The 143,385-nt window shown below is 43.4% G+C and overlaps 4 protein-coding genes and 2 long non-coding RNA genes across 8 annotated transcripts; 4 read left to right on the forward strand and 2 right to left on the reverse strand.

The window, feature by feature from the left end:
* Positions 1 to 3,737: 3,737 nt before the first annotated feature.
* On the forward strand, positions 3,738 to 22,067 carry LOC121663214. Of its 3 annotated transcripts, none has more exons than XR_006015566.1 (3): positions 3,738 to 7,619; positions 7,849 to 7,928; positions 20,872 to 22,067. It is a non-coding gene; the product is annotated as an uncharacterized LOC121663214 (long non-coding RNA). The 3 variants fall into 3 exon arrangements; XR_006015564.1 differs by lacking the exon at positions 20,872 to 22,067 and adding an exon at positions 8,520 to 8,667; XR_006015565.1 differs by lacking the exon at positions 20,872 to 22,067 and adding an exon at positions 8,520 to 8,667 and having other exon boundaries at positions 3,738 to 7,394.
* EXOC8 (exocyst complex component 8) lies at positions 22,063 to 27,918 on the reverse strand. Its single transcript, XM_042025240.1, has 2 exons — positions 26,351 to 27,918; positions 22,063 to 25,699 (listed from the first exon to the last, which is right to left on the reverse strand). The coding sequence occupies exons 1-2, from the start codon at positions 27,872 to 27,874 to the stop codon at positions 25,091 to 25,093; spliced, it is 2,133 nt and encodes a 710-aa protein (XP_041881174.1). The 5' UTR covers positions 27,875 to 27,918; the 3' UTR covers positions 22,063 to 25,090.
* Positions 27,919 to 28,076: 158 nt separating this feature from the next.
* On the forward strand, positions 28,077 to 33,486 carry SPRTN (SprT-like N-terminal domain). Its single transcript, XM_042025241.1, has 5 exons — positions 28,077 to 28,433; positions 29,676 to 29,775; positions 30,550 to 30,678; positions 31,434 to 31,701; positions 32,004 to 33,486. Exons 1-5 carry the CDS (start codon positions 28,165 to 28,167, stop codon positions 32,723 to 32,725), a joined length of 1,488 nt encoding a protein of 495 aa, XP_041881175.1. The 5' UTR covers positions 28,077 to 28,164; the 3' UTR covers positions 32,726 to 33,486.
* A 10,610-nt stretch (positions 33,487 to 44,096) lies between these two features.
* Positions 44,097 to 78,650, reverse strand: EGLN1 (egl-9 family hypoxia inducible factor 1). The gene is made up of 5 exons (XM_042025242.1): positions 77,280 to 78,650; positions 52,272 to 52,391; positions 50,020 to 50,156; positions 48,626 to 48,693; positions 44,097 to 46,820 (listed from the first exon to the last, which is right to left on the reverse strand). The coding sequence occupies exons 1-5, from the start codon at positions 78,189 to 78,191 to the stop codon at positions 46,756 to 46,758; spliced, it is 1,302 nt and encodes a 433-aa protein (XP_041881176.1). The 5' UTR covers positions 78,192 to 78,650; the 3' UTR covers positions 44,097 to 46,755.
* An 11,755-nt stretch (positions 78,651 to 90,405) lies between these two features.
* On the forward strand, positions 90,406 to 103,785 carry LOC121663217. The gene is made up of 2 exons (XR_006015567.1): positions 90,406 to 100,742; positions 101,612 to 103,785. It is a non-coding gene; the product is annotated as an uncharacterized LOC121663217 (long non-coding RNA).
* Positions 103,786 to 109,889: 6,104 nt separating this feature from the next.
* Positions 109,890 to 134,134, forward strand: TSNAX (translin associated factor X). The gene is made up of 6 exons (XM_042025243.1): positions 109,890 to 109,961; positions 111,903 to 112,010; positions 116,151 to 116,265; positions 117,886 to 118,016; positions 130,176 to 130,303; positions 132,349 to 134,134. Exons 1-6 carry the CDS (start codon positions 109,946 to 109,948, stop codon positions 132,721 to 132,723), a joined length of 873 nt encoding a protein of 290 aa, XP_041881177.1. The 5' UTR covers positions 109,890 to 109,945; the 3' UTR covers positions 132,724 to 134,134.
* The last annotated feature ends 9,251 nt before the right edge of the window (positions 134,135 to 143,385 follow it).

A 143,385-nucleotide genomic window follows, 5' to 3' on the forward strand; every position in this document is an offset into this window, starting at 1 on the left:
AATAACAGAAATGGCTTAATTCATACTTTTGGTTATTTTGGTACAAGTCCTCATGAGGAAGCTGAAGTTAGAACAAAAGCATTCTATTTTAATTTAGTGTAATTATAGCCTGTCTACCTAGAAAAGCTGAATTGCTTTAACAATACTACTGCAGCTAATTCCCTAGAGTATGGATGCAGTTGTGCCAGGATAATGCTAATATGGCTAATTCTTGTCGGGAAAGGGAAAAACATTATGTGTGCATTGCAGGCTCGCTTTGCAAACAACTGCAGCTATTTGAAAGGTTACCTCCATGGCAGCTTGTTGCCACATTTGTTCTTGGGCCTGCTGCCTTCATAGCAGAGCCTTACAGCAAGCGTGCTCCACAGCCACCTGGCTGCAAAATCACAGTGTTTAATTCAGTATCAGGCACCTTCAGCTCAGCAGCTGTTCCACAGAAAGGCCTGAGATTATGGTGTGGCTGCTGTGCTGTGATGTGAGGGAGCTCAGAGCTATCTGTGGTGTGGTAACATCTTGAGTAGTGAGTAGTGATGCTGTTTCAGTTTAGTAGAGTGATACAGGTGACAAATCACATCCCTGATCAAAGTCAGGTACCAACCCCAGTACCAAAAATTGTTGTAGGTCCTCCTTTTCCTTAAAGTGAGGCAAAACAAAAATGGATTAATTGCATGGAGGCTTGTGTCCCTTCTTCTGAATTGAAAACAAGTCGCTTTTCAGTGAAACTCCGAAGGTAGGCAGGATCTGCATAAAACAAGGAATATCTCCAGTCATTTCTGATGAACTGCATGGCATATAGACCCTGGATACTGATACTTCTGGTGCATTTCCTCCCTACTGCTCTGTGCAGGGGGCAGAGCCGCATTTGCAGCCCAGTGTCTCATTTTTCTTCCGCGCAGTTCCAAGTGTATGCGTAGCTGCATCTCTGCACAAGACAAGGCATTGCTGGTGAGAGGCACGTACAATGGGAAGAAGTACAGCTTTTTGGGATCTAGTTCCTTCAGAGTTTATTCTTCAGGCTCTGAGCAGCACCCAAAAAGTTGTCTCCCACACACATGAGCTTTGATAGAAAGCCCTGTTGTGCCTGAGGTGCAGAGCTGTCAAGAGGAGTCTCCATCTCCATGCCAAGATTTGTGTTACCCTTCTGCCAGAGCCCAGCAGTTTTCCATCTCCTGAAATCCAGAGGAACTTTCCACCTCAGGGAACAAGAAATTGGAGAAAAGTCAATAGACTGGACTAGGTTCATGCCACATTTTTGCAAGGAAAGAAATAAAAGGAGCACTATAGTTATATTTTAACTACCTTTTACTCTAATCAGCATCCTATAAATCATGTACCTTGTTAGTACTGTGGAATGGCATATGATGCTGGAAGTCAGCATACAGTAAGTATCCTGACAGTAAATACAGTAAAGACTGTAAGCTGGTTGGCTTTGGCCATCTTGGGCAGTGTGTCCTGGCATGATGAAGTCATGACAGCAGACGAATTTCTGTCTGTTTTGTCTGGTTTTGGCAAAGAGAAGGTGAGCAGATGTACCGCAGTCTCTGATGCCAAGCCAGGATGTGGCCCAACTGAGGGCACAAGGATGTGCAAGCCATGTCACCCCTTACCTGCAGTGGCAAATGGCAAATTCATGTCCTGGATCAATGCCATGATGAGAACTCATTAGGAGAAAAGACGCACAACCACAAGGAAAACTCCTGTAGGTGGGAGATGAGAGGGCGGGCAATATGCACTGGCTGACAACTCATCTGAATGGCACTGAAAGATGATGTGAGAAATCTCCTCATGCAGCTGCAAGCAAAAAATGCCACGTGTACATTTTTAAACACCTTCAGCAGGCAAGTACAGCTGATGCATTGAGCTAAGTAGGCTGCAGTGGGATAGCCATAACAGTCTGCATTGTTTCTGTGCTCGGGGAGGGGGGCGTGAGTGGATTCAGAGCTGCATGGTTGCCCTATACTGTAATGTACCCTGCCCAGTACAGTAGCCTTTTGTGTAAGAGGATGAGCTAACCAGTTGTTTTGCAGAGGGGGGGCCTGTTTGCACCACAGCAGCAAGTCAGAGCAGCTCCCGGGCAGCCATAGTGGCTGTGGGCTGAGGGGGCATTGATGGAAGGCTGCTGTAACAGATAGCCCCCATTTCCGAGCTTTTGGCCTCAATCCTATCACATGCACACATCTTACAGGTTTGAACCCAATTGTTTTCAGAGCTCTAAGCTGGGGGATAAACAGGCTTAACTCCACACAGGTCAACAGGGTGGCAGTTGTCTGTCCAGGGCTGAATTTGACACATTATCAGCCAGTTCACAGAAAAGCTCTTGCTCTATCCTACATGCTCATGTTAGTCAAATATTATTCTTTGAGAAAAATGACAGAGAGAGGAAATTATTTTATCAAGACGTGAAGTAGGTCATTGTTATACCCTGGCTTATCATTTTGCCTACTATTCAAAAAATATGAACTGGATGCTGGCCTTGGAGAATGAAAGCTTTCTTTTTTTCTTTTTTTGCAGAAACTTGAAAAGCTTGACAGGGAAAGAGGTGAGGGAGTGAGGCAGCATGCTCTGAACATGATGTGATGGACTGCTGCTTGTTCAGGGGAAGGGTATGGCCTGCTCTGCAGGACTGTCACCAAGATACTGGTCTTTGTCAAGAATAGCAACTCCAAGATCTGGGAAAAAACCCATCTTTGATGCCTCCATCCATTTTTCAAAGAGTTGGATCCCAGTGACTCAACCGAGCTGGTCATTGGCAGGCGAATTGGTGAGAAAAGAGGGGAAGAAAAGGAAGGGAGGGAGAGAGCAAGGAGAGGACAGCAACTCGGGAAAGAAAAGGCAGCTTATATAAAGGACTGCTCTGACTCTAGAGGAGTGCCTTTGAGGCTGTTCTATGAGAACTGTGAGGGGAAAGAGCTAGAAAAGTACAAGATATTGCTACTTATATATTTGATTTGTAGTTTTAAAAAAATATATATTTGCCAGAGCTTTTTTTTTAGTAACATTTTCATGCCCTGTGTATGGATTTCAGGGAAGTTTTCACTACCTGGGGAACAATATCAGTAAGTAGCACATATTATTAACACAAAAAACTCTAATGACCCCTCCAGCTAAGTTCTCATTGAATTTAGGACAGAGTACCAAAAACTCACAGACAAAACCAGTTGTTGAGATAAACCTGGAAAAAAACCTCACAAAACCAAAACAAAGCACAATTGCTTCAAGGCTTCCAAATTCCTAGTTAATTCAGAAAACAAATTAACCCTAGCCTCCTATCTGCAGTCCCTCTGCAGGAGAACCACGGTGGGAGGTGAGCCCTTTATCGCACTTTCAAAATCCTTTTCAGCTGATCTGGGGTCACAGATGCTGAAAAGCACTGCATGTCCTGATTTTGTGTGACAGTCACCAATTTGCCAGCTTCTTGTGTAAGCCCCTCACTGCCTTAGGGCTGCCCCACACCCCTCTGGGTGCACCAGAGGTGGGAGCTCTTCACAGGGCTCTCTCTGCCAGCTCAGAGCAGGGATCAAGCAGTGGACCCAGCAGGTTACCTGGGCACTGCTGGGGACACACGGGATAAGACCTAGGTGGTGGCAGATAAATATCTTGGTAAGAGAAATAACAAAGATATCAGTTTTGCCAAACATCTGAATGAGGGAACCGCCCCTGCCCTGTAGTATATTGCATTTCACTGCCCTTCTGCTCACTGGGATTTATAACTATTCTTCTATTTCTGCCACAGGAGCCCCGTTTACAGAGACAACCTTGAGAGAGTCAGGAAATCCAAGGACTAAGCTGGAAGAGAAGAAAACATGTTTGGATAATGTGCTGCACACCAGTGGGACTGGTGAGAGTGACAGAGGAGAGAGCTCAGGAGAGAAACGACAGCTCAGTTTGGACACATCTCTGCGGAGCCAGAGCAGAGCTGCCTGCACTCGAAACAGGCATGGTATCTGCAGCACAGGTGCTCTTTGCCAGACTGCTTGTCAGCCCACGGGTGAATCCCCTTACTAGTTTTCCTTGTCTGGCACAACCCCACTAGTTCTCCAGGTGGACTCCCAAAACAGCTGTCAAAATCCTAGTCTGCCATGCTTCTGTTCTTTAGGGGTTCTTTCCAGCAGCTGAGAAAACTTTCCTTTTTCCTATGCATTCCCTTCCCTGTTAGAGCAGACCAGTGAGTAACTTTTCTGCTACAGCCTTCCTGACAGTTGCAGCACTCCTGGGAAGAAACCTCTGCTGGTTCCTGCTCCAGCCCTGCTCTCATACCTGATGTGACCACTCTCTTCAATCCATGCTGAAACTGAGGTGACCTGCATTTATGGGCATCTCCACAGGCAGACAGATCTCCATGGCCTTCATGCTCAAGTGGACTGCAGTCCAACATCTCCTATGTACACTCCTACCCCAATCTTCAGTGATGTAATCTGTGTTCCTGAAGCTGTCTATCTCAGAGGTATTTTCTGTACAGCAGACATTTTCTTTTTTAGACAGGCTAGAAAGCCTTTATCAGTTTTCTTCTCAGGGTTATGCGAGGCATCTGTTTTGTTTTCACACTAGTTGAATATCCAAGGTCCCCTTGAATGGGGATGAGCCCCAGCAGTCCGTGAGCACCAAAGTTCATCAGCCCACTCTGTGCAGCCCACCTCCACGCCATACCCAAACCCCTCATTTTGCCAGAGTTTCAGGCCTCAGGGCTGCTTCAAAGGGGAGTCAAGATCCAGAGCAGCCTGTCAGACCTGGGGTTTCTTTCCCGAAACATCCCCCCTTATGGCACAACAGATATAAGGGATGTGATCTCCCAGCCCTGCAGAGAAAGAGCTGGGAGGTGTCAGGGGGACTCCAGCTCCACAATAGGAGACGCAGAGCTTGTCTCTGGACCAGGGAGTCTTCAGTGGCCAGGCCTAGAAATGCTGACACTTTTGCATTGATAAAGTGAGTGCAGGGATATCTCTTTGCATTTCAGGTGCAGGGCTGTGTGTAAGAATAAGAACCCTGTGTGCAAATGAGTTGTGACAGAGGATGATGTGATCAGACCTGGCTGGAGAACTGGGAAGAGGCAGCTACAACCCAGGCTGATGATGTAGAGCAGTGAGTGCAGAGGGAGGGAGTCAGCAGTGAGGCAGGAGGGAGGTTTTTGACATCTTAAACCCAAATACAAACACTGTGAGAGGAAAGGGAATGTAAGAGAGTGATCAGTCCATGTGTCCCCTAGGCATAGAGAACCAGGACACTAAACAGTCTTATAATGCTGAGTGATATGGTACTTGTAAACTATGCTCAGATTGGGCTGAAATGGTCACCAGCCAGAGTGAACAGAGCTCAGTACATCAGTACTCCCAGAGGAGATCTACCACCTCCCCTCCACTGTGGGGTGTCCCCAGGGGCACCTCTCACTGGGCCATACACATCCTTGTATGAGGGGTCAAACCAGCTTCCTAATGGGACCCTTCACTTTTGTTGACAGTGCTGGGATATGAGGAGAGCAGAGAGATCTGTCTGCTCCTCAGGGATGCTCCCGTGCCTGCTTCTGCACCCTCCCACCCCTGGAAGCTTGGCCCAGCTGATACATCTGTGCTGATCTGCCTCTGCAGACAGTTTCTCCCATGCATTTTTAGTTGGTTACTCTGAAAGTCTGAAAAACAACAATGGGTCCTAGTGTTATCTCTTTTGGAGCCAGCTGCTTCCTCTTGGTATCAAACTTGGAAGAACCCCATAGCCACTGCTGAAAGGCCTTTTCCCTTTCCACATTTAAAGATCTTTTCCAAAAGTGGTTGCTAGAATCTCCTTGGTGGGGATTAAAAGGCTTGGAACAAGCCAATGCAACTGTTAGTTTTATTGAGAGTGAGCAGGCTGTTCTTTCCTGATAGCTGCCTGACTTTGAGGGCAGGGATTGCAGGAAAGCATCCACAGCTGACTCCAGGGCAGCTTAGCAGAGGAGGAAAGTCATGGCTTTTTCTGTGCTGCATGGTAACACAAAGGCAGGAAACCAAAGAACAGGATTCACTTGGTGCAGAGCAAACCCTGCCATCCAAGTCAGCACTGTCCTGGCTCGAGTGGTTGTACATGGAGACTCCCAGGTACCTCCCTGATCTCCATCTTAGCTGAGCCAGCTATATCCATCCCACATTCCTGGTGCTGGCAGCCACAGCTAGGGAGGAGCAGGCACTTGTCAGCACACCATGCTTCACCCCACCAGAAATCTGCTTTGGGACAGAACTGTGAGCAGGTTTGGGATACTGGAAAGCAGTTCTGCAGGCATTCTATTTCTCTTTTCAGGGACAGAATGAAAACCTTCGATTCCCAAGGTTTCGGGACAGCACTTTTCAACCATAATAGGTATACAAAATCAGACATAGAAGCCAGCCACAGTATAAGGTTTTCTTTCCCTTTCAAGCACCCCATCTCTTCCTGGGACTCCCTCACTAGCATGTAAAGCTGGGCCCAAGAAATTGCAATTCTAGTCCATTAGAGCTGGATTTTGAAACAAAGAGTTGCCAAAACAGTCCTACCAGCATGGCTCTACAAGGCAAACCCTTCCAGAATGGTTTACTTTAACACAATAGTGTTTTCACCAGTCTGGTTTGAAACAGTTTTCTGAACAGAATGAAATTTCAAGGGCTTCTTTGCTGAATAACCTTGACAGACTGGTGTCCTTTCTTAGCTAGGGCAGACAGAATTCATGTGCCAAAAATGAAAACTCTACAGGAAAACTTCTGTTGAGTGAAAACTGAGCCTCAGTTTGTCACTGTTTGAGAAGGTACTTTGTAGATATCTTGAAGTCCCCAAAAGACTTCAAGATGTAAATGAGGACAGAACATTACTGGTAGATAACGTGATCCTGTCTTCAAACCTGCTTCTCCTGCTGCTTTACAGATCTCCATGTCTTTGACAGAGAGCGTTAGAGCAAGAAGGATGAAAATGCTGAACCTCTCCCAGCTCTGGTAGTTGAGGAAGAGGGGGTTTTGTGGAGAAGTGATGTAGGTGCTTTGAGCACCAGCCTCTGTTAGCTGTAAGTACAAACCACTGAAAAGCACCAGAGCTTTCCCACTGAAGTAAAGGCATTGGGAACAGGAGATTAATGGGTTGCCGGCTGTGTCGGCATGATAAGCCAAGCAAGAACCCAGACGCTTTCAGTCAAAAATGGATTGAGACCTCAGCAGGGACACATGGCAAATCAGCCAGAAGCCACACATGGAAAACTGAGCAAGGCAGCACGGGCAAACATTCCTTATCTTTGCTTTACGTCAATAGAAATAGCATTGTAAAAGAGGCAGCAAAGTATTTGCTGGAGGGGAGGAGGGAAAAGTCCACACGCTTTCTTGGCTGTACATGTAGGTTTTAAAATGCTACTGTTTTCCTCAGAAACTTGTCATTGAAAACAAGCATCCAGCAAAAACCACCCAGTAAGTTCTTCCAGAAGGCTTATTTGCTTGTTTTGGTGGATTTAGCCCAGCTATGCTAGCAGGAATCTGCCTGCCACTGCTGTTGTGCTCCAAAGGTGGTTGGGAAAGCACAACCTCTTAAAACAGTCTAAAGCACAGCTGTGATAATTACGCCATCTACTATGATTTGCCACAAAATAGGACTCAGGGGAGAGGCAGACCTCAGAAATCTGGGCTTTCTACAAGGTAATGTTGTCTGCACCATGTCCCTGTTTCCCACAGCTCCTGCTTTTACAGCAGCCCAGCCCAATTACCTTCATCGGCTTTTTCTTTGCTTTCTGGTTTTATTGTTTTAAGGCTAATTAACAGAAGAGCGGATGAGTCCCCACATTTCTTGTGTGGGTTTTTTTTTTTCTTTTTTTTGGTGGTGGTGGTGGTACTTCTCATTTTTCTGAGTTTTCCTTTTGCTTTTAAGCAATTGTATGCAAGAAAATCATCTTTCCTACCAGAGGCAATACCGAGGAAGAAGACTCAGCAAGGAGAATAGCAATTAAGGTAAGGCCATGAGCAGGTTTTGCCTCCTCCTCCTCCCTCGGTTTTGCAGCCCCACCCTGAGTGGGTAATGGGCCCTGACTGCAAGTCTGCTGTCAGTGCCCTGGAGCAGGGAAAGGCACAAATATTCCCTCCATGCAGGTGTGCAGGTGTCAGTGGGAGGTGAGCTGGGAGAAAAAACCAGTCTGGGATAAAGACAGCTGAAGCCTCACAGCCTGGATCTGTATGGCTTCTGGATCGATCCCTGCCCTGTGGCGCCTCGGGCTGGCCGCTGGCCGGAGCAAAGCTCATCACCGGGTTATGTGCAGGGCTGGGCTCACTGCAGCTGGGTGTCTTAGGGCAGGGCCACCCACTGAACTCTGGTGGGAAGCTGCAAATCCCCACACCAGGTGAACAGGGCTCTGCAGGGACTTTAGCCATGTGCCTGGGAGCTGGCCCTGGAAACCTGAAGGCGCTCTGTCAAAATGTCCAGTTGTTCAGACATCAAAGTAATGACATCACTCATAAAAATAATCTCAAAATAGGATTGTTGATAAAATAGTGCATTTTCATATAATGCCATAATTAATGAACCCAGATTCTCTGTATTTTCAGCCCCTGAGACCATAGTGATGGACATGATTCAAGAACAGAGACAGATGACCCAGTAGCTGCGTGACTGATCATCTCCCTCTTAACACATGCATGGGGAAAATGAATGGAAAAATTGGAATGGGGAAAATGGAAAATCCATGGTGCTGAACTGCTTTCTGTTTTTCTCAGGAGAGGGACTTCAGGCAATGTGTCTGTAAAGCACTGAGCTGCTTCCACTCTTCCTGACCCCACCAATTTCCTCTGCACAAACTATCCATGTGGATTTGACGTGTGGCCTCTGAGAGGCCCTGAGGCCTCATATGTCTCAGTAAGTCAAAATGTATGGGGTAGAGAAGCCATGTCCCTGCCTAAGTTTCTGCAAGTCCCTCAGTGTCAAGTTAAGTGCAAGCCTGATCCTGTTCCCTGAACCAGGCTTGCCTGGTGCGTGCTTTAAGCTGCCCAACCTCACCAGGCTGGGTTTCATCTCAGCTGTAGGGCTCTAAGGAGGTGGCCCCTGTCTTGCCCCATGGTGGTCCTGGGCAGCTCAACGTCCCCACCAGACCAGGGGCACATCTCCATGGCTGGCTCATCCTCACCAGCCCAAGGGGCTTCAAGCCCTGGAGCTGGGGCAGGAGGTTAAGAAAAAAGAGGGCTGTGGGACTTGAAGGCTTCTTTGGAGCCATGTACCCCTGTTAGTGTTTCTGTGAGTCTGCTTCTCCCCTTGGACCCAGGGGCTTAACAGTACTTCCCTGCTCCACAGGGATGCTGCGGTGAGTCAATCCTTTAAGAGCTATGCACTGCTGAGACACCAAGTCTGCAGCCACATAAAATAATAAGACAGGCTAGGGAATGTTTTCCACCCCCAAGACCCATTGGCATGCCCAGCCATCCCCAGGGAGACAAGCTCCTGTCCCCCAGAGCGGGAGAGCTGTGCCCAAACCACCTGCTGAGAACCACCCTGGTTCCTGAAACATGCCTGGGCATTGGCTGCAGGAGTATTTGCTTGGTCTGGGACAAACTCATGCAAGGACAATGCCAACAATTTAACTGAATGGGCAACTGCCTGGGCCTGTGCCCTGCCTCCACTTTATTAATTTATTAGTACCTTGCTGCTAGCCTACACTTGTACAGACAGAGAGCTTGCCATGAGCAACGGCAATAAAGGGCCTGTGAGAGGAAAGTTCAAAGCATTTTATTTGTTTTATGAGAAAAAGATGCATTCTCCTCTGCAGTTCAGTCTCTCTGGTCACTGCAGAGCTGGGTTTGGTCGATGCAGGTAGTGTGATTTTTTGTGCAGTGCCTGGCAGAGGGAGCCTTGGTGGCCACGCATCATTGCCACCCCAGCAGATGCTGCTGCTGCTATTATGAACAGTACTGCATCCAGGTTTAAGACAGGGATATAATGCTCTGAGTGGCCAGCTTACCAAAGAGAACAAAGAAATTATTATAGGGAAAAATAAGGGGGAAAAAAAGCTAAAAGGAAACAAAGAGCCATTGACAAGAGAAACAAATTAGCTAGGTCTCAAGTGTCCTTCCCCATCTGATAAAACAAAAATGTCCAGAGCAACAATTAACAAAAAAAATATGAGGGGTAGAATATCTCTGTTTAGCTCCAGGTACTGACTACCACACAGGCTCTCTTTTTTTGTTGTTCCCATGCTTTGGGTTGTCTTGGGTCTTGGTTAATGTAGAGCTGGTTGCATGTGGGTATGTGTGTGTGTGGTGCAGTCCCCACGGGTTTGAAAGCTGCCTTTTCCAAAGGAAGGGAGGCCCTCCTGAAGGGCAGCGAAGGAGCAAAATGGGCTCAGAGGATACAGGAATGTGCTTTGGCTGCTCCTAAGGAAATACAGCTAGGGCTAGGAATTAGCACCGGAAAACCACTCAAAACTAGAGGCAAATCCAGCAGGTGTTTAGGGTTGGGAAGACAGCGCTGAATAGAATCAATACAACAGAAAAGGACAGCTGTGGAGAGTGCTGCTCCTGGGCTGCTCTGGGGTATGCTGGTTGTTGCTGGCTCGCTGGCCACCTTTGAGGTGAGGGAAGCATGGGCTGTCCCTGCAAAAGGGCCTCATGAGCAATGGGGAGCTGAACACTCTTCACTTTTGCTGCAATATTTTGCTGCAATGGAAATAATCCATTCTCCACAGCATGTGGATGTAAATAAGGAAGCAAGTAATGAGCTCAAACTGCAGCATGGAAAGCTCAATACAGATGGCAGAACACACTTTCCAGAGGTGTGGACAATTGCTAATTGCAGTTGCCTCCAGGGACTGAGGCATCTCCAGCAAGGTGAGACACCCAGGGCTGTCAGGAATGTTTAGGGACTGCTGATTTTGTTTCTAGGTAGCTGGGATGCAGTGGTGTTTCCTGACAATCACTCTTCCAACCATACTTTTGTAAAACAATCCAGAAACTATCAAGTGCTGTGGTTCCATGGTGGTTTTCACTGACAACAGAAAGGAAACCAGACAAAGCCTAGGGTACATTTCAGTGCTGCAGCTCCCTCACTGTAATAATTGTTTGTGTGTGTGGAAGTGGATGCACCTGTTCCATTCACTTTTTCTCCATTCACTTCACTGACCAGCTCCTCTTGTCCTGTGGATCACCAGTGTGTCCCTGAAGGGCAGCCTGAAAACCACAGGACCACATATCCTCATGGGAGCCCTTTTGGGTCCCTTCCTTGTGTGTGCCCAGCTGACCAGTGCCAGGCACTGCCCAGGGAACCACTTGTCTCTGTGGGTGAAGCACACATTGGGTGTTGAGCAAACACCCAACTGGGTGTTGGGTTCTGAGCAAAGCCCTGCCTGTCTCGTGCTGCTGCCACTGCCTGTGAGAAGACATAGTCAAGACCTGTCAGATGTACAGCTAGGTGCTGTTAAGTGCTGTCTGTCCTGGATTTTAGATTGCTCTCCATCAGAGAAAGATCGCAGAAACAAGAAATGACACTTGTTTCTTACAGTTTTTTGTTTGAAAGTAGAAGTTGTTCTTAGCTTTATTATATAATTTACCTATATCACACCATTTCTGTATGGTCTAACTGGAAAAATCTCCATTTGGTTTGCAGTGATTCCTCTTTCCTTCCTTTCTGGGTTGACAGGCTCAGCTGTTACCCTCGAAATTGTTGTAAATTCCTTCAGCTTTGCACAGCAGCTAGTGGCACCATGGGTTATTCAGTCAACACTTCCCCAACAATCTTATTGCTATAGCATGAAGCAGAAGGGGAAAGCCCTATCTTTGTTAGTAAATAATTAAATTTTCTTTGTCAGTAAACTGAGGAAGCATGAATTGAAGGTGAAGAAATAAAAAGGTTTTTTTTTCCCAATGCAGTGAGAACTGGGTTCTGCAAACCCCCATGCAGCTTGCCTCCCTGTTAACTGAAGCGTGAAAGTTCTCGCACTCAAGGCCTCTCTCCCCTGACTGGAGCTCTTCTGCATGGCTTGTCCTTCACAAGCTAAGTGACAATAATAAATTGTCCTACTTAAGCAAGGGACCTATTTCACCTCCTCACAGCACTCATTAAAAAATGGCAATGCTAAATACACTAAAAGATCAAAGGCCTGGTATGCAAAACAGTCCTGTGCAGCAAACTGGTGGGCTTCTTAGGGTTTTGTCGCTATGGTGTTATTGCCTTGACAAGTTAAAGTATCCCTTGTCAGCCTCTGTGGGAGCCTAGACAGAGAAGGAACCATCAAAAAATAACTGAATGCTGTCTTTGACTACAGTCACTGAGTGCTTAATTTTTTTTTAAGCTTTAATCATCCTTGACTTAAGGTTTGGCTATTAACCCACCAACTGATCATTAACTCTACTGACTGAATGACTAATTTCCAGAGGATCGGTCCAAAGCAGGATTGGTTTTTAGGTTTTTTCTTTCTGAAGGACTTTAATATCTCCTACCAGCAGACAGAAAACCTATTGAATCCCCTGTAAGACTCTGGGGCTGAGCAGGGAGGTACTTGCAGGTTATCTGCATAGAAACACACTGCTCAGAGCTGATAAACTCACTGACACTCTATCCTGCTTTCCAATTTAACTCAAGTCTTGCTAAGCAGCAGGAGTAACCTGACTGAATTGTTGAGGGTCACAGCTTGAGGTCCTTAATCAACATTCCCAGCTTAATCAACGGGAGTTTAGCAAGCCTAAAACGCAAATCAGGATATTTCTGGTATTTACCCTGGTGCTTGTCCTTTTCCTTCCAGGACAGCTAGTTAAGGATAAATGTAATGTTGATGCAGAAATGATCAAATGTCAATTGGACCTTTTTTTTTTTTTTTACCCCTTCTATCTTTAAAATGCCTACAGTTGAAATTTTCTAATGGCAATTTTGCTGGTTAGAGAATGACCTGCTAATAAATGAAAGGAACAATTTTTTTTTTCATTAATAAACTATTCTGACTCACAGTCCTTATCCTAAGCCACAAGACCATCCTGCCTTCCTGACTTGAGATCCATAAGACCTAGGAAGCTGACTCTGACTCAGCAGAGAAGGGCTGGGATTGGACTGTGTTTGCTATGTATATCTTTCTTCCAAACACAACAAAGACAGAAATAAATTAGGAAAAAGCCTCTTGTATACCGGCCCTGATTTCTCCCTGGGAATCACTGGGGTTTTGATTGCTCCCTTTGGTATGAGAATGAATTAAGCTCGGATTTATAAATAGCAGCCTAAGCACCCCTGTGCTGACAGGCACAAATGTCAGGAAATATGTAGTTAGTTCCACCGGCGCTGCATCTTTGAACTTTAATTTTAAGTACCTCTGTCATACCAGGGGAAGCAGAACAACACATCTGGAACTAAGAGGTTCCTGCTAGACTTTTCACACTAACTATTTCCAGCTTTCTTCCAGATAGGAGTTTTCAGCAAAATGTTTTCTAATTGAAAAATTCTGATTCCTTAAAACTGTTGTTTTTCTTATGACAGCTACAAAAGAAAACGTGACCAATACATCTCTCAAAAAAAAGTAATAAGGAAAAAATTATGAATATCAAAGCATTACTTTTTCCATTGTTGACATTTAGAATAATGTTTTCTTTATTCAAATGTCTTCTACAATTTAAATAATTTTACTTTTAAAAATAATAAAAAACCTTGAAAGCACTGAAATTTAACATTACCATTGACTCAAACTGCATTTTTATTGTTTGCCTGCAAATATTTTCCATGGCTTCATTTTCTATCCCATTTTGTGACTTGACTTTTTCCATTTCAAGCACCTTCTCTCAGCTGAAAATAGTAACCAGATATTTTGTGCCTCAATAAAAAATGGGATGAAATTCCAGCTAAGACAGCCCACATGTGACTTTGGAATATGTTCACAGAGGAGCAGCACACCTGTGCTATGGCTTCGGATATAATAGCAAGGCTTTGCTGTAAGTCAGCCAGGTGAGGAGTGCTCCACCAGACTGAACATGCTACCACCCTCCTCTAAGGAGCTGCTACCATGAGGTTCAGCAGGACAACAAAGTGGACAGGACTAGACAAAAACTGGGGGAGAATAATTTTTCTGTGTACATTTATTGAATTTTTCCATTGCAGAAGTACAGTCATGTTGATTCACAGTTGGCAGGACGAATGTCCCAGTGTAACAAAAGCACCAGGTTTTTGAGTATTCATTTCCAGGGCTAAAATCCCGCAGAAAAATCTGTTCCTGTGCATAGGGAGGGTTTATTGCTGATGTAGGCAAAGCTCACAGTGAAGTACCAGCTGTAATATTGGAGCCAAGAAGTTGCAGAGGCAGCTGCTGTCTGCCTTTCCCATGTTGCACTCCTGCCTCCAGCCCTGCGGAACGGTGGGACCGGGAGCGCATCAGTAGCGCTGGCTGTGCCCAGCACACATGTAAAGCTGCCTCCTCAGGCTCAGGCTGTGGCAAGATCACATTAGAAAGATTTTTCCAGCTCCCAGGAATGAAGTAGCACCTCTGTGAATACAGCTCATAGCAGGGCCTCAGGCAAAAAGCCCCAGTATAACCACAGCCTCAGTTGTCACTGCCCCTGAGGGCAGAAGCCGCAATAAAGCCTAGACCCAGGAGCAGCCGCTCTGTGCCAGCTGCGCTTGCTGTGTGCCCTGGGCTGGGAGCTGAGCTGATGGGGCCGAGCTGCCGGCTCTGGGGCTGCCGGCACATGGAGCTGCAGAGCTGTGCAGCTCTGGGGCTGCTGTACAGCTTGGGTGTTGTGCTGGATGATGGCTGTGGGCACGGGTGGTAGTGGTAGGCACTGCAGGACTCCTGGGCTGTAGGGCTGCAGGGCTGCTGGGATGTGGGGATGCTGAAATTCAGGCATTTGGGAATTTGGGGCTTGGTACTAAGGCTGCGGGTCTGCACGGCTGCAGAAATGGACACTGGGATGCAGGTCTGCCGGTGTGCTTGGTTGTGGGACTGCTGGGACACCGAGCTGGGGAGGTATGAGGTTTCTGGGTGCTGGGCGCAGGGAAATGTTGGGCTGGAGGTCTGTGGGACCCAAGGGCGCAGGGGTGCTGAGTGGAGGGGCTGCAGGACTGCGGAGCGGCGATTCTGGGCTGTGAAAGGCGCGGGGTGGGGGCGTTGAGGGGCTGCTGGGCTGGGCTGGGCGCGGGCGGCAGCGGCGATCCCGGGATGCGGCGGCGGCGGGCTCCCTCTGCTGGCCCTGGAGCGGCCACTTCCCTGCGCGCCTGAGCCCTACTTTAGCCGCAGCAGCAGCCTGAATTCACAGAGATATCCGCAGTATCTTGGTGGGTCTTTTTTCCCTTTGTGCCTAGAACTGGCAACAGGAACCTGCATGCCCCATGTGCGGTGTGCTGTGGAGCCATCAGGTTACTGATTTATTCCATTATCCACAGCTTAGATACCACAGCTTTGCACTCTGAGGCCAGTTTTCCACTGGTTGGCGTCACTCACAGGAACCAAACCTTGGCATTATCCTTGTTTTCAGCTTGCTGTGGCAGTGTGCGTCGCAGAGCTGTGAGCAGGAATGGCACCTGATGCCCTCAGCATCCCTCTTGTCCAAACTGCACAGCAACCTCACTAAGCACCACAACAAAATTCTGCTTATAGGCACTTAATGAATCTAACTCTCCTTCTCCCGGGGACAGCTGGGACACATACACAAGCACTGCATGGTGGGGGTATTTTTATTTCCCTATTGGATACTTTTGCTTCCTGCCCTAAAAAACCTCCACTATCAGGCATGTCCTGGTGTAAGTACAAATAGGCTGTGCTGCACTCGTTTCTTCATCTCCTCTTGGATGAACTAAATAATTGCTCACCTGGTTAACTACTCATCAAATATAGGCAGTGCCAGCCCCTCGGACACGGCACGCAGTACAGCGAGTTTCCCAGAGCTGTCCCACACCACTTGTGCAGTGCTAGCAGCACTCCTGCACCTCAGGGAGTGAGACCTGGCACAGTGATTCTCAGCACTCACATGCTCCATGGACCACTTCTGGAGCTTTGTTCGAGCACACAAAACCTGATGCTTGAACTGCTCATGAACAGCAGGAGGAAAACACACTGATGTTTACCCAATTTTTAATTTGCAGACCCCCATATTTTCCAACAGAGGTGCAGACCATCTGTCACAAATTTCAGGCAACTGGTAACAGGGTTGATTTTCTTAGCTCCCTTTCCCCTACAGATAACCCTCAGGGCCTGCAGACAACGGGCTGCAAACTGTTGGCATTGATAGATGAGCTTCCTCCCCTTCCATACAGCTTGGAAAATTGCTTGCCTGTCTCTTATTTAAACAAATGAAATGTTCCAACTCCAGACAATGCTAAAGCTAAAAATGGAAAGAGGGACAGTTTAGGACTTGAGTGTCCTGCCTCCTGATTCATTCTATCCCTACCCACTCTGTTCTAGCACCCCCTTCTTAGATTTTAATTTAGTAAGAAAGTGCACAAACACAGAATGTTAACCAGGATATATCTGGGCGAGGTGAGGGACAGAAAAATCATTTGAAAGATATTGGTGTTTCAAGCTGTAACCTCAATGTAGGGTTTGAGCTGGCAAGGTGGGGATTTACAATCTTTTCTACACCAGCAACACCAAAAAAATCATCTTCTGCCTTTCCTACTCCTGACAGCCAAGCCTCAGCCAACCGATATTCTCCGCATCAGCACCCAGGGGTGGGAGTCTGTCACAGAAAGAACCAAACATGTATAGCTGCAGCACCAGCATGAATAGAGATACACAGAGCAGGAACACATTTTGTGCTGCAGACCCCTGGAGGCAAGCTTGGCTTGCAGCTCACATACATGCGTGCCAAGTTACCTGTGTGTGCTGCACTACAGGCGTGTTCAAACCCTTGCACTGGAAAATACTGGAGCTATTTTAAGGATGGGGAAGCATCTGGCTAAAAAACAAGCCTTGTGTGTTTGGGCCTGGCTCATTTAAAAGCCTTGTTTCTTCTGGAATATTGGAAGTAATGGAAGTGCCTGCAGTAAAATACCTGATAAGCCTCTCCTCCTCCATAGAGAGGGTAAATGCATGTCATTTTCCAATTAGCTCTTGCTCTGAGCAATTACGTTGAACAAATAATTGAATAAGTGACAGGAATGTGAATTCTGGAGACAGTTAATTTCATTCATCTGCCAGTTTATAGCCTGACTTGCATGAACACATAAACCAGGCTAACGTGCTATTTATAACTTTGAAAATGCAATTATGATAGTCAAACATGAAGAGTTGTGTGTGCAGAGAGGAAGGCTTCTGCTAGTAAATTATAATAATAGCATAATGAGGGAATTTGTTCCTTATAGCTAGCATGTAGGACAGGAAGGATGTGAGGCTTGTGTTTGAGAGAGTGAACAAGGTTGGTGTCAGCATTAGCAGGTGGAGCAATGGCCCTGGCCTGAACATAGGGCAGAGGGGCAACTAAGCCTTACTGTCCTGTTTTGTGAGATATTGTGTGTGTCCTGCCCCAGGGACTGCCAGTGAGGGCTAAACATGTCCCCCAGCTCCCTACACACTTCTCTCCAAGTGAAGCTGAGCATCATTTTTGAGGGAGAACCAGGACTGTGATCCTTTGCATGAAGGTGAGTGCAAGAGAGACAAACTAGGTGTTTCCTACTTGGGGTTGGTCTTGGGTGAGCATCACGGTGCTCTGGAAAAAGCTCCAGTTGAGTGTGCTTGACTTCAAGTTGGTTGGAACAACTCTTGAAGTCAAAACCAGGTCCTTATTTCCAACAAAAGCATCAATCCTTCTTGCAAGTTTTCTTCTGGAAAAATAATAATAGTAGTAATAATAATTTTTTTTAAAGCTCCTCAGGAATGCAAAACATTTGATTTTCTTCTTAAAGCTATCTTTAGATTTTCTTAACTGATCATACCTTTTACCTGAGCCCCCTGTAGCAACCTGGCCTAACATCCAACAGGCACTAATTAGCAGAGATACACAGTAATAAAAGCAGTGTGCAGGCATGAGCCACTGCCTCACAGGGAGTATTACCTGGCTGAGTGCTACACTGGCTGCAAGGAGGAAATCTGTGCAATTAATTGCTTCCTGATTAAAGGCATTTTCAGTCTGGCCCTTAAATCTTCAAGGCCTAAAAACACATGCTGAGTTAAATATGGAATTTGCTCACAGTACTCAAAAACATTGCCCCAGACACCAGGATTCAGTGCAGTAATTTTGGTTGGAAATAAACACTTTCCTGTCTAAGCATATTTTACCCCAAGCCAAGCACTTAGAAAGTGCCCCAGTCCAAACGAAAGGGTCATAGAAAGATTCATGTGGTTTAAAACAGTTTCTAAACCAGCTCAGTTGAGTTCACCATTTTCCTGTGAGGACATGCTCTTACAAGAATTAATTTCACAGGGCATGAGGCAGCAGAGGCAGAAACCCCACAGGACGTCTGAAAGGCTATTTAAATGGTAATAAAGTTCAGTGGATGACAAAAAATAGTGGCTGATTAGAGGCACACCAGGAGAGAGGCTATCTGGTGTGAAGCTGCCGGGCAGCGGCGGCACTGGGGCCTTCTGCTCCCTGCACACAGCTCTTGTCACCAAGCAAACAAGACGGGGCTTAATCCCGCCGGGAGGGAGGAGGCCTATTTCAGGCCAGTGGACAGCAGGAGGAAAATGCTCACCACGGGAGGTTCTGGAGCTGGGTAACATGAGGGAGGATGGTGTGTGTCAGGAGGCTGGGACAATACCAGCCAACACTGGTGTCAGGCTCAGGTGGAGCCACATCTCAGAACAGCAGGTGATCCAGCCTCCATGTGCACCCTTCCTGAAGCGTCATAGTTTTCCCGAGGGCATTTCCTCCACCCTAACATGGTGTCACATATTACAGCCAGTCAGAGGAAGTGACTTTATTTTAGTGTGTCCAATGCTGTTATTGCTGCCTCCTGGAAAGTTGCAGCACTGATGATTTATGGAGCCCACTGCTCCCACCGAAGAAGGGGCAGGCTTTGTTTGGGATCACCATTTGTCACACTAGAGCTGAGGTGTCCCAGAAACACACATTTTGTTTGCCCATGTGCTGCTGTTGCTCTAGTGCTACCCTCCTATCCCTTCTTTGCCAGTTGTTTTTGCAAATTTCAAAAGAAATTTACTGATCCTCCACTCGTGAAAAGCACTTTAGGATCTAATTGCCTCTGACTGTAGGAGTGGGCTTCCCCGATTCAGGGGGGCATTTTCAGCGTGTGTTTAAGCACCTTGCTGGGTGGAAGTCAGAGGGACAAAGATTACAGGTCTTTCTTTGCAAGCCGCCCAGTCCCCCTCCTCCCCGCCAACTTTGTCAATGGCAAGCGCAGGCAGGGAGTTATATCACCTGAATTGTGCTAAGACAGATGTACAGACTGTAACTCAACATTCAGTTTGACATCCTTCCTCCACAAAGCCAGTCTGGCACCTCTGCTGGAGAAGTTATATTGTGGAGTGGGAAAACAATCCTGCCAATTGTTAGTGAAGGAGGGGGGAAAGCAGAGCAGAAGCTGCTTATCAGAGATCTGCATTTTGAGAGAAAATTCACTGAATCCTGAGGAAGGAAGGATTCTCTGCAGAGCTTCAAGTACTCTCCTGACAACCCCTTCCTGCAGGAGCTGGGCTGCTTCCTATTGTGAATACTGGGTTTGAAAAATTAACATAACAGGAATCCCCAGACTGCAGCAGTGCTGTAAAGCTATAATTAAAACAAAACAAAACAAAGCAAAACACATTAGTCTCACTGGCACAGACTGTCGTCTGTGAGTTGTGATTTTTAGCAACAGTAGGAACAACTCAAAGCCCAGAGAACTCAAAGTCCAGAAGTCTGGAAGAGTCTGAGGCAAAGTTTTCCCTCATCCCAGTCAGTCTGGGGAATGTCTGAAATGCAGATCTTAGTTTTGTGCAAGTTTGCAGGTGTTTAGATTCATATGCTTTGCACCATGATGGATTTGGCTAACTCTCACCTTCATGAGAATTTTGATTTTGTTTGGATCTGTTTCTGGGAGGACAGAGGAAGAACTCTGTGTTCTTGGTGCAATTAGATGAAGAGCTGTATGTTTGTAATTTATTTTTTTTTCATTAACTTGAAAACATCATCAATCCAAACATCTCCAAGGTGTTCCTAAGCGGCAGTGAAGTTAACACTACCTGCTCTTCTCCCTGGCCCACCTTCCTAGTGCACTGCATTCACTAATCACATGCCAAGATATTATTAGCACATCTGAGCAAGATTCCCAGCAGCTGGAGGTCCACATTACATTTTGGGCAATCTAAGACGGTGCCTCAGAGCCCAGCTCCTGCCTTGACACGAAGAGATCCATCTCTCAGCTTTCGTACCTGCTTTTAGCTCCTGCATGGTGAGAACAGATGGAGCGCAATCGTGTCTGCTCGCGGGTGGTGCCCGCGTTCCCTGCGCCGAGCGGATGCTCGCCAAGGCACAGTTCCCGTGGGACCCCCGCTGGTGGCCCTGCGCCATCGCAGCTCGCTTCAAGAAAGTTGGGGAGCAGCTTCTCTCCATCCTCCCAAAATACCCTCCGCTTGGGTGGAAAGTGGACGCTGTGCCCATCGAAAGGAATGTGGCTACTGCATGGGGAGGGAAAGAGAATAAATACCACAGGGCTACAAAAGGGTGATCTAAAATTGCCTTAAAACTGCCCTGATTAGCCACATAAACCCCTGGGAAGGGTACTACTGCTCAGTGGTCAGCACAGGCCAGGTCCCTTGCCAGTATTTTCTCTCTGTTGTGTCAAACTGAGCACATCTGTAGCAGAGAATCTAGTTCAGCTTGTAACCCTGAAATTGAGAACTGTATTACAGGGCATGTTGAGGCTGCTGGAGCTGTATAAGCAACATTTCCTAAATACATGAGAGGTAACAGCTCTGTGTCCAAGGTGGCTCAATCAAATTCTGATCTATTACTCCAGTCAACATCCCTTGAAATGATAAATGACATAAATCTATTTTCCACACAGGTTGCAGTGTTTCTCTCTCCACTATCCCTCAGACTTTGCAGGGATTGAAGGTGTATCACAGCTCCTGAACCTGTGAGAAAAAAGATGTCTATGGTCACAGAGCTGCTTGACAGATAAGCCCCATCCCAGATTTTATTTTCTTCAGAGAAAACACACTGAAGAGTTGACAAAACCACTAACATTTTTAAGTAAAAGGTAACCCAATTAAATGGTAACAGTTGTGCAGCAAAGGGAATATAAAGAGTGTGTAAGTTATAACGATAGGTGGTGGGGACCTTGTGTGTTACTGTGCTGGAGTGCAAAGCTGCACTGTAAGCACGAAGTTTCACAGGAATTTCAGTCCAATATGGAAGTGAAATGACCAGAGGTCCCACAGACTTGACTTTGAGAAGTCACTAATCTGAACATCCCACATGAGACAGACAACTGAGCTGGGACAAGCGACTTTTCACATCTCTGCAGGGGCTTGAAGTGTTGCAGTGTTTTTCAGGCAGAACAAAAGTCACATGCTTTCCACCTTAAGGAAAGGCAGAAAGGTGAGATACTCTGCAGGACACGTGCCAACGGGACAGAAACACCTCAGGAAAATGTGAAGAACTAAAAGCAAACAGTACAAGAATTAGAAAATGCAGAACACAAGCACTACCAAGCAATGAAAAAGAGTTGACCCTAACATCTGGATCATTCTCTGCAGCATCTCGGCCCCCCTCAGCATGCTACCCATAACCTGCCAAGCCCCGCTGCCGGGCAGCACAGCTCCCATGCCCGTGCCCGCGCCAGCCTACTGAGGTTTAAGTGCTCAAAGCTCCACCTAGTGAGGGGACAGGCTGTACTACACATTCAGCATCCAAGTTAAGCACGGATGGACTCCAGACACAAAAAAGTCTGGAAGCTAACAAACCCTTTAGCGTTACGCTGCCTGGGTGTTGATAATCCATCACACCCCCACCCAAGGTCCCAGAAGGCGAGAGTACAGCCTCTCCCCTGTGTCCAGAAACATTTTCTTCCAGCACGACCTCACTGAAATGACTTTGTAAGAATGTACCTGAAGTGACATCACTTGGCTTTCATCAGCTGGCTGCTGCTCACCTCTTTCACAAGGGACTGACTTGAAGCTCTCCAACTTCGCTGGAAGTCCAACTTCAAACCAACATCTCCTTTCTGACGATCAAAATAAATACACCACTAGTGTTGTATGTCCAAAAGTTTTAATACATGGTCTTCACTGTTCAGAAAAACTATTGCATTAAATTCTAATACATAAATTTATCTGAATTTTTAAAAAAAGTCATTTTGCACCATTTTGCCACAGCAGCTAAAGGAAACCATATTTTTTATATGCAGTTGTCTCAAAAAAAACAATATTAGTTCTTTCTCAAATCAGGAGAACTGTTATCATATTATTCAGTAGTTACTGCAAATCCCAGTGTGAACATCACTGTCCCCACAAGTGCACAGCTCAGGAAAAGGAAAGTGCCATTCCAAAACTGAAATTTATTAAACCATGACTCACCATACATTGATTTTTCTCTGTTAACTAAATTAACAAAAAAGGGTGTTTAGCTTAATTTAATTCCACACCATTTTCTTTAGGTTATTGTTTTTCTTTTATTATGACTTTAACAGATTCACAAGTTACAAAATATCAATGCCACTTACACCAGTTTATACAAATCCACACCTGTTTGAATTGTGACAGGCACATGAACATGATGTTTGATGACCCAAATGAAAAGCCAGATTCCCTCATTCATTAAAACCAACATCAACACAAGCCCACTGCTCCATGGATGCAGTAGAGACAAAATCAGTAGGCTCAGTGTGCCATAAATAGATTGATGAGGGCTCAGTGACAGAGGCATAACAGAGCATGTGGCAGAATTACATTCTACATTTCATCCTCTGATGCGGGTAAGCTGTGCTACACCAGCTCACAATAGAAGCATGAACAGGGCTCTCCTCCTTTTCAGCCTTATGTTAATGCTTGGGAATTTGGGAAACTACAATTCAGCTTCTTGCAAAAAATCCTCAAGCATCACAATAATCAGTCTAGAGTTCCAGATCTAACCCTCCTCTTGCAAAGACACACACACACAAAGATAAGGCTCATCTATATTTATTCTGCTTTCTTCTGCTGTTAAAAAAAAAAAAAGAAATATACCTGTGTTCACAGAAAAAAAAGCCATCTCTTCTCCCTCTCCTCCAAAATACCCATCACCACAGAGAGCTCTCATTTATAATACACTTGAAAGTATTTCTCAGATTAGGATGCTACCTTTGCCCAATTTAAACAGATGACAGAGATTATATTACTTTGCTATACTTCACTAGGTTCTGATATCAAAAACAGTTCAGTACCGAAATAACACCAACAGGCCTCTCTCTCTTGGACATAACATGTTACACAAGTTCTAACTCTCACTGTCCCTGTCCCTTAAAATAAAAAAAGGGCTACTTCACTGGTTTTCCATCAATTTAAGTTGGGAGCAACGAGCGAAGTTACCCTTTAAAAATATTTTGTATTACTTTTTTTTGTGAATTGCTAGCAAAAGGCCCAAACACCGAAAAGCAAGTGAGCAGAAACAATAGGATGCTTTGCAAAATCTGACAGTCTAAAAGGCATCCAAAGAGCAGGAGAACAAAACCCAGCCACTGAAGTGAAAACTGCATTGAACTAGCACTGTGAAAACAGGGAGAAATTAAGAAGTTTCAGTGTAACAGTTATGCAGAATGTTTCACTGGTGATACCTTTTGTTTGCTCAGGCAGTCACAAGGCATTCATTACCATGATACAAACTGCAAAAGCTTTATTTTGAAAGCGCCACAAGAATAGAATACCTAATTATTCCAGTTAAGGACACTTTTTGAGGGATTAATACAAGGCTCCTTAGCCGTAACATGATTTTCTCACAACTAAGAAAGTTTGCACCAAAGGGGAAGAAGTTTGCACAGCTTAGAAGTTGATGCTGACAGCTTTCCAAACCAGCCTTGACACAATACTTGGCTTATTTTATTTTCACAGACATATACTGCACAAGACAGCCAACACCGTTCAATCCAAACATAAGAGCATTTGTATAAACTTTCCCCATCAACATTAGAATTGCCAACCAAATCCTTGTGATTTCTGCAAAAAAGATAGTTCTTCTTGCTTATTGCTGTATTACAGGAAATTATGCTAGTTCTTGCGGGAGACAATGAATATTTCAAAGTTCACGTCTCTTACAAAAAGCCTCACAGTCTCTTCACCAGGTTCTGCTTCTGTACAGCAAAACTAGCATTCCATTTCTTCCAAATGAAACAGTCCCTTCCGACCCTCTCCCTGCCCTGCACGTCTCAAGAGCATTTATGCCTCTTCACCATGGTTCCTACCAGCAGACAACGGCCCATAACACATTTGTGACAGCACCTCAAGCAACAGCGCACACTTCGCACTGGACGTGACCCCAGTTAGATCCATAAGAAAACACGGAAGAGGAACAAAAAGAGAAAGGGAAGCAACTTGTTCTCACTTCTCTTGAAGGGAACAAATGGTTCAGACAGCTATAATTTAGGCTGACAGGCCAGCTTATTAAACAGAAGAAGTCCCTTCATGCAAACACAAGATCCTATACTAAAAAACCATTTTTTATTTCAATCTGCCTCTGAAACTAATGAAGATAATCTCAAGGTTAAAGAAAATGAAAAGTCTGCATTGCTAGCACACAAATCACATTGTGCAAATCCACATCATTTCTCTGCAGTGCTGAGTCACATCTGGATGGTGGATGTGCCTCACTGAATACCACACCCTGGGAATGCTTCAAGCACTTCCCCTCCTACCAGAACACTGCCTTAAAAAAGAATTGCTACAGTGACATGATGAGAATTGATCTTTTCCTGCCATATGCTGTATATATGTAAGACTTTCACAAACAATTGGCCAAAACTTGTATTACTGTTATTTCCCAAGTCACAAATACTATACAAGCCCTTTGTACAGGATATGCTGCCCAAGGACATGTGACCTCCACCTTCTCACTTCCCTACACCCCATCCACCAAGTAAAGCACTGCATGCTTGCAGGCATTGATTCAAAGTCTTCAGCTTCTGGAATGCAGCAGTTAAGAGTTCTGCATCTTTCAGGGACTCAAAAAAACCCCCGTTTAGTTCACCTATTCAGTGTACAACATTTTCAGTAAGCGCTGCCACCCTGCTCACAGGAACAGTTAGGTTCATTTCACACCACAGAGGTGGTACTTTCTGGATTCACACGCATCAATCTTGAGGCATTTCTCAGATCCTGTAGCTGCTTGGCTGGCTTTCCAACTCCTTCCTCAAATCTTTTTTCCACAACAGGAAGGACAGTTTCATACAGGAAAGAGGCGTTTTGCCTAATGAATGCCTTTTTCTCAGGGTCCTGTTCACACCGTAAACTGTAATCAACATGCTGGACAGCCACCAGGATGATTTCCACAAGACTCTCCAGAAGAACCATATGCAGCTCTGGAAAGTAAAGCTTTAACGCTTCCTCCAAGAAGGCCATCGTCTGCTTGGTGAAAGCTACTACAGTGTAACTGAGGTTGACCCAGCAGTCATCACCCGTGTATTGGTCAAAATTGCCCACCCCACAGCTCCTCATCTCCTCCCTGAGCTTCCCTAGCGCCTCTGGAGTCATCAGGTTCATCTTTCTCCACATCTCCTCAGAGTTGCGGTGCTTGGTGGCCTCGATGATGATATCCTTGTAGCTCTGTAAAGCACCTTTGATATCCTTCACCAGGAGGGCATGAATGATGAAGGTGAGATCCAGTCCAATCTCGCTCAGCTGCTTGCAGTGCTCTTTAGCTACCTGGGATAACAAAGAAAAGCAAAGGATGTTATTAGTGTGCAAGTACCCTTTACATCTTACATGTTTACCAAATTTATCACTGTCAGAAAACTGAGAAGTGTTACTCTTACTTCACTTACTTCTCATGATTTAAGAACTTCATTAATGAGAAATTAATAACTGAAAGATAAACCTTGGCTGTCAAAAATACCCTGGACAAATACAATATAACTCACACATAAGCTTTTTTTTCCCCCTCCCAATTAGCAGCTGAAAGAAAGCATAGCCTGAGGAAGTTAGTCTTGCAAAAAAATATGAAAATGTAGTTCAGGACAGCCTTGGAAAACAAAGAGAAAGTTTTGAAGTACTTATAATTCAGATGTAACTTATGTAAATTTTAGGATCTCCTACCAGTTAAAGGCAAATTAAGAATAAACCCATTTTGCTTTCTGACAAAGGCAGGGTTTTTCTTGACATGTATTATGATCTTTAGGCTTTCCTCTGTTAAATTGAATAAAACCAAACAAACCTCGAATGAATATTAACCTTCCAACGCAGGAAACCTCTCTGGAGACCCACACAAGAGTCAATAACTAAACTAGGATTAGAAAAGAGAATTTAAAGCTTTGAAGCCTTTGTTTCAGCTATTGTGTCCCACCAACCCCCTCTTACCTTGACACACTCTGCCGCAGTTGACAAACTCTCTTTGCTATCAAATACTTGCTTACTGAAGGCATCTACAAACATCCTCATGGACGAGCGGGCCCAGACAACAAAGGCCGAGTAGCACCCGTTGTTGCCGGCGAAGTCCGTCTCAAACTCCCTGGCCGTCTCCAGGAGGCTGGTGAAGAAGACATGGCAGAGCTTGTGGATGTAGAGCAGCGTGGCGCCCTCGATGCGCAGCTGCCGGATGGCCGTCTGCACCGCGGCTGCCCGGTTCTTCAGGAACAGCTCGCACGCCTTGGTGGACTGGCCCAGGCGAATGAGCTGAGACACGGCTCGGCGGGTGGCCCGCGGCCCTCCTCGCAGCGAGCGGTCCGGGGACAGCTCGAACACCAGAACATCTGTAAGCTGCCGGACCCGCTCGTCCACCTTGGCCCGCAGTTCCTTCACGGGCTGGCTCACAGGCTTGTCCGCCAGGTACTCGTTGAGTTTATCCAAGAGGTCCACCGCCCCCTCGAAGTCCCGCTGAGCAATGCAGACGTCCAGGTCCTCAGGCAGCTCCTGGATCCACTCAAGCGAGAGGTCAACAACCTCGTCCTCAGCGGAGGGCTCATCCTCCTCCTCCTCGTCCTCATCCTCGTCGAAGGGGTTGGTGGATTCGGGGGGCGTTGGGGCGGGCCGGGGCAGGGCCTCCTGCTCCAGGCGCCGCTTCTCGCTGAGGGCACGGTTGCGCTTGGTCTCCTCCAGCACCTCCAGCCACTCCTTCTTGATCTTGGCGTTCTCAGCCTGGAAGATGCGGCTCTCGGGGAACATGAGCAGCTTGAACATGTCCTTCATGGGCGGGTTGTCCTTGACGTTGACCACAGCCAGCCCGTCGAGGGGATACAGGGCATCGTAGCGGTAGGCCCCGCGGCGGTTGGGCAGGGCGGTGGCCACGAGCAGGCAGTCGTTCATGAGGAAGGCATGAACCCGCTGGATCTGCGCCATGTGGTCGGCATCGTACTCCACCAGGTCGCCGTTGTAGACCAGGTACTTGCCAGGGCTCTCGGGCAGGAGGTCGCGGCAGCCCTCCACCTTCTCCAGGAGGGTGGTGAGAGTACGCTGCCGCCCCTCCTCGTTGGCCGCCGCATCCTTGGCCGACAGAGGCAGGAAGGGGTCGGCGGCGGCGGCGCGGCGGGCGCCCAGCGCGGGGTCGTCGCGGTCGGCCTGGAGGAGCAGGGCCTGGGTGACGGCCTCCATGATGCCCTTCTGCTCGGTGAGGATGTGGCTGAGCTGGTACATCTCGCTCTCCAGGTAGCTGATCTCCCGCGCCGTCTCGATGAACTGCCGGTAGTTTTGGTAGACGTTGCGTTTCAGGCTCTGCGCGGTCTCCTCGCTTAGCGCCTGGATGCGCTGCCGGTGCTCCTGCAGGTCCCGGTCCCCGTCCGACTGCTGCGACAGCTGTTTCACGTACTCCCCCGCCGCGAAGCCGCCCGATTCCAGCTGCCGCCGCAGCCGGCTTCCGCCGCCGCCTTCGCCCAGCGACAGCGCCATGGCCGCGCCGCCGCCGCCCGGTATCCGCCCCGCCGCCGCCGAGAACGCCGCGCCTGCGCCCCGCGGCTCGGTCGGCGGGAGCGGCTGCCCGCAGTGACGCGCGGGACCCGGCGGGCGGGGCGGGAGCGGAGGGAAGGAAAGGGAAGGGAAGGGAAGGGGCGGAGGGGACTCTGCCGGCGCGCGCATTCCGGAAGGACGCGGCCGCAGCCCGGGCACTGCTGCTGCGCGTGCGCCGCGGCGCCAGCGGATGCTGGCTGCGGCACTGCCGCCCGACGGGAGCTGCGCTCGGGATGGAGGACGAGGATTTCTTGTTGGCGCTCAAGCTGCAGAAGGAGTGGGAAGAGCAGGACAAGGCAGCGGCGGCGGCAGTAGCAGCAGCAAAATGCCCTGATCTCTCGCCGCACCGCTCGTCCCTCCGCCCGCTGTCGGTTGTGGATGAGGCGTGGGAGCTGCTGGACCCCAGCCCCGACGTGCACGCCCTGTTCGTGCACTTCAACCAGACGCTCTTCTGGGGGAAGCTGGAGGCGGTCACTGTGTCCTGGAGCCCCCGCATGACCAGGTGCGGCACCGGCGGGGTACGGGGCGGAGCGCCGGCCCGGCTTCCGGGGTTGCCCTGTCCCGGGGGCCGGGGGGTGTGCGGGGGTGGTCGCCAGGGGCGGGGAGGCGGCGGGGAGGCTGGGCCCTGTGATTCGGGGCCCCGGCAGCGTGCGCGGTGTCGGGGCGGTGGGAAAGGGCTGGCACCCATGGAGCCGCAGCCCGCCTTGGCGTGTGGCTGCGAGTGTCGGGGAGGCGGGGAAGAGCTGCCGCACTTGTCACTCTGTGCTGCTCCTCGCTGTGCCCCGCTAGAACCTTGCTGGTGCCAAGGCTTCTCTTCCCGGCCGCTTGAATGTCCCGCATCTCTGGCATATCCCGCAGGGCGGCACATGAGGTGGTCGCTGTCCTTGTCTCCTTTGCTTTGCATCTGTCGTCCCTGGCAGCCACCTATGGCTTTCCCCGGTGTGCAGGCAAGCCGGAGGGATGTTAAGATGGAAGAAATTACTTGGTCTTAGACGGTGTGTGTGGAAACCTCACGTACTCGTGTTCATGATAGTTCTACACGTACTCAGTCTTCATGATAGTTCTACCGCACGGCCGAAAGGCAATTAAGAACCAATAATAGTATATTACAAAAACCTAGAACAGACTAGGAAGGGGAATATAGAAGAGATCTGAGGTTAAACAAAACCAGGAATCTTTGAAGTGCAGTCTGCAGTTCCGCAGCAGATGCAATTGCTGGCGGCTGGAGTCCTGCCCCCCCTTATCCTCTGCTGTTGCAGTATTCTTTAGACATTTGGAAATAGTTGAATATTGCACTGGTAGAGGACTAACTCAGTAACACACAAAAATAGTGGTGCTTGCTGGATTAGCACACAGAAGTGAAGGTATATGAAGGTTTGGTATGAGTCTAAAGTTGAGGGAGGGTGGGAAGTGAAATTGAAGCAATCAGCAATTAAGTCAGTGTTTGCTGCCGTGACTCGCCAGCATCCTTATAGTGTTATTTCACTCCATCACGAGTTCTAAAGGAAACATTCTTCTGCCTTCAAAACAGGCTTTTCTACTCTAAGGAACTTGTGGATTTTTTTCTTCTCAGCTTAATGGTGCTGAGCTTTTCAAGTAACTACTCAAAGTGATTTTTTTTTCCTTGTTCTGAGTGACCTAGCATGTGTTTACAGGGGGTGGTATTTTAGCCTAAATTCTCCATTTTCTTCATGTGCTACAGAAAGAACAGATTTTCACATTTTCTTTCTGCTTTTCCTTCCAGCTCTGCTGGTATCTGTTCATATCATGAAAGAAGTGGGTTGTGTTCCATTCGTCTCAGTGAGCCGCTTCTAAAGTTAAGGCCAAGGAAGGATCTTGTGGAGGTATTTGAACATGGCTTATGAATCTACACGTAAAGTGCATTGTGCCTGCCCCCTCCTCTGCTCCATACAAACATTCTGGATTTTGTAGTGGGATTCTTATGTGCAGTAACTTATGGATCATAAAATACTGTTATGCTAGTGTGGCTTGTGTTGCAGTATCATGGTAATCTTTAGTTTTATGTTTCTAAGTGGACAACTCAAAATAGGAGGCTAAAGTCACTTGTTTATTTTATTGACTTTATAAAGAGAAAAAAACAGCCCAAGTTTTTAACTCCTAAATTATCCTTTAATATTCGAATATGGACTGTAGTTTTGAAAGGGCCGACGGCAGAAAATAAGGATGTAGGATATAACTTAACATGACTTTGTGTTGCTTCCTGGGCCTCTGCCAGAGCTGCTGCTTTCAGCTGGCTGAACATTCAGGTTTGCCTAAGGACAGAAATGCTGTAGAGTTTCAACTTGTTCAAAAGTGGCTCTTTTTTTGAGTGTAGGGGATGAGCTCTTTAAAGATGTGACTTAAGTTTGAAGATTATTTCTCCTTTTTGGAATGCTGCTTATTGAAGTGATATTCTCCAGCATGTTTTGGTGGTGTGGGAATAGTGCTAATTTGGTTTGATAGATCTAAGCATTATGTTTTTATTCACTGAATATACGAATAATCAAAGATAAGATCAGTACCATAATCAATGTAGAGGACTAAAATAGCTGCAGCTTAATTTTGAAATTGAAAACGCAATGCTTTTCAGTAAATATCTAATGGTTGCATCATTTCAGACACTGTTGCACGAAATGATCCATGCCCTGCTCTTTGTTACTCATAACTACAAGGATCGTGAGTCTCATGGACCGGAGTTCTGCAAGCACATGCGTCGCATTAATCTCTTGACTGGAGCCAATGTCACAGTAAGAATAATCCTCTTCTCCTGATTTAACAGAGCTTTCTTCCTGATCTGGTGCTTTAGTTGCCCAGTGTGGTATGAGTGATCTTCTTGTTGGACACTCCACAGTTGGTACCAACACAAATTTGCATCCAAGTGTGTGCCAGTTCCATAGTTACTTTGTTGGGGACTGTGGTGGGAACAGGTTGAGGAAGATGTGGTGAGTTGTTAGTCATATAATTTTCAGCTATATTCTCTGTAAGAACTTTCCTTTAAGCTTTTGTGGTAAACTAGAAACAGCTTAATGGTAGCAGGGACAGAAGAGCTCCATGTGAAGAGCAGTCAAGATTTATGTCAATAGAGGGTAATGATACTTATGTCAATATTTAAAAATAATGTGTCTAATAAGATCAGTTAAGGTAACAGCTGAAAGGAGAATACAATACTGGTATTGTTTGCAATGCATTCTAAACAGTTCATCTTCTAGGTGAAATTGTAGATAGATTTCCAAAGTTATTTTATTGCAGTTTAAACAAAATAATGAGGACATAGTCCTATGTATCCTATCTTTTTAAAGCTTTGTTTTAATGGTAGCTAAATGTTGACCAAATTTTATTCAGGTCCAGCTCTTTTAACTGCTAATATAAAAATCACAGCAGTAGTGGAAAGAATTGAATGGAAATAGATTTTTTTTTAAAAAAATACTATAGAGCTAGTGATATCAAATTTGTAACTTCCTGAATGACTGTTTGTTTTTTGTGTTTTTTTTTTTTAACTTAGATCTATCACGATTTTTATGATGAGATTGATGTGTACCGCCAGCACTGGTGGCGATGCAATGGCCCCTGCCAGAACAGAGCACCTTACTTTGGGTATGTGAAGCGCTCAATGAACAGAGCACCCAATCCACATGACTTCTGGTGGGATGAACATCAAAGGACATGTGGGGGCACGTTCACCAAAGTGAAGGAGCCAGAGAAATTCGCAGAGAAGTCCAAGCAGAAAACTCAGACAGCAAAACTTCCACACTTCAAATCAACTAACAAAGGTATTTTATGGTTTTTTTTTTTTTCTTTGCCAGACTGATTTTTGTCCAAATGTTTTCTTGAACAAATATGGACGGAACACTACGTAAGCTTGGTTTACATGTTACTGTTACATAGCCAAAGAACAGGGCCTGTTTGTTTGTGCACTTCTAGGCACAAATCCCTCAACTGAATTGTCTACAAAAAGTTCTGTTTTATGCACTATTTTCAAACAGCAGATTTTTTTGTGTGAAGCACCTCAAATACTGAGCCATGGTTTTTTAATGAAAACGTCATTAACTTATTTTTTAATCTGATTTTGCAGGCAAGACACAAATGCATGGTATGCAAGACCTGATGCCTTTTAGTGGAACAGGATATCGGCTTGGAGGAGGAGACAGTGTCCTTTCAGAAAAAAACACAAATACCAGCAGCCCCATTGGAAACAGTGAAGCACACGGCTCACTGCATCATTCAGCAGTGAGGACAATACCAATCCCTAAAAATGAGATAAAATGGGAAAAATTACCCCGTAGTGGTATCTTTCCGCTTCGTACCAATGGTGCCAGTGAAAAGACCAACTTAGCTGTAAAGCGTGAATTTCCAAAACCCTCTGCTGCCTGTACAGAAGATGACGAGAACAACTGTGGATTGCCTGCTAGGATGGCTCGTGTTACTGAAGGAACATCAGGCCAAGGCTCACCAGTTGACAAGAGGGCTATGCCATCTTCTAACTGGTCACCAAAACAAATTTGTTTGGAGCAGACCCCAACAGTTCAGGGTGCATCTGAGAAAAAAAGCTTAGAATGTGTTAGTACCCTGCAGCGATGGCCAAAAAAGGAAGACAAAACTGCCTTTGAAAAGTATTTCATCAAAAAGGGGGGTACTGATGTCACTACAACTACAAAAAACAGAGCTGAATTTACACAGTCCTCTGCAAGTCCTAGCAATCCTGTGAGGCAGGATAGAAAAGTCAGTTGTCCTGTCTGCGAGACTGAAGTTTTGGAATCTAAAATAAATGAACATCTTGATTCTTGTCTTGCATAAAACAGCAGAAAGCTGTCTCAAAAAGATGAATCCGGGTTGGAAACGTTGCTTGAAAGGTAATTTTCTCAGGGTTTGCTTAGCTGTGGTTACACTCCTGTGTGCTTGTTCTGAAATGGAATTTAAAATGTAGCTGACCTCCGTATCCCCACACTAGTAAGTAAAAATTGTGTGGAATGCTGCTAGGAATACTGGTAAAGACTGTTCCTGGACATGTCATAAAAGCTTTCATGATTTCCCATTTAAACTTCCAGTGCTATACAGGACAAATTAGGATTAAAGTGACATTACCTGACAGTCTTCAATTTGCTTCTTCTGGAAGCCAGCCAGCTTGGTGGTTAGCAGGCCAGTCAGTTGAGTACTAAAGCCACTGTGCCATGAAAAGTTTTGAGTGCCAGGCACATGTGTTTTCTATATGAGCTTCCTGAAACGTTCTCCTGCTGCGCTAAGGTATTTAACGGGTTAAACATTAAACGGTTTGATTCCTTACAATCAGTAAAACTGATTGTAAATATGTTTGCTTAAATATAAAAATTGTTTTATATAAATAGTTTTTAAACAAAATCGTTTTATGTCTTGTTAGCGTAGTTTCAAATGGCTGTATCAGCCTGGTTCGTACATGTTTACTGTATTACTGCTGCTCTCTTAATTCCTTTTAAATGCTTCATATGTTTTAAAATATTGACACTACAGAAGATTAATGTAAATTACTTTGTTCTTGCATACTTTAAATAAATTATTACTGAAGTTTAAATTTCCACTAAGCCTGGCCATTCTGTGTTACTTACCAGTGGGTTTACCTGTATATTTAATAACAGTCTTGTTTATTAGAGCCTTTCTGTATTAACATTTTTCCTTCTTAAATTTCCCTGTAAAACAGGTGCTGGTGAATACAGATTGCATCAACTTCTGCTTTCACCATCCTGTTTTTAAAACAGTTTCATTATTGTTGCACTTCTGTGAAAAATTTTACAAATACTGATAGTAAAACTTGCTTTCCCATGTTAATTTTCCATACTTCCTTCTTAAAGCTGCAACATCTATCAGTGTTTCCAGTGATACTTGACATTTTCAAGGGCAGGACTACCAAGAAATATTTGTATTATCTTATGTTTTTAAGATGAGGATGAGAATTGCACCACAAAGGATCTCTCACATCATGAAGCACTTGTGAGAGGTATTTCCTTTACAATTGTTCTCTGCAGTTTCCTCATTTGTCTTTCCTACTGTGACAGATGGGAGTAAAGGAGAAGGACTGTGGGTATTGTTAAATGTGGGGATTTTTTTCCTAATGTCTTCTTTTACTTCTAAACTGTTCATCTGAAGGCCAAACAGAAAACAAATGAGGAATTTGGTGTAGCCTGTGGAGGGAGGGGGAACTTAAGCTGTAGGCAAGTCTGTCCCTCATATACACATGTCCTAAAATAGATCTTTGTCCAAACAATTGAGCAATTCTGGATTAGCTATGGAAAAAGAGCACCTCTGTCATATGTGTTTTTACAAGGAAGTATTCTAATACCAGGATCTCTTTTAACCAGAGAGGAAGGCTTTGCAGTTGCTACTTATTGCAGCCTGTTATTAATGGGTCACGGCCACCTTCATTCTGGGTATGTTACTGTGAATGCTGTTTCTGTAAAATGTTGTGCTTGAATACAGCGTCCTACCCACAAGGATAACAATGACTGCCAGTATAAAATACGCTGCTCAATTTGGGTCAAAGGTGAGAAATTTCATCTTCTCTATCAGTTGTCCATGTCCTTGAGTGAGTTTAAATACTGCCTGGAACAACACAAGCTGTCAGTGAGCCTTGAACAAACACGCTTCATTGAAGTGCAGCGTCAGTTGCCTGAATGGAAATCTGAGAAACAAGTTAATAGACTCGATTTCTGAGGCAAAGCAGCTATGAAAGAGGGTCGAGCGTGTGCGTGCATTTTGTCAACAGAAGGTTCTGCAAACTAAAGGAAAAAGCCATCTCATTTTGTGGTGACCTACTAGAATTGCTCTGAATGATTCAGACTCTGAATGATTAAAACTACGTAAGTGGGGTTACTTGGCTCCTTCATTATTATAATAGGAGACTGCTCTTCAGATGCCTTGAAACTGGTCATCAGGCTAGAAATCTTTAAGGTTGAATGTTAGCAAGTAGTTTTTATGTTATGGAAATGTTATCTAGGAAGTTTTCATAATACTTGAGTTCTGATGAAGCAGTGGGAAGAATTTTTCTCAGGACTACTAAAATACATTCATATATTGCAAGAAGAGATGCAATAGAAATAGTCTGCTTTATAAGGTATTTTAAAAGCAATAATGTGCATTCATCTCTCCTTCAGCATCTCCAGTAGTCCAACGACTCTTTGTTTTCACCTGGCATATCTGGGTCACATGGGAGAAGTGTATTCTCACAGCAAGTTCAACCCTGATGCCTGGGCATAAGCTGATGTGGAGGCTATTTATGTCTGGGTGGAAGCAGCCCCCTCAGGCAGGGCAGGCCCTGCTGCTCAGAGTGTGGCATCAGGAACCTGTTACCTGAGCCCCCTTTCTAGGAGCATTTTCCAAGAGAACCACTAGAGAAATATTGTTCATTTGGAACAGGCTGTGCTACCTGCCTCTGGACCAGTGCAATGAAGGGCACTGGGTAATAATCTAGTACCAAACCAAAGGCTAGAGAGGGCTTAGTCGTGACTGGACAAGGAGTGAATTCCGGAGGTGCAAAGTAGCTATTCAAACTTCCAACTTCCCTTGGTGCAGCAGGAGGATGTGCAGTAGACTAAATGGCTTGTGAGGGCTTTCTTCCTCATGTGTTCTTCTGGTGCCCCTCAATTCTCTTGCATTTTCCATGCACACAGCATCTCTTCAAGTAAAGCAAGATAACACTTTACTGAAGGGTAACAACCAGAAGGAATCAACAGGAAGTTTCTGAGGAAAAAGCCAGATGGACATCTCTTCTAAATGGTTGGAGCAATTCAAGGTGATGGTGGGATGATGCAGACTACTCTGGCTGGAGAATGTTAAGAAACTGCCACCACAGCAGTTTGCTCCACCACTGCTGGGTCTGGTCATCCTAGAGCACCATGTCTGTGCCTTTTGTCATCTTAAATTGAAAGGCCACTAAGAAGTTGGAGCAGGGGTCCTCATGAGGTTACACCTGACCTACATCCCCCTACGAGCATGATTGTTGCTGCCTGACATGGTGAAGGCAGCCCTGAAACCGCTGGTCTCCAGCAGCTGCTCCTTAACAGATAGCCAGCATTCAGCAATTCTACACTCCAAACTGAATACCCAAATTCTTACTTGCATCTGCATTACTACAGCTGTCTTGAGGTCTTGGGCTTAAAGAAACTATTTTTTAAAATAGGAATATAAAGACTCTGCATAAAATTATCCTTGAAGTGTCGTTTGTGGGCAGACAGGCCATGAAAGAGGCTTGCATTTCACTGTGTGTGAAAACACGCGTGTGTGATTTCATATACTCGTGTGTAGCGAAAAAAAGCCAAGACCGCAGGCTGTGTGGAGCTCTGGGACTCCTCACCATGCCGTTAGGTGGCACTCCTTGCACGTAAGGAGTTCTTACTTCTTCCTCTCTAACCTGTGCGGGGAGAGAACAAAGGGTGCAGCATTGGCAGGCTCGTATTTCACCTACACTGCACTCCAGGCTGAACGTGGACGAGCAGCAACCCTGGCTGGACCACAAACAAGTTAAAGGAGGAGGAGCAGTGGTGGTGGTGGGGGGGAAATCTGCAGCTAGCTGGGGATGAGAAGTAAATTTACAACTAACTAGATTCTGTGAGTGATTCTTTAACTTTGCTGTGAGAAACACTTGAAAGATGAGAGAGTAGCTCCTTCTTCTAGTTCAAGGCTCAGGAGTAACCCCAAAGCACCCTTTTGTGGGTTACAGATACTGCACTGCTTGCATCCATTGCAGTGACAAAGCTAATTTTCTGTCACCATTTGGCATCAACAGAGCTCTACAAGAGATGCAGGACAGAGTTTTAGGAAGTCAGAGGGGTTATAAAATACAAAACTCCTGTGCCTCAGCTAAGCCAGGGAGCCAGAGGGGTGTAACAGGCCCAGTGAAGGGTAGTGTACCACAGGTGTGAAAACTTAAAATGGGATGTGGCCGTGGCCTTAATTATTCTGTTTCCTTTTAGCTTCTGCCAGGCCAGGCTGCTTTAAGACTAGATTAAATTTCTAAGCAGGTGCAGCAGCTGGGCCTGAATAGCTCACCCTGTCTCTGTTCCATCCATCCCCCATCATTCACATAATTTCAACAGTTTTTTTGCCTTAGCATGTCTTAGACGTGACATTTCCTAAGGTGCATAACAAAGAATGTTTGCAGGGGCAAAACCCAACAAGTCAAGTATTTGGCTTCACCATTGCTTAATTTAAAAGCAGTGATTATTTTAACTGGTGTCAATCTCTGGATCATAGTTTTTGTGTTTACTGCAAGTACCTTCTCTTCAGAGATCTGTCACTAGTGGCATAAAAAGTCTGGGGCAAGATGTGGGCTTGAGCTCAGTGAAGGCCTGGTACAGGATATGAGCTATAGGAACATGGTTTAGTTGGGGGCTTTGATTCTTCTCGTGGCTTCGTCAAGCAATTTACAATGGCAGGAATGGCCATAGGGCCTCTCTGCTCTTACCCCACTTTCTCCCCACTGCTTTGCTCCCCTGCCTTTGTCTTCCCACTGACACTGGTCTCTTCCCTGGAGCATCCCAGTAATGATCTGCTTTCTTTCCCAAAGGCTCCACTCCGTGGGCGTGCTGCCACTGATCTGTAAGCAGTTTTTGATCCACTGGGAAGGTGTAGGTTGTGTTTGGAGGCAGGCACAAAGCTGAAGAGCCGTGCAAGCCACTCGCTTGGAGGGTGCCCTCCTGCAGATGCCTCTGCAGCACTTGCCTGCAGCCAGTGCAGGGCAGCAGCACAGGGCCTGCTGCAGCACCAACAGCAAGAAAAGCTCCCTGCTGCATCACAGGACCACACCACTGGGCACGGGCTGCTCTGGGTAACACAGCTCTGGAAGGACATGGCACAGATCTGGGCTGCTCTGGCAGATGGCAAACAGAAACACATCCAAAGGGAAGTCATCCTGAGGATAAGTCAACACCCCAGGGGCTTCAGAGAGGATGGCACCTGTACCAGCTGCAGTATGGATAGCCGCAAGGAAGGGATTTCAGTCTTACATCTGCCGTCTTCTCCAGGACATGCTGCTAAGAATCCTTTGGGCTGTTCCTTTGATTTACATTTAGCAGTACCTACATGGGAAATTTCATTTAAAGTAGAACTTTTACTTCAGCAAGGGTAGCTGAACATGGCAACAGGTTTCCTGCAGAGGTTGTGGAGTCCCCATCCTTGAAGATACTCAAATCCCAACTGGACATGGTCCTAGACAGCCAGATCTGGGTGACCTTGTTTAAGGGCAGGGGAGCCGGACCAGACCACTCCAGGAACCCCTTCCCATCTAAACAGCCCTGGGTTTCTGCCTAACAACCCCAGGAGCACTGCAGGTAAAACTGAAATTAGAGCTGAAGGCAATTAAGGTCCACCTGCTTGCCCTTGCCCTGGCACAGCCCAGAGTTGCTCACACCAACTCTAACAATCAGCTGATTTCCAGCTCTGCATTTCTTCCTCTCGCTGCAAGGTTTGGCATGGGCAGCTCTCATCACTGCCACCCAAACCATGGGGATGAGGGATAAGCCTCCTGTCACATGCATCAGAGACTGGGGGACTTCAGGCAGGAGCTGGGTATGTGCCATGACACAAGGACAGGTACAAGGAAGCTCTGCCCTCCCAAGCCTAATTGCTGAATCCTCGCCAAGTCACACTGGGAGAGAGGATTATCAGCCTTGCAGACAGCATGAATTAAAATTCAGACTTAATTAACTTTGAATGTACCTACAAGAGATTTAGAATGCCAGAAAAGCACCCCATGAGAGGAAACAGGAGGTGTTTCAGGCACTGCAAAACCCTTAGTCTATTCAAGCTATCAGGCAGCATTTCCCAGGCAATTTGGCAGAGTTAAGACAACTCTGCCAAGAGGTCTCACTGCTAATATTTGGGCTTATGGTTGGGCCATGAAATGCAATGTTGCCAAAGCAGACACACATCCCAAGTGGTAAGCAATGCCATGACATCGGAGCTGTTTGCAACGGGTTACGGACACAAGCATTAAACACAAGCATCCCCTGAAGGAATGAGGAGCCCTCTGTTTGGAGGAAAACACTGCAAAGTTGTTGCCTTAATGCCAGCTTCCTTTTAATCCCTGTAGAGGTCCCAGTCAGTCCATGCACACCCTGCAGTAGGTATGGAGGGAAACGCTGCCTTAACTTCTTCAGGAAGAGGAGAGGGATGGGAGGTTTCTGCTATTGGGCAAGCACCCTCACTCAGCCCTGAGATGTTACAGGATGGGTTGATCCCAGCCCCCAGTGTGTTTTCACCTGTGGCTGTGGATTTGTGTTGAAGTGACACCATTTTTAGGAGACCGACAAGTAGATGTCCTGTCCATGAAACCCGCAACAGTTTTCATTCTCCTTCTCTCTATGCCTCTTCAACAGAAAGACTCCCCAAGCCTGGTGTGAAGCTGCTGCTGGGGGTTGTTGCATGGTTAAGATACTCTGAATGCAGTGCCAAGTGGAGGGTATGTCCCACGCACTGCCACGGTTCAGCTGTGTTGTGTATGACCTCACCACCTCCGCAAAGGAGAGAGAGCACCCTCAGCGATCCAAGGTTAGTTGGCCTCCCAGAGGTGTCAGCAGCTTGGCACATGGAGCTTTTGTCAGGCAGCACCAACTCAGGGCAGGCAGCAGTACTAGCCAGAGGCTCTGCTGCCAGCCATGACTTGGTAGCCACGGTTCTCAGGCATTTCATACAGCCCTCAGCCAAGAGCTTGGCTAGCACCTGACCACCTGGAAAGGCAGCCACCAGGCCGTGACTGGCTGTCATCTCACAAAAAAAAACCCCAAATGTTTTCTTCAGCCAAGTATGTTACAATTTAATCCAACCCCCATTCAAGGGAAGCAGCAGAAGAGAAGGGCCTGCAGCTCAGTTGACAGCAGGTGGGACAGTGCTTGGGGAGCCGTGGAAGGATGCAAAAGCACGGGGGCAGCAGAGAGGCCCCCACCACGCACATGTGGGAGCAGAAAGAGCAAGGGCAGGTTGGAAACAGAGCGGTTGCTCTCCAGGCACTCTCACACGAAAAAACCTGAGCAAATTTTCAAACCTGCTGTAAGCACTGGAGGTGTGACCACTGTGCTCCTACTTCCCCTGCTCCTCCATCCCTGCCCCAGTGGGCTTTTGTGCCACACAGCATCCTCCCTCTGTAAGAGAGCGGTGTGTCTCTGTCACCTCTGGGACACAAAGACCATGTTTTTCTGCTTTGAGATGAAGCCTTGTCCTGGCTGTGACACAGTGGGACCCCCCTCACTCTCTCTTCCAGCCAGCTCCATGAGCAGGAGCCTGAACCATTTCTGAATCCTGCTCCTGGTGTCCCAGTCACAGCCTGGCCACAGGTGGACCCCGCTCCCTGCCTGCCCTCTTGGATTTGTATAAGCCTTGGGTTTATCGGAAAGTACGTGCCCTCCCTCCTCATCTCATTGCATAATGTTGCATGGTTGCGAAGCTGCAGAAAGTCTCAGCTAGACACAGTCATTCCCTAATGCCCTATTTTAAATAAAGGGTTTTTTAACAAAAACCAAACCCACAAACATCTAAAATATTCTTATAGTGCAGGTGGGAAAAAATAGAAGTCAAAGAAGTTTAGAAATTGCTACCTACACTCCTGCAGGAGTTCTTCTAGATACAAGAAATATTTAGGATTGAAGAGAGTTAACTTTCTACAATTTCTGCTTGTTCATTAAAACATGACTGTGTAGAACACGTGCCCAGCACCACATTACTCACTATTATGTCATGGCTGGGGAAGGGGAAGTGAAGGGAAAATAAATATGCCTAATGTGACAGCTCAAACTTTGCTCTTTGCTATCGGGAGCACCATCAACTGGACTCTAACCTCAGAAAACAGATTGTTATTACCCATGGGCCTTCGGCAAACATTAGTGGTGTCCACAATCACATTTTCCCTGAAGAAATATTCTTCTTGATGTCCACAGATCCTCCCAAGTGCTCCTATAAAAACAGTTCTGAAGTCTCTTTCGGCTCTGGTAACTCATGGTACAGCACTCACCAGGACTGTAGTTTTCACATCTAGGGGTGGTGGCATTTAGTTTGTTTCCATAGTGGTTGGTTGGGGCTTTTTTTGACACATTCACTCCTATCTTACTGCATGAAAAAACTCTCAGGATTCCAACAGCAATTAATCCAGCGCCAAAATTCCAGTTTCCTTCTGTTCCTCAGAGCTGCCACCATGTCTTCTGCTATACTGCAATCTTTTAAAATAGATTTATAAAGCTTGCTTACATGCAGTTACATAAGCAAGACACATTTACAACCAAAGTGACCTGCCTTCAGACACTTTTGATAGTTTTTTTTCTTGGCTTTTTGGTTGACCCTTGCTTTCTTTAGGTAGTAAAATACCAGCTCACAACCCAATATAATGTTCAGGCACTAGGCTTTTCATTTGTGAGTAGGAGTCAAATCTCTACATTTTAGTTATGCTGGCTTCATCTTTTATTTAAAAACAAAAATAAAATAGAACCACATCAGCCCTTGAAACAAACCCAGGAGAGGAACTGGTTCCACCCTGGCAAACCACACTGACACAGACAGACAGGCCCACAAGGAGCACTGGATATTCAGAATATTCAGAGATTAAATTTTACTTCCCCTCCAACAATATTTTAAAGAAATAATGGTTTTCAGTTCAGACACTGCCCTGAAGCAGTGTGCCTTGTATCACAGTTTGCCTGTGTGTGATCCTGGCAAGTTGTTAGCCCATCTCTGTGTTTTACATCCCTCCCACTCTGTTGTGAGGCATGCCCTGCAAACTTTCAGCCATGTGAGAAGGATGGTACTGGGCTTAGAGGCTAAATGAGCCAGTCACCTCTTCCAGCATGTATCACCACGTTATACACAAAGGTAGTTACAGGAAATTCTCCAGAAGACCCCATAAACTCTTCCCAATAGAAGTTTAATCCCAAGATGCATATTTAATAAGGGGAAAGTCCAACAACTTACTATTGGAATACAGACAAGGAAACCAACTCCTAGTTCAAGTAAAGTTATGAACATCTCATCTTCAGAGATAAAAATATATTTGTTTGCAACACACATCCATGAAGAAAAGGATGGACGGGATGCATAAACAACTGTTTTTTCTGAGACAAACACATTGTGCGCTTTCTCCCCACATTTCATGTTCCTCCCAAAGCACACACCTAGAGCGTATTTTTAATTGGCATGTCCCATATTCCTCATACCCACCCAACATGTTTTATCTTGGTCTCATGTGCCAGTCTCTTCCCATCCTACTTTACCATTTCTATGTAACTCATTACTTCCTCCCTGTCCTGCTAAGGACTTGAGTCTATCCCCAACAGGTTAGCAATTTACATCTCATCTGTCCCTTCCACTTTTAGAGCCAACTCATTTGGGAGCTATGAGTCTGGGGATTTTTTTTTTAGTATTTCAGGAAAGGGATAAATGTTCTGTATATTCACTCAACTTCAAAGCCATCAGGAAAAGCTTGATGAAACTCAGTAAGTGGTAGTAAAAGTCAACAGAGCAAATTCTCTGGAACTGGTTTTGACTGGTAGGAGGACCTTGAAACCTGCTTCTGTCGGCTGCTATCCACCCCTAACATACAGGATCAAGCAACCCTGATGCAGCAGATGTTCCAGAGTGAACACAGCTCCTGTACAGACTTCAGTACATGTGCTGCCATTACTTACATTCAAGCTTTCCATGTGAAAAAAGAAAAAAAGCTGACAATGGGAGACCCAGCGATGCATACTTCTACCCCCATTCCCTCCAAAAAGCAGGTGAGATCCAAGTCCAGCTGAGACCCACGAATTTCTTCAAGGTCTTTGCTGCTCAGTACTCATAAATTCCCACTAGGTATTTGCAAGAGCATACAGCTATCTGCATGCCTGCAGGCGAGGTGCAAATGCTAGACTCCTGGAGTTTTGAGACTTTGAGTTTGCTATTGTCACTTGATGTTCTCCCCTCTTCTTCAAAGCATTCAGCATGCACAGAAATGGTACTTTTCAGTCTGGCCATACTTACCAGTATGATGGAGATGTGATCTCTCCACACCTGACCTTGAAATGGTCAGCACAGCCAGATGTTTTCCATATGATACAGGCTGTCAGCTCTCAGATCTGTGTCTTTTCTGAGAAACACCCAAGAGAAACACTTCATTTTCCCTGGTACAGTGTTTGATTTTACTATGCAAAACAATCCCCCTGCATATTGTGCTCAACAGTGTGATAATTAAAAAAACCAAAATAAAACCCAAATCAGGTCTACACAGGATGGTTGCAAGAAAGGCTTCTTCCTTGTTCAATGTAAAACAAGGAAGAGGTACATTGAAGAGAACTTGCAGAGAAGTTACACAGCAATGAACACGGAAAAAGCTTTGAAGCACTTTGCCATCATCTCAGTGCTGCTACACTTGGGTTTCAACCTAAAAAAATCATTGAGAATGATTACCTTAGAGCAGAAATGTGCACAACTGGTACCCAAGTGCCAAGAAAGGTGCACTAATGCTGGAGACTCATCTGAGGATCCAGGTAACTCTTCCTGAACTAGCAGAAGACAGACAAGCACATACAGGGCGGGCTTCACAAAAGCTAGAGCAATGTCACAAGCACAGCCAGCCAGATGTTTCCTTGCTTTCCATACAGTCATTACAAAGCTCATCAGAAGTGGAGGAATATTGTGTGGTATCTCATACAGGTTTGCACCTGCAGACTCTACCATTCTTCTGTCATCCCTCAAGGGTACGTAATTCATTGGCAGCCACGTAAAACTGAGGAGATCCCATAAAACCTTACAAATCCTGTTTGAATGTGACTTTCATGTTGTACCCTACATACCTGTCAAAAGTGGTGAAAAAAACAGAGCTGACTCTACATCATTATCACTCTTCAGAAAGCCTAAGAATGGTCCTGTTTTTGAGTGAGGAAATCATCAGGAAAATGGTCATCACACTCAGGTAACTCTAAGAAGTTAACTCTTAAGTCTAAAGAAAAAAAGTCCCAGGTCCTTCTCCAGAGCAGAAACAGCTCTGACTAAAAAAAAAAAAAAAAAAAAAAAAAAAAAAAACCACCACAACAAAAAAATAACATATACAAACAAAAATCCCAACCAAGCACCCACAACAAAACAACCAAAATGCCACACACCCCCTTTATCAGGGAGCATTTATAAGTTAGTTGCTACAGAGTAGTTTTAAAAATTACAAAGATTACAAATAATCACATAGTTTTCAAGAACCTTTATACATCATTTTTTAATTAGATTAGCTTTACAAGCAACTTGAGAGTTCTTTCATAATGAACACTGCTTTTGAAATTACACAACTTTATAGGCAACCTGTAAACGAATCCTGAATTTCTTTGCCTGCTATAGATAAAGGTCTCATATTTCACAGCCAGCTAACATCATGAATAAAAATAGCATTATGAAGCTTTATTTTTAACCAGGACTAGACACATACAGATCATAAGACAGTTTAAAAAATAGTTTTAAAACAAGGACCTGCTTGGTGATGCTCAAGACTGAATATTCAACCGACACGAAATGAACAGTTTCTGAAGGACATGGAAGAAATGGCTGACCTGATTTGCTGACCCTGTTGTAATGACTTACATGGAGTGAAAAAATAAGCACTTTTTAAACCTGTCTGGCAAGCACGAACCTACAGTGTGATTAGAATTTGATACGCTGTTTAACTGCAGCAGTTTGAATTACAGAGGGACTGAAATGAGTTTAAAGGCTTATGCTTACATTTCTAAAACAAAACCAAACTTCTGTTAAAGTAGTACTAATGAAGATGAAGTAAAAGAGGTGACTTTTTTGCTTGTTTCATTGGTAGCCTAAATGCACTGCAGACCAGACAGTAATGAAGATTTGCACTCCTTGGCCAGGTTGGCAGAGGCACTTACAGTAAAGGTATCCTGTCTATTTTACTGGGAAGAAAAGAGGAAAGAGGAAGAGAACAGTACAGGGCAAGAACTTACTAAAAAAGTGAAATCAAAACAAAACTGAGATTTCTGTTGGTTCTCCTAAATGACATACCAATACTGAATTTTTCCACCTTCTGTCAGTTTGTTACTAAACAATTAGCTTTTTCATGTTTTACATGAACAATAGTAATGTTTTTAATAAAAAATTACTGAGCTTTCCATAGAAAAGGTCTCTAATTGAATACAAACTATACAGATGCTAAAATTGTCACACGTTGTAATATATACAGAAATATTTCTGTATACTCACATTGTTTTGGCTAAGTAAGGAAATAAGGGACAGATAGAAAACTGCAGTGGGTAAGGTGAACAGCCCCCAAACTCCTGTAAATATGAATGCTGTTTTTGATGGGTTTGCTTTTGTTTTCTCAAGCTTTTAAAGCTCAGGAAAAAAAAGGAAAGAAGAAGAAGAAGAAAAAATATCCGTGTTCGAAAACATCCATTTCTTAAAAATAAGAATATCAAAGTTTCTGCACATCTCACTTTTATTCTCTGATGTCCCATATCCTTGATAAAATAAAAACAATGTAAAAGAAAGCAAATGTTTTCTTACTGAATATATACCTCAGTATTGATCAAAGGGCACTGCCTTTTCAGGGAAATCCTTCAGCAACAGTGACAATTTAAAGAAGTATTATTGCACAAGGAGCCTACAGAGTGATGCACTTAAGCTTCAGTGTGCTGACCACCTCCTTGATACTATATAATAGACCAAGGTGTCAACTTAAGAGACTGCATGGGACACCAAGATTTGAAAAAGAAATTTTAAAAAGTGAATTTTAGATATTCTATTAACTTATATACAAAGGAAATGGGGGGTGGCAAGTATTTTTTAGAAAAGGGAGAAAGCTCAAAAATTTCTGTCAAGTAAGTAAGGAGGTTCTGGGTACCTCTAATAGCCTAGGAAAGCCCTTGTATATTCTTGTAACTTGATGGTATTTACCAGGTCCCCAAAGCCAATGACAGCAACCGATAGTGTCAAGTTCACTTAGTGCCAGTCACTTAAAAAATAAAAGAACAACCAAACATCCCCCCCTCCAAAATAAAAAAGAAGAAACCAAAGAAAAAAGAAAAGAGACAGAAACTTCCCCTCTGTGGATTCAACATACAAAACCACAAACAATGTTACTAATAGCAAGATACTGATTTGCTTCTGTTAATAAGGTTCAAGAGAACAAAGTCAAAAAAAACCAAAAAAAAAACCAATACAGCAGCAATCTTTAAAAGTTAAGATTAGTGTGAGATATGATATAAAACAATCAGATTTTTAGCTGGTAATTAAAGTGCTCCTTTTCTGACTTAAGGTGTAAAGAAAATTAAAGTGATTATCAGTTACTGGCAACCCTAACATTAAATTAGGTCTTTCATGGCAGAGGAGAACAGTATGAACAGTTTTACAAAAATAGATCCATGTTATATTGGAGAATACTGCGATTTTTTTCCTTTTTTTTCAGTTTTTCTTTTTTTTTTAAGACTCAATTTTGATAAACTGTACCTGGTCATACAAAAATTACCCAAAATTCAAACTTTTACCATATAAAAAAAGGGAGAGATGAAATGGATTCAGCTGGATGACAGGTCTGGCAAAATATAAGGATGGACAAATTCTATGTAGGGCACTTATTTATGTCCAGATGCATAATGGTGTTTCTTACTGATTGCTTATCTTCTTCACATAAGCAGTCACAGGCCTGGAGTCACAATCACATAGTACAATGCTTCAGCAGTCAAAGAACCTTCTTTTTGATGCAACATTGAAACACTGTTTGCTTCCATATTAAGATGTTGGTTTGTTGTTGATTTTCCTTTATCTTGTTATTCACATTCAAAAGTTAATAGATAGCATCAAGATTTATCAGGGAGAATAGCAAGGGGAGTTGCTAAATCAGAGGCTTATAAAACGTCTTTCCCAATGGAGTCAGAAGGTTTATTAAGTTCAACCCTCACACCTTTTTCACCTGCAGAAATATGAAAAGGAAAATGGTATTTTAAAGCATTTATCAAAGTACAGTCCAACAGGCTACATCACTTTCCAGAATAAAGTTTTACTATCAAAACACAATATCCCATGAGCAAGTAAAACTCATACATATTCTGCATGGCTTTAGTAAGACTGACACTTATCCAAAAAATGAATAGTTTGCTATTTTATGACATTTTATTCTATAATTTCATATATTATTGTCAGCAGAAAATAAATTGCATCTTGCACAATTCTTGCTGCAGATACAGACCAAAGAATGTAATTTTAATTGCAAATGAAAACTGAAACCACAACAATATGGTAATATAAACCAATTAAGAGCAAACCGATACTGAAGGAGGAGGAATTTCTTCACAGAAAGGGTGGTTTAAACATTGGAATGAGCTGCAAAGGGAGGTGGTGGAGTCACCATCTCTGGTGGCACCACCTCAGTGCCACGGTTTAGTTGACAGGGTGGTGTTCGGTCATAGGCTGGACTTGACAATCTCAGAGGTCTCTTCCAGCCTGATTCTGTGATTCTGTGAAATTTAAACAACCCAGCCTTCATTCCTTAAGTGCCTGCAGTTTTAGGGGGACCCTGGAGAGGGAGGGGAGCAGAGGGGGGAGCACCTTCCCTTCAGGCTTGAGCCCCCCCCCAACCATTTCTCTGCACTCTTTCTGAAAGGGCAGCAGCTGAAGCTGCGCAGAGGCAACAAAGCAGCTCTGATCCAGCAAGGCTGACTCCAGGAGCTGCAGAGTTGCATACTTGTGACATGAAGGCCGGCTTAGAGACAGACAGGCTTCCTGTGGAAACCAGGCAGGTGTTATCCAGCAGTCCTGACTGCCTGGGAAGTCACTGTGCCTTGCCAGGCACATGCCACCAAGCACTGGGACAGCCTGCCCAGCCAGAGGTGAGCGGCTCCCTTCGAAAGCCAAGCAGGAGCTGCACTGCTCTTGCCACTCCCAAAATGCACGGTCACCGAGAGCACCAGGAAGGGCTGAACTGAGCTGTGCACAGCTCTGGGGCTGCTTAGGAGCTCCAGATACCGAGCAGCAGTGAATGGGTGTCTCAGGTGGGAATGACTGGCATACGTCTTCAACATCATTCAGAGCTCTTGACAAAACCGTGTTCATGCGTGTGTGCACTTGAAGTACACCTGAATTGAGTTTATTTTTAAACTACTGTAACAAACACAAAATTGTGATGGCAATTACAAGCTTGATAGAAGTCCTAGGCCATTTCTCCTTATAATGCTAATTTGAACAGGAAAATTAGATCAATTTCCTCTTGAGGGAAAAGCCAGAGAAGGAAAACAGATGCTAGATAGGTGAAATTGGAAATGAAGGAAGTAAATCCATTCTTTGATTACAGATTTTAATTTTAGGCTTTTGTTTTTCCAATACAAAAATTTTAGTCAAGTAAAGTTGTACTCACTTGTTGAATCCCTATATTCAATCAAAACTATTTCCAGAGCTCTCAGTTCTGCAGTGCCTTACACAGTCTCTGGTGTATTTATCCTCCACATATATTAGGGAGACAAGAGTGGGAGAAGCTGTATCCCCCATGTAAAAATAGTGAGCAGCCTCAGGTCTCAGAGGAAGCGTGAGCAGGATAGGGCATTGACCTGGATTTCACAAATCACTGCCCAGGAGTTCAATCCCTGGGTCTCCCTCGCTGTAAAACCTGACTCTTGAGTTACGCTGTTTTCGCTCTCTTTTTGTGCAGAGGGTGGGCTACGGAGACAAGGCTAGACTTAGCTACTCTTCCACAAGAAAATAACAATAATAAGAAGAGCTTACCTGTTAGATATTTTACTTTCGCTCGTGCTCTTTCATCTGCATCAAAATACCAAACTGTTATTGCGTACCTAAGGAAACAGAAGAAAAAAGAACTCCTGAACTATGAAGGAAAATACCAGTGAAGCACTTGACATGAAACACAACCTAAATTAGATGATACTTCGGCAGTCAGACAGAAGAAAGTTTTCATAAAGCAAGCAGTTGGTTTGGGTTTTTTTCCTCCTAGAAGGTATTAACTGAAAAGTCATTGAAAGGGTGACACTGATGCTCTAAGTTTACACTCTTTTTCCTAATGAGCTGTTACTATGGTTCTCATCCAGAAAAGTCTCCACCCACATCACCTTGCCCTGTGACCTTTTCTTTTTACTAGGTCAAGTTCATTACTGAGTTACACTGCAGGATCATCTTTTTTGGACATTTACTGCAAGGGACAATTAACTACCCCTTCTTATGTGGCTCCTCTGGTTTTCCACTGCCCGTAGAGGATTTATTGAGAAAAGACTTTAAGGGGCTTTAGTAAATGGCATTTCACCCTCTGACTCTTCTGGGAGCAGAAAGGGGGAGGGGAAAGCAGTACAGCTTCTGGAAAACGTGCAAGAGGATGCGCTGAAGGCAGTTTCAAGTTACTTCTTGCAAAGGTAGTTGTGTTATCTCACAGCTCCAGTCAATGTTCAGTGCTCTGGCCATTCAAACATGTTAGAACATGGGCAACAGGAAATCTGGATCAATGACTCAAATGATTTACCTACTATCACTGTCTGGAAATGTCACTTATGTGGGGGCAGTGAATGTGGGTACCTTTAGCATCAACCACTGCCCTGCACTGAGGGACAAGAGAGAGATCAAGTTCCCCCTGTGCTTCAGACTGGGAGAAACTCCTCTACTACTCCAGAAAAATATTTGTGTATCAATGGTTGTTTCTGTTCCAAAAACCTCACCCAATTCCCAAATTAGAATGTGGCAGCTTAGTTTGAAAATTACTATTTTCTGACAGCTCCCTCCCAACAAGAGGGAACATTAAACTGAAGTACCCAGTCAATCTTCCAGTAACACAGTAGGGTGCTAAGGACAAAGGGAAGGGAGAAGAGTTTAAAGCCACTACAGAGAAATAACGAAGACTGCACCCTTTGGCTAAGCTGGGGTCTGCTAATGGCTCTGCGTGCTCCCACCCACTTCTGCCAAGCACACGCTCAGAAACTTCCCACCAACCCACTCGGGAGGTTTTCTCCAAAATAAGAGATCAGGCATCACTACAAACTCAGCAACACAGGGAAGCCTAATCAGCCATTAGCAGAAAAAACTCTCCTTTTTGTCAGGTCATAATTCATAGTGTCACTACTTTCTCATTTCTTGCTAAGACAGGCATCATGCAGTAGAGAGTCCATCATTCCTACCTTGTAGCAAATGCTGGCTGTACTTCATGAGGGTTGCGGCGATCAGACCAGAAGAATAGCAGTCTATCAAATTTGGGTTCAATATCAGCAAATTGGGCTTTACCTTCTGGAAATATCCGAAGGATGCCTCCACTTACCTACAAACGAAATATTTTCAAGCAATGCTTGAGAATGATGTCTCATTGTATTTAAAAGTACTGAATATCACATTTGAAAATATTTCAGACACTTGGAACTGAAACAGCCTTTATCAGGTGCTACAGAAATATAGCTTTTCTGTCAATACCTTTCATTTAACAAAATGTTTAATACATGTTTCACTGACTGATTTCAGAATGCTTGCAAATATTAAATGTGCATTCATGCTTAAGTAAAAGCTGTGAGCTTAGATGGGGGGGAGGGCAGTGATGCATTACTTATCAGCAAAAATAAATGGACAAGACTGACAGGTGGCTAAAAACACCCCAGTACAGACAGGAGAAACATTTCACATCTGAGTTTCACCCTTCCTATTAAAGAGATTATTTCATTTAACTGAAGCACAAGTTTATGTGTAATTAAAATAAGGAAAGCGTAGGCAACTTCAAACTAAAGCTTGAATCCGTACTACTCATGGTCAATTCAGATCTCTTCCAGGTTTTGAAAACTGTTGAACCTACCTATGTATGTCTAGAAACAAGCACAAGTAGGTGGGGTTAATTATATTTAAGTCACATTAACTTCTTCCTACTGATGGTATTGATGTTGTTAAATCTAACTATAGATGGCCACGACAGACCTTCATGTCATAACAGACGTAACAGTGCAAGTACTAACAAGGCAAATCAATATAAATGACAGGGGCATCTGTGATCTAAATAAGCAAACAAGTGACAATTTAGATCCATCTCTTCTCCTAAAGAAAGTTCGAGCTTCTTTTTTCAATAAGAAATATCCTTGGTAGTATATTAATTTGTAATTTAAAATAGATTTTGCAGGAAATTAATGCCTTTGCTCATAAATTAAATATCCAGCAAGTAAATATTTCACAATTGTGAAAATGCAATTTGCTTGACTTCTACACTCTGGTATGTATTCACTTTTTTTCCAAGAGAGAAACCATAAATCAACTAAAAATGCCCCAAAGCTGCATTTTGAGATGTTCAGTACAAACAGTATGCTAATATGCAAAGATGCTATAATGGTAAAAAAGTGTGTTTTCTAATTGTAGGATTCAATTTGAATCCTACAACGTGTCAAAGAGCCCATCAGAAACAGAAAGTTTGAAGTGCATCCATTTGACTCAGCTTTCTGATCTACCAGTTTTATGCAAGTATGAAACAACTCTCATCTGCAATCTGAGTTATCCGTATCTGGTGCACACAATGCACAGAATCTGACTGCTCCTATGTGCTCGTCCACATACTGCTCCCTAAGTACGTACGATGAAGCATCAGTAGTTTTATCTTTCTTTTTCCCCCATACACTGTGAGAATAAACTTCTCCATTGTTAACAGCAGAGAAATCAGAGAATTAGCAAAGCTGTCCTGGCATTACTCTTTCATGGTCTCAATACTGCCACACTTAGCTACATCTATTCTTAAAATCTACCTAGTCCCTTTGAATCACTAGGAAAATCCTTATTAAAAATTCACTTTATCATGACCACTAGTAGTAAATTCTCAGACCACCTGAACTGTGGTATAAATCTGTTCTATACCCTGTATCTACAATGATACAAGACTTGCGCTCCTTTGAACTATACTGATGTAGCAATGACTGTAACACTCGGCGTATTTGAAAATGCTCCCAAGATACAGCATCTTACTTTTTATAAGCATACTCAAATAAGCAATCTAGTTGCACAAATAGTAAACTCAAGATTTAGCAGGAATATAAGGAAAAATTAAATTAAGAATATGTGAAATTGCCTTTAATTTCTCTTTGGTATAGGGGGGCATTTACCACTTTCCTTCAATCTTAGTGTCAAGAAGGTCCTGCTGGCATCATCCAAAACATTGAAAATAAATGCTTCATCTCTATCTGCTCTCACTAACAACAGAATTAGGGAGGCAAAGGATACCCACAGTTAATACAATGTAAAAACTCAACTAAGGCACAGAAATAAGGACATAAACAAAACCCTGTAGCAAAGGTGCAGTTACAAGTGTGTATATATATATATTTATATATATCGTTACATATATATATATATATATATATATATATCTGTATGTATGTGAAAAACGTTTTGGAAAGAAATTATTGCATACCTTGGCATCCCAGTCCTTATTAAGATAATATATACATGTAACACATCTTCCATCTCCATTTGGATTATCAACATGGCGCACATATCCTGTTCCATTGCCTGGATAACAAGCCACCATAGCCTGGAGTCAAAGAATCAAATACAATAATTACTTTTATCTCTGTGTGTGGGAAAAGTCTACACTTTCTCTGTATTAATTCTTAAGCAATTAATACATAACCAACAGAAAAAACTAAACCAGAAATAATGTGCAAAGAATGTTTTCAGCTGTGTTTTCTTTCTAGTTAAAAATTGGTTTAGAACACAAACAGATGTTGACAACAAAGGCATGAAAGACACTGAGAGGAACACTTAATTAAGGCATGGAAGGTGAGGCCACTGTCATGTTGTGACTAATCATTCAGACTTCCCTCCCCTGAATGACACAGAAGAGAAGAAGAATGTCTTGCATACAATGTAATAGCTTCTCCTTGCAATAAGAAATCTTCCAGACTCAAGTTCAGACAGCTATCTTTTTATCTTTTTTTTCCCCCCCGTGTTTCCAATGCAAAGAATTCATTTTCAAAAAATGTCAAACTTTATTTTTAGGAGACTTTTAGACAAAACCAGTAGCCCATGTTACTCCATCACTCCAAGTGCATTCTTGGGCTTGTGTTTTGTCCTGTACATAGGAGGTCTTTGAACCTTTGTTGAAACAAACCTACATGTACAACAAAAACATCCTTTTTAGTCAAGAAGTGAGAAATGGAAAACAGACACCAAGCAGTAATCTGCAATAACCTTCTGACATCAAACGACTCCCAGTGCAGCAGTGTATTAAACTTCCCATGCTGCACTTTGCTCAGCAGTCTTGAAAGACCCCTGGAAGGTGATTTCTGAGTCTTCAGACATGCGGATGTGCGTGTGAAACAAACTGGCCCTTGCTCCCAGATGGCCTGATTAGCTTGATTAGCTATCAGAGTACATGGCTGGCTCATTGCACAGCACATCCCTGTATCTTTATGCCTTTGCTCGAAAATAACAATTATTTCAGTTTTTTGAAAGAGATCAGAACAAAGTTTTCCAGGCCAAATCACCCACTGCGACCACAGCGCTCAGATGTCTGCAGTGACACTATCCTACCTGCAAGAAATTGTAGCATGAATTAAAAAAAAAAAAACCAGCCAAAAACCAAACAAAGAGGTGAGTTTCTACCAACAAAGCAACATACTGCTAATCTCAATTACTGCTGGCCGTATGAAAAAATGTAAAAACTTTTATAAACAAACATTCCTGTCTAGATTTAGCCTGGTTAAGTCAGAATTCTAAGTCAGACCTCTGCATTGCAAACTCTTTCATCTCTCATGTAATACATAAAAAATCTTTTCCCAATAAAGCAATTTTCTTTGCTTTTTACTGGTAATTTTAACTTCCTCCTCCCCCCCCCCCTTTTCAATATGCTATAAATAAAGCTTTCCAGAGTTTGTAATACTTGCACATGTTGAGGAATACATTCAGTGCAGGTAGCTGGGTAAACTGTGCTTTGTGAGAACTGAGAAATAGTTTAAAGTACTTGCAGTTCAATCAGTAAAACATTTGCATATCACATGTAAGCAGAATGGATTTTGCTGTAGCAGCAACCATTTAAAAATCTTTATTTCCATATATACTTTACTAATGGAAAAAGCAGTTTTTAGCAGCTCTGTCTAGGCAGAAATCAGAACATAGTATTTGCCAAGTTGTGACACCGTGACTAAAACGAATCCTAAAATTAAGTCCAACTTCATTCACATCACCTGGAAGTGACTACACTTCATAAAAAGTACTCAAAAATACAAAATTCAAATATACTTCTAATTTTGATTAGGCACTTCAGCTTCTCAACCTCTTTATTGTAATCATAATGCATTTATCATTACAGGCCTCACATTATGAAAAAATTACACATATCAAGAATGTGATCTAATATGTGGCAAAGTCGTGACTTATCAGTTTTGCTGCAGGAAGATAAACCCACAGAAATCAAAACAGCGAGTTAAAGATACCAAATAATGTAATAAGGTTCCGTAATTTCCTTTCTTAGGGAAAAAAAAAAAAAGGAAGAGAACAAAATCAAAGCTGGGCTGGAAGAGGAAGATACTTGGTTTGGTTTCAACTGAAAGCCAACACTCTTGACAAAAAAGTCCCATGTACCACATAAATCCTACCAAGCTCTCGTGGAGTATGAACAGTGCTGAAAGCAGATCTAGGTCCAATCCTGTGACAGTATTCCTAGTAACAGGAAGGTTTTAATTTACGGGCCTTTGCTGAGACATATCATGCAAATTAAACTCTGACACTAACTGTTGCTCACTATCTGTGTGAAAAGAGCTACTAAAACTCTCTCAGAATGAGAACTTTGAGATCAAGCAGCTAGAGCAATGTCAATTCTCACTTTAATCATGAGGATTTAGACTCCAAGGCAACAAAACAATATTTCACACCGCACTGCTGAAGAAAAAGAGGACCAGCAGCACTTTTTGGGAAGTCTGGGGAAACACCAGTTATTACCAGCTTCACATAAACAGCAGCCATATTTCATTTCATACAATCATTTGAGTCTAAAATATTTTCAATGTTTAAAAAGACTTCTTGTTTTTGACTTTAGAGTCTGAAACTTCTCCTATCATCAACTCCAAGTGACGAGAAACAGTTTTGCTGCGATAACTTATCTAATATGTATTTGTTATAACAGTGAGAATGACTCAGCCTTTAGCAGCAAATTGGAAAGCAAACAAATTTGCAACTCAGCTGCTGTACCATAATATATGTTGCTTTTGCCAGTTAAGTGTGACAATTCCATGTCCCCAATTAACCTATGATAAGGAAAGGTACAAAATGTAACAATTTATCAGACATGGGAAATATACTGCGTTGTGCAACAGTGTGAAGTGAGTTTATGCCAAACTGTCATGTAGTGCAAGATTACCCACATGGAAAGGGCAAAAAAGTGATCCACATAAATAATGAAGCTACATGCTTTTGTTGTTAACGTTTTACAGTATAAATAAGCAAGCCAACCCATGTATATCAAGAACAGAGAGAAATTTGTGTCTGTGGCTTTTTTTTTTCCAAACACTGTTAATGGCGTTCAGTATAGCCAGGCATTTGAGACCTGGAAGTCCATCCTTAACATTTTGGGCTACAAACAATAAAGCTGCTAGCCTTTCAAAACAAAGAGCTACCTGTCTCATCAGTTGTCCCATAAAAGCAATCAGTTAATTCAACTCAAGGTATTACTTGCATTTTCTTAACAGAAAAGGAGCCTCCTCTTTTGCGCTTCTCAGGCATCACAATTTTTAAGCATTCAGTAAACTTACTTTCCGCAAAAAATTTATTTAAGTCACACACTGGATTTGTTCATTCACAGGATTCCTGTGCCAACACTTTTATTATTAACCTTCTGTAACCCAAGAGCATTCTGTTTTGTGTCTAGCACATGAGCGCTGCTGTCCTAAGATACCCCCTGGAATTCATGAGTAATCAGGAAAGCATGAAAGTACCTTCCCAATTCTGATATCTGTGTCTATCAAATCTGAAGTACTCACATGCTAAAGCTGCTGCTGATCACTCATTCACATACAGGTGTTCTATTTGCAAATGTTTTAACTCTGGAAAATAAGGCCATCAGCTCAAATAAGCAACATTAAGTTGTTAACAGAAGAACTAATTAAAACCACAGATCTTCTGCTAAGAATAGGCACCCTTAGTGTGCCAGGCATTACTCGAATTAACAATAAAATGCACAAAGGTAACAAAGGGAATAAACCATAGTCCATACAGTTTTTTTTCACTATGTAAAGACACATAAGCTAAGACTCATCCCTGGGAAGCAGAGCACAACAGTGGAGCTGAAAACATGATTTCTTTTGGGACTAGTCTCAGCCTCCTTTCACACAGAAATATGACAGCCTCTACCATCTATAAGGAAGGAAGACTTGCAGGTAAATACACTGAAGCTTTTTCTTCTATCCTCTCCATTCCTTGCACTGCTGGATGCCTGTAAGCTTAGGTATTGTTACCTAAAAAAAGGAAGCATTAAAGCAAACTCTTAGGAAAGAGAGGAGAACACCAGTAACATGAGAACACAAAATTCCATAAGGGGGGGAAAACACCCCAAAACCATAAACATATAATGGAGAAGATGTGTGTTCTATTAATTTATTAAATAAATATTTTAAATATATTAATATTTAAACTTTATTGTTTAGCTCAGATTAAAGCTGCATCAGTCAAGGAGATGTCACTTTTGCTGTTTGCTGAAGGAACTGCAAATCTCAGTGAGCAAAACAAGATGTCTAAAAGCAAGACCGATGACTTCCTACCAAAATTTATCAGATGTGTTCACAAAGACTTCACTGGAAATCTTTGGCATAGGACATCTGACAGATTATTCAAAGAAAGAAAAAACCTCACACACCACTGTGCAATACAGAACCAAAGAAAAAGAAAATAAAATTTAACAGTGACCCATCCCTGTTCAGTCTGTGGTGCATTTCTATTTCAGAAATTTGTTCATCCCTGATACACGAGAGTCCTGAGGAAATACATTTCACTTTAAGTACACATCAGACTATGATTTTTCACAAGTTGAACAAAGTAACAGCCAGGTCAAAGGAGAAAAAGACTGGTTTAGTATCACCTTGTGTGAGCAGGATCAAGATTACAGACTTAAACATGCTAGAATGGTACAACTTGGTTTGGATTCATAACTCTTCTGCAAATCCTTCACAAGCACAGACAGACGCTTGCAACAGGAAGAAAATGTCAACATGGAGAAACTCCTGTCAGCCTTAATCAAAATAGAGCAATCAAAAAAAGTGTAAAATAAATCTATGACACAGCTAATGTAAGTTTTTCCATACTAACTTCCATCTGAGTAAAATTTCGTGCTGTTATGCTCCACGGCTCAGTAAGCAAGGCTAGAGAAACCAGTTTTCACACATGTCAACACTGTGAAACTAGAAAAGCTGGAGAGAAATATCGGGCCCTGCAAAGTTTTCACATTAAAAATTCATGCCTTGCAGTCATCGTCAACTGGAGAACATGCAAGGGAAAAGTAAACTGCTACTTAGCAGCTTAAAAATTTATCAAGGCATTATACATCCTCAAGAGAAGAGAGGAATCTCTAAGTTAGAAACTAAAGAAAAAACTGACATGTTGCAGCAGCTTTGAATCACTGATCTTTAAGTCCTTTCTCCTACTATTAAGTTACCAGTACAGCCATTCAGTTTGTCAATTTGTCAAAGGATTTAGGAACCATTATTTTCGGCTGCATTTTTCTCTGCAGATACGGTCAATACTCAGCTGCAGAGTGAAGGAAAAAAAACCCCAAATACCAAAATACAAACCAACAATGCCCCACCACCCAAACTAATAAACCCTAACTACAGCATACACCAGCTATTTGTGCCATCTTCTTGCAAGGACAGAGCTGCTCTTTCAGGAAAAAACCTCAACAACTGAAGGCAAGGATGACAAACACGGGTCACCCTCTCTTGTATCTCGCGAAGTATTAACAGCAAAGTTGGAAAAAGCTTGGCAAAGTGAAGACAAACTGAACTAAGAACAGAGATGAAAAATGAACTTAGATAGGAAGCGAGAGAGGAAAAACTGAGAGTTGACATAGCTGCTTATACTATTAATAGAATCAGCACACAGCTATGTACATGGATTACATCTTCCATGACCTTCTAGGGAGTTCAGTAACCCGACCTACCTCCCTCCTTCCCAGGCTTTTTCAAGGCAATGGCCAATACAAGATTTCTACTTGCTTTGGATAGAACCACATTTCATATGCATACAAGATCAAGCAACATAACATACCATCAAAAGTTTGGCACAACATATTAATACCTTTATATATTGCTTATTTCTAACTTGCCAAAGATGCTGATTTCTCAAACCAAATTTCAGAAAAAGCTTTGCCAACCCAGCAGTTCAACTCCTTTTCAAGTCATGGCTTTACTCCTGTCTTCATTTTTACATGACATTTACCTGCTCACGACGTTCACTTCTAGCATCCTAATAAACTGACACAAGCCAGAAGGCAGCAATTTTCATGCTGGTTCAGCGGCCACATTCAGCTGAGCTCTCTGGGACCAGAAGAGCCACATGAAGTTTGGATCCAAACAGCTTAAACATAACCATGGTGCCACTCAGCAAAAACCAGGTCAGGTATTTTTCACTCTAGCAACATCAAGTTTGGTACTCTCCTTTTACCATTCAATACTAATTGTGCTCAACACAGGACCACAAAAAGTTTATTTCCAAGTATCATTCCTTTAATCCATGCATGCCCATAGGCTCCAAGAAACACCCTTCAGCTCTTGAACTGCTGAAGAAATGTGCATACAAGTCTAGATGATTCATCAGTTCTTACACATGGCACAGGAAAAAACACAGAACTGCAGTTGCTTAAGTCTGATATTTAGGAAATGACTGGGCATGTGGGATATGCTTACATTTTGATGAATACATCTAACAAAATAAAAAATAGGATAGAGAAGCTCTTATAGAACTATCAAGAAAGAGGCATTAACCAGGGGAAGATGGTATTGGTTCTCAACATGGGGACAGAAGAAGGCACATTCCCTGCATGGAGGTTTTGACTGAGATTTGGAGAACACCTCTCCAAAGGTGAACCCATGAGCAACTGAAACCAGTGCTACAGACAGACATAACAGGGAAAACTAAAACGCACTTCCCAGCTGAAGTTCTGCAGCTCTCACCACTACTAAACTGAGATAAAAGTGCTTAAACACTAATGAGCTTTTCTGCTCTCCTGTACCTGAGCTCATAAAGCTGGAGGTCTCAAATCTCCAAAGGCCAAGAGAGGGCTGAGTCAACTTACAAACGGCAGGGAAAAACAAAGATTGTATCTTCTGTAACAGTTAACACAGTGGCATTTTCCAGGCTGCTAGCCAGGTTAGGTGGGACATGCCTATTCTCAAAATTGTGCCAGTTTAACCAAAAGGTGCTGTTTTAAAATTGAGTCAGTGAAGGCACTGCAAATACACCTGCAGTCCTTCAATCTTACAAAGGCCTAGTTTCCATTAACTTAATGTAACTGCTTATCAGAAAAATAAAACTGAGTTCAAATCTAAAAATGTACACAGAGAGCTGTGCACTGGCTTAAATAGGGTAATAAAAAAAAGTGAAGTTTATATAACATATCTCTGAATATAAACGTCTTCAAGACTAAACCACCTGCATTCCCTAAAAAAAAAAAAGAAAAAAAGAAAAAAAAAAAAAAAAAAAGAATTTATACAAGCACATCCAAGATATGTCAGTGCTTCAAAGCAGTAATAGCTCCCTCCCGTAAGGTTCAACAGAACACATTCTGATAGTTTTGATATCAAAGTCTATTAGAAACTTTTAAAAAAAGTTTGTCAACAATACAAAACAAGCAAAAAAATCCCCCAGATATACTTAATTGAGGCTTTCCAAAGAAATTAGATAAAAAGCAGTGTCACCAGAGGCAGAAAGTTTTCTCCTAAAAGCCTAGGAGCAAACACAACACTTGACTTTTCAGCTCAGAAGGGTCTAAAGCATACTTTGATTTGTGCCAGCCTAAATCTGCCTACAGTATGATTAAATAAGTTGACCAATACATTTCAGATTCAAACAACTGTTGAATACTGTTATATATGTATATACTGTTTGTAGAATTGGCAGGCCTCCATGGCTAACTCCCCGCTCCCTTCAAGAGAAGCAGACTCATGACTCACTGTTTTGGCACTGTACAAAACTTTGACAGAGAAGTAAGTCAGTCAACACAAATTTTAAGAGTCCGTTTTTAATTTAACGCCATAATTACTTTGACATGAATAATACCATTTAAAAAATAAGTACTTTGAAACATTTTTCCCCAAGATGGGGCAGAGCTTTCTGCTCTCACATGAGACTACTCAACTTCCTAGTTTCATCACTGCCCATTCAAAAAGGGCACAGAGCAGCAACATCTTTAAGAACCAAAAATAACACAACACTAAAGCAAATTACAACAGTGCACTAAAATAGTATGAAGTTAAGTCTCATTCAGCTACATCACTTAAAATATATTCTGACAGCACTTTGTGCACATCAGATTTCCAGAGCCAACCAAATGACATCAGCAGGCACACTGATGCACAACACATAAAAAAGCGTGGTCACCTATTTTTAGATTATTACGTATTATTGTACTAATGAATATGAACAAATTTGTTCAGTTGTGTGAGATCTACTGGGTAAACTTTCAACAACAACTGGACTCAAGGGGTCTTTTTCATCCTTAATGATGCTGTGACACACTACCTTAAAAATAAAGCATGCATATTAGCCCACATGTCAAAGCTGGGGACCTCTTAGCACTAGGAGAGGCTGGGAAGGAAGAAACACTAAGGATTAAGGGTGGGCAAGAGGTGGTTGTTTTTTGTTTTTCTATTTAAACAAAACTTTATTACCTGTGAAAATAAATGGCTGAGAAATTTGCCATTTAAAGAATATCACTCATCATCTCTGCCATTCTCTCCTCAAAACTGTACATACTGAGAAGCCTGGAATTTCTTTCCTATAGAAGACAAACCACACATTTTGCTAACTACTAGGAGGGAGATTCATTTCTTACTTAAAACTGCAATTTTGTTTCTGTTTTAGAGAACAAAATAGCCAGAAAAGTGAAATTTAGCTTGCAGGAAAGGTATCTTTATATAAATTTGAAAGTTGCACAACTGCATGGGAACAGGACTGTTTGTTTAGTACTATGGTTAGCCAGATACTTGGAAGTACTTGTGTACTGCAAGTTCCTTAAGTTTAGTAAATGTTCATGTAGATACAGTAAAGTGTCCAAGCCTAGGCCTCAGGTACCCACCTCTAGATTTTAACCACATCAAGATTTGCTGTCAAACAGTATGCTGAGGAGAATGATTTTAAAACCGTTTTAAAGGCTATTTTCAAGGGGACATATGTGATTCAGCATGACCACAGAATTCCAAACTTCACACCACATACTATATCATTCACTCCTACTATTAGAGTTCAGACAATTCTTTGAAATTATTTATATATTACAGAAAAAGAAATAACTATGCACTGAAATGCTAATAGACATTTATTTCTGGGCATTGATTTAATTTATATTAGCACTGCACGGAAGTCTGACTAAGGTTTAAAGCCAAATAGAAATGAACAGCCTGTAATACACTTTCAAGCCACCTACAATTTAAATGCAAGAAATGCTGACTGTGCCCATGTCACTTTTTATGGGCTTTCACACATAGGCTTGGAGGGAGACAGTTTTTCTTTACAGTCCCACCACAGTCCTGTAATAGGGCCTCTTTCCCAGCTGGCATAAACAACACTTAGGGGTTTTGTTATTTTAACCAGATCACCCAGAGTATCCAGTCCAAATGCACACAGGCCTTATACAAATCTACTGGTATTCCAGCTGTCTCAGTTCCTACCAGTCCTTGGGCAAAGCCCTGAGGAGCAGCTGAGGCCACGCAGCACTACAGGGTGATCATAAACACCAGGAGTAGGACTGCTGACGTTGGCATGCCAAGTCGGAAAAGCAATTCCCAAACCCACCCCTACTCTGTATGTCCCAGCAGAGTCAGCCATGTCATTTCAGGTTAAGGAGGCACTCTGCTGCAATGAGAAGGCTGCACTGGCTCAGTGGATCTCCTGGAGGAGTGGCTCAGGAACGCCGTGTACTTGCTCTAGGAGCATGTGGCCTTGTGAGCACGAGAAAGATCTGAACGTACCCAACACTGACTTCAGGGAGGAAAAAAAACACCTGAGGAAACTGCCTGTGCTTGTCTGGCTGATACAAAATCCCCACTGAAATGCCAATTCAGCTGATCATACAGTGAGTTTATGTTCATGGCAGCAACAAGATCATTTCTAGGTTAGGACCTCCTGCAGAGCTCCTTGGTGCTGCTTCAACAGGCTTTTTCCTAGTCTATCACAACCACTGGCCCAGGAGACCAGAGTGATGGAAAAACACATCACTCCCATGCCTTGGGAAAAACAGAACATGCTGCATTACCAACTATAAATTGGTTAAAATGGACCTATCTGGTTTGTTCCAAGTCTGTTTGTACTTGGCATGAGGAAACTGCTATGAAGAAAACCAATCCAATCAAAAAAGTGACCTCTTTTCGTCTTTACCACTATTTCAATAACAAAAATAGTATTTTTTATATATATCATATTATTCACCCTTTCTAAAAGGCAAGTAGGGTTCTTGACAGATCAGTCCTTTCCTTTGAACAACTGAAAAGCCTGTTAAGTGACAAGGCTCCTGTCAATTGACATGGTTATATGACTGTCTGTAACTCAACAAGTATTGTGGTTGGAAGACACATGCTAACCTCAAACTCCAAATTTCCCACTCTAAAAATCAGAAGGTAATGGAATCCAAACTCCACACAAAGTGATGATGCAAGCAGAAAAGCCATGCTGTACAACACCTGACAGGAACAAGAAAGCTTCTCTTAAACAAGTTGTCACAGAGACTTTTTTCCCCCTCTTCAAAGGCATTCGGAAGAGCACAGAACCAGGATCCCTCCCCTCAAATGCCCACACAAAGTCAAAAGTCTCAACCCCAGCTGTGTTAGCATGCAGCCAGCACTTACATACTCTTAAGCCTTCTTAAAAGCACTGTATTTACTAAGAAAGAGAAGCACGCTATTCCATACCCCACCTGGAAATAACGGATTTCAAGACAGGATATGCACACCTCCTTTTTTCATGTTTCTGCAAAAAGGTTTATTTGTATGTCCCTAAAATCCAATCAGCAGAAACTTTCCCAGTAAACCAAAGGACAGCTAGGGCTTTGCAATCCACAGTACTCACTGGGGAGAGATTGCAGGGATTAGCAGCAGTAGCGCAGATCAGAGGTGTCACGTCAGACCAAGAGGAGTGTTCCATATCACACCTTTATGCAACCTACATGTAAGATCTGCAGATCTTCAGTAAAGCCTGTTCCCAGCTTAATGTTGTACCAATTAAAGACAAAAGAAAAAAAACAGAGGCAACAGCATAACGGATGACAAAGTCTTTGCCTCAGTCTACAAATACCCTGAAACAACTCACACCCAAAGGTATGAACTCATCATGAAGTCAAGCAACAGCAGTGGAAATTACTGGTGGACAGACAATACACAGTGAAGTGAAAGGAAGATGAAGCAAGCAGACACCAGAAAGAATGGCAACACTGACAAAAGTCTGCATTATTGGAAGGGGGAAAATAATGCTGAATATCACAAGAACTAAGGAACAAATGGAACAAGCAGCCAATTCTAAAAATTCTAGATTCCAGATTTCTATACAGTCAACTTCCCTTTCAAGTCAGCAAGCAATCATTTCAGATTTCAGGATTGGCAGAAATAGTCTTTCAGGCAGAGACCATATTGAAAATAAACAACAGATCTCCTAAAACATGTATCTAATATTGCACACTAACACTAGATAGCAATTTCTAAATAGGAGACTGCACTTCAAGAAATTATCTGTGGGCAGCCAACCAATTTACTAATTTCTACTACGTGTAGTAGATGGCCCTGTATCTTTATACTAAAGACACTACAGATCCCAAAACTCTTTTTGTATCCTAAGTCATACCTGTTTGGAGACGGGCAACCAAGAAGAGGAAAGCTGATTGCGAAGCCAGAGAAAGGCTGTAGAGAAGAACAGGGAGGAAGGGGAGGAGTGGACAAGGACCTGTGGACAGTGGATGCACTTGCCAACCATGTGCTGCAGTAATGAAGGGAGCAAATCCCACAGCACGGGTTTTAATTGCGACTGCCCTGCTACTAACCCCATGAAATCAAGCTGCAAGCACTAACAAGTGAGATACCTCAGCAGGCCTCAGCTGTAATTGCTTTTGGGCGTCTTCCGGCCTCTTAATGAACCGCACCACAAAACATCTTGGACATCGGAGGTTACTCTCAGCACACAGATTTGCAACCAAAGATAGGAAAAAAGCTGCCGCTCCACGCACAGCACAGCACCCACCCACTGCGTGCAGAAGGCCACTCACATCATCTGTACTCCAGGTAAAAGGTTCACATGGACTGGCCTTGCAAAAAGCTACCTCTACCTCTCTGAATGCCAGCTCTGCCCTCCAGCCTGTCTAGCAACTTATCCCCCCACTTGGCACACACAAAAATCACTAAAAAGACCAATATATTTCATCGCCAGGATCAATACAAGCAATACTATACAGCTACCTCAAAGACAACTAAGAGTTACTCCAAGAATTTACTTCCTCTGTAAAGACAACCCTTAATTAAGGGTTCCCAAACCAAGATAACCCTTCTATAAAAATGAAGGCTAGATGACAAAAAAAAGTGTAACAGATTTTTCAGAGGAAAAAAAATCTCAAAGGGACTTCATCTTCCCATCACTGGCAAATTCTGTTCCCCACTGAGACCCTAAAGAATTCCATCACTCCCTCCAGAAAGCTGTTCCCAAAGGGAGGGGGGGCAGAAGGAAGGGGGGGGTGGGGGTGCATTGGAATTTTCGTTCTTCAAAGGCAAGTTTTCTCTGGGGTTTTAATATGGAGCTATGCTAAGCTGAATTGCAGAACTTGAAGTCTCAATGGTGAGGAAGCATCATTTATTACTAGCTTTGTCTTTCGGTGGGTGTGTTCCTTCAAAGTAGCAGGATGTGAGCGTAGAAAGAGTAAAGGACACTGTAAAAACTAGAAATCTGCAAAATTCAAGTTGCTATATGAGACAACTAAACTGAACTTAAAGCTAGTTGATAGCATCTTCATCTACATTTCATGTCCTGCAGTGGAATATTATTTTTCATTTTTACAAGGTCCTTTATAAAGCTATAGGACTTAAGAGGTAAAAATAATGTGTGTTTATCTTATTACCTCCCACAATATAATTTTGGCATAGCCTTGGCTTATGAGAGAGACAACTCCCATTTTCTATTTTCACTAAGGAAAATGACAAAGTCAGGACTCCAGTATAGGAACTTCTGTGTTGTTCTTGAGTCTGTGCCAGGTGTTAGGAGGCCTTCAAGAGTCATTACATGTCATTTTGTCCAAGCTATAGTGGAGATTTAATACAAATTTACTCAACCCATTAATTTTAATGCAAACATTAGACATTTTTAAATATAAAGCACTTTAACCATGGATCTTACTTCCAAGGCATTTCAAAATAATGGAACAGGCAAAGGAAAGACCAATAAAATAGTAAATTCCAGTTGCAGTTTCACTACAGCAAACTAACCTCCTTTTAGTGAAAAATGAGATGTTACCAGCAGGATTCCCACAAGACCTGTACTATTCCTGTGTGACTTGGGAAAAGGGGATGAAGGAGCAGCGTGATCGTGTTTACCTGCAGTACCTAAATATGCTGCAGCCCATCCTAGCCCTGGCTGCAGAAAGGCACACTGAAAGGTGTAGAATGATACCAACCACCTGGACAACAAAATGGGAGGTGAAACTCAGGAAAGAGTAAGTGCAAAGAAATACCCCTTGGGGGAGAAAAACAGTGATATCTTCTAAACTGGATAACATCACTTTAGGAAAAAAAAAATTTACTAAATACAGGCTGTTGTCCCAAGAACTTCATCTCAGCACAGCAGAGGAGGCAACTAAAGTGTCATAAATCACTAAACAAGGAAAGGCAACATCGCCCTGTCAGCATACAGAATCAGGATATATTTGTACATTAAATACTGTGCTTCTGCTTGCCTTACCTTGATTAGCAGAACCAGGAAAGCTGCACAGAAGTGCAGCAGGAATAACTAGAATCTTGGAACAATATTTTATTGGATAAACACTATAAAGACTACAATTCTTCAGTTTAGGAGGGGAAGCGTGTCAGCCAAAAAAATGCATGCAAGCAAATGCCAGACTTTTTTAAAGACTATGACAAGTAAAGCTACTGGGAAGTGAGTTTTCACAATACAGTCTAGGAGACACTGAAATCACCATCGGTGGGTTTAAACAAAAGGAAGTTCCTTTTCCATCTAATCAAACTGCAGGACTCGCTGTTACAGGATGTTGCAGAGGCCAAAAGTACAAATGGCTTTTAAAACAAGATTACATAAATTAATGGCAAATGTATCCATCTATCTGCACGTATTACAAGCAGTGGTCTAGATACAACCTCTGGCTCAGAGCTCCTGGATTGCCAGAGGTAGATGGTATACGAGAACATAATTTTATATACACTTTGAAGCCTTATATACACAACAATTATTGATTATTTACAACAAATACAAATAGTATAAACATAGATAACAAATCCTTGTGTTAAACAGACATTTGATAAGGAAGAACTCCCACTGAGCAAACATGAGAAGGCAGCCTGCTAGAACCTAAACCAAATTAGCCAGAGTGCAAAATGTGTAAGTTTGGAGCAGAGTGGGTCCTCAGCATCAGAACAGTAAGAAGAAATGGTTTTAAATTTTAGGGGTTTTTTATCGTAAGAATGGATACTCCTCAAAAACACTTAGCTTTAACCTACAATTCAAGGCCTAGCATCTAGTTCCTACAGAAGGCCACTTCAGATGAACACAACTCCATCTGGCTTCAATTTCCCAGTAGATATATGGTATGGATGGCCAGGCTGACATCTCCCAAGAGGCATATGGCTCTTATCTCTCTAACGCAGTCCTTGCAGAGGACAGGTCATTGACAGGGTGCCTGTAACTGCTGTACCTGGCACAGAGCAGCAACTGAGGCAAGCCTCGTCCTCTGCACCCCTGCTGGGGCAGCCGGCCTCTCTCAGCACCTGTTCCTTCTCCCTTCTCCTCTCCCTCAACACAAAAGGGACATACCACTGCAGAACAAGGTCCTCAGGGGAGCACAGGCAGGATGGAAGAGGGCAGGAGCAGCAAGTTTGTGTGGGGAATACAGATGAAAGAAAATTGCTAGAAGGTAGATGGAAGAGGTAAGGACTGTAACTTGAGAGCTGCAGGTTGTTGATTTATTCAACAGCCTGGCAAAATACATAAGCTTGACTCTTATCAGTTCAAATGTTTCCTCCTCACACTCATATTTTTTAAAATGGAGTGGGTGGCATTTTTCATAAGGAAAATAAAACTGAAATGTACCCAAAATATTGGCCAGATGTTCGTTACAAATTTACTCCATAAATAAAAATACGCAAAATATTCAAGCAAAGCACTTTTTGGTAGTTTATGGCTTTGAAACAGCATATTTCATTTTTCTGTCTGTTTTGCAATAAAAGGATAACTATACCTGCTGTACTGTGCCCTCTCAGTACAGAAGTGGCCCCAAAATCATATATATTATATAAAATAATTTTGAAGAGAAAGTATGAATCCCCTATAGGTAATTAATTTCTTAAATCAGTCTTGTGAAGTATACACATGCTTTGTATCAGCAAGCTATGCTAGGAAAGGACTGTGCTATGAGCATACGCACATATGAATGGAAAAAACAGGCAACTTGGGAGAAAACAGGAAAGAGGCAGCAGCACAGACTTAGTAAAAGTGACCCCCTGGATGACCAAAAGGGATCCAAGGTAGGAATGTTTCAAACAGCTACATTACTGGCATATTTGACCACAATGATCCTTGAGGGAGCAAATGAACACTAGTAGAAAGACAGACTCCTGGTAACTTCATTCACACATGCAATAAGCAGGACTTATACTGACAGTGCCATTGCTGGAAAAAATATTTTAACAGATTGCAAAATTTGGCTTGTTTTGTATCTCCTCCATTTCAAACTGAGGTATTTTTTTTCCATGGGAGGGTTGAGGTTGGCAGGCACCTCTGGAGATCATGTGGTCCAGCCCACTGCTCAGAGGTGGGTCACCCAGAGCAGGCTGGGTGACCAGTGATCAGGTTTTGAGTATATCCAAGAATGGAGACTCCACAACCTCTGTAGCAACCTGCTTCTTCGGTTCAATCACAGTGGAAAAAGCATTTCTTACATTTCAATGGAATTTCTTGCATCTCAGTGTACCACTGCCTTGCCACTGAGCACACTGCTGCCTAGAGTCTGGCTCCCTCTTCTTCACTCCTCCCATCAAGTATCTGTACACACTGGTATGGTCCCCTCACACCTTCTCCTCTGCTGCATAAACAGCCCCAGCTCTCTCAGTCTCTCCCAGTATGACCTGAAAGAGCAAATCCACCACTATGAACAGTGCTACTGCCTGGTTGATGTGCTGTCATAGAGGGGCTAAACACACACAAATAAGGTTAAGCCAAACAGAGGTACGATTAAGCCAGCATCTATTTCACTGGGCATCATCCAGCGTGCCAACTGAAAAGGAGTCAGTTTAAGATGCCCTTATCAACTGGCCACAGTTTCCTTTCTCACAGCAGTAAGGCTGCATGCCAGCTGCCTGAACAACAATGCAGCAACCACTGAAACTGGAAGGGCCCAATGCCTTCAGCAGAGAACAGACCACACACTGTTCGAATACATCAGAAGCTGTTGAGGGATCTTGGCATCCACGGCAAGGTTTAGCTGCTTGAACAGATGCTTGAACAGGACAGAGAGCAGCAACAAGAGAGATACGTTATTAACCAACTATAAATTGCTTTGGAAACCTTACACGTGTTGCATCCCTGGATTTTTTCACAGCACAGAGAACTTAAACATATGAGGATTTCTGCCTCAAAGTTGTGACAAGTTTTTAATCTATAGCAATTTAAATTCCACATTATCACAACAGTCAGGCTAAACTATTATTGAAACTTTTTTGCTTCATTTGACTAGTAACTTCAAGACTTTTATAACTATATAGCTGCAGCCTTCTGACCTACTCAAGCGGGAAGATAACAGACCCTGGCACACCAGAAGGGCAGGAAACCACAGCAAGGCTAAGCCCAGCAGAAAATCCTGCAGCCTCTGCCACCTCACCAAGAATTTCAAGCTATCAACAGAACAAATTGATGTGAATTGATAATTCAAGCTCTTCCTGGAAACAGATTTAAAATATCTTCATACAAAAAAAAAAAGACAAATCAAACAAAACCCAGGAAAAAATCCAAACCAAGCAAATACATATAAGTCCCTAGAGTCTTCAGCTGTTACTGCATTTTATAACTTTACAATCAATGCAACAATTCCTTTACCCTGCTAGGACTAAAAGGAAAAACAGCTTTCTGAACTCCCTCAGTGCATTCACCTTTGTATCATTTTCAACATGTTTGTTTTTGCTGAAAAAAGGCAAGGCAATCTCAGGCTCTGCTGTCACTGCAGCACAGTGGGATGACAAAGCAGCACCTCCTCAAAGTTGTACATAATTTCTACAGTCCAGAATCCTTCACGGTCAAACTCTGTGCTCTAAGCTGGTCTGAGCCTAAATTAATGTGTAAAATTAATCCTTGGGTATTAAATAACTTCTCTCTTTAGGCCCCAGTAATTACCTACAGGTATGGCCTTCATCTCTTTGTCAGAGCACTAGGCACACAATGTATCAATAACCACCATACCTCCACACACAACCTCCACACAGACGTGCAGACACGCACATTTCTACCCGATTCCTATTTATAACACCATACGCTAACAAAAATACTCTGAAGCAGTTTTAAGTTAAGTACCAAAGAACAAGAAAGTCTTCAAGTGTAAGCAGCTGTTACGTGCATAAAGGCATTGCTCTGTTTTTGACAGACACTGCCCTGGAACAGCGAGTGGATTTTGACCTGATGCTTACGACTGCCACTTACCAGCTAATTCTGGCACAAGCCTGCACTGGAAATATGCCTGACCACTCATCATTAACCAACAACCTTCAGAAATTCAAAGACGTTTACAAGGATTTAATCAGCACCAAATGACTTTTCCAAAAAGCCTCAAAGCCTAGAATTAGTCCTCCCTCTGAAGGGTCTAAATAGCAAACCACAAATGCAGAAGACAAAAAGGGTATCATAAATAATGATTATTTCACTCAGTAGTAACTGCAAAGTCAAATAACTCTACTGTTCTATTCACTAAAAATACTACTTTCAAAATACTGTTTTCTTAGAGCTGTGTAAAAAACATGCCAATGATAAAGTACTTGAATTGATATAATCTGAGTATGTTGATTTCCAAAAAACACTTGTACAGTCCTTGCATTGTCTGCAGTTACTCCCCCACTGAAAAGTAACAAAATACAGCAGCACAAGAGCCAGGGAGCCCCACGAGTGTCCTACTGAAGAATTCACTAATCAACCCACTCACAGCAGTCCCAAAATTAATTTCTGAACTGAAAAAAGTGCTGTCTTTGTACAAGAGCTCTCTAAGGAGCCTAAAGAGAAACTATTTAGTCTGCGGATGGGCAAGAAGAAATTTTTGCTTTATACCGAGTATCCGTTTCCCTTTTCTAACAAGTTTCCTCTCTGCTGCAGTAGAAAGCCTTCATTTAAATTCCAAGTATGCTATGTACATACCTACAGGTACAAACATACATATTAGCACCCAGTACAGAACAGCACAGGAGCAACTAGAAAGACAGCATCCCGCAAAATTCCAATAGCAATCTAGCCTGTTCAAGCCAAGAGCCATCAGATATTAACCAAGACAGGCTAAACACAACTGAATTACAAATATAATGAACATGGTAAATACCACAGAAGAGAATAATATGCTGCCCTTTTTTTTTTTTCAGGAAATAGCTAGCAGCCTATTCAGAAATTAAGCACCATCTAGAAAAAAGGAAAACATCTCTCAACCAACCAGTCAAGGTTACTGATACAACTAACCCAGGGATCTGAGAACTGCTGTTCAGACAGTCCTATGACTTGGCAGGACATCACTTGCAAAGAATTTCAGTCCAAGAGGCCACAGGGAAGGGAAGACAGCTCTTCCTCTCAAGCTGTACAGCTATGATGAGAAGCATCCCACTTGATTCTTAGGCAGTATTAAATGAGCCCATTCTGTGCAGAAGAGACAGCACAGACCATTAAAATAGCAACACGGTCAAAAAATCATTGATATCACTTACAGGAAAAAATTCATTATCCACAGTGTACTGAAATCACTGATGTGCATAAACTACAATGTTACAGTTTCCTTACCTCCAGGACAGTAACAACTAAAAAACATTAACTCCAGTTACAGTCAAAAAAGGCTTGGAAAAGCAAGCAACAACCAACCCAGAATTTCATACAGCTATCCTAATGCACCAGGCAACAGAGAAAAAATGAGCAGGTCATGAAATGTGAAATAGTACTGGAACTGCCCATATCAGACAGAGCCCCTGAAGAAGAACAAGTGCTGGAGCTGGCACAAGGGGATGGAGCTGACCAGGGACCTTCCTTACCAGCAGCAAACAGTAGCAAGCTGCAGCACACTGCTCATGGCAGAGGATGCCAATCCAGCTCTGTCTTGAAACAGAATGTCTTTGATGCTAATAAAACTCCAGAGTAATGGACAGGAACAGCCAATAACTGTAAGAGTAGGTTGGTTTTGAAGCTGGGAGTGTAAGGGAAATCAGTTTTCATGTGGAGAAAATACATTTCCACTGTACATGTTACATAGGATCACCTGGTGGGTAGACAAGCAAAGTTTCTGTATAAAATTGTCACAAGAAAGATTCTTGGAGGACAGAAGAATGCATTTCTGATGGCAAGAACCAAGCCTCACACTGAACACAAAAGTACAAAAAAAAAAAAAAAAGAAAGAAAAAAAATACATAGCTAGCAAAGATTTCTTAAACTGTGTTTGAATTTTCAAGGGCAAATTTTGGGAGAATCAGACTCCAAGTGCTAAACTAAGGCTGTAGTTTGGCAAACACTTTAAACTGGCATAAATTTGCATTGCTGCTGAAAGAAAGTCTCACCATCTGCCAGTCCCCTGTGCCAGCACAAACATCCGAACACTGAACCAGGAGCACTTCTTTTGCCAGTTTATTTTTCAGATGGATCAGTTCCCCAAACCAGTTCACAGGATGGCCATGTAAATACTTGTGCTGGCAAAGAAGAGTGACTACTTCTCCAGCACTGCCAGCCCAAAGTGTTCATTGAACTACAGCCTAACACACAGGGGTGTGGAGAAGTTCTAGCAGTCACAGGTGCTGCTCCCCACCCTCAGACACACTGTATTCATACCACACTTCAAAGTTACAATCACCACACAGCTGCCCCTCAGAAACCAGCATATCTTTCTAATTTTCTCTAGTAGGAGAACCTGCCAGAATCTCAGCAATGTCAAAGTTGGCTGTAAACAAGATTCTTTTCTGGATGCTGCTGTGCTTCTCAATCAAAAGATCATTTGCAGGAGAAATCCCAGTCAGTCTTCTGATCATCTGCTCCACCTGGGACTCAAAAGGCTTGTACATGAGGAACAACAAACGAAAACTATAGTCATCACATGTCAGGGCTCTACTCCAATAGGGACTTAAGAACTGTGTGTGGGATGCCTATCCATGAATCACCACACAATCCTTCGCTGACCGGCACACTCATCTACAAGAAAACAACATCAACAGAAACGCTGCTGTGAGGGGAAGAACAGATAAGGACAAGCATTGGTCATATTCTGTATCAAGGTCAAGCAACACAAGTGAGTACTGGGAGACTGAGAGAGACCTAGCCACACTTTCCCCCAAGTCGGTGGCAAATTCAAACCCATACATGAGGAACTACTTAGATCAGTAAGTTTTCTACCAAGAAATAAATTCAAGGTGGGATAGTGAAACAATCTCCAGAATGATACAGAAGGATCAATGTAATTGCACATGCCACAAGCAAAATGAAGGGAAGCACCCCACTTTACAGACATTCCTAAGCCCAGATCTCCAGCCACTGCTCTCGGGTTCTTCAATCAGGGCAGGACTTACCTAAGCTGCACACCTGGCCCTGTGCTCGCTTTCCTTTCTTCTACCAGAGTTCTGGCACCATCATCACTTTCCAGTATCTGCTTGGTTGGCAAGTTCTTATTCCCTACCTCTTATTTTTCATTTGTTTTCTTATTGCCACACATGCTCAAAGTCATATTTTGCAGAATAAGATACAGTGGAAAGAACACCCATAAACCTTACTTTTTCTTGGTAGCATTAATCCAACATGTTTGTAGAAAAGTTGTAACATAAATAAGTGGCAAGAGCAGAGAGCCTCTTCTGTCTAGTTTATAAAAACGCTAACAGCAGGGTATGAGAAATCCACTCACTCTTGGAGAATTATTTTCTGAAGAATCATTACTAGCTTTGAAAGAATCTGATTTAATAGGGCACAGTCACACTAGTCTGAATCCAGAGTCCCCTAGGTCTTCAGAAAACTCCAGGATCTCCAGAGTAAGAGATGAGCAATTGCCAGAAAAAGCAGAAAAGCAAGTTTTGCACATGTTTGCACAATGTGTAACAAATAAAGCAATTTTTTAAGCTACAGGTGGCTGAGAAGCAGTGGGTGCCACTGGCCTACTAGTAGAGGAGAGCACTAAAATGCAGCAATTTGAACAGGATTGGTCTTCTGACAGGTTTCTAGGAGTGGAAATGAACGAAAAACTAAAGGGATGTAACAGGGCCTGTCAAACTGTCTATTTAATGTCCTTCCAGTAAAAGGCAGGGGGTAGGGTTTAGGAGATGGTTGGCACTGGGTGTAATGGCAAGCAGAAACAGCGATAGGCAGATAGATCAAATGTCTGGTTATACGGTGATTATTAGGAACCCAGTCCACAACTGGGAAGTTGCAGCATTACTCCAGGACCAGCTTCAGATCAGCAGAGTCTGCAATATGGGAAAGAAAAATCTAGCGAAAAAATCATAAGCCTGCCCCCACCCTTAACCCCTTCTTCATGCTCCATATGGGGAAGGAGGAAAAAACTTCTCACCTGGGTGAGATTCAGGATGATTACTTTTCCTGATTTTGATGAGCAGGTTTTTTCCTCCACTAGGTATGTAAGAAAAGGACAGACAGGAAACAGAAATACATGCATGTACAAATGTGGCAACTGATAAGACAAAGGAAAAAAAAAAGAGAATTTATGAAAATATGAAAGAAGAAAAAACTAGAAAATAACAGGAAGGAGAAAGACACTAGTGCTCAAATATGCAAGTATGTACCACCCTCTGCTAGAGAAAGAAGGAAGCAGAGTCTGGAAAGCAAGAGAACAAAAGCAAGGAATGCAGTAAGTCAGGACTTCCAAGATGAGTAAATAGTTAGCCATTCTCTTATACTTGCTGTTGTCTCCACACACCTCAAAGACACTTGCCTAGTTCATAACTACTACTGTATAGATGTCTTTCAGGCTGGAGAGCAATTTGCTGCCACTCTGGACTAGGTAGAACCACGTCAGTTTAAGTAGATCAGTTCTAGGTAGCCCAGGTAGTCTAGAGAAAACACCTATCAGAGAGTTTAAAATGTAAAAATCTCAGGTTGCTCACAATTAACATTCTACCTTATTTCATGTCCTTTACCTTAATTGACTGGCCCTGGTGAATGTAAATCAGTTTAAATTAGATCCTATTAACACAACATAGCTTTTGCCCTGACAGGCAGGTTTACAAGCCAAGAGATTCAGGCTATAAATCTCAGACCAATTTCTTCTTGCTTTTTCATACAATGCTTCTAGACAGTTTATAGAAGTGATATCAAGTTCAATGCCAACACCACCAGTGGGCTACAAGTTATATGGTTACAATACAAGTTATTTGAAGTGATACTCTAGGTATCATCTGCTTCTGTTTATTCAACTCTGAGGTAAATGTGTGAGAGTGAATGACAGTTTTCATTCTGCTTTTGCTGAAATTTTAGAGAACTGAGCTCTCCTGCACACTAAAAGCACTGACTTCCATGGGGAAATAAGCAAGGGAAAGTGAGAAGACAAAGTAATGCATTTCCATGCCACCAAGGAGTAAAGTACTGTGCTTTTACTGATCCGATTCCTGCACTTGTTCTGATCCCCCAAAGAGAGGGATTTCAGCAGTGACTGAAAACCAAGTAGGAATGTAAAATACAGTAGTCCAGGAATTACATGTGTGATTCAGGATTACAACTCCAAAAGCCCTTTTCTGAAGCCCCGGCACCTATTCTTTACAGAAGCATACCACTGCACATAAAAACAGATGCAATATTCCTTTTTGCTGCATAAAACTGAAATCTAGCAAGACCACTGATATTTTTAGAGTGCAAGTTTGAAGCCTTGAAGAGATTTAAGACTGCCTGAAATATAAGTTGCTTAGAAAAGTCCTGCAGGGACCTATGAGGACTCTAGATCATGTTCCCATTGGAAAGTTTTAGCACAGTACTGGTTCAACTGAAGAAATGCAAAGACAGCATTACAAAAAAAAGAAAAAAAAATTCCCACCCCCTTTTCTTTATCTTGGGAGTTTCCCGTGCCCTGAACAAATCCAGGGCTGTTTTTTGCCTTCCAGTTTCTCCCTTCCTCCCTCTCGCAGCTTCCTACCAGCTGAGATTCTGCAGCTGCAGCAACAACAGTCCATCTGTGACAGTGCAACCACCTCGGCAGGATGACTCCTACCATTTCACTGGCTTCCTTATGCTTTAACAGAGGTAGCAAAGTCTGAAGGGGCTTCACCCCTCTTCTTTTTTTTTTTTAACTGAAAAGATACTAATGAATATTCATTACTAGTCCTCTACCAAAGGCATGAATTTTATTTAAAGGACTGGAAGGGAATCACAAATTAGGCTAATACAATGGGAGATTTTGACTCAGTTCTCTGGTCTCGAAATAGAGCTAAGGACTAAGATTTTTGCGGAAAAGTGGTTTGATGACAGTAATATAAAAACTCTGCCCAAAGCCGCCCTGCTCCACTGTGACTCCGCTTCCTGCTGCAACACCATTGCCAGAGGTGCTGCACTGTAACTCACGGGTTTATTGTGCCACCGGGGCACTCGCTCACTGATGCGGGTCTCCTGCCCACATTTTTAAGTCCTGCACCTGGCACGCCACATCCTGAGCCAAGGCTTACCAAAACCCGGCCTATTTATGCGAGCCTACGAACGCTTCCACACTCTCCAGCCAGCCCCCTGCTTCCCGAAGCCCATCAGAGCATTGTTACCCTGGGGTTTTTTTGGGAGTCCACGAAAGAACTCACATTTCAATACTCATCGCCTAGCGGGTAAGCTTCCAGGTCAAGGGGTTTTTAACAAGACACAGACATATAGACAAGATCACCGTTTTTTCCTGCTTTGGAAAAGTGAAGAGGCAAACAAACCCTTTCGCACCTTCCCGGTAGAGAGCAATCCCCAGGCTGACCGCGGGACAGCGACCTGCCCGTCGAGGCTGCGGCCCAGGCCGGCTGGGTCTGGGCGTCCCACCGCGGCTGGGCATGAATCACAGAATTGTTGGGGTCGGAAGGGACCTCTGCAGATCATCCAGTCCAACCCTCCTGCCAAGGCAGGGTCACCTCGAGCAGGTTACACAGGAAGGCGTCCAGGCGAGTTTTCAATGTTTCCACATAGAGACTCCACGAGCTCTCTGGGCAGCCTGTTCCAGGGCTCTGCCACCCTCAATGTGAAGAAGTTCTTCCTCTTGTTGAGGTGGAACTTCTTGTGTTTTAGTTTATGGCCACTGCTCCTCGTCCTGTCACTGGGCAACACTGAAGAGGCTGGCACCATCTTTTTTACATCAACCTCTGAGATACTTACATACGTTAATGAGATCCCTTCTGTCCCCTTTTCGCTAGACTAAAAAGGCTCAGCTCCCGCATTCTCTCTTCAGGATAGAGATGCTCCAAGCCCCTAATCATCTGCGTGACCCTCTAGAGAAAGACAAGGAATTTCTTTCGCGTACTGAGGCGTCCAGAACTGGACACGACTCGCAAGTATGAGTCGGCTCCGGGGAGCGGAGCGGCAGCGGGAGCACAGCCCCGCACAGACACCCGCACAGTCCCGCAGGGACAGCCAGCCAGCCAGCCGGCCGGCCGGCCGGACGGACGTGCGCACACGCACGCAGCCCCGCAGACAGCCGCACACGTGCGCGCACACACGCCCGCTCCCGGGGAAGCGCCGGCTCCGCCGCCCCGCTCCCGCCCCCCCGCGCAACATCCCCCCGGCTGCAGGAGCAGGGGGAGGACGGGCACCGGGGGTCCCAGCTCCCTCCCTCACTCACTTTCGTCCTGCCGTTGATTTTGTAGTTGCCCAGCTTTCCGTTGCAGTGCCGGATGAGATCGTCCATGCTGTTCATGAGGAGCCGGATGGTCTGGCATCCCGGCTCCTTGCCCTCCACCCAGGTGATCTTGTCGCCGCGGATGTCCTTGGAGGAGTCGCTCTTCTGGCTGACGAGCTGCCCGTCGGTGAAGAGGCCGGTGTGGTGGAGAGCCCGCACCTCCTCGGCCACCAGTCCGCCCAGCTCCTTGCCGAGGAAGTCGTCCACCACGCAGATGCCGTGCTTGTTCATGCAGGGCACGATGTACTCCAGCGCCAGCCGCTGCGGCACCAGCGACTTGGTCTGCCCGTTGGGACGCAGCGCGGCCCCGCCGGGCCCTGCCTGCACGCCGCCCGGGTACAGGTTCGACTTGTCCCGGTACAGCAACACTGCCTCCCCGGAGGACGACGGGGACTGGGCCGCGGCCGGGGCCTCCACCTCATCACCGGCAGCTGCAGCGGCAACGTGGTTGTTGGTCAGCGGGGCGGCCTCGGCGGCGGTCTCCGGGGACGGCGGCGCTGCGCCCTTCCCGACCCCCGCCCGGCTGCCGCCGCCGCCCGCCGCGGCTCCGCCGTGGGCGCGGGGCGGCGGGGGGTGCCCGCTGCGGGGCTCGGTAGCGCCCCCTGCTGCACCAGCCACCGCAGCGCCTCCGCCGCGGCAGATGAGCTTATGCTTCTTCCAGTCCTGGCGCTGGTGCTCCTTGCTGCAGTAGAAGGAGCTGCGGCAGCGTCCGCACCGCAGCAGGTTCTCCATCTTCCCGCACAGCTCGCAGTACTGCCGGTCCCGCTCGCTGCTGCTGCTGCTACCGCTGCTGCTGCCGCCGCTGCTCTCGCCCTGGCCGCCCTGGCCGGCGCCTCCGCCGCTGTCATTCGCCATGGCGCTGGCGGTGCCGCCGCAGCCCCGCTCCGCCGGGTTGTGTTATGTAAGGAGGCGGGCGGGAGCGGCGCTAACGCGGGCCCCCGCCCGGCCGCGCGGGGAGGGAGCACTCACTGCATCATGGCCGCCCGGCTCCGGCTCCGCCGCCGCCGCCCTCCGCCTCCGCCGGCCCGCGGCCTCCTCCGGGGCGGCCGGGGCGCGGGGGCCCGCGCTACCCTCCCTGCGCCGCTAACGCCGCTTAGCGCCGCCTCATCGCTGCCCCGCCGGCGGCGGAACGGCCGAGGGGGAGCAGGGTGGCGCGGAGCGGGGCTGCCTTCCGCTCCCCGCCGGCCTCTCTGCCCGGTACAGTACGGGCGAGCGCGGCCACCGCCTCACCCCACCGCGCCTCCGCCGCTGTGCCGGGGCGAGGAGGAGGAGGCGCCACTCCAGCGACCCACTGTGCACGTACGCCACTTCCAGCCCGCCAGCGCCGCTGGCGCGTCAGGCGGGCGTGGCCGGGCTGGGCTGGGCGGGGCCGGGCCGGGGCCGGGCGCGTCCTCCGCGCCGCTGCGTGAGGGGCTGAGGGGTGCCGTCACAGCCGTGGGGCCCGGCCCTGGCCGCACGGACAGGCCTCCGGCCACTCTTCCCGTGGGGATGGCGCCCTTCTGCCCCTATGACAAGTGCGGCCTTCCCGGCAGGGACAGTGAGGAAATTGCTGGGGAATGTCACCGGTCTGGGCTGCCGGGGCCGCCCCGTCGTCGCTGGGCAGGTCGCTAATGTGTGGGTGCCCGTGACCCCAGTAGCGAGGTGCCCCGCTGCCCCTCCGGAGTGTGAGCCTGCCGCAGGTGAGGCGGCACCGTGGAGCAGCGGGTGACATGGAAGCTGGGCGCTGTGGCTTGAATGACAGGCAGGGTGGCGGCGGTGACACCCGGCCACTGTGGAGGGGCAGGTTTTGTCACTCCCGTAGGCCCCAAAATATTCCCGCTGGATAGCTGGTAGACCGGGAGAGACATGTGCTGTCTCCTTCATAAATAACACGTGGCTTGTGTCCCACCTAACTCGGTGGTAATGAAGGCCGGAGCTAGGCTGATTAGAAAAAGCAAAAAGCAGGAAGAAGGAGCCGGTTGATGTAGCTGCCAGAATAAGGAGATGCCAGGAGTTGTGGCCTGTGCTGTGATGAACATGGCAAAGTCCCTGACAGGAAAAAGGAAGTTCGTTTGGCAGAGCAGTGCTGGTGGAGGGACAAAGGTCTCAGGTCAGTCACGTCGGTTGTCAGAAGCCACATGTGGACCTGGACTCCTGTGAGGTGATGTTTAAGCTTCGACTGATCCGATTAACCGTGGCTTTGCTTGCATGTGGTATAGTTTAGGAAAGTGGAGTGTACTCTGCTGTTTCCTGCAGTACTGCCCAACACGGTGGTCGGTGCTTCAGAGCCGTGTAGTGAGGTGAGCAAGGATTGCTCTGGGGTTGGATGTTCTGCCGCCCATCTTCTCAGAGAACCATTTGGTGAACAGACAGCAAGTCTCTGCTCCATGCGCTGGGCTGGTGAGACACAATGCGTACAGTTGGTCTGCGCTGCCTGTAAGTTAAGCAAATCCATTCTAAAGCTCAAGAAGTGTAAAATACGTGTGCCAATATACAGATCTTGGTGTGGAAAGGGGAATCCTCTGGTAACCCAGAGGCTGCCACAGGGTTTCAGGTGAGTTTGGATAAGTGACTTGTTCTCTGCCACTGTAGAAGACGAATACTAATGCTTTTGCTTCTCATAGGCTTTTGTGAGGCTTAAGACTGTAATATACTTGTATTATAGTGAGATGACTTTATGTATGCAAATAAAATGGTTTTGTTCTTATCATCTCTCCTATAGAACCGGATTTAAGATTGATTGGCATAGTAACAGGACTTGGAGGAATGTTAGGCCCTGAGTGTACTATACGAAGAATGTAGGAGAAACAAAATGTGCTAAGGCTACAAGTGCCTGTGAAAAATGAGAAGGAAAACCAGGGTGAATTATTAGAAAGGCAGAAGGAGTACTGAGGGGACAAGGTCATGAAAGCCCAGTGGATAGAATTTCAAGGTGAATATGACCAGTGAGGTCCAAGGGTGAATTAAAAACAACAACAACCACCAAAAACAAACAAACAAAAAAGTGGCAAATGAACTGGAAGAGATGGAAACTAAAAACAAAGTTCCAGATTAGTAATTTCTTTGTGATAAGGGCAGAAGGAAGTGGATTAAAAACAAGTTTTAAGTCCAGAGCATTAAGTGGACAGATTTTTAATGTAGGCTTAATGGGAGTTTTTCCTTCAACTATAGGTATATGAGGTATGTCAAAAATACTAGGCTTAGGCATTCCTCTAGTTTGCTTTAAAATGAGATTAATTCAGCTGATTTCCTTGAACTTGCAGCATTGTTAAACTGGCTAAATGAGAAGAGAGTCAAGGTTGTTATTTTCAAAAACTTGAGAAATGTAAACAATGGTGTTCTGCCAGATAGAAACTGAAGAGTTAAAGATCTTTTGCATTTGTTGTGTACTCCTTCAGCAAACATAATGGAGATGAAAGTCACAGACTTGAAACTCAATCATCCAACCATGAAACAACTAAGAAAAGAACCAAGGCACAAGTATGGTGCCTGGCTAAAATCTAATGATAGTTATTAATTTACAGGCTAATTTGGCTTCAGAAGTCTTTTGTTCTTTCCCTCTCTTTTCCACATGTCTTTTGGGATGCAATTAAAGGTCTTAGTTTTCACATTTGCTATTGTGCTAAGCTACTTCAGGTTGTCTTGACATCATACTGTTTAACAGCATGGTCAACAGAAATACCATGTTCTACAAAATCCATCTTTGGGTGTATGAAGCATTTGCCTTATTTTATTGTTACAGCACTACATCAGTGGCACAAAACAACTTAATGAAGGTTGTTTTACACTGACAAAGCTGTGTTGGGGAGCAGTGGTGGTAAGGAAACTCAGGAAGACAATGAGTATTTATGTTACAATAGTGTCTGCAACATGCTAGAAATGTTTTCCTAGCATATAAGACCCTATTCATTGCCAAAGACCTTGTTCCTTAAAAGACAGTGTAAGGACAAAGCACAACAAAAACCAACATGATGATTGCCAGAACTGAAGAGGAAGGGACTTACTTCTCTTTCTTTTCAGCTGGTTACTCTTCACTTGCTCCCTGAAGTGGCCTTTCCAAGATAGCTAATTTCTTGTCTGTCAGTGGATGTTGGAAAAGAACTTTACCAGTGACTAGGTAATGATGAGACATACTGCTTTGCAGAGAATGCAGTGAAAAGTCTTTAAAATTAAATACCAGTCATAATGAGGATGTTGTGGGATAAACTCAGGGCAAGGTCATTGTTTTTTATCACCACTTAGATATGGATCTGATATGTTTATTAGAAAGGGAAAGAAGAAAAGGTTGGTCAGTGAATAACTTCTCTGTTTTTATTAAGTAGTAATGATAGCTGCATTTATACCATGCTTTACATAGCTTGCGTACTGCAGCGCTGAGATTATACAAGCAACCAAAAAAGAATCCTTGAAGCCCGGGAGAAGAGGAATGCAGAGTAACAAGGTTATAGAAGGTTACAAAGTCAGTTTAGAAATAAAGTTTGAATGAAAAGTAATCTCATGTTGAGATAGTTTTGCTGTGAATGGGAAAAAAATGCTTGGACTCCAGGCTAAGTTTTTCATTGCTGCCAGCAGGCCTCTTGGAAGCTACATGTGCTCCTGAGGTAGGTGGTAGTGTAAGGTGTCAGTGAGACAGATGCATGTCCACAACAGTGTCAAAATTAAAAAGTCAGAACTTGGGGGCTTGTAGCATTTGCTCTCTTCCACCCAGACCACTCCACCATCTTCTTCAGCCTGACTGCTGCTATTCCACTTAGACCATTATTCACTGGTCTCACCAGTGCCATTTTTCAAGCTTGCTTTTCATACTAGCAAGTGAACTGTAACAGGTTTGCAGCTTTTCCAAAGTAAAGGAGAGAACTGTTTGTCTGAGTTGGATTCTCTGTTAAAGTCACTTCCTTTCTAATCAGGACAAAGTGTACAAAGTACATCCACAAGGCTATGCAAGTGCTCCTTTGTTGAATGCATGCTCTTTTCCTGAGGTATTCAAAGGGTTAGGATGGTTTATTTGTCTCCCAGATACCTCCCCTGGACCCTGTTCTGCAAAGCAAGGAAAGGGTCACCCAATAGAGGTGATCTGGAAGGTGGGGGAGTCGTTGCCCTGCAAGACTAGTGCTGACCATTACAGAGGAGCACATGACCAAACACAGGGTCCCCTCAAATCACTAGGGCAGCATAACTGAAGGGGTCTCAGAAATTTTCGAGATCCAGGCTTTGATATGCCAAGAACTTGGTATTTTCCACAGTATGAAGTAGCAAAGGGCACTTGGAACAACAGAGAATTTGGCTCAGAGCCCTGAAAATGATCTGCAGTATCCTGTACCATCTCTCATCCTGCTTAGTGCTTGTTGATGCCATTGTAGAGTTTCCCTAAAAGTTTTTGCTGAAATTAATAGAATAAGTTGGTTGTCACTGAATATCATAATGGTCTAATGTTTAAAAGAAAAAACCTTTCGTTATAGTCTGAGTTTATAAGTGTTGGACTAAATTATAAGGAGTATTCTCAATTACTCTATGTAAACTTGTGTTTAATACTGCCTTTAATATTATGAGATTCCTCCAGGCTATTTAACTAAAATTGGTTTTGTTGTCCCTGAATCTGTCTGAAATTATATGCCTTTTCATATCTGGGAATATAGCCTATTTTTATTACACCAAAAATATGGTTAGGGCTGATCCAGAGATATTTATACATATTAAAATTTTTGTCTACTGTAATAATTTTATTCACATTTAAGGAAAATTATTTATGCTAGTGAAGTACAGAACAATGGCTTTTTTTTCTTTTTAGCTGAAAATTCTGCTTCCAGATGTCTGTATCTGTAAAGCTGTGGAAATGCAACATAGCTTAGAAAATGCTCAAGACCAACTCATTCCAGTTTTGTCCTCATTTTCAGCTTTGTACCATGGAAAGTTCAAAACCTTTTTTTCACATTGTTTGTGAGATTTCTCCAGAGGGAGTATTTCTGGCTCTGGTTAGAAAAGAACTCCCTGTCTTGCTAAAGATTGACAATTATGTACATTTTTGGTCTCTAATTTTAGCAAGCCAGCAGGCCCTCAGGGTGCTTAAAGTCCAGTTATGAACAGAAAATTACTTTCAAAGAACATTTGTTAAACCCATTTGAAATCCATGCACTGATACAGAAATAAGCAGTTTTGGGGACAAAAAAAGAGAGAGATTCCTGTTTTATCTGTATGTTGGTCAAATTTATCTGTACTGCTCCAGGAACTTCTCTTGATTTTGGTGCAGACAAGTCTTCCAGAGTGAGAACACGTGACTCCAACATAAAGTCCAGCACTTCATAGCACCACAATCACAAAAAGACCTTTTCATTCTGCATCTGATATGTGCTTCCTGCCCCTCTGTCATCATGATTCAGCATGGTGACATGCTGAAAGATCATTAAGGTGGAAACAATGCCGTGCAGTGTTAGGATGATGTGACCTGCCGTGATTATTTTGTGTGTACCTGATTTGCTGCACATCATATTTTCTCTTTCCTCATCTTTTGGCTGCCAGGCACGTAGTTCTTACTTCTGCCAGTGCCTGGTTTTGTATTTGGAAAAGGGAACAGGGATGCCCTGAGGTGTAGGCAAGGACAGTTTGCTCTCTGCCCCTTGGTTTGGGAAGCTTGAGAATACCTCAGCTCATGTTTTGCAATATATAGAGCCATTTAATGAGTTACAAAGTCTCCAGTTGGGGTTTTTGGTTTTTTGTTTTTTTGTTTTTTTGTTTTTTTGTTTTTTTGGTTTTTTTTTTGATTACCTAGAAACAGTTACCCAGAGCTGAAGAGAGGAACTCAAGAAGTGTTCCTGAAATTATGAAGACATATTTGTTAAAGAACTGGACATTTTATCATTGGGTTGAAGATGCAGTTTCTTTTCCTTTTCTCCAGATAGCACAATTTCTGTTATCCCTAAACTCTTTTTCTTGTGGAGGCAGTTGTACAAGTAGGGGAGATTCCAAGAAAACAGTGAGCTTAAAACATTTGCTGCTATGAAAGAAGAGACCTGTCTCAGTAATTTAAGAGAGGAAGGAAAAGATAATAGTGAGTGAGGTTGTGAGCTGGTAAGACTGACTGGGTAGTATTCCTCAGTAACACTTGGTGGTTTGATTTTTGTTCTTTTTTTGATGAGGCAATTTCTTGAGAAGAATGGGGACGGGCTTCATTTTTGTTTGTTTTTCAAGTGAACAATGGTGTCCTCCCTCTTTTCTTGAACAATGGGGATAAAATATTATAGCTCATGTTTTGTTAAAACTATTGAGAATGCACATCTGTCCTGAAGAGCTCACCTTTCCCAGGGCTGGCTACGGACACACACACACACAAGCACTGTGAGCCTGAATCCCAAAGAGTCACCACAATCAAGGTGGACTCAGTAGCATGTCTTCTGTCACTACCCATTCCTCCTTCTGCCAGGACAGTGCCTGTTCCCATGCTCCCCTCTGATGCATAATACAATGCAACATCCTGTTGCTCTCCTGCCCTTGCACCCCTCAGTGTCTACCCCATCCCAAGGGCTTTGTGATGTCTATTCTTGCATTTCCATTCTTCCCAAAGACACAGGATTTTACTCCATGCCCTTCTGTTTGCCTTCAGTGCTCCTCTTGTGCCCTTCTTCAACGCTTTCTTCAGTTGCAGCTCATGGTGTTGAGTTGCTGCCACCAGAAAGGGTGGTTCTGCTCCCTCCAGAGCCATGCTCCTTGGCATCACTCTTGTCAAGCCCTTTGGTGAGTCAGTTCAAGAGAGTAGTTTTCTGTTGGATTAACAAGTTGGATCAGTTTACCAAGTGGTTTGATGTGGTGTAAGAGAGGGTGTGGACCAGCAGGGCCAGGAGTTGGGGAGGGAAAAGCAGGACCACCCAAGTCAGAATAGTAAGCTGACTCAGTCACGTCATGTAACTTCAGTCTTATTTACTTCATATTATGTAACTTGACCCATTTCTACTTTCTCTCTGACTGAAGAGAAGCTTTTCATTTTGAAACTGTATTGGAATCAGCAGATCCAAAGTGCAGGATATTGTATACCAAGACAGGATAATGGCTAGTGTCACCTGATACTGCTATCTAAGGATGCAAGGAGAGTTGTTTCAGGCTATCGATGGTGCCAACAGCATGCCAGGGACTCAGATTTTGTAAGTTTTTGTTTCTTTTTCTTTTCAGGTTTTAGTAGTTGAAAGGTTCTGGCTATTGATGATACTAATTCTTGATATTTTAGAACTGAATAAATATGGTATTAAAACTTGTGATATTGATGCACACTCATTATGATAGTGTTCTCTGTATTCTTATTCTTCCTATGCTAACAAGCACAACCCTCTGTGCAAATACTCTTTGACTAATACCAGAGTAAGGTATTTCATCGTGTTTTAAAGCACATCCCAAGCCACTTACACCAAGGACAGATATTTACTAAACCAGGAATGCTAGCACTGGATATACAATAATTTGAATTCTCATATTATGAAAATTGTGTCTCCTCCCTGCATGATCTAAACTGACACTATTCATTTTACCTCTTTCAATAGGCATTCAGATGGCACAACGCTGTTCATGAATCCACTGAAACATAATGTTGGAATTGTACATTGGAGAGCTTTTCCAAAGGAGTACCAAAATATTAAGTCCTGGAAAATTAAGCTTACAAGGTTTTTGTGCAAACACACAGCTGAATTTGTATCATTAACATCCTTGTTTTGTGTTCAGAGTGATAGTATGTGCTACAGAGCTGTAATTAGTGCTGGGTTGTGTCTGAGTCTTGCTATCATTCTGCATCAGTTTGTCACTGTTAGAGTCACCCGAACCTGTTCCTTGCTCACCCAGTTAGCTAATTAGTGACCTAGAGAAAAGGTGGCATTTATTGGTACTAGAAGAAATGGCCTTTCATTTTTATGGAGAAGCAAAAACAGGTCAACAAGAATTTGCTGCTTCTTCATCCACTTACAGTGCAATGGAAGATGATTATGCTTATCTTGTCAGGAGGTGGATTTCATTTTTTTTCTTCCTTTCCTGTTGCATTAGGCTTACATTTTCTCCCTGGAATTATTCTCTCTTTTTTTGTTGTTGTTTTGAGTGTGTTTTGTTATTTGTTCATTTGTTTGTTTTGGGGTGTGTATGTGCCCTCAGATTGTTGGTAATGCTGGGACCACGTTCAGGAGTTTTCATTAAAAAGCAGATTCCTAAAAAGGATTTCTATATTAGAACTTCCTCACTGTGTGATTGACTTCTAACTGGAGGGGATAGGCAGACAATAGATGAAGATTCTGTCCTCATCTATTTACCAAATTGTTCAAATCGTTGTTGAAATTTGTGTGGGAGGCAACACTCCTCCCTTTTTGCAAACACATCCTCCAGTAAAAGCCATGTGCTGTGGGCAAAAGTAGTCAAGGGCTTGCTGCCTTTTTCTTTCTTTTTTTAATAAACAGCAGCTTATCAGTTTGAGAGGCTGAGCATGGCTAGGTCATATATACACACAGACTCGTGTTTGTGGATATGCCCATCCTGTGAACCCAGCCTGACTCCTACCATATTGTAGTTACAGCAACCATTTCTCCACTCTTTTAATGCATATTCTGTATTTAACTTGTGACATGAATAAAAGAAACACTGAGTCATATCTTTGTGGAGCAACATGCAGCAGCGCATTTGTTAATGGAACCTTGTTTTTGATTTAAAAGTATCAGCCTCAATCTTTTAAGGAAAAAACCACAGCACAAAGCTAAAAACAGTTTTTCCTCTCTGTTATCTTAAGATAGCACTGAATCACAGACTTAGGACGAAAGTCAACTGAGAATATGGGTTCATGCTAGAGAATCTGCCCCAAGCATGCCAGGAAGAAAACTTTTCAGAGGTTCATAAATGCCAATGTATAACATCAAATGCATGCCTGGTGCACTATATACTGTACTGCAAAGGTTTAGTGATTGTTCGATGCCAGGCAAAGCTCTGAAGCAAGGTCCAAGCTTGTTTCCCTTTGTAAGCTTTCAGAGCAGCTAAGTGGGTGCTCTTCCAGAAAACTCTCTGGAAACTTTCATCTAGCCTCAGTGCTCTATAAATAGAGGAGGTCTTCATCCCTGAGGAGGTTTTGCAATGTCGTTGTGTGGGGGAGTGCTGAGCTCCAATGGAGGCAGAGGAAGCAGAGTTGTGGAGCAGTGTGGTGGGACCAGGAAGGGGAACAGGAACATTTTAAGATGAGGTGTGAGGACAGGTTGAGAGGAGAATAATTAAGATGTAAGGCTCTTCCCAAAAATGCATGTACAAGGAGAAATTCCCTTAGATGCTACACAGAAACTACTGCCAGCAATGTGGAAAATGCAGCCACAGTGACTATCAGCTGCAAATGACAAAAAAAGATACCTGCCTCAATCAGTCAAGAAACACTCCTGAAGAGGGGATCTTTCCACAACAAATGGAGAAATGATTTCACTGGGACCAGTGAAAACACCAATACATGCTGTAAGAAATGCTGTAGTTTACCATGCAGAAATTATTCAATTGCTCTGATGGACTGTCACGAGTGTGATAATATGTGACAGAGTAATCATAAATATAACTCTGGACTAAGTCCCAAGAGCAAAACACTTGGAATTTTGTTTCTAAAAAATATGTAAATATAGAAGAAAACTAGGTGACTGTTACAGAAGCTAGAATAATCTGTCCTAACACTCTCCCTTTCCATTAATGTAGGTCCCTTGATTGTGATGGCAGATGAAAAAGCATTGTCTTCCAAAATTTAGCTACAGTGTATTTTCCAAGATTTAGCTTCAATATGAGGGGGAAATTGTGTTTGGGTAAAGTTTCATGTATTATTTTCAAAAGAAATAACTTTAAAAAAATGGGATTGAAAAAGGAAAATTTCATTCTTGACTTCTGATAGCTCAGCCTCATGGCAATATCAAAGTCTTGTATATGCTACATTTGAAAGAGGCATACTCCATTACTTGTTTGGTTACTTTTGGGGGGAAAAAATCTGAAAATATAAAAAAGAGGCTTAATTTTGGCTAAGCTCAGTAATTTGGAGTGAACAACGCTAATTTGGGAGACAGTATTCTGTTTGCAGAAGAATGAAAAATGAAAGCAAACTATTTTCTTGCTGACAGATTGCATATTGAGCACTGTTCTATAGATAAGTTGTTTGATCTCGAAGACCTTTGATATGCAGTCTTTAAATGTTTTTCTTCCTGCCAGCAGTGTTTCAGAGTTAAGAGAAATCTTTATTTTGTTGATGTAAAAACAATATGGAAATAATAATAATATAGGAACACTGAGCCATTGCCCTACAAGGCTATCATTCCTCTGCCTTCCTGAAAGTGTCATGCAGCTACAATTTCTTTAAAGGTGAGGGAGATATGTTTTCTGTACCAGAACAGTACTTACTCCTTTCAGTGTGCTGAGGTTTTATGGTAGGATTTTAAGATCAGACCTTAGACGGGCTAGAATATATGATACAATGTGCTAATTGTAAGATAAATTACAAGGAGAAAAACCTCACAAAATCGAAACTGGTGACAAATCACTTGGTTATGCTTGGCTTCTAAGTAATCAGGACAAAATGTACAAATGGGAGAGGATTTCTAACAGTGTCATGCATTAGCTCCCAAAAACTTTCCTTTGCTTTTTTATTCCAGTGAGCAAAATCATCCTCGCATATCCTAGCTGGCTGCAACTGAATCGCCTCCTGCAATCTCAAAGGCCACAATGGAAAGAGGTTCTTCATGTAAACAAGGCTGTTCACACACATGAGAGATAAGTAGTCACTCCAATGTTGGTGTAATCCCTCTGAGCAGCTTCTCAGACACCCTAAGGCTGTACTCTTGAAGTCGTGCACGTGTAGCTGAGATGTGTACAGTGGTTTTGAGAGTATTTTGTTAACATTTTGCTAAGTACTGAAATACATTGTTCATAAATTGGTCTGGCTGCATGCTGTGTTGCTGTGACAGTGTCTGAGGAGGAAGGGAGAGGCTAGAACTTGTTTTCAAGTGGTTTATTGACTATTAAACTCATAGCTAGAATAAAAGCAGCAGTAAATAACCTGATCTATGTGTTACAACAGTGTACAGTCTCACCTTCCCCCTCCTTGCATTGTATTTCCTATCTAGGTCACTGTGTAGTGCAAGGCTGTTGATTTACCAGATAATGTTTCCACACATTGCCGCAGACATGGTGATGACAGGCAGATTTTCAAACTGTTTATGTAAATCACTAGTGTCTTGAGCCCACTTCTGGCATAAATGTTACCTTCCTCCTTGCTGTTTTGGTGCCTGGTATGGCTTGCCTAGCCTTATGGATGCCACTGGCTATACTGACATCCAAACAGCTTTGTAGATAAAGCCATCTTGCTGTCAGCCTGTTAAACATAAATCCCATCACTGCCCTTCAACTGCTGTGTAATTAAATGTTCTGCTAGGCATACTCTGGCTTAATGAGTTTTATGAGTCATGGTGGCAAAGAGAAAGGAGAGTCCCCAAAAACAAGAATGGGCACAAACACCATCTTGATAATTATCTTATTTAGAGAGTAAGGTTCTTGCTTGTACAGAGAAGTCAACACCAGGTCTCCTTGGATCCCTTGTCAGAGAATCCCACACTGATGCCTGCTAAGGTACCCAGAGAAAGTGATTTTGCAGTTCTGAGTTACAGAAAACAGTAGTACAGGCTCTTGCAAGAAAGTGGTTTGTTTGTGGCATCTTGGTTTGAGAGTGCTTGAGAAGGAAGGAAGGAAGAGGTGAGAACTTGCAAATTCTGTGCTCTCATAAGCTCAACCCCAAACCCATCTACACCACAGGACATGTATTATATGCAGGAGAAGAGCATTGCTAGGCCCCAGTAGTCAAGATCTGAGCGTTTAAAGCATCACCAAAACCATTTCTCACTAGCTGCAAGCAACTAGGGGCATGAAAACTGCTGGTGTGAGAAGGCAGCTCAGCAGCATCATGCTCTTGTCTGCTGAGGCAGAGGGAATGCACCCTGCATGGCCAGGACCATCTACACCCCCTGTTTTCACACCCTGTTGTTCCAGGAGGGAGGGCCTGTGCCCCTGGCAGTGTGTGCAGGGTGGTGTGGCTCTGCTTGACCTCAGCTGGAACATGGAACCTACATGGAACCTTCTCCATGACTGCCAGTTGAGGGGAAGAGGCAGTCAAGGAGCATGTAGGGATGAAAAAGTGTTGGGCACATCTGCAGTTCCTCTGACCAAACTCACCCTCTTGGTGTAGCTTGCACTGAACACAAGCCAAAGTCAGCTCCTGGGTGCATGGGGTGAATCAGTGCAGAGGTGCATAAGTCTGTCTGTAAACTCCAGGTCTGTCAGCTGAGGAGATTACCGCTCACCCAGCACTCAGGCACACACACCCCCCACCAGCCTTCCTTGACCTATTTACTAGCATTGAACTGGATACAGGCAGACCTTGTGTTCCAGCTGCCTGAGCTAGCACGGCTCACTTTGGTTCCAGAGGGCCAGGGGAAGTATGTACAAGCAGTTTTGCTGACAAACCTGGGAGGGTAGTGGTGGTTAGGAGGAGAATGGTAACAGCCGGGGTGGGATTGGACTGAGGTACTGACACTTCAACAGCTGGAAGACGTCTTGAGTCTCCAGCTTGGTTGGGTCCATATGGCTGCTTACAGGCTGTGGCTGCAGACAAGCTATGACTACACAAGCAGGACTTTGAGTAGAGATGTTCCCTCCCTTCCTCTCCCCATGCTGCCCCATGGGGTGCTGCAGCTGCCCCAGCAGCATGCCTGCCCGCCCCTCCCGTGGCTGCCCTGGTCTCTCCTCGGACTGAGCATGGTGTGCTCATGCAGGGACTGTTCATGCTGAGCTGGCTCATGTCCAGTGCTTGTAGCAGCACACAGCACAAATGACAGGGATCTGTGCTGTTCCCCACATGGGACAAGGATCAGCCTCTGCTGCAGCCCCTCTGCTTACCCTGTCCTTTCACCTTAAGCTCTTCATCTATCTGGGTCCTGTTGCAAATGCTGAACTAAACCCTTAATACCCCTGAGCAGGGATGGAGGGTTGAATCAGATGAAAGATTAGAGTATCTTAGCGGGATATATGCTTAACTAAGGGTCCTGGGTCTGTAACTGAAGTCTAAAATGCCCCCAGGCAGTTGGCTACACCCCTGGTGGTGCCAACGCTTGCTAGGCAGCTGCCTGTGTGAGCTGCTGGTCCCTGTTCATAGTCAGATCTGCTGCTCTCTGTTCAAGACCAGGACACCAACCTCATTTGGTGGGCGTCCTAACCCATTGGCAAGAGAAGGTGGCACATGAAATACTCTGCACAACTCTGCAAGCCTGAGGCAGATGTCTGACCTGCAGAGTAGGATTTACACAGCCTGTTCCTCCAGACACAGTTTCTTGCTTCTCCCCTTTTCAGTCCTCCAGGCACTTTTTGAGGTAGCCACCAAAGCACATGCTTGAGGTGCTGGCAGAAGAGAGAGGCCTGTGCAAGCAAGAAACGTGGTCTATATATGAGAAGCATGGGAGTTCTGGCATACAGCACCTTCAGTTTGTACATCCCAGAAAAAAAAGAAAAAACAGTAAATAAAGCTGTCTGCTTGTTTTGGCTCAGGTGATTGGAGATTTAAACTAGGTAGTGTGAATTAGTATAATTTAATTTTCATCACTGTCTTTTATAGGCTGTAAAGTTCTGCATCTCATATGACTTACAATCTTTTTGGGCTTCATTTCTGATCTCTTTTTAGACCTTGATATATCCATGCTATTTTAGTCTTGCAGACTATTTTTTGATAATATCTACAAGATACAGCTTTTTTTTTAGCCAGCCTGGTAGCTCAAACTGCCAGACTCTCCTTCTCTTATACCTTGATTTCTGCAACATCCTTTCTTGGGTTGTGAGACACACACTCATTGACCCTGTAGCTGCATACACTTTACAGGGCTGCTGCAAAAGTTGTTTTCTTTGCTTGCTGTTTTGTCACCTCTTTTCACTGACCTCCTTACCTCTTCAGTAAGAGAAGAATTCAACCCAATTTATACAAGTCCATTTATATTGTGGCTGATGGTATTTCTCTGTACATGCAGATGGGCTTCTTTGCACGTGCACAATGGGTGGAGTGATTTGCTGTGCCCCAGGTTGCTGCAGGAAGGAGCACACCCCTTGGGCCTCATTGCAAATGAGCTGCAGGCCATTGAATCACTGGCAATGGCTCTTTGTTTCCAGCACCACCTTTCCTGGTGTCCCAAGGCCCCATTGCTGTCGCATCAAGGATATGCATTACTCCTGTGATGGGCAGGAGAGTGAGGAGCCCTGGGGAAACCCAGCTACAGGATGTCAGAATAGCCCTGACTCCCCCGGAACAAATTCCTCCCACCCACAGCCTAATTGCTGTGAGCTCCAAGTTGCCTCAAGAAACAGGTTGTCAAGGGGAGGCTTTAGGACAAAGGGCCTGTTTTTCATTATTCTAACCCACAATGGGCCACTCAGAAATAATCTGCAAATTCAGGTACCCCAAAGCCCCTTCTTCCCTTTTAGATCCCACATAGACTCTTTGTCCTTCATCAGCTTTCCCATCTCTGCTGAGATGTGTGAGTTATCTCTGGGGCTTATTTTAAGGAACACTATGGTACTGATCTGGAATTTTCCTAAGGTCTGTGCCATACACGTGCATATATTGTAGAGCTGCTCTCTACAAGCACAGGTTGAGTCTCACCGATTTTAAACCGTCAAACACATCTGCTTATCTTTGTTTTAAGAACCTTCCGAGCCTATCTCCATTCTTTCCAGGACAAAATACAAGGTGAAATCCCACCTTCAAGGAGATGCCCCATATTTCCCCATACTTAGATTTTTACCCCTGCAAGTTTGTTCTCTTTATCATGCTCCCTTTCAGGACATGCCTCAGGGAACATCTGCTTCCCAGAAGTTCCCTAGACCATCTGCAGTCAAAGTGGCATTGGCAAGTCTGTGGGTGTCCCACTGCCCTTTGGGCTGGCCAGGCAGTGATACTGCAAGGCTACTGCACTTCTAAGTGGGGATGACATTAAGTGGTATCATATCCTGCTCAATTTCTTTGCATGCTGCAAACAAGTTTAACTCGGATCCTAGAAATGAAAATAGACATATACAGGCTATAAGTTCATGTAGATGCTTAGGAAATAAATATCCTAACCCTGATAAAAATAATGAAAGAAAATATTCTAGATTATTTTGGTGAATTCTGTTCTCTTACTGTCACACAGAATTTGCCTTCCAGGCTGTTGTAGGGCATCAATCTATTTTGTTTTAAGATGGTAGTTTCTTTCTTCCTGAACCATATTCTAATATTTGCATTATACAAAATAAAATAGTTTAGACATTTTAGCTTGTCTGTGCTAGAAAAAGGTACTGTTACAACAATGCAGAAGTAATCATTCACACCTACTGTGCAGACAGCATAAAGACATTTCATAATAGAACAGCAATTCCCAAGTAAAAACTGGAAGAAATTAAGTGGTATAAGTCAGCTCTCTATCATCCAGAGAAGGGATTTTGCCAGCATAAATGAGTTTGGTTACAAAACCTCACAGTTCTTACTGCAATTATTATACTAGGAAAACTTGTAGATCCAGACTGCCTACAAAAACATGACTGCAGCAGCCACCAATATCCCGAGGACTTTTTTAACACCGAAGTCAGTCCAGTTGTAACTCTTGATTTCACTGAAAGTTATTCCAAGAATGACTTCGTCCCACTGGACTGGATTCCCTTTCATAACAGGAGCATAAAGTGCTCTTCTAGTACAATCACATATTCCAGGAAATATGTAAAAAGGAAAATTATTTTTTATGCTTGGGGGAGGGACCGTGCCGTGAAAATGAATCATTTCTGAACTGGAATTCTTCTACTCCAGTAAATATCCAACCTCCCACCAGCATGCTGCCCTCCTTATTTTGCAGGCTTGTGAGATTTTTACAGCTCCAGGTGGCCTCTTTTCCCCTCCTAGATAGTGCCACTTGGCCTCACAGCCAACACAACAGCTAACCAGAACTTTTTTTAGCTTGATAAATATATCTGTGTGAAGGCATTGTGTGGCATGTATGAATCCAAGAGGGGCCAAGGTGTGAGCTGGGCAGCACGCAGCCCAGGGCTGAAGCAGCTCTGTGCCAGGCAGGAGGAACTCTGTCCCTCCCAGCACGTAAGCACTAGGAGCTTACAGCACATAGGGCACAGCCATGCAAATCCCTCTCAGCTACATGACTTCCCAGCCCCACGTTTTAGTTTCCACCCAGAGCTCAGCTGCTGTGTGCTGGGCATGTCAGGTTACCTGCAAATGAGCGGCTTGGGCACTTGGCCCCATAGTCAGCCTGTGCTCTTCTTCTTTATCTGGGCTCTCCTATCTGCTCTGCTGTATTATGGCTTTTCTAAGCCTGACAGAGAAATAAAAGCACTATCTTCCCTCCACCAGGAGAAATGAAGCTGTTTCTGGGCCTTGAGGCAGCAAGATATGGGGAATGCTCACTTAAGCTGGCTGTCACTGATGGCAAAGTAAGCAGCTGGAATGGTGGTGGCTTTCCTAGGTATTTTAGATAGAGCAGACTTGGGAAGCTGGAATGGGAGGATACAAAGTACTGCCCTGCTCCCCCCTCTGCTATTTCCGCCTCTTGTGATGGTGTTAGGACAGCATATCCAACTCTGCAAGATATTCTGTCAGCTCCCTGTAACAGCTTGACCATTTCTATGTTCCTTTGAGTGGTAAGAGCCAGTCCCAGACCTGGCCTTTTATCCTTGGAGTGGCAAAAGTCAACTTTGCCAGTTCAGCTGGGGAGCCAAGAGAAACTTTGGCCAGTCAGACATAACCAGGTGCCTGGAAGTGCAACATTCCCTGGGCCCGCTCTACCAAGCACCACACAAGTGGTTGACATGTTTTGGTACCTTCACTTATGATCAACACCAACCTGTTTGACTTTATATTGCAGCAGCCTAGGAAAGTGCAGATGTCAGCGACTGGACCTCACCTTAAAACTCATTTAATTCAGACCTTTGCACTTGTCTGTCAGCAGTTTTGCATGCAGCCAAGTGATGCTCAGACACTAGGTGATATGGCCTATGTGTGCAGTTTCAAATGGTTCTAGCTTTGACTTATTTTCCTCTTATGTTTGGGATGCTTTTTAGAGATGGTGCTTCATTGCCAGGGTGTGTGTAGCTCCATAGGATCAATGGTGAAGAAAGCCTGTTTCAGAGGCTGGCTTCTGGCAGGTGTTCACATGCGGTCAGCTCAGACCTGACTTTGCACTGACTGTGACTCAGAGCGTGTCCCTCACTGCACTGTGCAGGGTGTAGGCATGTGCATCTGCGCAAAGCAGGTGCAAACCACTGCCATTCATATGTGGAAATGGTCCTCCTCAGGCATCAGGGGATGTGTCACTTGGTGTGTTTTACCTCCCTGAAGAATCACGCCTTGGGCTTCCTTTCACTCCCCTGCTTGGGTGAGGGGAGTTTGCTTTAACATGTCAGGTTGAAAACTTCAGATGGTTTAGGAGTTGCCTCACGTGAAGCTCAGCTGTGACAGCTCAGCAGTAGCTGCCTCAAGGGGAAGGGGAGAGTGGGAAGTGAAGCACAGACACCCTACAGCTGTAGGACTCTACCTGTGCTGCTCTGCCTTTGGCTGTTTTTGTGAAACAGTGCAAAGTTTATGCGTTCAGTATCTGTCCTGTGCGCATATTCCTGATTCGTTAAAAGTCTGCCCATTATTCTCCTTCATCTGTTGCACGCAACTACAGTTTATCCTAATTTGGTGTTTGGAAAAATCTTGTCACTCAAACACTAACAGAAGGTGAAAGTAAGCAAGGAGGAAACAAGGACAACTGCATATATTCCGTGCGGGTAGATTACTTGTTCTTTTCCTGTGGAACAACTGTGGATGTTTTTCTTACTTAAAAAAAAAGAAGAAAGGCAAAAAACCCCAACCACCAACCAAGCCCCTGACCTCTGGCTAACTACCAGCCTCAGCTACACCAGACATACCCAGCTGTATGCACGTAGCTGAGTGATGCCCTCCCAGAGCAGGGCACATTCCAGGGATTTGGCTCTTTGGGATTAACTGTCTCTTTCATCAGCTTGGCTTGGACTACTGTTGCTGTTGATCATGCAATGCAAATCTTTCTGAGAAAGACTCTCAGGCTATTGATTACAAAACACAGCCATTTTGACAACCACCTCATAGGATCCAAACCCTCAGTGTTGTGGGCTGTTGTTACCATTGATAAGAACCGTGTTATTGATCACAGCCAAATATGAAAATATCCATCCTTTGCACTACGCAGTGTTGAATATCTAGTGAAGCAAGATGAAAATTATCATTTATGTCACTTGGGGGAAAGAGCTCTGCCAGAACGTGGGAGGATTTACTTTATCTAACATCCCACCTAATATTAGCGGCTGAGAGCAACAAGCAGGGAATTACAACATTTCTGCTTGTGAAACATCATGCAAGGAGCAGAAGGGTGTGGATTTATCCACACCTCATTTTAGGTGTCTAAATGAAGCATCAAAGTCAGGAGCAGAGTTGTCCCAGGCACTTCCTTGGAGAGAGACGCGGTTAAGATTTTAGGAGGGATAAATTGCTTTCTGCAGGCACCTCCCTCTCTCTCGACCACAGACGACCACAGAGAGCTGCACTGCTCACCTCCTCACTGGCTGCAGTGAGGGAGCAGGGTGGCAGAAACACTGCCTGAAGGGAAGATACTGGTAGTAGTTTGGGGCCTCTCTTAAGGAAGGGAAGAGGGAAATTCTAAATGATTAGCTCAGGATCCCTCTGGCAGGGGACAGCCACAGCCAGCAGTAGTCAGCATATACAGCAGATCCTGTTATCTCCTGCCCAGAGGTGTGCTCTGGAGGAAGGTTGCACTGGGACAGTCCCCATGAGGTAAGAACCTCCTGTGATGCCAACCCCGAAGCTCTGCTGATTTACATTAGGATTAAAATAGCCCTCAGAGGTTTCACACTAATGAAAGTCAGTCAGACTGGGACATGAGGGCCAACATATAAAGGAGTGGGCAAAGTAGCAACTTTTCTATGTGCAGGGGCTCTGCTCTAAAGATGGACTGCTGAACTATTTATTGTGACATTTGTCTCTCCCATCTGCATAGGAACAGGTTTACCTCTGAACAGTATCACCATTAGAGTAGGTACTGGGCAGTTTTGAGAAACCTTGGGCCTAGGCCAGGATTGTACTGTGGTAACAGAAATTTTAAACAGCAGTGTCCCACACTCCCTGCCTTCCACAAGCTTGCTCACAGTGTATTCCCTGTTAATGCTTTCTGTGAAAGCTGGCAAGATCCCCTTCTCAAAACCCAGGGGACTCCTGGGTTTCAGTAGAGCTGACATTCACATGAGCTGCAGCCAAGGACAAGTTCTGTGCACCTTCTTCATGCCAGCATGTGCAAAGGAAAAGTCAGCTTTAAGCTTCCCTGCAGACCTTGCTTTCCTGGGGTGCAGGGCACTCCTTCATCTGGCCACAGAAAGCCACTGTCAGCAAGGAGGAAGAGCAGAGAGGGGGGTGGCTTCAAGAAGTATTTGGAAAAGTTCCAGTTCTTGCAAGGCCATTACAATGCTGAATAAAAAAGGTGGGCGGTTTATAAATTTGGCGTGGCCAGCAATGACAAAATGACAAAGGCCATTTTCCTGGTGGTCAGCCTCAAGGTTGGGAAGGAGGGGCAGGTGCAGCTGCATGTCAGAGCAGTGGTGGTGAAAGTGCGCATTGCTATGATCACATAGAAAGCCAGCCCCCAAGAGATAATGAATGGCTTTGCGGGTCTAAGGTGCTCCAGATGTGTTGGGACAATTGATAGAGCTTACAGTCCTATTGCCTGACCCTCACTCTCCTCTACCCCTTCTTCCACGAAGGAGGCTTTGCAGTCCAAAAATATGAAAGAGCGCTTCTGTGTTGTTCTTTTGCACCTGACTGTCTGCCATGGTCAACATGCTGTTTTTAAAGTAGTTGGGTCCAGAAAAGATAATGTTAAACCTTTCAAAATACACAGTTCTTTCCCCCAATTGGGAAAGGCCCTATGGATGTGTAGCCATAACATGGATAACCAACAATAGCTGCATGCCTATCCTTTGTTCTCCTCTCCCCAGGAGCCTGTGCACCCCTCAGTTTCAACTGCAGTGGCGAAGTTTTGGACAGAGCAGGTGCTGGCTCAGGCAGGTCCCCACAGACACTTGTGCTGCCACAGCCAAGAGCAGGGCACACTGCAGTGCTGGGGCAGGGAGCAGTGCAGTGGCAGGGGCAGAAACACTGCACAGGGGCTCAGCAACCTCTCTGCCTCAGAGCCTGCTTGTTCCCTGTCGCTGTGGTGGAGGAAGCACCTGGGTTGGAGAAATGAGCTCTTTAACTGCTGCCTAAGATCAAAATGAAGAAAGCCTCCGGAAAACTGGCAGCTGGAGAAATAGAAGAGGATTTTGTATTTTGCACACCACTGTGAGAAAACAGAGTAACCTTCCTTCTGGGCTGGGAGACAGAGGTTCAAAGATTTGCCTCTCAAGTCTGTGCAACCAGTGAGACACACCTGCTTGTGTAAGACCACATTTGAGGAACACCTTCGTGGGACACCACCAGGACCTGCTGTGAGGACAGGACCAGGGACAGAGATGGGAATTGATTCCTTGGAGCACTGGCCTGGGTCGCTGCAGGAGGCCAAGTGGTAGAAGTTTTTTGGAAACTAAAGAGATCTCATACGGAGAAGTAGCAACATTTGCTGCTGTCTTCCTGTGTGGGTACTCTTTTTGGTCATGCCTCTGGTAACAAGGAACTTTCCTCTGATTTCAAGACTTGGTCTTGATGACCAGCTTGCAGTCAAATATTTTTGAGTCAGATTGTCCTTCAAGCTGAAGAGTTTGACTTTTTCCCTCCTGTCCCCCCACAGTGTTTATGGTGAGAAATCATAAGCTCTCTCATCCTTTGCTTTGCTGAAGTTCTTCCAGTGTCTTCCAGGATAGGCCTTCTATTCCCTGTAATTTTCTTGGAAATGTGTTCACAGCACCTCTTCCAGTTTGAGTGCTTTCTGAAAATAGATCTAACTGGAATGGTATACAGTATTCCAGATGAAGTTTCTCCAGTGTCTTTTCCACAATGCTATTAGAATTATTTATATTGCTTTTCTGTCTGATTTTTACTACACTATTTGACTCTATTTGTATAATTTCATCTCTGAGGGATTTCTGTCTGTGATATCCAGACTTTTGCGTACCATCAACACCCTCCAGCTATTGTTGACAGATTTCATCACATATCAGTCATGTTTCACAACACTCTTGGTTTTTTTAATGTCTAAACTGTCAGTAAAAATATTGGAAGTCCTAAGACTGGTATTTGTGGAACCCCCTCATCCCAGAACAGCACCTTTCCAATGCAACTTGTCTTCTTCCCTTAGGGCAGTTCCTCACTGCTTTACAGTTTGCTGACTAATCTCCATCTTCTTCAGTTTGCCTTTTAATCACCAAATGTGATTCAGTGGCACTGAATGAGATGCTTTACTGAAGTCCAGTAGTTGAGACAGACCATGTTACCTCTGCCTAAAGAGGGATTGAGTTAGTCACATCTAAGAAGGATAATTGCTTAGTTTGACATGATGTAGTTTTGAAAGACCCATCTTGCATCTTATCCTGTTTCCCAGCTACTCATTACATACAATTTGTAGTTATTCATTCTCTAAATTTGTTCTAAAGCTCTTGATATGCAGTTGGTGGATGATCTGCTGAGGACATGCTCCATAAAATTTCTCCTAAATCAGATGCAGGATTTTTGTGTGGCAGATCTAAATAATATGCTATGCCTACTTGTGCTTTCATCAGCTTTTAACATGGTGTGGTTTTAACTCTTAACTTATCAGTCAAGTGAGTGCTTGCTCATGAAGCTGTAGGCAGATTCACTGACCTTATTCAGGACTGTCCATGTGTTTTCATGTATTTTATGCTTTAGTTCTCGGGTTGTGCACTGTGTGAATGCTTTGTGCCTTCAGGCTCTTGGGAGAATGAGTTGTAAAATTTGTAAAGAGTTGCTTGGCTAACTGTAGAATATAAAATTAGTGTTTGAAAAGGGAGAGCAAAACAGCCAGGGGTAAATGCAGTTTCTCCTTGAAGTCACTCAAGTTTTTTGACAGCTGCAGTGTTGCAGGAGCAACTCAATGTCATGGGAACACGGGAATTTGTTTTCATCAGAGAGTTGCTTTCCCTGCCAAGCTGGCAGCAGCTATAGGTGAAGCCTTAACAGGGAAACACTTTCATACTGCCTGTGCTAGGAGGGGAGTCCTCCACGAATGACTAAGCGACAAAATAGTGACCTTCACCTTCTGATCCTCTTCCATCTTCTCACTGCCCTTGTTGTGTTTTGAGGGTTTTTTTTTTTATTTTCTGCTTACCAAGATGCTGGATGGCAGTGAACACAGGGATGCCTAAGGATTTGCACATTGCAAGGGCAGAATTCAAAAGGTGAGAAAAACAAGTATTGTGTAATGCTCAGTTTTCCAGCTCAACAAAGCTAAGGTTTCCTTCAATCCTCAATCTGTTTCCTACAACCATTCTGAGGATCATCCCCACAGCCTGCTCTGAGGTGTGGGATATTCTGGAAGAATTTAGTTTTTAGCTTTGATCCTGAATCACACATCTGTCATTTATGGCCCAAATGTCTCTACCAATTAGGTGATCCACTGTGTTTTGTCCACCACAGGGAGGGGAGAGAGATTCCTTGAGGTTAGGCATGTAACTTAACAACCCTAGAGAGACACAGCCCAAGATAAGAGTTAGAGGGGATGCTGATGGCCAGCCCAGTGATAGTGTTTGTTTTTGCAAGTGTTGGAGGGTGTGTTCCCCAGACATATGAAGAAACAGCAAAGAAAATACCTGTTTGCGAGGGTGAAAGGGAGGTCAGTAAGATGAGCATTGCAGTTATTTGCTAGTATAGGCTCCCTCAATGTTGTCTCCATACAGTAGCATACAGGCACTAATAAGCTGGAAAAAGATGGCCATGGCCCTGTGGATTTAGAAAAACACCAAAACACTCTCTGCTTTTAAAATTCTATTTCTAAATTCTTGCAAGCAGACTAAAATTTCTCTGCCATGGATATTTCTGGAATGGTCAAAGCACAGTAATTAATGTTTTGAAGTGTGCTGTCTACTTGTACTTGAGATACTGCCATCATATATCTGGTTTAATCCACTTCTCATGCTGCCAGGTACATAAAGCAGATGTCTGTCATCACTGACCAGTTTTGTCCCAGACCAGTTCCCTGAAGATATTCAAGCTGCTGACTTGCGATGTTGCCGCTTTAGTCATTATTGTGTTTCCTCCTGTTCCTCAGGGTCACCGTCTCTTCTTTCCTCCTCATGTTGAAACAGGGCTTGTTGAAGGACCTGGTTATCAGGCACTCTCAAAACATGGCCAAGGTCAGTCTGTTTTCTCCACTGTACTGTTTGTACAGCTGTGGGTAATCACACAGGCTCTGAAATCTCAGCATTCCTTTGGCTCTCTGGCTGCTTTATGATCACTGTCCCCCCGCAGGCATCCGCATTGAAAGCACTTTGATTTCTGGGGAATAGACATGTTCTTCCAAGACTTCAACTTGTACAGGTATATGTAAAATGTATATTTAATAAGGCTGGCTCAAAAGTGCTTACAGGGGAGCTTAGTGTTGATACTGATGACTTCCATATGGGATGTATTCTTGTCATGGGAACAAAGAAATTATTTCACCCATTTTGATATCATATTCTTGGACCAGTGGGTAGAGATATGCATGTCATGTATAGGTATCCTCAAAAGATCCGTGCTCCAAGCTTACCCTATTGTGTTCATTACCCTTACCAAATAGCCTGTAGTAAACTTAGAAACCACTAATAGAGGCATTTAAAAGGCATTAGGATTAATGTGTCAGTTCTTACAGTTTTCTAAACAAGTATTGATTCTCTGGGATTTTTTGGAATAGATGGATTTTCCTGGAGGACAGAAAATAAAACCTTCATGCTGACTTTTTAAAGGTGAGGTTATAAATGCATAAAACCTTTATTAATTTGCTCTCTAGGGCCTTCACACTGTGACAGAACTATAAAATGTTCAGTCTGTAATGAGTACAGTTTTAATATGATTTCAGTTTTCCAGGTCAGAGCTGATCATACAGCACAGCATTCAGGAAGAGCAGGGCCTGAATTTTGGAGATACCTGCTTAAGTAAGAGCCTATGACCAAGTCACAGCATTGGTGTATGTATGAAAGTTTTTGTGAGGAGGTTTTCAGTCCTCAGTGTCTTCAAGGTCGTCACCCATGACACAAAATGACACTGTTAGACTACTACGTCTTCTCCTGCTCATTTTGAATGGACAAAGGTCTGTACCACAACTGTATTTTCTCTACTCATCTTGAATTCTTTGTTTTGAGGCAGCTCTGTGTCCTTGTTTTGATGCAGCTGTGTCAAAACCCTCCCCTGAGACCAAGCATAAAAATTCTGGTTTCTATGCCTGGACCAACACAGATTTACCTTTCTGCAGTGTATGAGAAAACTCATAAGCTCCCTGTGGCACAGAGGCAGCAGATAAAGCCTATTAGTGTGATGCCAAACATTGTTCCAGAGCACCTGGATATAAAAAGGCAGAATTAACTCTGTGTTAGCATTTAAACAACCAGGTGAAACCTGCCAGTACTGGTCACTGTGACCCACTCGAGCAGAAGAAACTTGGATGAAAGTAGCCACTAGGTGTGGGAAGGTACAAAGCTGTGTAGGAAAGTAGATGGAAGACCACCAACACACTTTGAAGCAAAGGCTTCTTCAATACAAGTCTGTAACTGGCACCCCCTGTTCTTGATCCCTCATAATATGCTTAGCTTAACTAATGCCAGTCCAAAAGGCAAATGGCCATTCTCTGTGACCAAACTGGTCATGTATCAGTCTCCTTTCCCTTCCTCATCAGGTCTGGAAGGTCCCATGCACCAGAAAGAATTCTTCTCCCCCTTTCCTATCAGCCTCAAGGTTCCTGGGCACTGGGCTGACTTCTCCCTTCCTTACCAGCCTTGAAGGTCCCAGGCACACAGGTTGTGATGACAACAAACCAGGGAAGTGTGGCAGAACACAGAGCACTGTCTGTAAAATCAAGCGGTTAGGAGACCAAAGTGGAACTTGGACCACAGTTGCTGCTAGACAGCAAAACCCATGATATCCCAGTGGTCAGGGACACCACCATCATCTGCTTCCCCCAAGTTCTGAGTGAGTGATTCATATTTTTCCACATTTTTTAATTCTATATTATGATTATTATATTGATACTGCAAGCCAAGTATTAAGATTTGACCCATTCTGCAGAGCATCCATGTGATTAGGAACTGTAAGCCAACCTGTGATACAAATTTTGTGCTAAGCTACTTAGAAAATTGTGATATGCTGATTCTGATTGTAAAAATCCTGTTCTATTCTGGTCACAGAATTGTATGCTATGCCAATCATAAAATTCTGTTTAAAAAAATAAAGCTTTAATTGTAATTACAACTTTGTGTCATCATCATTCCATCCCCTAGTGTTAGGTGACAAAACATCTTTCGTGAAAAATCTTTTCTGGCCCACCTGGGAATAAATCACTTAGAAGAAGCTGCATACAAATACCTGGTACAAATGTAGCTATTTTTTCACCAAGGGAAAAAAATTCGTTCTGGTGTAAGTATATCAAATAGCTCATTCTCCAGTCTAATAAAAAGCAACAGGTGGCTCTTCAGCTCTGCATTGTGGAAGGGGTCTACTAAGTGGAGTGTCTGTGGCCAACCACAGACAAAACAGTCTGATGAAGTCACAGAAGGTCTCTGAGACCAGCAGTACCAACAGAGCCTATGCTCAGGGGGCACCTAATCTCCATTTTCCCCCTATAGTCACCATTGACTCTCCACATGCACCAGCCACTAATGTTAGTGTTACCAGAGGGTTTTGCACTGAAGCATGTAGGAGGTGTTTAGTTTGTTTCTTTATCCTGCAGAACAAGGGGAGCTTCTTGTTGGGGTTTGGAGTCTGTCACTGGGAGTGGTTAACATGAGGTGTGCAGGATAGCTTATGCAGGGAAGGTTCCCCTAACCTGTCATTTCTTGTGTGGGTGTGTTTTGCCCTGGGGCAACCTTAACTGCTTTTTTAACAGAACTTTTTGGTGGGAATTGTTAGGAAAGCATTTCTCTAACTACCTAAGCTTTGCTGTGTTTTTTTTTTTGGCCCTACCTATACCGCAGTGTAAAATATTCTGTAGATTGGGAATTCTCAAGACTTGGTAGTCATCTCAATGGCACCCAATTTAAAGAGAATTATTCCTGATTTACATAGGCATGAATAAGGGCTTTCCATATATAATATAATATAATATAATGTAATATAATATAATGTAATATAATATATTGCCTCTCTCAGATGTAGACACAAAGGCCATTCTCAGATTCCTTCTCATAGAGAGTTAAGTTCAAATGAATCAGATTAACTCCTTTGCCAAGAGCCATTACTTCCAAACTGCAGCACTGGAGAGGACCAAGAGGGTGAAGGAGAATATGTATTTGGCACTGCAGTGCAGGGGCACAGGAGATCCTGAGGGCTGTAGGAACTGAAAAGCATCTAAGGTTTGTAAGCATTCCTTAAGGTTTGTAAGCCTTCCTTAAGGTTTGTATGGTTCAGATGAGAGACCTAGGCATGTGTACAAGAAAAAAGCAAAGAAACTCCAAGCAAATTCTGCTGTTACATAATTGGATTTAGCTTTTCTGATGAGACCCACACCTTCAGGTTCCCTCACTTTTCTGACTGCCAAAGGTAAAGGAAACATTTTAGGTTTTCCTTGTTTGCAGCTCTTACTCTACCAGCATCTTTTCCAAAACTACAACACACTATAACTTTAGCCCGTACCTTTTCTCTGTCCTGCCTCCATGCTGTGGCAGAAAAGCCCAGCATTTAACTGACCGAGCCCATCCGGAGCAGCTAGAAATACAAAGGATTGTATCATTTCAGTTAGACTTTGCAAGGGTCTCAGACACAGCGCAGGGCATGGGAGAGATGAAGGAGAAAGGTTAATTTCTGCATTTCACTTCTACTGCATTAAGGGTGTTGGTGTTGATGCAAAATAAAGATATTCTCACCTTGAATTCCTCCAAAGAAATTCTTTTATGTGGTTGCCTCAGTAGAACAAAATCTTTATGAAATAGCCAGCACACCCACCCAGACATAAGCCAGGCACTAACTGTTCATGTTTAGAAACAAACTTTCCCCATGGGTACATTATTCATAGCCGGTCATTTGCCAGTTTTCCCTTGGAAGATGTAAACTAAACACTAGGAATAAAGGTGATGCATAGTTTGGTCTCTCTTTTTTTTTTTTTTTTCCCAGATGGATGTTGCAGCAAATCCGTGTGTTCTCTCTGTCCTTTTTTCCATTCACTCGTTTAAAAGTCAGCTAAATCAATGGTGCATTCCTAAAGTCTTCCTGCTGATCCACTCAAAGGCTGCACCATGGTGTATTACCGCTTGGATCCTGCCACTTACAAAGACTGAAATCTCAAATTCTACCAGCAGAAAAATATTCACAGCTTTCAAACCTTATTCCAGGAAATGAGGAAATCATCCTCCTGATCCATCCTGCCACTGCTGTGGGCATCTCTGTTGCCTGAGAAACATAACAGGTTGTTGTTATAACAACTAGAGACCAGCTGACCTCCTGCTTGCTTTCGTCAACCAGCTGTGAAACTCCTCGGTCATGGAACAGTCTCAAGTTGAACATCTGACCCCAGTTTATGCAATTCCCCTGTGACCGTTTCATAAGCTTTTTGTCACTTCACTTCACTCAATTGTTTGTGGAAAGCATTCACAGTTACCCTGGCTAATGGGAACGTTTCGGTGTGACAGCTCGCCCCGTGGCTAAGCCCTCCATCTCCAAGGCAACCTCCCAACCTTGCTCTGAGAGTACTACGCCATGTCATGAGATAAAATGAAACCCAAAAGGATACGCGGGGATAATTCCAGCTTTAGCAGAAACTTTAGGAGACATTCCTGGGCCGGTTATTTAAACATGGGAGGGCACCACAAAGATATCATATGTCTCTAAAGCTATACAAGCTGTACAGAGACATGAAGAGCTACAGCGTGAGCTCTGCCAGAGATCCCAGGGATCTTAAACAGTTTCCACAGAGCTACATCGAAATGATTGAGGGCAGAAAGATGTGGTGATTTCAGGTGTCTGACAAATCGCCTGGGTCCTATCTCTGTGCAGCTCCATTGTTTAAGGCTGTAGGTGTGGAAGCAGCTTCACTAGTGTGGTTCTTGAGTTGGATTCACCACACTCCTCTGTCTGCCCTTCACAGAGCTCAGCTTAGTCAGTGTTAGACTTTTACAGGAAAGGAAGGATTCCTTCCCTGCTCCCTTGAGTGCCAATTCAAGATGGTCTCTGCATGATTGTACTGCAGAGGACCAGAAGCCTCACTGAGGAACATTGTGTAGGAGTGTTACTGAAGCAGGTCATTGCCCAAAGTAGCAGACTTCAAGGATAAAATGAATGGAGAAGTTCCAACCCCCTAGAGTGGTTGTTTTCATTTGGTTTCCTCGCTCAGAAAGGCAGAGATCCTGACTGGTCTATGCACTCGTGTGCTATCCTCACAACCCTGATTCTTGAAAAACACTTTTTTTCCCATGTAAAAGCTGAGTTACCAACCTTGTCTTAGGATATGAAACATCTTAGTGTGACCTTAAGTCTCTGAGAAAACCTTGTTGGTTTGTTGTCAGCTTATTTTGGGGGTTGTGCCCTACCCTAAATCCTCACATCTCCTTTCTCCTACCAATTCCTCCTTCAAAATGTTGCTATTCCACCTTCACGCTTGTGGAGGTACAGGTGCAATTCTCTTCAGGCATAAAGAACACATAATGGTAAGGGGAAGAGAAAAAGTTTAAATACCAGATAGAAGAAAGGGAAAAATATTGCAACTAACCTGTTACCAAAATAGTTTAATACTGCCACATTTAAGTGGATTGTTTCAAAAAAAACTCCAATCAGTTCTTATTCATAACAACATCCCAAGGATGTCAAACAAGTTGAGTATCTCAGTGCACGTGTAAAGTGTCACTGAATCCAACAGAAATCAGCTGAAGACCTGACCTTCACTCCCAACAATTGGCTGAAAATTCTCCACTGCTGGGAAGCATTCAAATGCAAGCACTCTTTCCACTCTCCTGCGACATCAGTATAACCAAAACAACTCTGCTGTTTGTCCAAAGAGCTGCCAAGAACAGGGAAATAGCACAGTTAAAAAAAAAAAAAAAAAAAAGGTATGTGTTTCCAAAAGCAGTTTTGTACATCTTCTAAAACAAAAGGCTGCTCCTGAATGTGTGCAGTGATAACACTGACACAAATCATTTCGTGTCCTGATTTTGCCCCATAGAAAACAGAAATCTCCAGCTGGTAGGGCAGCAATCAAGCTGTTGCACAACTCAATATGCAGATCAGGCCTGAGGAAGTTCTGCCGGGATCCTCTTTGTCCTCTGTTTTTCAAGTGTGATTGAAATCTGTTTTCTCAGATTAGGAAATTGGAGAGACGTTTTATGTTACACTTCTGAATAATTTTGAATACTGCATGACAGTCATGTGTTCTCAGTATTTGAAAATACCAAGTTTCAGCAACTCCTGCTTGGCTGCCTGGAGACTTTAAAGCTCACTGTCAAAGTTTTACTCCTCTGCTATCTGAGTTAGGTGATTTACTGTCCTCCTGAATCTGTTGATGGATTCACCTGATATTCAAGTTTGCCAAAAGCTGTATTTGTTTATTTGTTAAACACAAAGACTTAATACTGGGCTAGTGTCTCTGCTCTTCCAGAACTCCCAAAGGCTGGGCTCTGCTAACTTTGGATTCAAGCATTTGCATTTCACAGCTGGGCTTATCTGGTTTCTAGTAAGGTGCAAGTTCCACCCAAAAAATTTTCCCTACTCAGGATGTTTATGATCGCTCTTTCCCTCTGTCAAATCAGATCGACCAGTTGACCAACAGATTAAAAAATTATTAAGGGTGGGGAGGAAGGACAGGCACACATGCACACCCACACACAAAGGCTGCAAGCACTCCGCCTTTGTGCTCATACGAGCTTTGTTTCCTTGGAAATCCAGCTACTAAAACAGGCAACAGCTGTGACAAGAAATGAGATGCAGCAGCAGAGCAGAAAGACTGATGATTTGCAAACCTTTTGGTTTGGGGATTTTCAAGACCCATCCCTATTTTAAACACGTCGGAGGAATGCATCAGGATACATGTGTAGGGAAGTATGAATCTAGCGGGCCAAGCAGACTTTTTGTAGCTCATCATCATAAGAACTGAAGCATCATCAAGTGCCCAGTGTGCTGGGAAATATTTACAGTGTGCATCCATCTCCTTCTAGCTCAATCCTGCAGTGTCTCCTGAGAACACTCACACTAAGTCCCCAGCAGAGGAAACGTAATTTTTACCAGGCCTGACAAAACATAGGATGCAAATAACCTGGCTTTGGGATTTTGCCTCCGTGGTACCAGCAGCTGCATCTGCTGCTTCTCAGATTTCTTTTCCTGGTATCAGGTGGCTTCACTATCAGATCTTTTTGGTGTCCAGGTAGTGTCTCCAGTTTCCAGAACCTGTCTCAGTGTCAGTTTGCATCCTCCCTGGCCTCGTTCCCCTGGGACACCACGTGAATGGGCAGTAAGGGGAGTAACGCGGCGCTTGGTGCTGCGCTGGGGATGTGCTCCCATTCACCTTGCCTGGAAGGAAAGCACCTTGGTCCTGACGTGCCCGGGAAGAAAGGGGCACTAAGGAGACGGGAGAGGACAGGCACTAAGCAGAGGATACAGTCTTAACCTGTGCCAGGGAAGGTTTAGGTTGGACATGAGGAATTTTTTCACAGAAAGGGTGCTTAGACATTGGAATGGGCTGTCCAGGGAGGTGGTGGAGTCACCGTCCCTGGAGGTGTTTAAGGAAAGACTGGACGCGGCACTCAGTGCCATGGGCTGGTTGACATGGTGGTGTTTAGCCATAGGTTGGACTCGATGATCTCAGAGGTCTTTTCCAACCCAGCTGAGTCTGTGATTCTGTGAATGCACCGTAGTCCTGATATGCCAGGGAAGAAAGGGGCAGTTAAGGAGACAGGCGGGGGGTGAAGCGAAGGCGACATGGCAGCCGCTTTGTGAGGGTCTGGGCTGAGGAATGTCGCTGGTTTTCTGTGGGCCAAAGCCGAGGACCGTCGCAGCCCCGGTGGCGGGACACGCCAGCCACCAGCGGGACGACGGGCAGGGAACTCCAAAGCTCCTCGGCCCCGCTCTGACCGCGCGGCCGCGCCACCCGGCACTACATGTCCCGCCGTGCCGCGGGCGTTGAGGCCCCACGACGGGGTCGCACACTAGCTGCCCAGGGAATCGCCTTCTCGGAGGCACGGCCCGGCCTCGGCGCTGCCCCGATTTCGCGGGCAGCAACGTCCGAATCATCCTCCGCGCCGCCCCTGCTCCGCACCGTGCCTGCCGCGCCGCGGGCGGCGGGCCGGGCTCCCTCCGCACGTGTGGCGTCTCGGCGTCAGGCACTCGCGGGACGCCCCGCCATGGCGCCGGTAGGGCGGGGGCGGCGGGGCCCTTGCGGCGCGCGGGGCGGCTGCGGGTTGCCTGGGGGACACGGCGCGGCGGCGGCACCGGGATGAGCGGCAAGGAAGGTGATGTCTCCTTCCCTCCCCTTCCCTTCCTTTCCCACCCTCAGGAGACCGAGGCGTGAGGAGCTGGAGCCGGCTGAAGCGGGGGGAGGCCCCGCGGCTCGGAGGAGGCCAGGGTGCGGAGCTTCTGCCGTGCCCAGCGGTGCCCTTCGGCTGCGTCGTGAAACTCTCACTGAGAGGCCGCTCCTTCACGAGTGTCACTGACCTTTCCTTCGTGGGTGCCCTGCCTTCCCGCTGGGGCTGTCCGGGTGCGCCAGAGAATGTGGCTGTAGGAATCTGCATCCCTGGGGCTGGAAAAGCAGATGCTTCTTCAGAGGGAAGCTGAGTGTGTTAGGCCCGTAAAGCGCTTGTGCTAGCTGTTGAGTATAGTGTGTCTATTTATGTATATATATATATGTATAACATATTATGTATATTACCTAATACATATGTGAAATACATATTTTTCATAGCTTGCCCTGCTGCCTGTGTGTTGGCTTAGCCCTGGCAGTCGCAGAATCAGAGTCACAGAACGGGTCAGGGTGGAAGGGACCACAGTGGGTCATCTATTCCAAGCTCCCTGCTCAGGCAGGGTCATCCTAGAGCACGTGGCACGGGATTGTGTCCAGACGATTCTTGAACATCTCCAGTGAGGGAGACTCCACAACCTCTCAGGACAATGTGTTCCAGTGCTCGGTCACCCACACAGTGAAGAAGTTCTTCCTCGTATTCAGGAAGAATGGAACTTCCTATGTATTGGTTTCTGCCTGTTGCCTCTTGTCCTATTGCTTAACATCACCAAGAATCACACAGATCTCCCTTCAGCACTCTTTCAGGGGATGCATTTAGTGTTTTCAACTGCTATAGGAAAAACAAACCCCTGAACTCATGTCCAACAGAAAATAAGGAAAAAATTATTTTCAGTTTCCTCTTTAAGAAAGTAGCTACGCCCACTTCTGGTTTTGGTTTGGGATAATAAACAATTAAGCGGAAACATTTTAAAATCTAGTGTTCATGTGTAGCTTTTAAGTAGCTTCCCTTGGTTCTTCTTTTAAGGAAATGAGAGAACTCCATGTATTCAAAAGGTATGCCTGTATTCAAGTTTGCCAAATTTTGGGCTCTGTAAGGAACAGAGTGTCCAGCTGTCACCAAAAGGAGGGAGAGAGAAAGAGGACACATGGGTGACACGTGGGTGACACAATGAGTCAGTCCAAGGTGAAGGAAGGATAAAAGGTAGAAATTATACGAGGTATAAATTGGGAGTAAAAGATAGTCCAAAAGGGATGAGTTCTGGGTGTGGGTCTGAAAAGGAGGGTTAAGGAAGAGGCACACAAAGCAGTTGAAGTGAGCGGCTACATTCAGAGAAGAAACTGGTTAATGGGTAGAGTGTAAGGGCCTAAGAAGTTACACTGCAGGAACTAAACCTACATATCTGAATAGGGATAGTCTGCTTAAATTATGCCTTGCTTCTTTTTCTGGTTACTGAAGACCCATGATGTAAATCACAGTAATAAAATCTTGCAGGTTTAGTGACTAATTTCAACTGAATATTTAGAATAGTTTAAAAAAGGAAGGAAAAGAAATGTCTAATTCTTTAGGTGCAATCTTTTAGGTCCTTGTTCACACAAGGATTTCCATGCAACCATTCGCTTAAAGCAAGAAAACATAAAAGGGTGTGAAGACCTGAAGACATTACCAAAAAAAAGACACAGGATCCTGCCACACTCATCCATTGAAATGGATTTTTTTTTCTAATTTTCACTAGCAATGTCGTAGGAAAAGTAACATGATAATGTGAAGCTGGCATGAGTTGATAATAAGGCTCATGCAGTTACCTTATTCAGTCCTGTAGAATATGACTGCGGTCAGGAATGCTCTGAAGACAGCATTCTGGTGCTCCTTATGCTCTGACAAAAACTATATTTTTAAGTATTGCTTTTTTTGTGTGTCTCTTCTATTTAATAGGATCAGGTGGGTTCAGAAAACGAAAGCATGATAATTTTCCACATGGTCAAAGAAGAGAGGAAAAAGAGAATGTTAATCCACCCTCAGCTTTGATGACGTCTTTTAAATGTAAGTAAGCATTTGGAAAACCAGATTATAAAAACACAGTGTAGAAATTGCTAGGAAATTATTAGTGGAATAAACTCTGCGGGAGAAACTGGTTGGACTCACACTCCATACAGTTAGGGCTTAGTGTTCTGCATTTTGTGCGGTGAAGTCCTGGGGGTGGGATTTTGCATGGCTCCACCTGATTCATGACTTGCTCCCGTTTCCATCCCACCTGCTGTTCCACCTGCCCTCCTTGCTTGTGCTGAACCTGATGCTGAGCACAGTGCACAAGTGTTCAGCCAGGCAAAAGGTGACCGGGCCCTTTGGTGGCAGAAAACTGTAGGATCTGCAGAGGTGTAGTACAAAACCTGAGCCACAGGGGCAAGAGGAGGAGGTGGTGACCTTTGAGAAACTGAGGAGGTTCTGACCTTGGCTGTGGTGCACAGATGACTAAGCTACTTTAGTGTAAATCTGGATGCATTGTTTTAAAGAGTTGGTATTTGTTTATACCTGCACTTTTTCAAAAAAAGACTTCAACTAACTAATATAGACCTGTATGTAGACACTTAGTTCAGTTTGAATGCCTTTTAAATATTAACATATATTTGAGATTCTTTAAATAGGCAGGTGTAAACTTCCCTTCAGCCAAATTATTTTTATAAGATTTTTCACCAAACCAGATTTAAACTCCAGTAAATTTAAATTTCTCATTAGACAACCCCTAAGAAAGCAAAGTTGACCTTCAGAAATGAGAAGCCTTGACAAGAGGGAAGGAGATTTGATATGGGGAACAGATTTATTCTTGTTGTAAAATTTTCCCCGTGCTAGGTATTTTTTATGAAGCTAAGAAGGGTGAAGTATAAGCTGTCCGGCTGCTTTAGATAGTTACTTCAATGTCATATAACTTCCTGGCTTTTTTTTAAAATGGGTGCTTATATTTTTCTGTGTAAATCAGCTTGGCAGATGATTAACCATGACCCCTGAACTTTGCCTAGAGAAGCTGTGGATGCCCCATCCCTGGCAGTGTTCAAGGCTGGGTTGGAGGAGGATTTGAGCAACCTGGTCTAGTGGAAAGTGTCCTTGCCCATGGGAGGAGGGGTTGGAACTGGGTGATCTTCAAGGCTTCTTCCAACCAAACCACTCTATCATTCAAATTGAATATTGTATACACACTTGCTCTTGAATTAAGTAGTGCAACTGTACTTTCAACTTTAATTTTTTGCTCTCATGAATATCAGTTTGTCATAAAGTGCTATTACTTCCACTTCAAAACAGCTTGTTTCCCTCCCTTCTCATGAGATCCAGTTGTTTGTGTTTGGTTAATTTCAGAAATAATTTAAGGGACATGGTTTCTTCAAAGTTTTTCAGAGATCCACTCTTTGTATTTATTGCAAAAATGCTTAGTGCAGTACTAAGTGCACTGCCCCAGAGAGAGACGCTGGTGGTCTTTGTCTCCCTGTCAGGCACAAGCATTAGGAAAATATGTGCTCCAGATGGTTTATAATTGAGCAGGTTGTATAAGGTGAACCAGAGCTGTGCACTGTTTCTGTGTATGTTGTCTGAATCTAAAAAACTTAATCATAGAATCATGGAATATGCTAAGTTGGAACCAATCCATCAGGGTGATCGAGTCAAACTCCTGGCTCTGTGTAGGACATCCCAAGACTCACACCATGTGCCTGAGAATATTGTCCAGTTGCTTCTTGAACTCAAAACAGGATTGTTGCTGTGACCACTTCTCTCGGGAGCCTGTTCCTCTGGGTGAAGAACCTTTCCTGATACCTAACCTAAACCTCCCTTGACACAACTTCAGGCTCTTTCTTCGAACCCTGTCACTGGTCATCAGAGTGAAGAGACTGGTACCTACCCCTCTGCTTTCTTTCCCTCATGAGGATGTTGAAAGTCTGCCCTCTGTCTCCTCTTCTGCAGAATGAACAAATTGAGTGACCTCAGCTGTTGCTCATATGGCTTCCCCTCCAGACTCTTCACCATCTTCATTGCCTTCCTTCGGATGTTCTCTAAGATCTTAAGATCTTTTTTGTACTGTTTTGCCCAAAAAACTGCACGCAGTATTTGAGGTGAAACTGCCCTAGTGCAGAGCAGAGCAGGACAATCCCCTCCCTTGCCCAGCTGGTGATGCTGTGCCCGATGCCCCCCAGGACAGGGTTGGCCCTCCTGGCTGCCAGGGCACTGCTGGCTCATGTTCAACTTGCCATCGACCAGGACCCCCAGGGCCCTTTCTGCAGCACGGCTCTTCAGCCTCTCATTCCTGGTCTGTACACACAACCGGGGTTGCCCCGTTAATGTGTGGCCTTAAATGGGTATACATGTTTTGCTCTTTTTAATCTCTGAAAAAAAGATGTGCTTGAATCGATCTATTTGCACCAAAGTTTTCTAAAAAAATAATGAGAAATTGTCTTCTGTAGTAATCAGAGAATCACAGAATGGTCTAATGAGTCAAAACCCAAGGAGTTACACCTTTTTTTGGAAATATGTTTTAAATATGACAGCTCAGTGATAAAGAGAGTGGGTGCTACCTTGATTTATAGGGTTAAGGTTTAGTAAGTGTCATTTTTAATGGTCTGATTTTGCACCACCAAAATTATCATTGGAGTCTGAGTCTTTACGTTCAGTGCTAAATGAGACATTACAGTGTCATGTATGTAGGAAATGACGGTATGGTTTTGATGTGTTAGCTTGGTGAACCCCCAGGTACTAATCCTTTGCAATTTTAGGCAGTAACACAATATAGTAGGTTTTCTTGCATCCTGTTAGGCTAAAGATTATTTTATTTGTCTGGTTTACTTTAGAATAGAAAGCACTTCACAGTAGTCCCTAACAGGTTTAAAACCTAACATAGAAGTCTAAAAGCCACAACTATCCAGAAAAGACTGGGGGTGTTGCTAATAATTGCAGGTGTTAAGAATAGTGAATTTCCCAGTAGATGACATTTGTAAATGGCCCTTGGAAATGTCATATGTGGCATCCTGTGAAGGGAAATCACCCTTCCTCAGGTTCCTTTCACTATGATCTGAGGGAAAATTTCTTGGTGATAATTCAAGGGTGGAATTGATTCTCAGAATTTGAAAGAGACACACCAAACAGACATGAGTAAGAATTAAGAGAGCAGAAGCATTTGTGACTTATCTTAGAGTTTCAGAATAAGATTGGGGAGAACAGAACAAAATGAGAGGAACCAAGTTTTTACCAAGGCAATGAGAAATACAGAACTATTTTCTAGTGTCTTCTAAACCTTGCTTGCCAGTGAACTGCTATACTTTTTTAAAGGTTACTCACTTGTCAGACCCTTTAAAAATGCAACCTCTTAGTTTATTTCCTGCATTTTCTTGCACAGAAGCTTTGACACCTCAGACAATTAGATAGGAAATTTGTTTGATTTCTTCTAAGCGTCTATTAGTGATTTATTTACTAGAATAATGATCTATAAAATGTTAATGGTATTTGTGAAACATTCATAATGTTTGACTGTCATAACCAGATATGCTTCCTCTCTTCTCTGTATTCATTGTAGTTAGAGAGAATTAACATCAGCAAGTCAGAAATCTTATTTTAAATAATTGATCTCATCCTTAGAGATATTAGAATACTCAACTTTTGTCCAAGTCCATCTGGGATGTGAAATGCAACCTTTCTTCTAATTAAATGATGCATTTTGAATAGTATATGTGCCTTAGTCAGATGCTTTTTATTTGATTGGTTTAGGCACTGGTGAATCTTATTAACAAATGATGGTAGGGTTTTATTTTTTGATTTATCTTGCTGAATTTGGGTGAAATTTTCAGTCCCATTTCCAGAACAACAGTGTTGTGGAATAAATTTTATTAGTGAAACCAAGTATTTTACCTTAAAAATTGTTCAGGCTGCTTTAAGGCATCATCAGGACTGATGTCTACTTCAACCTGACTTTATAAACAAAGGTAGTATTGATGATGAGTTTTGCAGCTCTGGCAGGTGACAGGCAGTGGTGGCCTCTGCAGCCATGCCCCAGGCAGGGGCAGCCCACCCTGGGGAAAGGCGCCCAGGGACAAGGCTGGTGGGGCTGGGGGCTGTAAGGAGTTGGTGCAGCACAGGTGCTTTGCTCTTCCCCTGTGCTGTGTTCATGTGATAATTGAGCTTTTGCTGTAATGATTGACTTGGCAGCATTCCAGCTGGAGCTTGACACCAGGCACGATAAATACGAACGGCTCGTGAAGCTTAGTCGGGATATAACTGTCGAAAGCAAAAGAACGATATTTCTGCTCCACAGGTTCACCAGGTGAGTCACGTTGAGCGTGAAAATGTTGATAGAAACCTACAGTCTGCCTTGCAGTGTTGTCTGTGAGTAACAGCTGCAATGTTCTGTTGAGAGGAATTTAATTAACTTCCCATAAACATTCTTTAGGGTGGATGCAAGCTAATGAATGCGCACTCCAGTTAGAGAATTAAAAGATGCTGGTTCAGGTTTCTGGGTTGGTTTTATTGGTTTGTTAAACCAGTGTAGAGCAGTAGAGTAAGCAACAGATGAGAGCCTTCCAGCTTTCAGCAAGTTGGGAGAGAGGAGTACGCACCCTTCCTTCAGGTTACTTGCCCGGGCAGTTCCATCACCGTTTTGGTTGTTGCAGCCCCACCCGAGGTCATCAATGCAAATAGGAGGTGACCTGGGGTCTGTTTATGCAAATACTACAGCTGGATAGGCTTTTGTGTGAAGTTTTGAGCTTCTATATGTTTTGTGTTCTCACAAGCCTTCAAGCAATCTTTGGAAGCCAGAAACAAACTAGAAGAGCAGCAGGAAAATTTGAGGCTTTGCACAGCCTGTTCTATAAAGTGTTTGCTGTACATGACAAACACTGGTCTTGCGTGTTTTAACAGCTCTCCCTTTTCTTTGTAATTTCATTTATTTTAATTTACATTTTGTTACCTATCAATATATTTATGTTGAAGTAGTAGCTATTTATAGTTACAGTTATAAATGGAGATTATGAAGTTGCCTGCTCTTTAACTTGGTTTACTTCTGCAAAGAGGTATTGTGATAATTCCAGTAACCTCTACAGCCTTGACTGTAAATAACTACTCCCACTGCAGAGGCTAGGTAGCTGGGAACTGGTGGAGGAAAGAACAACAACAAAAAACTCCTCATTACTCTGAATTTAGATTCCTGTTTTATAAGACATTCCTGTTTTTGTGAGAGTGGAAGTTTTCCATGCTGTATTTTGTATTTCCTTCTTTGCTTTTTGCAATTATTGTGGCTTTAATTTCAGTAAATTTTACTGTTTGCTTTTAAATGTTTTCTCGAGACCAATCAATCAGTAGTTCCTTAAAGAGACTGTAAACTAATATACCATGGATTATTTGGGCTCAAGGGAGGAGAAAGTTTAAAGGAAATTAGATAAACTAAACTTTAAATGCCAAGTATATATTGTGGTTTTGAGTCAGATATTTCAGCTGTTCCTGAACAACATAGTCCGTAACTACTTCCTTAAAAAAAAAATCACATGTAGAAGTACATAATGTATTGTATTTTGCAATACTGATTTTTTTTTTTAAGAGGGTGAAGGACTTCTGTAAATACTGCTAGTTTTCTGGAATATTTTTTGAAGCCTTTGTATGTGTTTCTCCTTTTTCTTACTTAAACAATAATCATGACTGTAGTCTGGAATAAACATCATGCTACCAGAACTCTGGGTGGTTGATTATTTTCTAGGTAACAATCTACAGAATTTCAGAATCTGCAATAGGTATCTATGAAAGTTAAACTGTTTCTCATTCTAGTATCAGTTTTGCTTTTTCTTGAAGCCAGTAAAAATGTATTGATCAGTAAAAGAAAAAGTGCAATGTTTTTTAACAGTTTGCTCATGTTCTGGAAACTGCTCTTTCAGTTTCTGTTTTATGATTGCAGTGCTCCCAATGGGGAAGAAATACTAAGTGAATCTGAAGTCAAGCTAGATGCTGTCCGACGGAAGATCAAGCAGGTTGCACAAGAACTGATTGGAGAAGACATGTATCAGTTCCACAGAGCTATATCTCCAGGTAAATAATTTTAAAATAGGAAAAGTACGCAGTTTTGAACTAAGCTTAGTTTCTCTCTCTGTAGCAATACTTCCTCTTCATGCTGCAGGTCTGAATTTGTTACATTTCTGTGGTTATAAATCAGGACTCAGGTTAATCTTTGTTACTAGCAGAGTTAGCTCTGGTATTAGAGAAGCTATTGTCCTACAGATTCATTACAGTTTAAAGGAAGATTTAAATGGGAGTCTACAACTAGAAAAATTTGGACCCTGACCTAAAATGAAGTTGAGAGTAGTTCTAACAAATGTACTGGCTGATCTTCTTTGACAGAGAGGAATATATGTAGCACACTCATTTACCCCTCCTGAAGGGTTATAATTTCTAAGAGGAGAGTGGGAGCGACTGTCTTATGAAATTATCCATTTTGAGTGATAAAGTGATTTTGAGTTGATAAAGTTAATGAATTTAAATCCTTAGATTAGCATTTTCTTTCTTCTAGGCTCAGAATGTGCTTCTGCCTCTCTGTTACAAGCATTAAACCAGTTTGTGTGTTTCAATTGCATCTTTTTCTGCTCCTCTCTGTAAACAGCAGTCTTTGCTAACATTCTTGAAATATTAAATCCCAGTTCATTCATGACTCTTGGCTGTCAAACCATATTTCTTTGCTGAATCTTTGCTGACAATCTGAATATTACCTAAAATTGGTATGCCTTGGTTATGGCAACGCATGACTAAAATATGTAACTGCTTCTTTGACATCTTAGTCATGGTATAAAAGTGTCTTGTGTCTATCAATCTCATTTTTAACATATTTGGAATTGTGTATATCTTTCTGTGTTTAGGCAAAACTTCTTCAGCTGACGAGAGCTGAAGATTTGCCCTGAATTATTTGTTTAAAAATGTCCATAAGATCGATTTGATAAATCAGCAGCAAATACATGTATGTAATCTGCAAGACAAACAATGCTCAGGTTGACTTGTACTCATGTCTTACACAGGGCTTACTTCAGGGCAGACCAAAAGTCAAAGCAAGTCGTTAAGAGCATTGTCCAAATGCATCTTCTAAACACTGACAGGCTTGGGGCATCAACCACCTCTCTAGGAAGCCAGTTCCTTTATTTCACCTCCTTTTCAAAATAAATGCCCTCACCTGATGCAGCTTAGAGCCATTCCCACACATCCTATCAGTGGATGGGACAGGAGATCTGTCTCCTGCACCACCTTCTCCACTTGCCCTCCTCAGGAACCTGTAGGGAGCAATGAAGTTGCCCCTCAGCTTTGTCCTCTCCAAAGTAGACAAGCCCAAAATCCTAATGTGCTCCTTTATAGCACATTTCTTCCAACCCTTTCGCCATCTTTGTTGCCCTGCTCTGGATGCCAGCTGGTGCCCATGGTGCATGTTTTGTGAGGGAGTGTTAGAATATACCTGTGTGTCACTGGGAAGACAGGGAATGCTTTTAGGCATTGTGTAAATGAGCTTGTGTGCATAAGAAGTATAAAATGCTAGCTTTCAGCCAGACCTTTACTCTTACCTTCATTAAATCCTCCACTCTCCAGTTAATCATTGGGATGGCAAAAAAAGGAATATGCAGCCTTCAAGACTTGTAGATCTTGATCGTGCTGAAGCTGGGATCAAGGAGGTGCCAGAGATGTGAAGATGCTTGATGTCAGAATTACGAAGCTGAGATAGAAAACCTAGAAACAGGAAGAATGAGGGGACAGTTAGGTGAAGAGCAACTGGGAGAGAGTGCTTTATTCCACCTGCCTGCCGCTGTTTATGAAGAACTATAATTGGGAAGTGATAAGAGTTAAGAATGTTGCTTTTAGTTTTGGTTCTAAGCCTAGTGTTCTTTAATTGTTGCTTTGTTTTTTTTTTTTCAGTGCAAAAAGCTTGCATGTCTTTTTGAAAATAAATGTAGCTAAGAAGAGTGCTAGATCTTTTGTCTTTATATATTTCCTAGGGCTGTAAGTCTTGACCTTCCTTTAACCTAGTTTTCAGCTCTGATTTTGTATTTTAAAGAAATTCTGGAGAACTAGTTAAAAAGCATTTTATGAACAAAAACATTGCCATTAAACTGCTTTTTTCTTTCAAAAAGAATAAAGAAACACCTATGTCCCATATCTCAAAAGCAGCATGTCTAATTAACCTCAAACTTCCTAAAAATATTCTCCTTTGTCTTGAAATCAAACATGAAACATCCTCCTGTTCCCCACCCTACCTCTCACAGAAGGAGTAAAAGGGTTCAAAATGGAGCTTATAATGGCAACCACTGTAGCAGCCTGAACTGGGGAATCATGATTGTCTGCATAATAAAGCTGCCTAATACATATTTTATTCAGTATAATAACTGTTAGCCTATAAATAGAAGAATGCTGTGAGTATTATGCTTGGGAATATTGTTTGCCACTTGTAATTGTTAAATGCTTTTTTTGGGGTTACTCCAAGCAGTTGTTCTTTTGACTTGAAGATAAAACAATTCTGGCAGAGCACTAAAGGAGTTTCATGCTTTCCCTCATTAAGAATAGTGCTAATGGCACGCAGGACATTTCCCCAAAGGACACTTGCATGAGCTCAAACACTGAGTATAGCACTAATTGAACAACAACAAAAACTGATGACTGTTTTCTACATGTTTCTTAACAGTACAGATTGTCCCAGGGGATGATTAAACAAGCAAACAAAGAGATACTGAAATAATGAAGTCTTTTTTTAATGCAGAGCTCTTCATTTGTTATGTTAGAATGTTCTGCTTTGTTGATATTTTTAAAGCTTTACTATTTGTAATATAGAATTCCTGCTCCTTTGGCCCGCTTTGCAGTGTATACCTTATATATCCTGTGAGGAAATATGTACTCTTTCTTTAAAATTGTTGGGAGACACTATGCAAGAAAAGGACTGGAAAAGATTGTATGGATTTATGAAAGGAAGGAAGAAATTTTTCAGGATTTTTTATTTGTATATATAAGTGTTTGAGCGTTTATATATATATAGATATTTAACTCTCAGCTACTGAGGGAGATATCAACAGTATACAGAAAAGATCTGTACAGGACTTAAAGACAAGAAAGAAGTGCTCTGCAACATGTGTATGGTCCTACACTTCAGCTATAACAACCCCATGCAGTGCTACAGGCTGGGGAAGAGTAACTGGAAAACTGCTCATTAGAAAAGGACCTGGGGTTTCTGTTTGACAGCAGCTGAACATGATCCAGTGCATGCCCAGGTGGCCAAGAAGTCCAGTGGCATCTTGGCTTCTATCACCAATTGTGTGGCCAGCAGGAACAGGGCAGTAACTGTCCCCCTGTATTCAGCACTGGCTGCACCTCAACTTCTGTATCCAGTTTTGGACCCATCACTACAAGACAGACATTCACGTACTGGAACCCATGTCCAGAGAAGGGCAGTGGAACAAGTGAAAGGTTTGGAGCATAAGTCTGATAAAGAGTAGCCAAAGGAGCTGGAGGTGTTTAGCCTGGAGAAAAGGATGCTCAGAAGGGACCTCATTGCTCTTTACAACTGCCTGAAAGGAGGGTGTAGCCAGATGCGGGATGGTCTCTTCTCCAATGTAACAAGCAATAGGACATGAAGAAATGGCCTCAAGTCACTCTAGGGGAGGTTTAGATGGTATATTAGGAAAAATTTAATCATGGGAAGGGTTGTCAAGCATTGGAACAGGCTGTCCAGGAGAGTGGTGGAGTCACCATCCCTGGAGGTATTGAAAAGACATGTAGATATGGCTCTTAAGAGACATGGTTTAGTGGTGGATTTGGCAGTGTTGGGTTAGTGGTTGGACTCAGTGATCCTAAAACCTAAAAACTTCTATGATTCTATGTTAGGATGTATGTAATTATTCAAAGCATGTTCTAAATCTACTCTGCATAAATGCAAAACTTGTGTAATGCAGAGGGAAAATTAAGGATTGCTTGATAGGTTGGTGTTGTGTGGGATTAAATGGAGTACCTTTTTAACATGACTTTGTTAAATTAAATTTCTAGCCATTTGAAGACTTACTCAGTTTTTTGCCCCTTAAGACAAAATACTGCATGGGGAGCCTGTAAGTCTTCTGGAGCTTCTTAAGTGGAGTGCTGTGGGGTGATGATGGTAGATGCAAGTAGAGCACTGTTGGCTGACCTTTGCTGTGTGCCTGTGCTTGCAGCAGTGGCGAATGGAGTGGTATGCACGGGGAAGCTCATTAGCTGTTTATCATATCTGCACTTGCTCTCAATAGGATTAGATGATGAGCCTGTAAAATGTCAGCACCTTGTCAAAACTATTGCTCTGTGGCTGCTTCTGCTGATGATGATGCAGGAAATGCTGTGTAAAAGTTCAGCACTGATGCAGTCTAACACATCATTTCTCTTGTGCAGGCACTATTTGTGTTCTGAGAGATTGATGTAATGGAGCTTATTTCTGTCTCCTGCCTTATGCCATTTAGAGTCACTTTAGGCCTGTAAGATACTGCAACAAGCTGCATTGCTCGATTGGACAAGGCCAGTTAAGTCTGTGTGGCTGAAAAGGAAACACTTCAGTTGCACTAGAATGCCACTTTTTAACTGCAGTACATAGGACCACCAGACAGGATGCTGTAAGAAATGCTATGGAGATGAGTGGGGTCTGTCCAAGCAGGTCAGCTTTAGATTACTGATGATTTAAGTAATAACATTTTTTTTTGGCTATTGTATGAAGGATTTTAATTAGAATGCAAACTAAAGGAACTGTTCAGTAACGATTTCTGTGTTTACCTGGTTGTTTTTTTGGGGGGGGAGGGGGGTTTTTTTTTTGTTTGTTTTTCTTTTTCCCCTTAGCTTTTAAACTCAAAATATGAAAATAACATACGGAAATTGTCCTACCTTTGTAAACACACATGTATTTCTGAAATTATATCAAGGTACATAATATCAAGGATATAATATTAATGTACTGTTCTGCACATCAGGAACAGTATAAGTAGGACACCTGTTTTTTTCCTTGAGAAAGTTTAAAAACTGTAGTTAAAATGGATGGCATATTTAATTGTAGGTTGGTAATAGAAAGGAAAGGCTTTGTACTGCAGGAGGAAGGGATCATGAATTGTAAATGTCTCACCCAGGATAAGACCTAAATACACCTAAAACTTGAAAGGAAAGCTGTCTGTGAAGGAAGCAATCAGGTTTATGCAAGATGGTGGGAAAACATAGTAACACAGGAACAGGATGTAACTGAAGAATTAATCTCTTTGCTGTTGTAGGTGAGGGGTAAAATGCCAGAAATGGAAACAAAGTTTCCTGATTATACTGGAAAATTAATGGAATTTGCAATGAATAAGATAGTGGTTATTAGATACAGTTTTGTTAATTTCCTTCTTTCTGTTTTGTTACTTTCTGTGTTTCTCTGAACTCATATCCTCGCTTGGTCAAACTGGTTTGGTTTTTTTTCATTTTGCAAGTTGCCTATTTGAAATTTGATACCTTTAGTTCGTTGCCTTTTACTACCCTTTCATTATTTTTGGTTCATGCCTTTTTCCTAGGTTCTTCTAGGGAAAGGGAAAAGCCAGCAACTGCAAAGCCTTTCATTTTGTATTTTCTGCTTCAGGTTTTGTATGTTCATACACAAAAAATTAAAACAAACCTGCGAAGATGAATGCAAATTCTGTCATGAACAAACTAGGCATGCACTATGTGAGAATTGATTATCAGCTCATCCCTGAAGGAGATGTAAATTCAGCTGGAGCCGTTCAGAGCAGCATAAGGCCAAAGAGAAGCTATGTACAGTCTTTTAAAGATGCATGATCACAAAAATTGTATTTTCCTACTTCTATCTTAAGACCTAAATGTCCTAAAGCCCTGCTGTACTATTACGACAAATACTGCAGTTATTCACATGACAACCTGAAACCAGCAACATTGTTTGTCTATAAATTCAGTTTCATAGCTGGCAAAAGGAGGAGACCTTGTGCTCTGGCTCAGGAATTTTTTTCAACACTGCAGCTGTTGACATTAGCCATTCACAGACCAGATCTCTCCAGCCTTTGCAGGAACCAAGTGCAGCTGGAACTTAAGAGAAGTTAAAAAAAAAAATCTATGAAGCTTTTTTGTTTGTTTATTTAAAATCACACAGGAGAATGTGTCACAGAGGAACTCCATTCCGAGAAAGGACCAGGATAGCACATCGTGGTTCAGTTTTTGTTTTGTAGTCACGATGTGAGAAGTAGAGGTTGGCGAGTGGTGAAGTACCTTTGTGCCATCTCGCAGATCTGTGTTTATGAGGGTAAATGGCCACTGTTGGTTCTTCTAATGTGCTGGTGAGTTGGGTCTGTTGCATGGAAACAACATCATCTTAAGAAGAACTTTCACTGTGTTTTGAACTGCAGAAGCTGTGTTGTGTTAGGTGCTCTTTCTTCTTTGATCAGTGAACATCCTGGCTGAGTCAGAGCTTCCTTTCTTTGGTATCTTGAACACTTGCCCTCAAGGCTGTCAGTAGTGTAAAATTTGCCATCTGACTGAATGACTTTTAAAACTCTGTATTAATTAGAAGGTAGTTGGGGATAGTCAAAGAGATCAGGAAGACTACTTGTCACAGGAATAGTTTTCTTTAAGAACTCGTGTAGAACATTGGGTGCTCTTCAGAATTACTATGTTTGGGACTGGCGAGTTGGAATAAAACGCCAAACTTCAGAACAAAAACCTTGATAACAAAAGTAACCATGGTACATCCTTCAGGTCCCCAAGAAGAAGGAAAATAAAAGTTTGTGAATTTCTCACCCACAATTATTAATCTGCAAAAAGGCCTGTCATTTGTCATATGTCCATGTGTTTTTAATAGCAATATAAAAAAGGCTTGATTTACATGTTCTCTGCAATGAGAGATTAAAATATTCTTTGCAGTTCTTTGAAGGGTTTTTGTGTCTGTTTTGAGAAATAATTTAACTCTCACAGCCACCTGTCTGATAGGGAACCTAAATTTGTTTCTGTGGTTTTTGGGAAAACTGACTAATCTTGGTATTACCTTTTCCCTGAATTTGGTGTGTAGTCAGCTTTAAACAAAGTGCAAACAATATTAACACTTCAGTATCTGAAATACATCACTTAACACATGCAGCTAGAAGAGAACAGAATTTTTTGATGGTCGTGGATGTGTCAAGTAGCAATTGACTAATGAACAAAGCATTCAGGGCTTTATAGAAAAAATTTACATGAATTTAATTATTGATATAATAGTGAACCTACTCAGCTTTTGAATTACTACTCAGAGAATAGAAACAGATGTTTTTGTCCAAATTTGTAAGCTCATATAGACTTTTGTTCTAGTACTTTTATTTGTATTTGTTAGTACTGTTTTATAAAATCCATCCCTGACTGGAATTACCCTTTTAAGCCATTTTCACAATGGGATGTCCAGAACATTCCTGTCTGTGAGGAGAGCTGGCTTTATCCTCTTTCAGTGTATGTTGTAAAATTAACCTTTGACTTCATGCTCACAATCAAGAAAACAGTTTGATTGTTTCATAGCCTCAGCTTTATTTTAATTACGTAAGTTTATACCCCTTCTGCCCAGAAAAAGACCTGTGAATCTTGGGAATCATTGTCAAGTATGAAGAGAACTTTAAAGGAATAGATTAGGGTGTGAATTACCAGTTTCCTCTTAATAGGACACTGGATTTTGTTTTTGTATTAGTACTTCTTAATTTATTGTGTGTACTTGTTTCAGTCGATGATGTACCTGGTTAATTGTTTGCTTATTTCACTCGTTCTCCCCTTTATTCATCCATATGCTTCTAGGAATGAGTTCTTTAACTTTACCATGCTCCCTTTATTCTGCAGAATTATTTCTCTGTTTGGGATTTCCACAAGGATATGACTCTTTTTTTCTGGGTTATGGTGGGGATTTCTAGGTTTTGGTGGTGGAATTTTTTTGTTGTGCCTTCTTTGGTTTTGGGGGAGGAGAAAGAAGTTTTTTTCTGTGTTTGGTTTTTGATTTTTTTTTTAAATGCCAATGTAACTTGCCAGCCTAAACATGAGGATAAGATAGAGCCTTGTCGGTGCTGTTGTGGTTTTGTAATGAATCAGCAAGTGGGTAGTTTCACATGACTCGCCCTGTAAATAATGTACCCCACCCTTCATACAGTGATCCTGGAAGAAACTTGCTGTGTATATCTTCCTACCATCTTTCCAGTGGCTGCTCTTGGCCTGTGATTCCTGCTGCACGGCTTAGGGGAGGAGCTGGGTGAGAGAGCACAGACTTGTGTCTATCTGCTTGTGTCCTAACCATCAGCACAGGCTCCTCTCTAAACAGAAAGATAGAAACAGGACAAAGGATGAGAAATGAAATGTGTTTGAGAAGAAACGGGAGAGAAGCTGCTTATTCGGGAAGATGGCAGGTGGCACTGGCATTGCTGACCTTCACAACCAAGAAGCATGAAATCTATTTGAACCTGTTTTGTAACTGTCGAACCGAGATTTAAAGGAGGAAATGAAGGAAACAAAATTTTAGGAGGAAACGTTCACCTCTTACTTGGTCTGTCATTCTGGTTTGAAACTTGCATGCATGCATGGATGCACATCTCAGGTGGAATTAGATTCTGTTTACCCTAATATGACTCCTGCAATTAAGTAATTTCTATTATTTACTCATTCTTTAAACAGAACTAGTTTTTCCTCTGTCTTGTGCATTCACTTGACTTTTGGATTGAGTGCACCAATGACTTTTTTAAAATCATTTTTTATTTAAGAAACCTAATTTCTTGCTAAGTTTCTAAGAGAAACTACTTTTTCTTCTTTCTCAGAGCTTGCATATGTAGTTAAGGAAAAACATCTTGAATACCAGCTGGCAAAAAAGGGCTCAAGCTTTCAGGCAGAAAAATCTCCTTTCTTTATAGATACATGCTCAGAAGATATCTCAGTGTAGCTCTCTAGTTCTTATGTAGAAAATAAATATTTAAAACGTAGAAGGGAGCTGCTAGACTGGGTCACTGTCACTTGTCTAGTACAAGCTGTTTATATGGAATAAATGAAATAAAATATCAAAATACTTAAGCAGTTACTTTTTTACCTTACATCTGTAATTTTAAGAGGTACTAGTAAAAATAATACAGTGTTTTTAATTGGGATTTTTGACCGTGTACTACAAAAAACCCCAAACCCATAAAAGGCAGTCTTACAAACTATTCCATTACTGGCAGCTCAGTCCATAAATAAGCCAATTTTGGAATAAATCCAAAACAAGAGCATAAGGGGAAAGGTATTGTTGGATGGTGTAGTGAAATGGGACGGGGTTTTTCACCTTGGGAATTATTTGCTGAAAATAGCGGATGTCCTACCATTAAGTTAAAACATAACGTGTTTAAACATCCTTCTACCTGCACATGGAAATACCCTATTTCAAGGTCTTGGGTCATTGAAATGTCATATTGTAGCTACTTCTAGAAGAAGGACTTACTAAAAAAAAAAGAAAAAAGTAAAATATTAATGTTTTTTGCAAAATAGTTTTGAACAGGATTTGTTACCAGTCTATTTGTAATGGTAACTTTAAATGAGTTTTGTAAGGCTTACTAAATAGTGGGAGATAGATTCCCTAATTGTGAAAATGTGACAGTAAATGGCAGATTGTGTGCAACATTCACATGGTGTTGTTAAACAAAAGGAAGGAGCACAAGGCTGGAACATGTCAGCTAGGGTGGGATGGCAGGAGGAAGCAAAGATCTATGTGTGTACATACATATAAATATGCCCACATAAAAAAGTACATAAAGATGAAAGAACAGAGGAGCCAAACACTTGGAAAAGGTCAAAAAATGTGTGAAGTAGTAAAGTGGAGTGAGTTGAAAGTGGGAGATCTGACTGATCGAGAAAACTGTTTACCAAAAGGTTTGAGGGCTGATTTGATCTCTCTGAGAGCTGTGGAAAATGCCAAGTTGATTCTTCATGTGTGATAGTCTTCTCCACAGATAGCAGAGAGAGATTCTCACAGATGTTGTCATGTTGAGTGCTGCTGTATCTGGTAGCTTACAGAAAAAGCCAAAATTTTCTAATGAATTACTGGTCCTGTTACATCAGAAGGTAAGTCAGGGAAGGAGTGAGTGATGAAATCTACCTCTCTGCAGCTTCTGAAGTTATTTATCTTAACAGATCCTGAGTAGCTTTTATCTAGTATTCTTCTATTGCTTGTGCTCAGAATGCTTTACCTGAATTCTGTTGATTAAATTATGATGTTTAATTGGCCTTGCCAGCTCCCTGTTTATGTTCTGGTTTGTGAACAGCAGTGCTGAGTGTGAGTTTGGTTGCTGCATATTTATTCTGCTTTTCCCACTGCTGCTGTGGAGTACTATAAAGGGTGCAGGCTGAATTGCTGTTCTGAGTTGCTTCTGCTCAAACACATATTTAAAAGGAAAAAAAATGCAGGTCACTTGTCACACTTTTGTGACTGTAATATGGAAAGCCTCCTACCCCTTGAGGTTATGCTAGTTTTTCAAGGTATTTCCACCCTCGTCTGTTATTCAAATCTATGTTCTCTTCTTTTTGATTTAGACTATTTCTTTGATCCAGGTGAAGTCTAAATTTGCTTCTTCCTGCATATTTCTATAGGCTGAGGCCCTGGCCCTGGTACAGGTCAGTTGAGGGGATTAAGATTTTCTAATGGAAACAGGATTCTACTTCTGGTACCCTTGGTTGCATCCTCATTTTCTCACTGACAAAACTATTGTCTAATCCTGGCCCTCTTGCAGCATGATACCTGTTTGCTTCTCTTGAAGTGAAGTCATCCCCTTAAAATGGCTCAGAATAGCTCTGCTAGAACCATCTCTGTCATGTGTCTGTTCCTTTAATGTCCTCTTTGGGCTTTCGCTGTTCATGGGTCAGATATACACAGGCATTGACTTTGTCTTTACAACTTTTTTTAGCTCAGTACTGCCGTGGCTGTTTGTTCCAGCTTTGTTTCTGCCTTTTTTTCCACCAACAGTGCCAGCTTCAGCTTGCTGCTTATGAACTTTTCTTACATGCTTCCCCCAAATCTGCTCTCTGCGCATAAGGAAAAGCTGACAACCTGTGAAATCTCTGAATGTTCAAACTCTTTTTTTTTAGATCTCACCTTTGCTGTAATGCATAATAAAATCGCCATCTGCTAAGTAGGTAGTGAGAGGTAATTGTGGCAGGTAGCTGTAGATGGCATACAAATCTGGTATAAGCTACATTTGTTATCCTGCCTTTTATTCCCTTGCCAACACATCGACTCCTTTTGTCCCCCTGCAGGCCTTAATTGTAGAGTGTAAGTTCTTTTGGACAGAGCAGTCACTCCTATATTTTTACAATCATGGAACAGTTAGGGTTGGGAAGGACCTCTAGAGATGACCTAGTCCAACCCTCCTGCCAAAGCAGGATCACCTGTTAGTCCTCTCATTGGACATCACAGTCCTGTCTGGTTTGCTTGTTTGATTATTTATTTATTTATTTATTTGCTCTGGAGTGATTTGTAACAACAGATGCTTTGTCTTGAACATTAATTTCACCAAGCCTGTGTATTTTAAGGAGCCTGATTCCCACAAAATGGAGAAGTGGGAAATTCAGTTTTAAACAAGTATCTACTGTAAGTCCTTCTTGAGGGCTGGGCTGCTCTCAATCTGTTCATCCCCCAGCCTGCGTTGATACTGGGAATCTCCTGACCCAGGTGCAGCACCTTGCACTTGCTCTTGTTAAACTGCATGGGATTCCCATGAGCCCAACTTCTCAAGCTTATCCAGATCCCTCTGGATGGCATCCCATCCTTCAGGTGTGTCAGCTGCACTGCACAACTTGGTGTTATCTGCAAATTTACTGAGGGTGCACTCGATCCAACACTTTATGACATCGATGCAGATATTAAACAATACTGGTCCAAGTATGAGTGCTTGGGAACACTGTGGGGAGCTGCTGTTCAGTATGTTTCTGAGAGTACCATGATGCTTTATATTGAAATTATAGAAGGTTCTGCATGAAAAATGCAGTTGGAGTAAAACTTGCTTGTCAGTGTGCTCGGTCAGACTTTCATACTTCAGAAATGCACTATGTTAGATTATGTTTTAATGTTATTTCTGGATTGTGTTAGTTTTCACTTTCTGCTGGTAACGTTCAAATAGTCTCACTTAAAAGATTTCTTAAAAAACAAATAATTGTGAGCATGGATCATTGCTGGAAAGTTGAAGCATTAGCTTAATTCTGCTGTTTTTGCAGGACTTCAAGAATATGTTGAGGCAGTTTCGTTTCAGTATTTTATCAAAACACGATCTTTGATTAGTGTTGAAGAGATCAACAAACAACTAATATTTACAGCAGAAGACAGAGAAGAAACAACAAACATGGTAAAAGTTTTTCTTTTCTCAATTGACAAACATCTTTCTGGGATGGAAATGCAGCAAGAAGGCTTAGTCACATTTTTGGCATCTGATTAAATAAGGCCAATTCGTGGAATGGGATTAGATATACATGTGGGCTTTGACTAACTTGTTCAAAACATGCTTTTTATTCTGATAAGTAGTAAACTAAATCCGTGGGATACAAGTTTATAAATTTCACATCCTTTTTATTCAGAACAAACTGAACTCTTTCTGGTATGGCGAAAGATCCAGGCCGGTGAAATACTACGTAACAAATGTAATGGATGGATTTTTAGTGCCTGGGACTGTCTGTAAGACTTGCTGGGGTATTGTGATGTTGGAGAAGTTGGGGGAGACAAACCAAGGCAGGATGAACTCCACAAATGAAATCTTACTGCTGGTATTGAACTAGTCACTGGAGGCACTGTATTCGCCTTGTGTAAAACACCCTGCACGTGTCTTAGCTTCGTCATTTGTAACTCTCCTGGAGCTGATTCCTTTCAGAGGACAAGCTGGTGTCCCATCATACCTTAGCCCTAATACCATATCTGCTGTTTCTTCACTTGCCTCTACTCCTACCCTGCCCTAAAGGGCTCGTAGGGACAAACTACTGTCACCAACCACAGTAAACTGGGTGCAGTTTGATTGTTGGCAGGGCACAACAGTGATTTAGTAGCAATCTACAGAAGTGCGTGTGCAGTCGAGGTGCAGTCTACAGTAATGCTACTTTACATAAATTCCTGAGTCTGCTTCTGCTCAAGAGATTCTGCTGTAAAGCACTTCTCATTCTTTCTTTATTCTCTTGGTAAGATATTTGCAGAGAAGCCTGATTTTTAGCTTAAATTAATTTATTTTTGCCAGAGGCAAGTCCATTGTGGCACACTTGTTTTAACAAAGTATGAAGTTGTTAACTGCAGTCTGCATGCCTCTGACCAGATCTGTCAATTTGGGTAGATAGCATATTATGGGAACAAGTGAACAGACAGATGTTGCCTTTTCCTGATCTTAAAAATTAAGAGCCAGACACAGTTAAGGGAAAAAAGGGTCTTACTTCGGTATTCAATAAGGATCCTTATGGTGCACCACTTCGCCAAGGTGGAATGTGCCAAAATGCACCCATACGATAGACCACATATACAATTTATAGACCTTGCAAATTAGAGTATTTATGAAAGATTTCCCAATGAGAGGCTTGAATGATTAGCGTGATATTTTCTCATTTTGAGGAATTTTTTTCCTGGATGGGCTTAATTTTAGTTTACAGGATGTGTTTTAGACAGACCTTGGTTTTTCAGGATAGCATAGGGCTTTTTGGCCTCCAACTGCGATGCCTTTAGGATGTTTGGTTTCTTGGTTTAACAAAATATTAGGATTATGCTAAGTTATCGGACTTAGGAATTACAAGTATGCATGTTAAGAACACTGAGGGTACATAAAAGCTATATAAAAGTTATATAAAAGGTATATAAAAGAAAAGGCAAAAATCATCATGGCATCACAGAAACCTGCATTGTCTCCCATGTTACGAATATTATGGCAATAAAAAGTATTGGAAACTTGGATATAGGAGCAAACTTGTAACTTTGTAATGGGTTTACTTCATTAAGATTTTTGTTTGCTCTTTTAATAAGCTCAGTTGATACAAAACAGATCTGAGAAGACTATGGCTTCTTGTAGAGAATATATTTTGAAATTCAAGACAGTATTACAAAATTATATGGTTTGTTTTCATAATGCAGACTATTTTTAATTGATTTGCTAGCTTTGGACAGACCATTTAGGAAAAAATCTATCAGGCCAAGATCTGTCAGATGAAAAAAAACCCCAAACAACTGCAAATAAATGTTGCTACAGAGATGTGATAATTCTGTTTGCAAATAAAGATGGTAGAGTTAGGGTATGTTTATCATACTTAATTTTCCAGAATGTTTTAAATTTCCAGTTATGCTAGATGAGTTTGTGTATTTGAACCATTACGGACGGCTTTGTCACAGTTCTCTGTACTGGACTTTCTTCTGTTCTGTCCCCAGACCTCCAATGCCCATGATAAACAGCCCCATACTTGGAGCCTGAAGGTAACACCCGTGGATTACCTGCTGGGAGTGGCTGATCTGACGGGAGAGCTGATGCGGCTGTGCATCAGCAGCGTTGGGAACGGGGACATAGACACGCCCTTTGAACTGAGCCAGTTCTTGCGGCAGATTTACGATGGGTTTACTTTCATTGGCAACACTGGACCTTACGAAGTCTCAAAGAAGCTCTATACCTTGAAACAGAGTCTGGCAAAAGTAGAGAATGCCTGCTACACGTTAAAAGTACGGGGATCTGAAATCCCAAAGCACATGTTGGCTGATGTGTTCTCCACCAAAACGGAATTGATTGACCAAGAGGAGGGTCTTCCTTAAAATAAGGAGGCTCTTGCAACTCAGAAGGGAAGAGGACTTAGAGAAAGGTCTTTAGTTATGGTTTGTGGGGTTTTGACCCTTTTCAAAGCTTTTTAGGCAGAGACATTTTTAGTTTTATCTATGAGAAGGCTATTTGCAGTGGTAATTTGTAACCAAAATACTTTTTATGGTGTGCAAGAGAAAAAAATGTTTGACTTTGGCCTCTTGTTCTGGAATTTTCTGTATTGCTCCATTGTATCTTCTTTCAGAATGACCAAAATTTCCACTGCACTCTGCTCCAGTGACTGTCATTTGCATCACCTCACCTCAAGCTATTGTTACAAGTTTTCATCAAGCACAGCAGTGGAAAAAAAATGGTTAGGTGCTCTTACTTAGCGTTATCCCCATTTCCTGAGTATTTGGGTTCAATACTCATGTCATACCTACAACAATGCACCTGTGTGTAAGTGCATCCCTTGACTTGAAACTGAGGTGGTCTCAACAGTGCCATGTAATTCAAGTTTTCTCTGGTTAATGCTTTAAAGTGTGAAACTAAGTCAACTTTTTGCCAATTGATAATGCAGCTAATTGCACCAGGTGAATACTATTGTGTACCCATTATTTTGGGTCTCTGTTAAAACTGAGCTCTGTTTGAGCTAACACTGGTACTTCACAGTTTTGAGATGAGCTAGAAAATCCACAAAAAATAATTGTGGAATGTATTGTTTTACATTTTTTGTAATATGATTTAATGCAGAATCTGACATACTTCTGTTTGTAGACAAAGAAGTTCTCAAACAGAGTATGTAATTTGGTGTTAGGACAAGCAGTTTTTGGCCAGAACAAATGGATTGCAGTGCTGGAAGTCTGTTCTCCATTGTTTGTGCTGCCCTGAGGACCTCCACTGGGGTTGAACTGGTATAAGTGAAAAAGGGCTAGCCAAGCTTTAAATATATGTTAGCAGGAACTATATCATGTGCATGTTCCTGTGGAAAGGAAATTGCAAACAGAAGTAAAGGCAGGCATTATGGTTTCCACATTTATCTTTGAGGAGGGTATGTCACTGTTGGCAAAAAATCAGGGCTTTATGCTGGTGTCTGAAGTTATGAAAGTCTGATAATGTACATAATGCTAAAGGAAAACAGATAAAACAACATGATCTCTAGACTCCAGGAAATAGGCCTCCCAACTGCAATTGAAAATACTGCATGTTTTTTATTTCCACTTCCATATGCTGTGATACTGCCAATATTTTTCCCATGAGCATGTCCTGAGTAGCTGGAATCATCTGATATATGGATAGGAATGGGTAAATACATTTCTGTCAAATTTTTCCATTGTTTCCACATAAAGCAATATGTGGTGGCTTGAACAAGGAGTGGCATTTTTCCTATTGTTTAATACTATTTTTTACAATAAATTCTGAAAAGTAGTCACTGTCTCTATGTTGGTCCTTTTGCCTGTCAGCCCAGGTGGTAAATTACAATTACGGTGCAAGTTTCCCACTGTGCAGGACTTCACTTGGAAATTTCTCTCCATTCCTATATTCAGACTTCAGTGGGCACTTTCTAATCCTGAATCTCTTTTCTCTTTCTCCTTAACTTTATTCTGTGAAGTCTGAAAACTAGTTAGGGTAGAAACTTCATGTGACTCTCTTGAATTAAAAAAATGCAAAGGATTCAGATGACAAAGCAAGTATATCCCTGGCACAAATCTGCAACAGTACCCACGTTTTTACGTCTCACCTTTTTTCTCTGGTGAGAGGAGGGGAAAGAAAGGAGGATACTTGCTAATAAGGAGCAGTTTTGGGGTTTCACCCCGTCCCTGAGATGCATACATCTAGCATTTCAGTTGATGCAGCTACAGTGTGGTTGTGTCTCTTTTGGCACAACTAAATTTACTGCAAGTCATTGCTTGTTTAGTGTAAGTGTGTGAAGTGAAAGCAAATACTATTAGACAACGTGTGTGATATTAAACAGAGGTCTGTCTCTTGTCTGTCCTAGCAGCTATCGGGGGAATTAAAAAGTGTTCATCGCACCGTTTGAAAAGGGATGAGATGAATTCCAGCACATTGCACTGCTTGGCTCAGTGACAGTGTGCCTCTAGCCATGGAACAAGCACACAGTGGCCACCACTTTAGTCAGCTTCTGCTTTTATACAGTCATTCATTATTTTAAAACTACAGATGTCTAAAAAGAGTACTTTGTTTTCCCAAGCAATCTTTAGAAGTAGATGCTCTTTCAACAAGTATGTACTGGTTCTAATGATTTTGAGACTTAAATTTTCAGTAAGGCAAGAGAAATTTTTTTAATGGCATCCATGATTTCTAAATTTCAGGCTGCCTGCCTGTAATCAAAAGCTGTGAATAATTTCTAATAAGGAGCAAAGTGTATGTGGGGTGTATTAAAACACCAGCACAGATGGGAAGTAGCTAATGGCCTACAAACCTCCTGCTGAAGGAAATATTTTCCCCAAAAAACAATTGCACTGTAGCTATTTGAAAAGTGACAGACATTTGTCAGCAAAACAAGCTGCTAAAGAAGCAGTGGCAATTTTCCCATTTCTTATCCCATTACTCTATGGAGCTATTGATACGCTTGGTCTGCAGCCAGAACAGGACTACGTCATAGCAGATGTTTCACAAGGGCAGCTCTGCGTGCTAAAAATCATCTGCCTTTCTGGAATCTCCTTTCTCAGAGATGGCTTTTCTTTACAGGTTCTCTTTTTTTCCCCTGACTGTTAATTTTCAGTGAGGAAAAATGCACCCAGATTTAGCTTTCCAGAACTGCTGGAGAAGTTATGCAAGAGAAACTTCCTGTTGACAAGACACATATGTCTGTCTACTTAAACTCCTGCTTACTTGGATGTTCGCTGAGTATTAAAAATCAAAAGAAAAAGAAGAAAATAAACCGGACCTATTATGATATTTAGCATATTAGGTGCTTTATAGAATCCAGACCAGATTCTGGCACTGCCCTCAAAGAGTTTGCAGTTTAAGAGTAAGCAAAAGGGCAGCCAAGACAAACAAAAGGAAGATGGTAGAAAGGGGAGGAGATAAAGTGACAGGATTTTTACCAGACAACAGTGTGTAGTAGTAGGTTGGTTTACCACTTCCCATTTTGGAAAAGAAACTGGTCAAAACTTAAGGAAGTCTGGAGTGTGACAGTAAAGGGTTAGTTGGGAAGGGTGAAGGCAGTGGAGAGGCAAAATGGAAGGAAGTGAGGTGGAGACAAAGGGGGGAAGAATGGCAAGGAGTGGGACGGCAAGGAGTGGGACAGCGGGTGCACATGCAAGTAGGGTGGGACTGGGGAGGACGTGGGACAGGAAGACAGCCCTGCAAGAAGTTGGAAACAACACTTTGAAACCAAGTGACTCAGCTATAAAAGAGACTTGGAGTTGACCGAAGGAACTGAATTTAAAATTACCACAAGGTCCCCAATGCATTGATCTAGTCTTGGGCCATAAATAAGGGGAACTTGATTTCCTGAGCAGCTGAGAACCTGCAGGTCTGGGATTGAGCAGGGTTTGCAGGCTTCCAGTCATGCTGCCGCTAATCAACAAGCTCTCAGTTCCCATATGACCCAACTTCCCATCCACATTCCCACACTGGTAGCCACAAACCTTGATGTTTGAATTGCTATCATCCGCAGCTGTTAGAGACATGGTTAGATACAGTTTTTAACATAAAGGAATGCTTACGGTGACCACAGTTTCCCCTTGTATGCTGTTCATGTGTCCATTTCGCTGGCATTCCTGCTTCAAACCCTTCTCTGTTTCTTCCCTTTCTTTACTTATCCTTTGTACTGTTCTTTTGAGCCATTGCCCACGTCCATCCCATGGTTCAGTCCTTTCCGTGTTTAGCTGGAATCCTGGGGTGAAATGTTTCCATGCAGGAAGAGGAATCAATCGGTTTCTTAGGTAGGGTTGTCTGCTTGCACCTCCAAATTTGGGAGTAGTGCTCTGACTCTGAGGGGAGAGGTCTGGTATTCCTGCATTCGGATAAGGCCTGGTGTGTATGTCCTACGGCAGCCATGGTGCCATGTGTCAGGATGGGTGGGCAGATCTCATGTTGCTTTTGCAGGTGAGCAAACCTTAGTTATTCTGCAGTTTGCAATCATCACGAGCCAAGGAAAATTGCCTACAAATATGAAAGAAGTTTCTTCTCCAGTTCTGAGGAAGGTTGTCTTTGAGCAGTATGATTTCCCACAAATTCTACCTCTTTTTGCCTCACCCATCGTCCCTTTGAAAGGCCTATTTGCAGAATGTAGCAGAAGAGACTTGCTGATGACTTCTAGAGCCAGTCGGTGCCTTCCTGAACGCTGGCCAAAAGTGATGTGATGGTTCCTTTCTCGGCTCCTCCCACAGGCCAGGCAGGCTGGCTCTGGTGTCCCTTCAGCCACGGGGGAGGGGGGGGCGAACTCTGATCCTCCACTATTGGATTTTGCAGACCAGTGACATGTGGGTTCATCCTCTTTTTTTTTCTTTCTTTCTTTCCCTACTGTTGTTGTTTTCATGTCATGCAGATGTTCATTCCTCCTAAAGAAAGACACTGTTGTGTGTGCTCTGCTCCTCCACAGCCACAATAGGTCAGATGATTTCTTGAGCCCATCATAAAATGTTTCTTGGCTACAGGTGCAGTGCAGTTTTTGGGGGATACCTTCTAGCTTTGGGTGCTTCTTCCACAGCCCTGAGCTTTCCTGCAGGCTTGCAAGTTGCTTTTAATCCAGAAGGGTCCTACTAGTTCCATTAAATTTTTCCTCAAGGTCCTCTCCTCAGATGACCCCAGCAAGAGAAGGTGAAGATACTGTTCTGGAAATCACCCAGGTTTTTGTTAAAATGAGCTTTTTCATGCTCGGGGACAGGCCCCAGGGTGCCAAAGGATGTGCTTGAATAGTCTGGGAGTTTGGATATCATGGGAACATCAAGTCCCAGGAGTCTCCTTTTAAGGGGAGTGGGGGTTGTTTCTCTCCTTGCAGCAAGGGCAGTTGGTAAGTATGTTTTACTTCGTTTTACTTTGCAGCTCGCACCTGGAAGTAAAGGTGACAGGCAGCAGGTGCTGGGGCTGCGAGAGAAGATGAGTAAGATGGAGCTGTGTCAGGCTGTACAGCAAATCAGCCAAGGGCCTGGAATAAGATGCAGCTCTTTAACCTCCAGCCCTGCTCCCACCAGTGTGACCCTGAGCTCCTCCTGCTCCTGAGAGCCAGCCAAGGCCAGAAGCTGCACCACAAAAATTCCAAGGTCACTCGCATGTGCATGTCTGTATCCTGCCACAGGCCTGCATTTACATGTGCCCAGTGAGCAGGGGATGCTGTTGGAAACACTGATGCAGAACCTCCTGCTCGCCTTCATGAAGTCCTGATTCCTGGTATTTTATACATACTAATTATTTTATTTATGGTTTATATATCTTTTCTGGAGGGCACAAAGAGGAGGGCAGGGTGTGGGCAGGACATGTGCTAACACACCTGTTTCCTTTGCCTCCTTTCCAAGCCTTTTTTCCAGCCTTTTCAGCTTAGTCTCTGCCTGTAATGGCTCCTGGTTGATGGGCTGTTGGAGAAATGTTGCTTTGCAGGAGCAAAAACCCCAAACTTAACAGGGTCTGTGCTTTTTTGAACTGATCAGGAAAAGCGGGGCAGCTATAAACTTTCAATTTATTTGAGACACATGCTATAACTTCCCTGGGCCTGCCTTCTTACTAAAAGGATGAGTATGTGTCAGTTACTGGAGAACCTATAATTTTTCTGCCACCTAGTGTCCAGCCTTTGGAGTGCTCAAGCTTTTGGCCTTGAATTACAAATTATTTATTGTTTTCTCTTTAAGTACTTATAAACACAATCAGTGATGTGGTGTAAATTTAATTTTTAGACTGAGGTAGGTCTCTGATAGTAATAATTTTTACTCTCTGCATCCTCTACTATTTGGAAATCTGGGGAATACCAGAGAAGAGCATATTTCTATTGTATAGCTCATCATATGTGTATATGGTATTTTGAAGGCAGGTAAATAAAAAGCCATGAGAAACTTTGTTCAGATATGTTCTTGCAGATTTGTATTATACAAATGTTCTTATTTGAACTAGTACTTTGAAGGAGTACCAGTGCTCTAAGGATTTGTAGACCAGAGTCCTAAAGTCCTTAATTTATGTTCTAATCATGCTAGCGATACAAGCAAATGCAAGCCTTTTTTAGCTGTTGAACTCCTGGTATAAAATCAAATGCTTCTGCATGTGTGAATGTGCATGTGTGCTTCCCTGCCCTGACTGTGATTGTCACAGAAAACCTTCAGGTAGAAACATGAGAGGTTCCAAACCCACTGTGTGTCTGTAGGATAAAAGAAGTGGCTGTGCTGCGCTGCCTGAAGAGAAGGGGGCTGGGGTTGGTGGTTAAGCCCTGGGACATAGCCCAGTTAATGCTAAAGGTGATTTGGTCCCTTGTGTTGTCCTGCTCCTTCATCTCACCCTTGCCCTGTGCTGCTCAGGGGTGCCCCAGGCCAGGAGAGACCTGGCATGCACCACAGCAGAGGGATGATGAAACATCAGGCTTTTAAAGGGGATAACACAGCCATAGCTGTAGCTTGGATTGCCCCAGTGGAAAGGCACTGATAACAATCACCTATAAAATTGCATCAATAGACTTAGAATTGGTGGCCCTGTCACCCTGGAGATTCTTCTTCTAAAGGTCACTCAAGGGTAATTTTAGGTCCTTCTCCTACAGGGTACCTTTCACAGGATATCCCCTCTGGGACTGAAAGCCAGAGAACAGCGTAGCTCTCCTGTTCTTACACCCACAGTTCCTGCCTGTCCTGTTCCCAGCTCCAGGGTGGAAGGCTGGCACACTGGAAAAGATCAGGTGAGGTTGGTGTGTCTGGACACATGGCTGCAGAGGTCTGTTGCTACCCAGGCATTCTGCAGTACAAAACTAGCCCTGTTCTATGTTATATTGTCACAGGCATATCTAAGCATCTTTGACTTTTTGTAGTTTAGCTGGGGGCCAGATACCTCATTATTGTAAACTGCTTTCTGGATTACAGCCATGGGAGGAAGGAGATGCTGGTTTGTTTTAGAGCAGTTCCTTTGCCTCTGGGAGATCACAGGTTTCAGAGGGATTTCCGTCTTTCTCTGCCACAGCTTAACAAAGACAGATTTCATTTGTGAGCCTCTGAATGCTCAGGACCCAACGTGTATAAAGGCCAGAGACAGTGCAAGTCCTCTCAGTCTTTAGGATAAACTCCAGTGAGATTCCAGCTGGTGTCTTCAGTAAAAATACTTTGAAATCCCCAGCTTCAGCAGGGAAGTTAGTGGCATCCCTAAGCTGCCGAGACTCAACAGCTACATCCTGTAGCTTTGCCTCAGGCCAAAGCTCAAAGCTCTCCCTGAGGTCATCAGGAGCTCTCAGAGCTGAGCTTGATGCTCCCTCTGGGCAGCAGGAAAACTCGGAGATAGGCAGCTGTGAAGGTGTCTCTGAAACTTGGCAGCCCTCCCCTGGCCTGCCTGTGGCCCTGCTTTTCGGAGTCTGGTCTCTTTTGCTTTTGGGAGTCACATTTTGCTGTAGGGTGTTACCACGGATGTTTGCTGATGCAACACCTGAAAATGGGATAACTGATATATGAATACATACTTGGATTTTTGCCTTATTTCCTGTGCACTTCCCTCCCGCTACCCTGTGCACACATACAGAGCATACACATAAAGATGTGGAAAAGAAGGTGAGCTGTGAGGTGAAAGAATTTGCTCATGATAAGATATCCACTGTAGTGAAGGCAATAGGTGGCTAAAAACTATGCAGAAGAGCAATATGGACCTGCAGAGTGACAGGATGGGGAAACAGACTGCGTGCAGGTAGATGTGAAGCAATACACAGGGAAAAATAATCCCCATGTACCCCCTTCAAAATATTGGGATGTTTTCCAAGAAAATATCAACTCAATGATTGTCAGTAAGCAAAACAAGCCAGCCTTATGTTAGGATTTTTGAGGAATAGGAATAAAGGCAAGGATATGCTATATAAATGTAACTGTATGAATCCCTGGGTCAGCTGATCCCTTACCTCAGAAAGGATATGGCAGAACTGGAAAAGGTCCAGAGAAAGGCAGAAAGGATGACTAAATGTAGGGAATAGTTTCTCTGTGGAAGGACATTTTGCAAGTCCAGTGGGCTGGATAGGGAGGGCTTAATACAGGCCTACAGAGTTACATGTGCCGTAAAGATGGATATGGAGCAACCACTGTCTCTGCCTAAAGAAGAATTAGACACCATCAACTGCAGCTGGCCATAGCCTGGCTCAGAGCAAGCACCGGGAGCTGTGCCTTGCACACTGCATGGAGACCTGGGGAATCTCTCATCTGTGGATGCTGTGTGGGCCAAAAGCTGAAGCAGGCTTAAGGTGGCACTGGGCAAGCCCTCAAGAGAGTGTGAGAGCCACTGCAGGCTACTGACTCAACAAACCAAACTGAGCTGAGGAATCCCCTGAGCCCCCTTTGGGCCCAGGCTCCTTTCAGGTGGGTGCTGTGTTTGGCTGGAGGGTGGCCCTGCGGGGAGCTTTGCCCCCTCCCTCAGCATGGGTGAGTGCTGGGCAGCCCCTGCAGGGGCTGAGCACTGAAGGCAAGACCTGCACACCCTGGGGAAACAGCCTGTGCCCTGGACAGCTGCTGCTGCTGTTTTCCTCCTTGTCTTCCAGGAGAAGGGTGCAGGAGGTCTCTGGAGAGGAGACCTGGTCTCCTGCCCAGGCAGCTGCAAACACGGAGAGGGAGGATGTTGTCATAAAGGGCTGTGTCTGTACTTACATTCTTAAGTTTTTCAGCACAGGAGAATAGAGTTCAGACAAGGTTTCCTGGGACATTGAAGCTGATGATTTCTACTGATGCAAGCCATGTCTTACACCTTTCCCCTCAAGCTCCAGGAAGCTGGTTGGGTTTGTCAAGCAGGGCTCAGGGCTGAGAAGAGGACAGGGAGAGGGTGGCCACAGCTCCTGAACATAGCAGGGCATGATCCTGAGAAGTGGTGGGGATCCAGATCGTGCATGTAGCAGGAGAGACCACTTGGGCACCTCAACACAAAGCTGCTGTTGGATGTGCTTCAGGCACAGCTCTATGGCACAAAAAGAACCATGGCAGCACCTCCCTGGCTTGACCTGAGCTCCTGCCTCACCACAAAACTCACACTGCCTGAGCTAATGCAGGTTTTGATGTTGATGTCCTTAAATTGTTTGTCTCTGCTTGCAACAGGCTTGTATTGATTTAGGTTAATTTGGTTACCCAAAAAAAGGATTGTGCTGATTGCCCTAAATGGATTAAATAGTGATTTTAGTTAAACTGATGGCAGGCTTGTGTGTAGACAGGGCCTGGAGCTTTGTAAGCTAATGACTTGGCAGTAATGCAATGGGTTTTTTTAGGCAGCTGAGACCAAGCTGTTGTTTTAAATACAAGACCATAAGTGTTACTATTGTAGTAAATGGTCCCCAAATGTGATAGTTTTCCCTTAACTTGGATTCCTTCTGAATCCTGGCTGATCTCTTTGCTAACTCTCACTTTTCTGATAATAATTTGGCAAGTACCTTTACTCCAAATGGACTTTGCATTAAATCCAAGCGCAAAACATGGAAATTTTCCAATTTTTGGTGAAAGTATCTAATTTTTGTTCACTTTCTCAGCCTGCTAATTTTTCCACCTTTATTTTGTCAGTGGAAAAAAGTTTGTCCTCTTTTTTTAATAGAAATTCAGATAGTAGAAAAAATGCAAAGGAACCTAGCTCCTGCCAACAGCAGGGACCTTTCTCCACAAGTGAAGCCTGAGTGGAGGACGGGTCCAGAAGCAGCCACTGTTCAATCTCTTCACTCAGAAAAATACAAGGGTGAGACCATAATAATTTACCTTCGGATTGGAACTGAAATTAGAAAAGGACATGTCGCCAGACAAATGAGTCATGAGCCTTGGTTAGCTTTGATCTGTAAGGAAGTACTGTAAAGAACACTGAGAGATACTGAATAAGCCTTAGCTTGGAAAACAGCAGTCCAGCAGATAGGCTGTGATCCTTTCCTGTCTTAGGTAGGTGTGTGGAAGCAGAAAGTTGACGGCAAAAATGAGAGGAGACTTCACGTCTCAAAGGACAGAAAGAGCAGCAGAAAGGAAAAGCTCAGGGTTATCAACTGGACAGCAGCTGGAGACCACAAATCTGAATTATCTAGAGAAATGGGTACATAGTAAGCCAATGTACACTAAGACATTTTTGGCAGACGTTTCTATACCACTAGTGCAGGTTGGATCCTGGACTATTTTCTGCATTCCTGGATTCTGAAAATTGGATCCCAGTAATTTGGAGCACAATAGAGGTGAAGCTGTGGGAGAGGGACATGACACAAATCAGGCAAATCAGGGGTGAGAGCGTTCGTGGAGGAGCTGAGTTACCCAGAAGGGGTAACAAACAGATTCTTTGTCCAAGACATAGGCCAAAGAGATCAAGGGAATCAGCACTGTAAAAGCAAGTGGGTTGAATGTGTCTCAACTGCAGCATCTTGTGGGGAATGATGGTCAGGAAGGGGCAGGGAAGGGCCAAAGCACAGCCATGGGGCAGACCTAAGCCATAAAATCACAGTGTGCTTGTAACGCTGCGGTAAGAAGCACTGTGGAAGCCATCTTCATCTTCAGTGACCACCTTGGCAGAGCAATCTGCCAGTGGATGAATGTCCT

The sequence above is a fragment of the Corvus kubaryi genome, unplaced genomic scaffold (assembly GCF_017639235.1).
Source record: "Corvus kubaryi isolate FWS band 111438036 unplaced genomic scaffold, C.kubaryi_AGA036_p1.0 37266, whole genome shotgun sequence".
Lineage (NCBI taxonomy): Eukaryota > Metazoa > Chordata > Aves > Passeriformes > Corvidae > Corvus > Corvus kubaryi.

Bases quoted from the DNA above. Each gene is read 5' to 3' on its own strand.
- TSNAX (XM_042025243.1), top strand. The intron at 116,266-117,885 runs GTGAGTCACGTT...TTATGATTGCAG, and splicing joins CTGCTCCACAGGTTCACCAG to TGCTCCCAATGGGGAAGAAA. The intron at 118,017-130,175 runs GTAAATAATTTT...CTGTTTTTGCAG, and splicing joins CCACAGAGCTATATCTCCAG to GACTTCAAGAATATGTTGAG.
- EXOC8 (XM_042025240.1), bottom strand. From the start codon at position 27,874: ATGGCGCTGTCGCTGGGCGAAGGCGGCGGCGGAAGCCGGCTGCGGCGG. The intron at 25,700-26,350 runs GTAAGAGGGGGT...TTGTTATCCCAG, and splicing joins CTGCGGCAGAGTGTGTCAAG to GTAGCTAAAGAGCACTGCAA.
- SPRTN (XM_042025241.1), top strand. From the start codon at position 28,165: ATGGAGGACGAGGATTTCTTGTTGGCGCTCAAGCTGCAGAAGGAGTGG. The intron at 29,776-30,549 runs GTATTTGAACAT...GCATCATTTCAG, and splicing joins CAAGGAAGGATCTTGTGGAG to ACACTGTTGCACGAAATGAT. The intron at 30,679-31,433 runs GTAAGAATAATC...TTTTTAACTTAG, and splicing joins TGACTGGAGCCAATGTCACA to ATCTATCACGATTTTTATGA.
- EGLN1 (XM_042025242.1), bottom strand. From the start codon at position 78,191: ATGGCGAATGACAGCGGCGGAGGCGCCGGCCAGGGCGGCCAGGGCGAG. The intron at 50,157-52,271 runs GTATGCAATAAT...TTTCGTTTGTAG, and splicing joins ATAAGGACTGGGATGCCAAG to GTAAGTGGAGGCATCCTTCG. The intron at 46,821-48,625 runs GTAAGCTCTTCT...ATATTTCTGCAG, and splicing joins GAAAGTAAAATATCTAACAG to GTGAAAAAGGTGTGAGGGTT.